The sequence below is a fragment of the Scyliorhinus torazame genome, chromosome 3 (assembly GCF_047496885.1).
Source record: "Scyliorhinus torazame isolate Kashiwa2021f chromosome 3, sScyTor2.1, whole genome shotgun sequence".
Taxonomy (NCBI): domain Eukaryota; kingdom Metazoa; phylum Chordata; class Chondrichthyes; order Carcharhiniformes; family Scyliorhinidae; genus Scyliorhinus; species Scyliorhinus torazame.
Genome location: NC_092709.1, coordinates 185,461,451 through 185,605,629, shown reverse-complemented (window position 1 = coordinate 185,605,629; position 144,179 = coordinate 185,461,451). Strand labels below are relative to the sequence as shown.

The window sequence follows — 144,179 nt, the reverse complement described above, 5'->3', positions numbered from 1 at the left end:
CTCACCAAGGCTCTACACAACTACAGCTAGAAAAATTAAATTTCACCAGAGCATTAGCCTGGCCTTCGGGTTTATTATTCCCATGAGATTATCACAATGCCACCATCTGCTCAACATTGATTTTATACTAACCAGTCTATAGTTCCCTGTTTTCTTTTCTTCCTTTAGTAAACAGCAAGGTTATATTTACTACCATCTAATATTTGGGATCAGTTCTAGATTCTGAGGAATTTTGGAAGATAGAAACCTATGCATCCACTATCTCTGCAGTTAACTCTTTTAAGATCCAAGGGTGAAGGTCACAAAGTCCAACAGATTTGTTGCCGCTTAGTTCCATTAATTTCTCCAGTACTATTTATTTGATTTCTTAAAGTTACTCATTCTCACTTGATCCTTGGTTCCTCATTATTTCTGGAATGTTTTTGAATCTTTGCCGTTGTCATGCGAGAGTGCCTTTAAGAAATGGATGTTTAAGCAATGTACCTTTAAGGAATGGAGATAATCATATTACTGAAGTGATGTCACGGAGCTCACTTCTGCTTTTGGTTTCAGTTTTGCTGAGAGCAGCTAAAAAGTGCCTGGCTGGTAATGCTGTGAGCTGCTTAAAAGGAGAAAGCCAGTTTGAGACAGCAGCTTGAGAAGTTCTGGTTTGCTGTGATCTGCTTGAAGGGAGAAAGCCAGGTTTGAGAATGCAGCTTGGGTGTGTCTGTGTGTTTCCAGAGAGCTGCAGGATGAAAAAACAAGGTGCTGGAGCTGAAATCAACCAAGCTGATGTATCTCTGCCATAAAACAGAAAATATATATATTAACTGTGACCTTGTGTGTTACTGTTTTGAAGGTTTGAAGCCTTTTTGGATGTTTGAAGGAACATTTTGAGGGGTTATTTAGTGTTGTATTATGTTTAGGCTATCTTTGAAATAAGGGGTGTTAAGAGATCCAATATTTATTTAATAGGTTAATTTGAGTTCATGGAATAAACATTGTTATGTGTTAAAAACCACGTGTCCATAATTGTAATATCACACCTGGGGAACAAGCCGTGTGCAGGAAAAGCAACAATCCATTAAAGGGGGAGGTTGGTTGAACTCCATGATACATTCTGGGGTTCTGAAAACACCTCGCCCATAACAATTGGGGGCTCGAGGGGGATGAATGTCTATCTATTAGACTGGCTTTTGTGAACTTAAAAGACAGTGAAGGATTATTGCTTTTCCGGTGTGGTATTTTAGTTTAAGTGGGGAGAGTGGTGTGAACAATGGCTCTTTCGGAGGCTCAGAAGTTTTTGGAGTTGGACATGGTAACACGTGATACCTCACGGACAGAGATTAAAAACAGACTGTTAGGTTTGGCGAAAGCATTGCAGTTAACACTGCCTAGCAAAATACGAAAAGATGAGGTACTTAACGCGGTATCTGCGCATTTACATTTGCCTGAGATACATTCTGACTCATTAGATATGGCAAAGCTTCAGTTGCAGATTAAGCAATTTGAACATGAAAAAGAATGAAAGCAACTTGAATATGAAAAAGAATTAAAGCGGCTTGAATATGCAATGGTAGAAAAAGAAAGAGATAGAGATAGAGAGGAAAAAGAAAAGGAGAGAGAAGAAAGAAACAAAGAAAGAGATAGAGAGGAAAGGGAAAAAGAGAGAGTTTGAACTTCGGAAAATGGCTCTGAAACATGAAAATCAGTTAAAATTGGCAGACGCAAAGAGTCACGTACAGTTGGAGGAGATGGAAGAGGATAATGAGACAGAGCGTCATAGTGGTAAAGGAAAGCCCAAGGGAAGCGAAGGAGCTGCAAACGATTGTACAGCCTGTTCAAGAAGTAATTGTTAAGAAGGTGCCAGATGTCTTTAAAGAATTTACTTGTGGGGGTAAAGTTTACTCGTGTATCAGGAGGAGCAGGTAAAGAAATCACAATTTTAAGAGATACAGGGGCTAGTCAATCTTTAATGGTAGGAGATGAGGAATTATGTAGTTTGGGAAGAATGTTGCCAGAAAAGGTGGCGTTTCATTATATAAGGTAAGGTTGGAAAGTCCAGTGAAGAGTGGTGAAGTGGTAGTAGGAGTAAGAGGTAAACTATCTTGTCCAGGAATACAGTTTATCTTGGGTAATGATAAATCTGGATCGCAGGTGGGAGTGATGACTACTGTGGGTGACAAGCCTGTGGAAAATCAGACAACTGAAGGGTTGAAGGACGAATATCCTGGGATTTCTCCGGATTGTGTAGTAACAAGGTAGCAAAGTCACAGGTTAAGACAAGAGGAGAAATCAAAGAGTGAAGATGAAGTTGAAGTGCAATTATCAGAAACGATTTTTGATCAGATGGTTGAAAAAGAACAAGAACAGGTGGAGGATGAGGCAGATATTTTTAGTTCAGGAAAATTGGCGGAGTTACAACGGAAAGATGTAGAAATAAAACGGATATATCAGAAAGCATATACGGAAGAGGAATCTGAGAGTATACCAGAGTATTATTACCGTAAAAGTGATGTCTTGATGAGAAAATGGAGACCTGTACATCTGCAGGCAGATGAAAAGTGGGAGGTCATTTGGGAGTAAGGAAAACTCAAGCTAAAATCCAGAAACATTTTTATTGGCCTGGGCTACATAAAGATGTAGTTAAATTTTGTCAATCATGTCACACATGTCAAGTGATAGGGAAACCTCAAGCGGTGATAAAACCAGCGCCCTTGATACCCATTCCAGCATTTGAAGAACCTTTTACAAGGGTCCTAATTGATTGTGTAGGACCGCTTCCTAAAACAAAAAGTGGGAATCAAAATCTTTTGACTATAATGGATGTGTCTGCTAGGTTTCCAGAGGCCATTCCTCGCTGGCTTTGAAAGCAGACCAAGGCAGGCCAGCAGCACGGTTCAATTCCCATATCAGCCTCCCCGAACAGGCGCTGGAATGTGGCGACTAGGGGCTTTTCACAGTAACTTCATTTGAAGCCTACTTGTGACAATAAGCGATTTTCATTTCATTTCATTCCAGTACGTAATATTACAGCTGAAAGGATTGTGGAGGAGTTCCTTAAATTCTTTACTAGATATGAACTACCCACAGAAATTCAATCGGATCAAGGATCAAATTTTACTTCAAAGTTATTCAAAGAAGTTATCGATAGCTTAGGAATAAAACAATTTAAATCAACTGCGTACCACCCAGAATCGCAGGGAGCATTAGAAAGGTGGCATCAGGAATTAAAGACAATGTTGAGGGCATATTGTCAAGATTATCCAGAGGATTGGGATAAAGGAATTCCATTCGTATTGTTTGCAATTAGGGATGCACTTAATGAGTCTACCAAATTTAGTCCTTTTGAACTAATTTTTGGTCATGGGGTAAGAGGACCACTTAAATTGATTAAGGAAAAATTGGTGGGTGAAAAATTGGAAATTACACTGTTGGATTATGTGTCAAATTTTAAGGAACGATTAAATAGAGCAGGTGAAATGGCTAGACAACATTTGAAAGTTGCACAAAATGTGATGAAATGGGTAGTGGACAAGAAAGCCAAAGTTCGTAGTTTTGCCAGTGGGGATAAAGTTTTAGTGTTGTTATCAGTGGTAGGTGAGCCTTTAAAAGCTAGGTTTTGTGGACCGTATCAGATTGAAAGGAAATTAAGTGAGGTGAATTATGTGGTAAAAACACCAGATAGAAGGAAGACTCACCGAGTGTGTCATGTGAATATGCTTAAAAGGTACTTTGAAAGGGAAGGAGAGAAAAAGGAGGTATTATTGTTTCTAACTCAAAGTGACGAATCAACTCCAGATGACTGTGAATTTGACATACCTCAAATTAAATTGGAAAATGAAGATGTTCTTAAAAATTGGGATGAATTGTTAAGTTACCTTCCAGAGGAAAAACAAACTAACCTAAAAGAGTTATTGATATCACATGGGCAAGTTTGTAGAGATAAATTGGGAAGTACTAAAATAACTATATATGATGTAGATGTGGGAAATGCTGTTCCGATCAAGCAACATCCATAGTGACTTAACCCTTTAAAATTGGCACAGGTTAACAGAGAGATTGAGAGTATGCTGAAGAATGACATAATTGAAGTGGGTTGCAGCCAATGGAGCTCATCCATAGTGATGGTACCTAAACCAGATGGTACCCAATGGTTGGGTGTGGACTATAGAAAGGTGAATGCAGTCACAAGAACGGACTCTTACCCTATCCCACGTTTGAAGGATTGCATTGAGAAAGTGGGACAATTTGCTTTTATTTCCAACTTCCCGACATGGAAAGAACATTTAAAACATTGCATGGAGTTCTTTGATCGACTTCAGGAGGCGGGTTTGGTGATGAACCTAGCCACAAGTGAATTTGGAGAAGCCCGAATCACTTTCCTTGCGGAGTTTCCGATACCCTCAAGACGAAGGGAAATAATGCAATCTCTTAGCATGAATAAATTTGGTCGAACCTTTGTGCAAAAGATTTGTAGCGTGGTTGCTCCACTGATGGACTTGCTAAAGAAACATCAAAAATTTAAATGGACAGTGGACTTTCAACAGGTATTTAACTGCACGAAAGCTGTGGTAACCAATGCTCCTAAATTGGAGAATTGCAAGGACTCTGTGGTCAGATCGAACTAAAGTATCTGATTTTAAAGAGAAATGCCGAGGAGTAGAGGAAGGGATGGGTCATGCAGAGACTTTGTTCAAAGAGGCTGTCAATCGATAAGGATTTCGGTTGGAGGAAGAAGAGCAAAGAAAAATGGACCATATTATTATGCCTGTTTGCTTGTGTTTTTTTTTGTGAAACGTAAAAGTATTTTTTCCTGTGTGCATTTCTTAGTGGATGGTGCAAAAGTGAAAAATGAAACCATCTTGAAGTTGATGGTTTATTTTTTTTCTTGGGGGAGGTGTCTTGCGAGAGTGCCTTTAAGAAATGGATGTTTAAGCAATGTACCTTTAAGGAATGGAGATGATCATATTACTGAAGTGATGTCACAGGGGGGGAGCTGAGCTCACTTCTGCTTTTGGTTTCAGTTTTGCTGAGAGCAGCTAAAAAGTGGCTGGCTGGTTTTGCTGAGAGAAGTTTAAAAGTGCCTGGCTGTTTTTGCTGTGAGCTGCTTAAAAGGAGAAAGCCAGTTTGAGACAGCAGCTTGAGAAGTTCTGGTTTGCTGTGACCTGCTTGAAGGGAGAAAGCCAGGTTTGAGAAAGCAGCTCGGGTGTGTCTGTGTGTTTCCAGAGAGCTGCAGGAAGAAAAAGCAAGGTGCTGGAGCTGAAATCAACCCAGCTGATATATCTCTGCCATAAAATAGAAAATATATATATTAATTGTGACCTTGTGTGTTACTGTTTTGAAGGTTTGAGGCCTTTTGGATGTTTGAAGGAACATTTTGAGGGATTATGTAGTGTTGTATTATGTTTGGGCTATCTTTGAAGTAAGGGGTGTTAAGAGATCCAATGTTTATTTAATAGGTTAATTTGAGTTCATGAAATAAACATTGTTTTGTGTTAAAAACCACGTGTCCATAATTGTAATATAACACCTGGGGAACAAGCGGTGTGCTGGAAAAGCAACAATCCATTAAAGGGGGAGGTTGGTTGAACTCCATGATACATTTTGGGGTTCTGAAAATACCTCGCCCATAACAGCCGTGAAGACAGATGCAAAGCATTTGCTTAATGTTTTGCCATTTCATTGTTCCCTGCCCCGTGTATTAATATCTTCCTGTTTACATATCTCAGAAATATTCACATATCTGTATTATGGCTCTTATTATTCTACACTCATTCTGTTTTTTCTTTCCTTATCAATTTCTTGGTCTTCCTTTGATGAATTCTAAAATCTTCCAAATCCACAGTTTTACTAATTCTTTTGGCAACATTATGAGCCTGTTTTTTTGACCTGATGATGGGCGTGGTCTAACCGAATTGCAAGAGTCCCATGTCGAGTGCCTTTAATTGTGTGTTTCCCAGTGATCGCAGTGCTGAGAAAGACCACTCTATCTAATGGGATTTTACTGCAATCTGGGGCTTCAACAGGCAAGGCCCCACTGAGGCCGCACTTAGTCCCGTTTCCTGCACTGAGGCGCTTCACTTGCCAGAACTCCCCAGTGCAAGAGGAAATCGGGACACCATTTTTAAATGGCGCCCGATATCTTGAACCTCCCTGACCCGACTCCCAGACCCCCCAATGCCCCAACTCACCTATAAGGGGATCCTCAGCCCCCCCCCCCCACCCTACCTCACAAGGGCAGGGCACCCCTGGGCCAGATCCCTGGCATCGGGCGTTTGAGAAATCAGGACTCCATTTTAAAAATGGCGTCCTGATATATCGCTGCACTGAGGAGATACGGGGAGCAGAGCTCCTCAGTGTAGAAAACAGGGCTGATTGTGGCCTCGGGTGTGTGTTCCCTGCTGAGGCCCCGTATCTAACCAGATGGCATTAGATAGCAAGGTGTTTCCAGGCACTGCGAATGCTGGGTAACATGCGGCTAAACGCGCTTACTATGGAACTCTTCCCATTTAGTTAGATTGGGCCCTATCTATCCATCTGCCAAGTTCTAGCCCATTCATTTAGCCTGTCCAGGTACCTTTGAAGCCTCCTTGCATCCTCCTCACAACTTGCATTCCCATGTAGTTTCGCGTCATCAGCAAATTTGCAAATATTACATTTGGTCCCCATATCCAAACAACATTCAGAGGGCCTCCGGCTTCCATAATGTTACCTCTGGTGGTGACACAGATTCAAATTTTATATCCATTGATTCTTCACGCATTCCAGCATGTATCAGTAAAAGTCAATTAATGCTAGTCTGAAAAGCAGGTCTATAGAACACATTGTTAGAATTGCGCTTAAAGGACTTCCGGTGGCGGCCATGGAGTGGGAGGTCGCTTATTTGGTAGCTCCCGTGTGTGGTGGACCTTTGGGACCTTTTCCCCCGACCTATGGGGGATTTGATCGGTAAAATAGGAGACTGGTGAGGTACAGGAGAGGAAGGGGGGAACGGGTAGCACAGTGGCTAGCACAATTGCTTCACAGTTCCAGGGTCCCAGGTTCAATTCCCGGCTTGGGTCACTGTCTGTGCAGAGTCTGCACGTTCTCCCGTGTATGCGTGGGTTTCCTCCTGGGTGCTCCGGTTTCCTCCCACAGTCCAAAGATGTGCAGGTTAGGTGGACTGGCCAAATTGCCCTTAGTGTCCAAAAAAAGGTTGGGTTGGGTTGGGTGGGGTTACTGGGTTCTGGGGATAGGGTGGGGGTGTTGGGCTTCAGTAGGGTGCTCTTTCCAAGAGCCGGTGCAGACTCAATGGGCCGAATGGCCTCCATCTGCACTGTAAATTCTATGATACTATGAATCCCCCACCAGTTTATGGAGTCGTGGACCAGAAGTGGTCTGCAAAGGAGAGATCGTTGGGAAAAGAAGGTTTTGGAACAAACGGCCCCCAAGGATCCAGGAAGCCTTCCTCTGACCCTCGGGTGACGTACTCAACCTTCTCCAGGTGGAGAAATTCCGAGAGGTCAGCGAGCCAGTCGGCAGCTTTGGATGGTGCTGCCGATCGCCAGCCGAGCAGGATTCTCTGGCGTGCGATTAGGGAAGTGAAAGCAAGGGCGTTGGCCCCCTTCTCCATGTGTAACTCTGGCTGCTCCGATACCCCGAAGATTGCCACTATTGGGCATGGCTTCACCCTCACCCCCACAACCTTGGACATTGCCTCGGAGAAGGCTGTCCAGAACCCAGCAAGCTTGGGGCAAGCCCAAAACATGTGGGTGTGGTTGGTCGGGTCCCTCTGGCACTGCTCACATTTGTCCTCCACCTCCGGGAAGAACCTGCTCATTCGGGTTCTGGTCAGGTGCGCTCTGTGCACCACTTTGAGCTGCATTAGGCTTAGCCTTGCACAGGAGGAGGTGGAGCTCACCCTGCTCAGTGCTTCGCTCCAGAGTCCCCATCCCACCGCTGTCCCCTGTTCGTCCTCCCATTTTTGTCTGGTCTCGTCCAGTGGTGCTCGGGCTCTGTCCAATAGCTGACCGTATATTTTCCCACATAGCCCCCCCTTCTCGCTGCTTGTGCCTATCAGGTTCTCCAGTAATGTGGTTTCTGGGGCCTCAGGGTACCCCACTGTCTCTTTGCGGAGAAAGTGTTTTATTTGGAGGTGTCTCATTTGCTGTCCTATTGCTAATTTCCACTTCCTCGTCAGTTCGTCTAGTGTCGCCAGTCTGTGCCCTACGTAGAAGTCCCCGACCGTCTGTATGCCCCCGTCCCGCCTCCATCTTTTGAAGGTGATGTCCAGCATGACTGGGGGGAATCTGTGATTGCCGCATATGGGAGTCATGGGGGACATTTTAGTTATCCCGAAGTGTTGTCTCAGCTGGGTCCATGTTCTCAGCGTGGCCGCTACCATTGGGCTTGTTGTGTATCTTGTTGAGGGGGATGGGAGTGCTGCTGTGGCCAGGGCCCTGCGGGTCGTTCCTTTACAGGATGCCTCCTCCATTTGTACCCAATCTGTGTCGGGTTCTTGTACCCAGGTTACGTTTGTAACCCGAGAAGGTTCCAAACACTTTCAGTATTTGCAGTATTGCCTTCAGTCCCTCCTGTGGCTTCGAGACATAGAGGAACAGGTCATCTGCATAGAGTGAGACTCTGTGCTCTCTGTCTCCTCTCCGGATTCCCTTCCAGCTTTTTGCATCCCACAGGGCTATTGCCGGGGTTTCGATCGCTAGTGCGAAGAAGAGTGGGGGCAGGGAGCAGCCCTGTCTTGTTCCTCTCTGCAGCTGGAAGTATATAGAGCTGGTGGTGTTAGTTCGGATGCTCGCTTTGGGAGCGTTCTATCGGAGCCTCACCCGGGCGGTGAACCCCGCTCCTAGCCCAAACCGTTCCAGTACCTCGAGGAGGTATTTCCATTCGACTCTGTCAAAGGCCTTTTCTGCGTCCAGGGAGATGATCACCTCTGGTGTTTGTAGTGATCTGTACATCTGCACATACACCAGGGACTGCAGCACAGATGTAACAGCCACAGCATCACTAGAGGGAGCTTCAGAGACGGGTATAAAGGGTCCAGCCCAAGGGAGGATCCGCCTCTTTGAGAAGCACAGAGCTAGTGAGCAGCAGTAGACAGAGACAGCTCAGCATAGGCAGTTTACCTTAGTTTCACTGGTGATACCTCTTGACTGTTTTACATCTAGTTGAGCTCTGGAAGCAGAACAAACCCTTTGAATTAAGTGTTTGTGTTAACTGTAAGTCTCCAGTTGTTATTCAGAATTAGAGAATAACATAGTGTTCTCTCCCCGGGGGGCGGGGTCATTATTACGTTCAGCAGCCGCCTGATGTTCGCCGTGAGCTGCCTACCCTTGACAAAGCCGGTTTGGTCCTCTGCGACCACCTCTGATACGCAGCCTCCAGCCTTTTGGCCAGGACCTTTGCGAGTATTTTCCATCCACGTTCAGCAGTGAAATGGGTCTGTATGATCCGCATTCCGTCAGGTCTTTATCTTTTTTGAGTATCAGTGAAATTGTGGCCTGCGCTAGCGTTGGGGGCAGGGTGCCCCCTGCCAGTGAGTCCGCAAACATGTCCCTTAGCTGTGGGGCCAGGACTGGTGCAAATGTTTTGTAGAAGTCCGCCGGGAACCCGTCGGGTCCCGGTGCCTTCCCCGCCTGCATGGAGCTGATGCTCTCCATGATTTTTCCCAGATCTATTGGTGCTTCCAGCTCCCCCCATCTGTCTTCCCCCACTGGTAGTTCCAGTCTGTCCAGGAACTGTTTCATCTCCGCGCCTATGTTCGGGGGCTCGGAGGTGTACAGTCCCTGGTAGAAGGTCTCAAATGCCCTTAATCTCCTTTGGTTCTGTTACCAGTCTGCCTCTGCTCTCCTTAACCTGCGCTATCTCCCTTGTGGCTGCCTGCTTTCTCAGCTGGTGAGCCAATAGGCGGCCAGTCTGGTCTCCGTGTTCGTAGAAGGTCCCCAGTGTCTGGCGGAGTTGGTACACTGCTTTCCTAGTGGATAGCAGGTTAAAGTCCATTTGCAACTTTTTTCTCTCCGCCAGCAGCTGTACGGTCGGGGCCTCGGAGTATTTTCTGTCGACTTCCAGGATGGAGTCCACCAGTTGTTGCCTGGCCACCCTCTCTTCCCTATCTCTGCTTGCCTTGTAGGCTATGATTTCTCCTCTAATCACAGCCTTCAGTGCCTCCCAGAACATGGAGGGTGAGACCTCCCCATTTTGGTTGTTACAGGAGACATAACATCTTGCTCAATAAATTGATGCACTATCAATTATCACAAAGACGAGAATAGTGGAACAATCGAGCAAGATGTTGTGCCTCCTGTAGCTGGAACCAGAATGGCTGCAGCACAGAAGAGCACACACATTTATACACCGCCTACTAGGCAGAGCCAGCAGGCAGGGATTTACCCTTGTACCTCCAATATACGGGCAGTGCCGTAATACATATAATATACTACTAGTGGTGACTACCACATTATCTCTGTTTGCGGTCTGCCCACTGCTCTTTGTTCCGATTCTTCCTTTCTTTTCCATCCCCATCGCTTTCATGATGGCCGTTGTGGCTGTCCCTCCCCCAGTTTGTTCGCTCTAACGAACTCCTCAGCTGCCGCTGGGGTGTTAAAAAACAGCTTCTTCCCCTCAAATGTTACCCAGAGTTTGGCCGGGAATAACATCCCAAATTTCACATTACTTTTGTAGAGTGCTGATTTGGCCCTGTTGAATTCAGCCCTTCTTTTGGCCAGGTCCGCCCCAATGTCCGGGTACACCCTTATGGTCTTCCCTTCCCACGTGCTCGCTTTCGTCTGCTGGGCCCACTTTAGGATTTTTTCCCTGTCTTGGAACCTGTGCAGCTTCACGATAATCGCTCTGGGCTGCTCCCCGACTTTGGGCCTCAGTCGGAGCGACCTGTGCGCCCTGTCGATTTCTGGGGGGTTTGGAAACTTCTCCCTTCCCACTAGCTTGCCCAGCATTTGGATGACGTAGCCTGTTGGGTCTCTGCCCTCCATCCCCTCTGGCAGACCCACTATTTTAACATTCTGCCGTCTGGACCTATTTTCCTGGTCCTCCACTTTCTTTCTTACGCTCCCCTGGGTCATTACCAGCCTTTTCACTTCGGTTTCCTGAGTTACCATCCTGTCGCTCTGGTCCGAGGCGGCCCTCTCCTGCTCCAGAATCGTTTTCTCCTGCACCTCCACCTTCCTTTCCAGGCCATCGATGGTTCGCTGCATTTTGTCCGTTGTCTCCGCCAGCATCTCCTTCATCATTGTGTGGAGCTCCGTCCTGAGTGCCTCCCTCATGGCGTTTATCTCTGTTTTTATCTCCTCCTTTATGGCGTTTATCTCCATTTTCAGCCGTGCGGGGTGGGGGGGACTGGGAACGGGGATGGGGACGGGACGGGACGGGACGGGGGGGCGCGGGGGGGGGGAATGGTCGCCGCATCCTGTTCCTGCTCCGCTGCTCGGCTCGCCAACTTTTCCGCTTCCTGGTTCGCCTGAACCTCCGCCTCGCCCCGTGGGACCGTCTGCCTGCGCGGCTGCAGCTCCTACTTTTTCCTTCACCTTCGCTGCTGCTCCTTCTTACATCTCGCCATCCTCCCGATTTATTATTATTTCCAGGCATATTTCTGTTATGTGCCTTTCTCTTTTTGCTTGGTTTTGGTGCGAAAAAGAAAGAAATTCTTTTTTTCTTCCTCCCCAAAGTAAAAAACCTCCAAGGGTTTTTTTTTTAAAAATCGAGTTTTTTTTATAAAAAGGAATTTGTTTTAAAAAAAAAGTATTTTTTTAAAGTCGGGGTACACTACATAGGTGTACTGTGGGTTGACGTGGAGTAGCTGTACTCTTTCAACCAATGGGTCTGCCTTGTGGAGTCGTACGTGTCTACGGAGGAGAACGGGTCCTGGAGCTGCCAGCCATGTCGGGAGCGAAACCCCGGAGGTGGACTTCCTGAGGAAGGCAAAGAGATGTTCATGGGGTATTTCATTAGTCGCAGTGCACAGGGGCGACTGAATGGAGTGCAGGGCGTTGGGGAGGACCTCTTGCCAATGGGAGGCCGGGAGAGATCTGGACCGTAGGGCCAGCTGGAAGGCCATCCAGACCGTCCCATTCTCCCTCTCCACCTGCCCGTTTCCCCGGGGGTTGTAGTTGGTCGTCCTGCTCGAGGCAATGTCCCTGTTGAGCAGAAACTGATGCAGCTCATCGCTCATGAATGAGGATCCCCTGTCGCTGTGGACGTAGGTTGGGAAGCCGAACAGAGCGAAGATGGTGTTGAGGGCTTTGATGACAGTGGCAGACGTCATGTCAGGGCATGGGATGGCGAAGGGGAATCTGGAATATTCATCGACCACATTGAGAAAATACGTGTTACGGTCGGTGGAGGGGAGGGGCGCTTTGAAGTCCACGCTGAGGCGTTCAAAGGGGCGGGAGGCCTTCACCAGGCGCGCACGGTCTGGCCGGTAGAAGTGCGGTTTACACTCTGCACAGACCTGGCATTCTCTGGTGATAGCCCTGACTTCCTCGATGGTGTAGGGCAGATTGCGGGCCTTGATGAAATGGTAAAAACGTATGACCCCCAGGTGACAGAGGTTGGCGTGCAGAGTACGGAGTCGGTTCACCTGTGCGCTGCCACAAGTACCTTGGGATAGGGCAACGGGGGGCTCGTTGAGCTTACTGGGGCGATAGAAAATCCCGTAATTGTAGGTGGAGAGCTCGATCCTCCACCTCAAGATTTTATCGTTGTTGATCTTACCCCGCTGTGTGTTATTGAACATAAAGGCAAGCGACCATTGGTCAGTGAGGAGAGTGAATCTCCTGCCGGCCAGGTAATGCCTCCAATGCCGCACAGCTTCAACGATGGCTTGGGCCTCTTTCTCGACGGAGGAATGACGAATTTCGGAGGCATGTAGGGTTCATGAAAAAAACGCCACGGGCCTGCCTGCCTGGTTGAGGGTGGCGGCTTGAGCGACGTCTGATGCATCGCTCTCGACTTGGAATGGTAACGTCTCGTCGACCGCGTGCATCGCAGCCTTGGTGATGTCGGCCTTGATACGGTTGAAGGCCTGGTGAGCCCCGGCCTTAAGGGAAAAAGAGTAGATTGAATGAGTGGGCGGGTCTTGTCCGCATAGTTTGGGACCCACTGGACGTAATAAGAAAAGAATGCCAGGCATTGTTTGAGGGCTTTGGGGCAGTGGGGGAGGGGGAGTTCCATGAGGGGGCGCATGCAGTCAGGATCGGGCCCCAGAACCCCGTTCTGGACCACATAGCCGAGGATGGCTAAGCAGTTTGTGCTGAACACGCACTCCTCCTTTTTGTAGGTTCGGTTGAGGAGAGTGACGGTGTGGAGAAATTTGCCAAGGTTGGCGTCATGGTCCTACTGATCGTGGCCGCAGATGGTGACATTGTCCAGGTACGGGTAAGTGGCCCGCAGCCCGTACCAGTCAACCAATCGGTCCATTTCCCGTTGGAAAACTGAGACCCCGTTGGTGACGCCAAAGGAAACCCTAAGAATGTGGTAAAGGCGGCTGTCTGCTTCGAACACAGTGTATGGGCGGTCTGCCTTACGGATGGAGAGCTGGTGGTAGGCGGATTTCAGGTCCACAGTTGAGAAGACCTGGTACTGTGCAATCTGATTGACCACATCAGATATGCGTGGGAGGGGGTACGCGTCGAGCTGCGTGTACCGATTGATGGTCCAGCTGTAGTCCATGACCATCCTGTGTTTCTCCCCAGTTTTGACCACTACCACTTGGGCTCTCCAGGGGCTGTTGCTGGCCTCGATGATACCTTCCCGAAGCAGTCGCTGGACCTCGGACCTGATGAAGGTTCTGTCCTGGGCGCTGTACCGTCTGCTCCTGGTGGCGACGGGTTTGCAATCAGGGGTTAAGTTTGCAAATAGGGAAGGTGGGTCGACCTTAAGGGTCAAGAGGTCGCATACAGTAAGAGGTTGTAGGGGCCCACCGAATTTCAGTGATAGGCTCTGGAGGTTGCACTGGAAGTCCAGGCTGATTAGCAGGGCAGCGCAGAGGTTGGGGAGGACATAGAGACGAAAGCCGCTGAACTCCACGCCCTGGACAGTGAGAGTGGCGATGTAGTACCCCCGGATCGTCACGGAGTGGGACCCGGAGGCCAGGGAGATTCTCTGGTTAGCGGGGTGTACCGCGAGGGAGCAGCGCCTTACCGTATCGGGGTGAATGAAGCTCCCGGTGCTCCCGGAGTCCAGCAGACAGGAGATCTCATGCCCATCGATCTTCACGTTGGTCGAAGCCGTTGTCAGGTTGTGTGGGCAAGACTGGTCAATCTTGACCGAGGCAAGATGCGGCTGGTCGTCGACGGTTGCGGGCGGCGTGCAGCCAGATGAGGTGCCTGGGGGGGCATGGGTCCTGGTAAGATGGCGGCACCCACGGGCCGCACATGTCATGGGGGAAACGAGATGGGGGCACCTGTCGATCCTGGGGAGAACAAGATGGCGGCGCCCATGGGCCACACTTGGTGGGGGTCGATCAAGGTGACGGTGCCCACGGGCCGCACATGGTCCGGGGGGGGGAAGCTGGTGGCGCGCACTGGCCGCACGTGGGGGAGCTGGAACAATAGCGGCGACTGAGCGGGCCTGGCACACCAGCGAAGTGCCCCTTCTTGCCACAGGCCTTGCAAAGGGCGCTCCAGGCCAGGCAGCGCTGTCGGGAGTGTTTGGACTTCCCACAGAAGTAACATTTGGGGCCCCTGGGGTTGGTTGGCCGCCGCGCGGCACAGGTGTGGGGCTGGCTGAGGGCGGTCGCTGGTGGGGTCCATGATGGGGCAGCCATCTGCGGAGTCCACGATGCACAGGAGGGGTGTTCCGCGCGGTTGGGGGCATAGGCCTGGATGTTGCGCAAAGCGACCGTAAGCGAAAGCTTTTTGGTTTCCGCGAGATCGAGCGTGGCCCCTTATATGAGGCGCTGGAGGATGTAATCAGACCCTATCCCCGTAACAAAAGCGTCTCTCATGAGCAACTTCGAGTGTTCTGTGGCCGAGACGGCCTGACAGTCACAGTCTCTAACTAGGGGGAGCAGGGCGCGCCAGAAATCTTCCACTGACTCACCAGGGAGTTGACGCCGCGTGGAGAGGAGGTGCCTGGCGTAGAGCGTGTTAGTCCGCTGAGCGTAGTTTTCCTTCAGTAGCGCCATGGCTTCTGCGTAGGTCGGCGCGTCCTGGATAAGTGGAAAGACGTTGGAGCTCAGCCGCGTGTAAAGGAACTGAATCTTCTGAGCTTCTGGAATTGGGTCTGGCGCAGACCCGATGTACGTTTCGAAACAGGCTGGCCAATGTTCAAAGTCCTTTTTGGCGTTGTCTGATTGCGGATGCAGCTGCAGGCGATCCGGCCTGATGCAGAAGCCCATCTTCTGAAAACTTAGTGTAATAAATTGATGCACGCTCAATTACACAAAGAGGAGAGTTGGATGCAATCGAGGCTTTATTACACTAAGATGTGTGGCCTCCCACAACAGCTGGCAAAATGGCTGCTGTACGAGGAGCACACATAGTTATACTCTGCCTACTGGGCAGAGCCAGCAGGCAGGGAACTACCCCCGTACCTGTAGTACAGGGCCTTACCTTAAAGCACCTACACTGACATCCTCTATATTCTATATATACATCAGTGGTGACTACCACACACGTCGTCATCATGTGCCAGGCTCAGCCTGATACAATTCAAGGTGGTTCACCGGGCACACATGATGGTGGCCCGGATGAGCAGGTTTTTTGGGATGGAGGACAGGTGTATGAGGTGTGCAGAAGGGCCCGCAAACCATGTCCACATGTTTTGGGCATGCCCGAAGCTCAGGGGATTCTGGCAGGGATTTGTGGATGTGTCATGTCCAAGGTACTAAAAACGAGGGTGGCGCCCAGTCCAGAGGTGGCGATTTTTGGAGTGTCGGAAGACCCAGGAGTCCAGGGGGCGAGAGAGGTTGACATTTTGGCCTTTGCCCCTGGGTCGCCGGAGACGGATTTTCCTAGCGTGGAGGGACTTTAAACCCCCAAAATCAGGGGTATGGGTTAGCGACATGGCTCGATTTTTCAGACTTGAGAAAATTAAGTTCGCTCTAAGAGGATAAAGTTAGGGTTCGTTCGGAGGTGGCAGCGGTTTATCTACTTCTTCGGAGAAAACTAAACTGTCAGCAGATTGAATCGGGGGAGTTAGGGGTCAGGGGGAGTAGGGGGGAGTCAGGCTATTTTTTCTCTAAATTCGGCGGGAACAGTGGGATGTGTTACGTACTGAACTATGTTTACATTTGTATTTGTATCTTTTATTGTTATAAAACCATAAATGCCTGAATAAAATGTTTGTAAAAAAAAAAAGAATTGCGCTTAAATTCCGCACAGATTTCAATAAAATATAGTGAAAACATTTCAGGGAGAAGTCACGTACTCTGATATATACATGCTCCAATATGCTCATCTCAAATACTGGACAGAGGTGAAATGTGAAATTTACATCGTCAGTAAATATGATTTGTTGTCAGAAATAAATTCCTCCTTATTGCTTTTGAATAGAGAAACTAAAACTAAGCCCTGCAGATTGGCCTGAGAAGAACCAGATCCATTTATCATCAAAACAGATAAACAGGTTGCAAGGTTGAAATTTTGAAATACTCAGAAAATGTAGAAAATACACACCATGGCCATGTTTATTGTCAAGTTGTCTATTTGTCGCCACCTATTGGTTTCAGTTAGCCATTCAGGCTCAAGTAACTACCTTATTTGCTGTTAATTCCCATCATCATTATCTTTAAAAGATTCCATTCTGGATCATCATCAAATCTAACTATAGTTCCTTTCCTCTCTTTACTATGTCTTCAATTTCCTGGTAAGGTGTAAGAAAATATGAATAATAAATAAAATGACCAATTAAAACACAAGCATGGTAGAGATAACCTGAGCTTCAGGTTTACTATACAGGCATTATTCACTCATGGTAAAGACTGTCTATATAGCAACATTTTCTGTCTGTCAAATAAAGAGTTAAGAGCTATGTTGAAGAAACAGCAAAATATGGTAATTCCGGAACTACAAGCCATTTTTCCTGTGTGTCAGTAAGAAGAGGCAACAGGGAGCCACATGTTGGCGAGGTTTGCAGAGCACTGATAGCTTCAGAAACATTACTTTTGATGTTATCAGCAAAATCCATCAGTACATGATTCAAATCACCCTGTAAATGAAATTTAACACTAACGTGCACTGGCAAAGAAAAAACCAAAAACAATTATTTGTGTACCACTGGCTTTATAAATTAAATATGGTCACATTTTGCTGATTACCTATTTTCTTCGGCTGAAAATCATTTCACTTTTAATGAGGAATATCGTTGACCTGTCACCATTTTGAAAAGTGTTTCTCCTTTCCTGTCTCCTCTCCCTTTTGGTCTATTACTCTCTTACCTCTCCTCCTTTCATACCATTAATTAAAGTCTTCATTTCCATTTGAGAGGCCAAATGCTTGGGGAGTTGTTTAAACATGTAAACTTAGTGATTTTATGCATTTAAAATAATGAGTATAGCTCAAAAAAGATATTCAGATGTTGGTCTTCTGATTGTTTCCATTTGCTAATAATAGGATAAAATTGACACGTGCCAATGAGGCGGGATCTCCTTTCTAGAACACATGTATATTTAAATTGCTAACATTGTAACCATCTGTGTAATATATTGTGTCAGCCAGTTAAACATTCAGATGTAACTAACTCTGATGTGTAATTTACATTGCATATTTGGTTTGACACTTGGTGCTTTAGAATTGAAATTCCGGGGAGTGTTTAGGTAACTCTGTTAACATCATTGGAAAGGATCTGTTTCTATATGCCATCTATGTATGGCCCATACAATTTATTAGTCCTTAGTTATCTTTGGTGCAAGTAATGCCCAAAGGTTCAGGCAGAGTGTTCAGGCCTCATGGTCTGAGTGGGACGCTAGGCAATAACACTAACTTGCGACATGGCATGTATACCTACGTGTGGGACGCACTTGTGAGCTTTGAAGTGCTCATATGCCTAACAATGCCAATTCTCTAATTGCAATAATTTTCAGCTGTGCAGCCAGTGGCTGCCACGGTCAGAGGGAGCTAAAGTGACCCTCACCATATTCCCACGGACAGGACTCTGCCCTGGTGTTGTTCAGTGCAATAGAGAGGCAGCAAGCAGCTCAGGTTGCCCCTGTTATGGGTATGCACAATCTGGGGGCGGGCCTGTTGGACACACGGGTGCTGAGCCCCTCACCCCCAGCCCAAGGGCGACACCCCAACTGATAGTGCCCCCTTACCAGACGCCCCCACCCCAGGAGCCCCACCCACCCACCCCACCCCAGGGGGGCCCCCACCCACCCGGGGCCCCCACCCACCCGGGGCCCCCCCCCACCCCCCCAGGGCCCACCCCCCACAATCCACAAGAGAAAAATTGTTACCGCATCTAAGTCTTAAATCGGTCCCCTAATCTTTAAACAGTGCCCCCTTGTTCTATACTCCATAACAAGGAGAAATTCTCTCAGTGTTCAATCTGTCAAATCCCCTTAGGATCTCAAATGTTTCAATAAGATCACAGGCACAGCCTGTTCAACCTTTTCTCATAAGCTAACCCCTTCCTTCCAGGCATTGGTTGAGTCTCCCTTCTATAAATCGCTTCTAATGCAATTATATTTAATTAAGTATACTTTCTCAAGGAACGAGATCAAAACTGTACATAGTACTCCAGAGGCCATCTAATTAAGTCCCTGTACAGCTAAAGTAAACAACAACACCAGCAAGAAGTGGACAGGTAATCCACCTCCCAGGCACCCCTGGGATACTTCCCCATGAGGGAGCTGAACCATAATGGCGCCTTTTTGTTTTTCTAGCCTCTCCCTCACCCATCATCACCCTCCCACTTCCCAAGAACAGGAACAATTCTGCTACACATGGTAACCACCTGAATGTCATGACTTCATTAGGATCTCATGGTGAGAAAGTCAAAGGGCGGCAAGGTAGTGCAGTGGTTAGCACTGCTGCCACACAGGGCCAGGGACCCGGGTTCAATTCTGGCTTTGGGTTACTGTCTGTGTGGAGTTTGTACATTCTCCCCGTGTCTGCATGGGTTTCTTTCGGGTTTCCTCCCACAGTCCAAGTGTGTTAGGTGGATTGGCTATGATAAATTGCCCTTTGTCATGATATGCAGACACACACATAATGATATACAGACAAGCAGCTCATGGACACAGAGAACAGGACATGACCAATAAGCAGGCAGGACACTCAGGGGTGGGATCTGACTATAAAAGACACGAGGCACTCACACTCCACCTCTTTCCACTGATGAACATCTAGAGAGTCAGTCAAGGGTGTTGTTACAATCTCACACCTCCACCACGTGGCTAAGAGCTAGTCTGGTTCAGTCACACAGAGTAACCACACTTAAGTTAGTAGGGAGTCGAACTCACAGAGAACTGTGCTAACTGTGCTATTAGTTCAATAGACCTGATTGAACTAACTTCAAGGTCTGGAGTATCTTTCTGATCTAAGCTGCATCCAGTTGCAGCCAGTGTTAGACCAGTGTACCTAACACGACACCCCTCACTGTCTAGTAATGTGCAGGTTAGATGATGAGGTTACAACAATAGGGGGTGTGGGCAAGGGTGCTCATTTGAATTGTCGATGCAGACTCAATGGGCCGAATGGCCTCCTTCTGCATGGAAGGGATTCAATGAAAGAGTGAAGGAGATGCAATCCTTTCCAGGTACAATCACCTTATCGTTTCACTATTGACTTAGTGTTTTCTAATAATAATAATCTTTATTGTCACAAGTAGGCTTACATTAACACCAAAATGAAGTTACTGTGAAAAGCCCCTAGCCACGTAACTTGGTGAGGGTCCAAGTGGTGCAAATTAATATTCTGCCGAGGTTCTTGTTTATCTTTCAGGCTCTCCCAATCTTTATACGAAAGACCTTTTTTCGGAAATTGGACACGATCACCTCGGACTTTGTATTGGCAAGGAAAGGTGCCAAGGGTGGGGAAGACAATGCTACAGAGGCAGAGGCAGCATGGGGGATTGGCGTTGCCGAATTTGCGTCATTATTATTTGGTGGCGAAGGTGGACAAAGTGCGGCGGTGGTGGGAAGGAGAAGGAATAGAGTAGGTTCGGATGGAGGAGGAATCTTGTAAGGGGTCTAGTTTAAGGGCTATGGTGATGATAGCATTACCAATGGCTCCGAGTAGGTATTCAGGGAGCCCAGTGGTGCAGCCCACGGTGAAGATATGGAATTAGCTGAGGAGGCATTTTAGAATGGAAAGGATGTCGGTGCTAACGCCGCTGTGCGAGAATCATGGGTTTGAGCCGGGGAGGATGGATAATGTACATAGGAGGTGGAGGGAAGTGGGGCTGGTCAAGGTGAGGGATTTGTATTTGGAGGAAGGGTTCGTCAGTCTGGAGGAGCTAAGGGAGAGGGTAGAGCTGCTGAGAGGTAGTGAGTGCACGAAAAGTCTGGAGGGGGTTCCCTAGGTTGCCGGGATACACCCTGCTGGAGCGACTACTGCTTCTGGATGTGGAAGGGGAGGGAAAAATTGGGGATATATATAATTGGCTGGGTGAGCAGGGAGGTAAGCGGGTGGGGAAGATCAAGGAGAAATGGGAAACGGAGTTGGGAGGGGAGATCAATTGGGAAGTATGGAGTGAGGCACTGCGTAGGGTAAACGGGACCTCCTCTTGTGTAAGGATGAGCCTGATACAGTTTAAGGTGGTGCACAGGGTGCATGTGACTCGGGCGGGGGTCAGCGAATCGCACACATATTTTGGGGTTGCGAAAAATTGGGAAGGGGAAAAATCTGTTCAAACTGTATAGTTGATTGTTGGGAAGTATGTTTCCCGGAGTGTTTATTTGCTGTAACCTGCTTTGATACATGCTTGTAAAAAAATACATTTATAAAAAAAAGAAAAGCCCCTAGTCGCCACACTCTGGCGCCTGTTCGGGTACACCGAGGGAGAATTCAAAATATCCAATTCACCTAACAGCACTTCTTTTGGCACTCGTGGGAGTAAACCAGAGCACCCGGAGGAAACCCACGCAGACACGGGAAGAACGTGCAGACTCCGTAACTTAGCAGAAAGAATCACAGCTTCCAGTAAAAGATCTAACCTGCTTCCTCTTCTTGTCAGATGGGTAGACATTAAACTTTCAGTCTTCCCTTCAGGAGAAGTATCAGAGAATTGGAGAATGGCAAACAATATGCCCTTGTTCAAAAAAGATTGTAAGGTTATGCCCAGCAATTACAGACCAGTCAATTTAACTCCAGCGATGGGGAAGCTTCGAGAAACAATTATTCGGGATAGAATTTGTAGTCAGATGGAACAAAATGTGTTGATTAGGATGATCACACGTAGATTTCCAAATGTTTAACTAACTTGCTGAAGTTTTTTTGAAGGTGTAACAGAAAGGGGCGATGAGGGTAATGTCATTGATGTGGTGAACATGGAGCTTCAAAAGGTGTTCGATACAGTGCTATACAACAGACTTATGAGAAAGTTGTAGCTCATGGATTAGAAGGAACGGTAACAACATGGATGCAAAATTGACTGAGTAGTAGGAAACTGAGTGATGGTCAATGGAAATGTTTCAGGCTGGAGGAAGGTTGGTAGTGGAGCACCCCAGGGGTCGGTATTGGGAGCCTTGATTTTCCTGATGTAATAATCTCGTCAAGGCCAGTCTTCCAATCCCATACACTTTTATTTACATAATGGAAAGGACCGCAGATGCAGCTTACCCAGAGCACAATTCCAAGACTGGGGACCCTACAGCAGGGTTTTCAAAGTGCAGGTCACGACCGGGGCGGGTGTCGGGAGGGCCGTGGAGTAATTGGCTGTGCATTCCCACGGTGGTTCTGATTGCGGGAGAAGCACCCAATGGCTGCTACCGGCTTTAAAATTGAGAATGGCAGCCACTGCCACCTTTTAAATGAAAAGAAATGAGGTTGTGAGTAGTCTTCCGACAAGAAGCGACAACAGGGAGCAGGTCATGCACCCTGCACGTACACTTGACGTCAAGTGCCCTCTATGTATGTGCTTTTGGCGCCAAATCATGGAGTAAAGCTGCTTCCATTTTCTAACTGCTGGAAAGCAAGGCAAGATGACTGTGACGATGGATCAATTTCTGAAAAACAAGAGGCAGCCAGAGACTCAAATAAGCAGTGTACCCACTGGACAGGATCTGACAACAGAATCTGATGGTGAGAGCTGCACAGGAGAGTCCAATAGTAGTGTTAGTTCTGTATAGAGCTCCAGGGCCTCTGGCTAACAGCCTACAAAGAAGAAACTTAACTCGAGAACAAAGCCGTATAAAGATTATTTATTTCGGTAAGATTCTGTCAATTGTGCCAATGCAAATAAGGTTGCAATATATGGAGGGAAGTACTGGCAAATGCGAGGAGAAGTTTTACATTTTGAAAGAGAAGTGGTGAGTGAATAACTCATTTTGAGGTTGAGACCCAGAGTCAGTTGAATTAAATTAAAAGACTAAGCTGCTCTACCTGACCTGTGACAGCACATTAAAAACATGCCAAAAGCCCATGAGGCTGTCAGCATTCTGGAGTAGCATCTCCTAGGAGTATCCAGTCCTGAGTAAAACAAGCCGTTGCTATTAAAATAAAAGCAAATTACTGCGGATGCTGGAATCTGAAACCAAAAAGAAAATGCTGGAAAATCTCAGCAGGTCTGGCAGCATCTGTAGCGAGAGAAAAGAGCAAAGGTTTTGAGTCCAGATAACCCTTTGTCAAAGCTAAAGACAGAGAAAGTGGGAAATATTTATACTGTGGAGTGAGAATGAAAGATGAGTCATACCCACAGAAACCCAGGGAAACGGGGTGCTAATGGCCACAGAAACCAAGGGGAAAGAGTGCTACTGGCAGTCCCCAGGGAGAACAAAAGGTGTGAAAGGCCAAACTGTACAGAAACTAACATCAGAGGGTAAACTTTTACAGATGTGGGGGGAGGAGAAGGGGGAAGCAAAGGGGAGAAAGGGTAACGAAAGGTGGATAAGATTGGGGGGGTGGGGGTGGGGGGGGGGAAGTGTATATAAAGAAAGAAAAGAGAGAAAGAAATGGTAAAAAAACAGTTAAAATGAAATGGGATGAAAACAAATGGGTCGAGGTGGGGTAGAGCAAATCATCTGAAGTTGTTGAATTCGATGTTGAGACCGGAAGGCTGTAACGTGCCTAAACGGAAGACGAGATGTTGTTCCTTCAGTTTGCGTTGAGCTTCACTGGAACATTGTCGTAGGAGAAGGACAGACATGTGGGCATGGAAGTAGGGTCTTGCGTTAAAGTGGCAAGCAACGGGAAGGTCAGGGTCCTGAATGCGCACAGACCGAAGGTGCTCAGCAAAGCGGTCATCCAGCCTGCGTTTGGTCTCTCCGATACAGAGGAGCCCACATTGGGAGCAGTGAATGCAAAAGACCAAATTGGAAGAGGTGCAAGTGAAACTCTGCATAACCTGGAATGAGTGTTCTGGGCCTGGGATGTTAACCATGGAAGAGGTAAAGGGGCAGGTGTTACACCTTCTGCGATTGCATGGGAAGATGCCATGGGTGATCGGAGAGGTGTTGGGTATGGTGGAGGAGTAGACCAAATTATCTCGGAGGGAACGGTCTCTGCGGAATACTGACAGAGGGAGTGAAGGGAAGATATGTTTGGTGAAGGCATCACGCTGGAGTTGGTGAAAATGGCAGAGGATTATGCTTTGCATACAGAGGCTGGTGGGGTGAAATGTGAGAACGAGGGGGACTCTATCCTTGTTCTGGGAGGGGAGGGGGCGAGGGTAGTGGCGTGGGAGATGGATCGCACATTATTGAGGGCCCTGTCAACAACTGTAGGTGGGAAATCACGGTTGAGGAAGAAAGAACACATTTTCGAAGCACCATTTTGGAAAGTGGCATCATCGGAACAAATGCGGCGGAGGCAAAGGAGCTGAGAGAAAGGGATGGAGTCCTTACAGGGTGTAGGGTGCGAAGAGCTGTAGCCCAGATAGCTGTGGGAGTCAGAGGGCTTGTAGTGGATATTAGTAGATAGTCTATTGCCAGAAATGGAGACAGAAAGATCAAGGAAGGGAAGGGAAGTGTCTGAGATGGACCAGGTGAAAGTGATGGAGGGGTGGAGATTGGAAGCAAAGTTGATGAATCTTTCTAGGTCCGGAAGAGAGCATGAAGCGGCACCAAAATAGTCATCGATGTACCGGTAAAGGAGTTGTAGGAGGGGACCCGGGTAGGCCTGGAACAATGAATATTCTACATACACCATAAAAAGGCAAGCGTAGCTAGGACCCATGCGGGTACCCATTGCTACACCTTTGATTTGGAGCTGTTGCTATTGCCCTTCACGATGACCTACATATGCGAGGTTGGATTTTCCGTTTTCATAAAGATGAAGACGGCACAAAGGAACTGGATGTCTGTACAGATGTCTGTACCTATATGCGCATTGCCCTCTCCTCCTTTAAACCTGATTCAAGTGACATCTGTGAAGACCAAGCAGGCTTCCCCATTCACATTAAAGATAAGCGAAGGTGGCGTGTTGCGAAGGTCGGCCGGAGTGGGTCGCAAAGGTCAGCCAGCGTGGGTCGCAAAGGTCGGCTGGTTCACAAAAGTGGATCCCTGAAAAAGTTTGAAAAACACTGTCCTACAGAATACTGGCCCAAGTTGAAGCAGTGGATTTTAAACTCCCACTGCTCACATCCGATTGTGCGAGCTCCCGCCCGCTCAATAGGGAAGTTCATACTCCACAAAGCCCATTGTTCTTTGTGGCCACCTTAAAATACCTCACCCCGTAAGTCCAATTCTCCCCCAGTACCCTGCTGCGAGAAAGTCCCAAATGTCACTTGGCGATTGGTCTGAGGTCAATCGAGGGTGGGACTGGATCTGTGAAGCGAATTGGAGACCTTGGTTTCTGGAGGGAGCACCGAAGACTTACTGACGCGATTTCCTCTTTGGGTCAGCTTCAGTCGGGTCACCAGCTTCCTCGGCTTCCATCTCAGTCTCCGTGTCTGCATTGTCCGGAGGGATGACCGCTGTTGTAAACTCCAAGCTGTTGCCCAGTATTGTTGGCAACCACCTCCATGGTCAGTAACAAGGCTTGTTTGGGGGTGGACTCCCTGCTCCTGAAGTGGTCCAGGTCATTCTTTACAACCTTACTCTGGAGACTCTTGCAGAGTCGTGGTTTATTTTCTGCTTCTCTTGTTGCCAGACCACTTGCTGTGTGGGTCTGGAGTAACATGTAGGCCAGACTAGGAAAGGATGGCAGATTTCCTTCCCTGAAGGACATTAGTGAACCAGGTGAGTTTTTACGACAATCGGCAATGGTTTCATGGTCATCATGAGACTTTTAATTCCAGATTTTTACTGAATTCAAATTTCACCATCTGCCATGGTGGGATTCGAACCTGGGACCCCAGAGAATTACCCTGATCCTGGATTACCAGTCCAGTGACAATGCACTATGCCACTGCCTCCCCAAGTGCTTACTAGCACTTGTCCCATATCCTTGAATGTGATGGTGTTTCAAGCGCTCATCCAAGTGCTTTTTAAAGGTTGTGAGGTTTCCAGCCTCCATTACCTTCCAGGCAGTGCATTCCAGATTCTCACCACTCTCTGAGTGAAAAAGTATTTTCTCAAATCCCCTTGGAATCTTCTGCCCCTCACCCTAAAACCATGCCACTTGTGAATGATCCCCCCAACCAAGTGAAACAGCTGCTTACCATTTACCCTGTCAAAACCCATCATAATCTTATACACCTCAATCACATCCCTTCTCAATCTTCTCTGCTCTAAAGCAAACAATCCAAGCCTATCCAGTCTCTCCTTATAGCTCAGATGCTCCATCTCAGGCAACGTCCTGGTGAATCTCCTCTGCACCCCTTCCAATGCAATCACCTCCTTCCAATAGTGAGGTGACCAGATCTGCACACAGTACTCCAGCTGTGGCCTAACCAACGTTCAGTTCAGCTCCAACATAACCTCCTTGCTCTTATATTCTATGCCACAACTGGTAAAGGCAAGTATCCCATATGCCTTCTTAATTACCCTATTCATCTGCTATTCTGCCTTCAGGGATCTGTGAACAAGTACCCCAAGATCCATCTGTTCTTCTGAGTTTCCAGTGTCCTGCCATTCATTACATACTCCATTGTCCTGTTTCTTCTTCCAAAGTGCATTACCTCACACTTATCGGGGTTAAATACCATCTACCACTGCTCTGCCCACCTGACCAATCCATCTATATCTTCCTGTAACCTACGACCCTCTTCTTCACTGTTAACCATCCTGCCAATCTTGGTGTCATCTACAAACTTCAAACATGTGAGAATACTGTCAAAGGCTTTGCTAAAATCCATATAAACAACTTCCTTCCTTCATCCATACACTCAATCACTTTATCGAAAAATTATATCAAATTTGTTAGGCATGACCTCCCTCTGACAAAGCCATGCTGACAATCCCAAATCAACCCATGCCTTTCCAAATGGAAATTAATTCTCACCTTCAGAATTTTCTCCAATAGTTTCCCTACCACTGACGTGAGACCCACCGGTCTATAATTCACTGGTTTATCTCTACCACCCTTCTTGAAAAGTGGAATATATTTTGACGGAAGGATTTTGAATCATAGAATTTACAGTGCAGAAGGAGGCCATTCGGCCCATCGAGTCTGCACCGGCTCTTCGAAAGAGCACCCTACCCAAGCCCACACTCCCACCCTATCCCCATAACCCAGTAACCCCACCCAACACTAAGGGCAATTTTGGACACTAAGGGCAATTTATCATGGCCAATCCACCTAACCTGCACATCTTTGGACTGTGGGAGGAAACCGGAGAACCCGGCGGAAACCCACGCAGACACGGGGAGAACGTGCAGACTCCACACAGACAGTGACCCAGCCGGGAATCGAACCTGGGACCCTGGAGCTGTGAAGCAATTGTGCTAACCACTATGCAACCGTGCTGCCCATAATTGCAGAATAAAATTGCATTGGAAAAATTGGATAATTTTAATGAATATAATTTCAGAAAACAAAGTCTTTATTTTTGTAGTACCGCAATTAAAACTTATGAATAAATGTGATTTAGGAATGTATATGGATGAGAAAATTCTGCACCGACTGTGAAACAGTTTTTGCAACTTAGTCTGAACTGGTAAGCAAAATGTATTTTAGTGGCAGACAAATTGTGATTTATTTGCAATATTTTCCATAGTTGAATTTAGAAGCCAAAAATAACAGTTAAAACACTTTACCAGGAGAGCAAAGTTCCTTAGTATTCACAAAAATATTTAGTAACCAAGGATAGTTTAGCAACTGCTCCCAAAATGTCTATGACTTCCTATTGAAAATAATGGAAATTCCCAACATTTTCTGGAGGGAAAGGATTATTGTAGGTTTTTGGCTGAAAGTTGAAAAAATATTTTTAATTTCATCTTATGTTTGATTGATTTGAAATACACAGAAGAACGTCTCTGTGTGACTGCTGCTTTTTTTTAGCAAACATATAAAGTAGTTGTTTTTTATAATCTTTGGATTGCATAAATTCAGTATTTCCCTGGATAAAATAACAGGCACGGTACTAAACAGAAAGGATATTTTATAAAAATCACTGCACCCATGTCAAATTTACAGAAAGTCAGTTAATGATATTGTTCCTGTGAACATTCATGATGTGGATTTTGAATTAGTATCTAGGTGTCAAAATAAATGATGAGTTGAATTGGAGGGAACAGTGCACAGTTCTGATGGCAAGGGACATATATTGCCTCAGAAATTTAAAATCATTTTGTGTAAATCATACAGTGATGAAACTCTTTTGTACCGCTGTAGTTGAGAATGCTACCCTTTCTGGATGTGTCGCCTGTATTCTTAGGGAAACAGACTCTCTTGTGACTTCCGGTAACGCCCATGGGGAGTGAGTGGACACACAAAGGGCAGCTCCAGCTCAAAGGCATTGGTTTGGGCATTTTATACCCATTAGCCAGGTGGTTCTGGCAGAATAGTGGTGCGGAAGGAATAGGGGAAGAGGTTCTCCCCAAGATTAGCATGTCGATTGGCACCCAGACCCGGCAAAAAACAGTTAAAGACCTGGCTAAGGAGCCAGAGGAGACCTGTGGCGCAGCAACAATTGCGAGAATAGCGGAGCAGGCACGGTCGACGTCAGTGGGAAAACCTCAGATGGAGCAGTTGATGGCCTTCATCAAGGAGGAATTTCGCCAGCAAAGGAATGAGATGCATGGCGACTGGTCAAAGGCCATTGAGGGAGCAGTGGCACCTCTGGGAGGATTGTTGGACCGTGTGGAGAAGTGCCTCGAGGTACAAGGGGTGACGATACGCAAGGTGGAGAAGGTGGTGTCTGACCAGAATGATTGGATTGTGTCCTTGGAGGCGGAGTGGGGATCCTGGGGGATCCATGCAAGTCACTGAGAGTGAAGGAGGAGGAGCAGGAGAACAGGTCCAGTCAGCAGAACTTGAGAATTATGGATCTGCCAGAGGATGTGGAACATACGAGCACCACGGAGTACGTGTCGAGGATGCTGGCCAGTCTGGTGGAGAAGGTGTTGGACAAGGCCCCAGAGGTGTATCGGCCCATACGTCCTTGAAAAAGCTGAGAGTGGGGGAGCCGCGGCAAGTGGTGATTGTGCGGTTGCACAAGTTCATGGAGAAGGAGAAGATTCTGAGGTGGGCCAGGGAGAAATGAGACTGCGAATGGGAGAGGAATCGTGTCCAGATATATCAGGACATTGGCACGGAGAAGGTAAAGAGGCATGCGGGATTCAACAGGTCCAAGGTTGTGTTTTACCGATGGAAGATTTGTTTTGGGGTGCTGCACCTGGCGGGAATTTGGGTCACATTTAAAGGCCGGGAGTACTACTTTGAGACGCCACAAGAGGCGAACGACTTTATAAAGGACCATAAATTGTGGAAGAACTGAGAGTTGGTGCGAGATGGAGGAGTTAAATCCAGAAAAGTTGTCTGTTTTGGCTGTTTGGAGTTGCCGGAGGGTGGGAACTTTTGTTTTTAGAGTTTGACTCGAAATCGACAGGGGTGGCCATTTTATTGAACAAAACGGACAGGTTTGTGGGGGTGGGTTTTGGGGGCCAGGGAAGTGCGGAACCCAGGGGGAAGGTATGTGAAAATAAACTGGGTGCTGGAGGGGACGCCGGTAGTACTAGTCAATGTATCTGCACCTAACTGGGATGCTGCTAGGTTTGTAAAGGGGCTACTGCGAGCGATCCCGGACTTCAATGCCTGTCTGTGTGGAGCTTGCATGTTCTCCCGTGTTTGCGTGGGTTTCCTTTTTGTGCCCAAAGATGTGGGGTTACAGGGTTCAGGGGATAGGGCTGAGGAGTGGCCCATCGAGGGTGGAGCATCATGGGTGGGCCGGCCAATGAGGCGCCAATGGGCTTGCAATTGTGCATGGCGCACGTCATGATGATGCCAGTTTGGAGGTGGCAGAGAATCGCAAACCGGCATCAAACCGGCACCGGACCTGATTCCGGCGTCTGAACCGATTCTCCGCCTGATCGCCGCTCACTATTTTGGCTTTGAGCAACGGAGAGTCCTGCCCACGGAGTTTACCCTGTCCACCCTGTTAGGCACAATGCATGCAATACACAATTTCCCCCCAAAACAGTTATTTGTCCAATACGGACCTGTGTGCTCTGATTTTTAAATAATCTTTCAAAAGAGACCTTCTACCCCCTTCGATTTCCTTGAAATCCTGGCTGTCACGTGGGGCATCTGCCATCTTAATTCAGGCTCAGGCTAAATCTCCAGCAATATTAGGTTTTGTGGGAATCGATATCGGAGCAACAAAGTAACTTCTTGTCGCTATCCCACCAGAATCACCAATTCTGTTGCACACAGTGTGTCTTTGACCCATATGCGGTGGATAAATGACTGCGAGTCGACTTTGTTTAATCAAAGTGTTTATTCACACTCACACAATATTACAGTTAATCAATCACGCCATCAACACAAGTTATTCTACAGAGTACTAAAAGTTCATACTAGACCTTAACTTAACAGTGACTCACAAGTACCCAGACAGATATTGGCCTTTATCTGGGTGCTGACTCCTGTAGTCCTCGATGCTTGGGCCTCAATCTGGACTGATGCTCTGGCTCTGGTCTTCCTTCTGTTTGGTGGCGTGATGGTCCTCTTTCTGATGGCCGGTGAAGATCACCATTGTTTCGTTGCTGTTGCTAGCTGATAGAGAGATTCTAAGGTGGTGCGGCACCTTTTGTGCCTTATTTGTTTCAGCCCTTTTGGGCGGTCTCTGGGTCTTTACTAATCAATCAGGGTTCGGTCACCTTGATTGATCAAGTCCAATCAGGAGCTGCCACATCGAGTTCGGGGTGTGCACTCACCAGCCATATCTGCAGGTGTTAGGGGCACGTAGGCCCTTCCAAAATAAGGAATAGAGGAGCCATTATGTCTGACAGACATTTGTTTTGACAGTGTATTTCTATTGTCCCTGGGATGGCCTTTTTCTTGCATATTGCGATGTCCGGGCTGTAGCCTGCTCATCAATATTCATTCAGACTGCAGCCTGCTTGTTCTGTACTTAGCTAAATTTCCCAGTGTCCTTTGCAGAACTCCATCTTAGGTGGCCGTTCAGCCACAATTCCTTAATAGAATCATAGAATTTACAGTGCAGAAGGAGGCCATTCGGCTCATCAAATCTGCACCGGCTCTTGGAAAGAGCACCCTACTTACGCCCACACCTTATCCCCGTAACCCAGTACCTTTTTGGACACTAAGGCAATTTATCATGGCCAATCCACCTAACCTGCACATCTTTGGACTGTGGGAGTAAACTGGAGCACCCGGAGGAAACCCACGCAGACACGGGGAGAACGTGCAGACTCCGCACAGACAATAACAATGCAACCCCGCCTGTTTTGCCCATCTGCCTATCCTTTCGATAGGACACATATCCTTGAATATTTAGATCCCAGCCCTGATCCCCTTGCAGCCATGTCTCTGTGATGCCCACAACATGGTACCAGCCAATTTCAATGTGCGCAACAAGCTCATTTACCTTGTTCCTAAATGCGTGCATTTAGATACAACACCCTCAGCCCTGATTTGACCACTTCCCCTCTCAGGTTTGTCACCTTTTTTGCCCTGCCTGAAGTTAGATTACTGCCACCTTCTATACTCTCTGTTCTATTACGTGGTCTGGAACCTTTACTAACCTCTCCTGAGCTCTCGACCCCTTAAATTAGTTTAAAGTCCATGTCATTAACCTGAATTTCTACCTTCTCTTTTAACTTGGATTTTCTAATTCTCCAGACAACTGAACCCTCCCCCCCCCGCCCCCCCCCCCCCCCCCCCCAACTATTTTGTTTAAAGCCTGAGTTATGCGATACGCCAAGACTCTGGTCCCAGCATGATTCAGATGAAGACCGTCCCATCGGAACAGGTTCCCAATTTCCCAGTACTGGTGCCAATGTCCAATAAATTCAAACCCATTTCTCCCAAACCAATCTTTGAGCCGTGCATTTACCTCCTTAATCTTATTGACCCCATGACAATTAGATCGTGACTCAGGTAGTAATGCAGAGATTATTACCTTTTTGGTTCTGCTTTTTAATTTAGCACTTCGCTGTTCACACTCCCTTAGCAGATCCTCTATCTGTGTTCTATCACGTTAGTACCTACGTGAACCACATCAACTGGATCTTTACCCGCCCACTCCAAGTTCCTCTGCAGCCACGATGAGATCTCCCAAATTCTGAACTTGCTGTAGACCAACTTCTCGGGGATTGGACCACCATTTTGAAAGGGTGCCCCAATCTTTAAGTGAGTTTGTGGGTCCCCCACATCCACCACCCATAATCAATGTTATCCCCCACATATATGGTCATTACCACCCCCCCAAGTGATGTCACTCCGGTATGAGGTCCCTGCAGCCCCCCCTCTTCAGGCGACCAACATCCCCTTACAGGTGCCCCCCCTTCCAGGACCTCCAACCTTCAACAGCCAGAGGCCCCTTTTTACCAGCCCTGCACCCCCCCAACCTTCCTACCCCCCCACCCCCATTTCATGAGCATGGATCCCCTCAGGCCCTGCCCCTTGGCAGTGCCACCCTGGCACCCTTGTGTCCTGGAAGTACTCTGCCGGCTTTGCAGTGCCACCCGAGCACCATGGCTGTGCCAAGGTACCAACCTGGCAGTACCAAGGTGCCCATGTTCCAGGGGGAGGGCCAGGGAGCCACCTTGCACTGTCCCTGACCACTCTGCCAGTTTCCCCAGGTGCCGCTCTGTTGGGTCCATGTTTGTGTGGACCAGTATTGAACGGAGTCCGATGGTTCTCCCTGGGGAAGCTGGTAGATCCCAGGAGGCTGGTAGATCCCGGGTGAGCCCGCTTAAGTAGGTTTAGTGAGTGCGGCTTGGTCACGCCAATTGTGGGCGGGATTTTGATTGCGACGCCTCAAGACATCTGGGTAAAGTTCGTGAGGCGCATTGGCTGCCGGGAATCCTGCAGGAGGCTTCACCTTGCATCTACCGGCTGCGCCATGCTCCCGGTCGAGCACGACACGGCAAGTAGGTTGCACCCATTACCTAGAGTTATGGTTGGTCAGGTTTTCAGAGGTGGAAGCATTTTCATTGGTCATAAAAAGAGCTCTCTACCAGGACCTGAGAAAAAACTACAGGAATTCAGCAAATCACAAAAGGAAGATGTGTAATGGAATGCTCTTTGATTGGGCTGATGTGAACAAAGAGCATTAGACTTTTTTTAACAAATAAAGCTATTTATTACGAGCACTACATTAACGAATAACTGAAATGTCTAAGATAAATACAATTGAAAATAAATGTCTAACATTAACTTACATTAAGATACAACAGGAGCTGCTCTAATCTGGGACTGTGATTAATGCCTCACAAACACCTGAAGGAACACATGGTGCATCCGGGTCCTGGGACTCTGTACTCGCCCCACCTGCTGGTCTGATGGTAGAACTACAACCATATCCCTTATAATACACATGCAGATCAAAGATCATAGAATTTACAGGGATGATGAACTACTCATATTATATACACATGATAGTCTACCTATCATCACAGTGGACTGTACTCAGGTTAGGAAACGGGCTGGTTTAGCACAGGGCTAAATCGCTGGCTTTGAAAGCAGACCAAGGCAGGCCAGCAGCACGGTTCAATTCCTGTACCAGCCTCCCCGAACAGGTGCCGGAATGTGGCGACTAGGGGCTTTTCACAGTAACTTCATTTGAAGCCTACTTGTGACAATAAGCAATTTTCATTCATTGAATTTCAAATTTTGCCAAGAAGGTTGATCAAAATATAGTACAATCAAAAACATTACAGACAGATGAAAAATCTTATGACAGTGGACAATCTTCTAGTGTTTAACCATAGACCGGTAATACCCAAGGTTATGAGGGAGGAGATTCTTTATACAATCCATGTTGGTCACACGGGAGTAACAAACTGTAGCGCTCATGTACATCTTCCCGGGAGTCAGGAATTTCAAAAACAATTCAAGAAATTATATTACTATGCCATACTTATTTAATTGATGGCCAAACACCTACAGAAGATTTATTGCCATCTAGTTTTTCAGGATAGGCCAGAAGTTACCCAAAGAGAGATCAAATGGAATAAAGTGGAAACCAAACCACAAACCATGGTAGCAGAGGTGGTGACACCAATCTAACAACAATTCGGTGCCATCAACAGAACACCTCAAGGGGAGAACCAGAAGTGCACACTGAGAATTGGTCGCAATATCAGCTCCAGTCGAGTAGTCACTGCTCGGGCGACCGGACCCCACTGGCCATCTGTATGCATACTCCCCACCCTGCACCACATCCCAGCACCCATACCGGCTGCCATGGTTGGGTGCCCTGGCCACAAAGGCCAGCCACTACCCACCCACTTTGCAGCGTGCTGTATCCGTCTGACTGCCCAACACTGTGCGCTTTCTGTCTCCAGCCAACCCCGCACCACCACCCCCACACCCCTCACACCATCCCCACCCTCCTCATCAACCCCTCAGCATCCCCACACTACCCCCTCTCTACCTCTACACCAACACCACATCACTGCCACACCACCACCCACCACCCCAACGCACGATCCAATCATGGATCATGTCTTGCAGGATTACCTGATGATGAGGTGGGCAGTCCTGGTGTCCCCTACCCCCACCCCCGAGTGGATAGCAGCAAGGAAGAGTCATTGGTCAGTGACGAGGGCACTCAAACCGCAGCATGAGACACACTAGAGCGCCACCGGGGAGGACACTGATTTCCTGTCACAGCCGTCTCCAACACCCTCCACCATCCCAGAGACACTCACCTCGGCTGGGCACTTCAGTGAAGAGACTCCTGGGGCACTTTCTGATGCGCACCACACACGAGCTGCAGTACATCAGGTGGAGGTAGGAACACCAGATGGGGCAGATGATTGGAGGGCGGCCCGTCCCCAGGGACTCAGGTTGTGGGCTTCTGGAAAGGGCGGTCCTATCGATCGTAGAGATGCAGACGCAGAGCCAGGGACTACATGAGGGGTTGTCAGCAACCACCCAGCAGTTAGAGGAGTCCAGCCGCCTGCAGGGGCAGCAGATGGTGCTGACCATGTGTGTCACCCAGGCCAACACCGCATGGGTGGCATCTGCAGTGGAAGCCTTCGGGGTAAAGGTATCGGCCATGGGTCAGGGGCACTCTGTGTGGTCGGTGATGAAGCACAGGAGAGTGCTGCCCTGTCACAGGCAGCTATGTACCAGAGTCACCTCAGGGCATTGCAGCGGCGCACCAGAGCTTATCCCAGTCACAGCGGGTCATGACTGAGAGCATCGCCGCCATTACCCGGGTACTGGCTGATCTGAACTAGTCACAGGGGGATGTGGCACAGTCACTGGCTGATGTAGCACAGTCCCAGAAGGAGGTGGTACGCTCCCTGTGCTCCATGACCGAGAACATTGAGACTCTGATCGAGTGGGCCCGGAGTGAGTGTTGGCATTGGGCGAGCAAGTGAGACACTGCTGAGTTGCAGTTCCTCATGGCAGTGCCAGGTGACGGGGCAGCCTCTGAGGATAGCTCCACTCGCACACCCATCCCAAGGAGTAGCCCATGTTCCACCTGGCATCCCAAGAGAGGAGAAGGTGATTGAGCCCATGATGGCGACTCCCACAGGGGTGGTGCCGGAACACCACAGCATCTCAGACTCCCATCTCCTGTTCCTGGTGCATCTGATGGTCAGCGGGCAGAACAGAGCTGCACCACACCACCTGGATCACCCAAGCAGCAGCCATGGCCATCCATGCACGGTCGCTCCAGAAGACGGCCACCAAAGGGGACCCGGATCACAGGGCGGGAATCACAGCAGACCGCCTCCACTCCTGATGTACCATCTGGGGATCCACTTAGATGTAGCATTAGAGCCCGTAAGACCAGAATTGTAGACACCAGTTAATTTGGCACGGGTGCAGCACACGGTGTAGCGTTAGAGGCTAGGGCAAAAACCTGTACAAAAATGTTTACTGTTTCATTATAAACACCGGCTCACAACATTTCAACCTGCCTTGGTGCCCTTTGCCCAGAAGGGTATGAAGAATGGGCTGGGCTGGGCTGGCTGCAGAGGTGGCACTGGGGGCAGGGAGGTGGATTTGGGACCTTGGGGGTGGGCTTGGGCAGGGACCACAGTTCAGCCAGCGCTCACCATCCCCGCACCCCCGTCCCTCTCCACCGCTTACCGCCCTGCCTCCCCCCCCCTCCATCCCCACTTCCGTCACCCCAGGGGTTCGATGGGACCGTGTTGTGGAATGACCAGCTCACATGCAGGGATCACCTAGCTGAACGGTGGGAAGTGCTGCTGTGGGCTGGAGTCAGATATCGTCAAACAATGTGGAGCACCAGAGCTCATCGCAGAGCAGGTTGTCATCATCCTCCACCCCATGGACCAGACCCACTGTTACTGCCAACCCAGGGCCCGCACCCCATAGCGAGGCAGGTAGGAATTATAGAGGGGGTCGCAAGGGGGCTAGGTGGTGCACAGAGGGTGGTCAAGGAAGCGGGTGGTCAGCCGGGGGAAAGGGGGGCTGGTGTGTGTGGTGGGGGGACACTGAGTGACCTTGCCGCTGGCCAGGCCCCCTAGACGGTGAACCTGGAGGTGATCCCATGCATGCCAGCCCAGGCGCACACGTTGCGCAGCCTCCTGTGCCCATCTTCGGGCTTCCCTGCATTCCCCTTGTCAGACGAGACCTGCCGTTCATCCCCTCTGCTGCGTGATGTTGTGAAGGGCGCAGCAGGCCACCATGATGTGGGAGATTCTCCTAGCGCTATCCCGGGGATTCTCCTAGCGTTATCCCGGGGAGCCCGTACAGAGCAGTCCAGGCACCTGAACTGCATCTTCAGGACGCCGAAGAACCTCTCAATCACGCCCTGGGTCATGGCATGGGTGTCGCTGCAACTGGGTCTCCATGTTGGTCTGTGGCCTCTGGATACATGTCATCAGCCATGACCATAGCAGATAACCCCTGTCACCCAGGAGCCAACCCCTCACCATGGAGTGTGACAGGAAAATGGCATCGTGCACACCGCTAAGGTATTGAGCAAACGTACATGGTGTGCATCTCATGGTCACACACCAGCTGCACGTTCATTGAGTGGAACCTCTTTTGGTTTGTGACGACTGGCCAGTCATGGGCTGATGCTCGTAGGGGGACATTCATCCCACCAACCCCCCCTCCCGGACCTGGGGCATCTCGGTGATGCATCCCACCAACGCCCCCCCCCCCCCCCCCCCCCCCGGGGCATCTCGGCGATGATGGCTAACCCTGCTGGCGGGCTTGCTCCACATTGAATTTGGTATCTTGTGCTGACCAGACATATAGTGTCTCCATGACTGCACGGATGCACCTGTGCACCGACGTCTGTGAGGTCCCAGGCAGGTCTCCACTCAGAGCATGGAAGGACCCTGAGGTGCGAACGTTCAGGGCAACCGTCACCTTGATGTCCACTGGGCGCTGATGTCCTCCCCCATATCCCTACGGTGCCAGGTATGCCATGATCTGGCAGATATGTTGCATTGTCCCCTGCTCAGGCAGAGTCTCTAATGGGCAGTCCAGCAGGTCCTCGAATGACAGGCGTTCCGGTAAACATGAGGACTAATGCAGTGCCTCTTTCCCACCTCCCCCTCGACATGTAGGGTGGACGGCTCTCCATCCTCACCGGCTGGCTCCTGTTCCTCTGGGTTTTGGGGGGGGGTGGTGGTTCATGAGGTGGAGGAGGGATGGAGTTCGGAGGTAGTGGGGTGGGGATCCCATACGGCTGGTGTCACTCTGCACAACCACGGGGCATGGTGGGGTGCCTTGCAGGCGGTGGCAATGGCGGTCTGTGCCTAGACACCTTGGTCCTGGGGCGGGGGGGGGGGGGGGGAGGGGGGGGTCGCCCCATCCCCAAGGCCCACTCCCTGGTTGCACCCCACCACTCTGCCCCGGTCCTGGCAGGGAACACCCCCCTGCCAGCCCTATCAGCAACTGGACCGCCCATGGTCACGCCTTGGGAACATGACCTCCCTCCTCTCTCTCCCCCAGCTGCCACGTCACCAGTTTCCCAATTTTTAAAATCACAAGTGAAACTAGCCATTGGTAATTCTTCCTGGCAGAGGCGGAGCATCGCGGAGGCCCCAGAGAATACCAGGTCGGGCCTATTAATGATATGCCAACGGCATATACTGTACTTGTGGAGTAGAGTGCACTGGCGCCGCTGTCGAGGTACCGGAGCATGGAATTCCGTCCGGTGCCTGCCGCTGACCACTGTTTCTGGCTCATGTGCGATTCTCCACCTGCTCACGTTTCGCGATTCCGGCATCGCTGGACAGAGAATCCTGCTCTTTAACTTTAACTTTTTTTGTTAAATGTGGAGGAACCGAGTCACAGGGCCGCTAATTCATTTAAACAACAAGAAAAAATATATAATTGAACATGAAAAATTGGATGATGAAACAATACTCCTTTACCGCCCCCCCCTCCCCCCCCCCTTAGTTTAACAAATACACACAGATTTTAAGATTAACACAGATTGTACAGTATATCTTAAACTACAATGGTCTCAGTAATGCAATGTTCCTTTAAACACACAGACTGGCTGTGTCAAAATACACACTTTGCTCTGAACCCAAGTTGGTGTCTGTGGGTTTCTCCTCAGAACCCCCCAGATGATTGTCATATGAGAATGACCAAATACCACTCCCAAAAGAACATGTTTTAAAAGTCTTCTTTCACAACAATGCTTTCCATCAGTGGGTTACAGTCTGAAATCCAGTCCATGTTTTCCAAATGACTCTTTTTAACCAAGCTTTTGCTCTACTTTTAACAATGAATCCAGTATCCTTGTTTTACACCTCCCCCTTCAGGATTTCTTTGTCTTGACTGTTGTATCAGCTGTTTCATAATTGTTTTAACAATTGATGCCCAGACTCTATGGAAATGTCATCAAACCTTTGACTTATAAGGGCATAAGAATATCGGAACTACGAGCAGGAGTAGGCAATTCAGCCCTTTGAGCTGGCTCCGCCATCCAATACAATCGTGGCAGATCTCTTTTTGGCCCCAACCCAACTTTCCTGCGCCTTCTCAATAACACTTCGACCCATTACTAATTAAAAACTATCTCCTCCTTAAATGGGCAGCATGGTAGCATTGTGGATAGCACAATTGCTTCACAGCTCCAGGGTCCCAGGTTCGATTCCGGCTTGGGTCACTTTCTGTGCTGAGTCTGCACATCCTCCCCGTGTGTACGTGGGTTTCCTTCTGGTGTTCCGGTTTTCTCCCATAGTCCAAAGATGTGCAGGTTAGGTGGATTGACCATGATAAATTGCCCTTAGTGTTGGATGGGGTTACTGAGTTATGGGGATAGGGTGGAGGTGTTGACCTTGGGTAGGGTGCTCTTTCCAAGAGCCGGTGCAGACTCAATGGGCCGAATGGCCTCCTTCTGCACTGTAAATTCTATGATCTATGAAATGTACTCAATGTTCCATCATCCACTGCACTCTGGGCTAATGTATTCCACAGATTCAAGACTCTTTAAGAGAAGTAATTTCTCCTCATCTCTGCTTTTAATCCGCTACCCCTTATCCTAAAACTATGGCCTCTCGTTCTAGATTTCCCCACAAGTGAAAGCATCCACTTCATGTCTACTCTGTCAATACCTTTCACCATCTTAAATACCTCAATTAGATCTCCTCTTATTTTCTAAACTCAAAAGAGTATAGGTCAAAACTGCTCAATCTCTCTTCATAAGACAAATCTCTCATCTCTGGAATCAATCTAGTGAATCTCCTCTGAACTGCCTCCAATGCTACTACATCCCTCCTCAAATAAGGGAACCAAAACTGTGCACAATACTCCAGGGGCAGTCTCACCAATGCCTTGTACAGTAACAACAACACTTCCCTACTTTTATACTCTATTCCTTTAGTTAAGAAGGCCAAAATTCCATTTGCCTTCCTAATTACCTGCTGTACTTGCATACGGGATTTCTGCGATTCATGAGGACTCACGGATCCGTCTGCACCGAATTCCTCTGAAGTGTCTCTCCATTTAGATAATAAGTTGCCTTTCCATTTTTCCGACTGAAGTGGATAACCTCACACTTATCAACGTTAAACTTCATCTTCCAAATTTTGGCCCACGCACCTAACCTACCCATATCCATTTGTAAATTTCTTATTTCCTCATTGCAACTTACTATTGCACCTATTTTAGTGTAGTCTGCAAATCCGGCTATAATACTTTCTATCCGTGAATCCAAGTCAGTAATATAGATTGTAAATAGTTGGGGCTTGAGGACCGCACCCTGTGGCACCCCACTAGTTACATCTTGCCATCCAGACAAATACTCAATTATCCCGACCTTCTGTCTTCTGTCCGTCAACCAGTCTACTATCCAAGCTAATAAATGACCCCTAACCCAATGTGATCTTACCTTGTGTATTAACCTTTTGTGTGGCACCTTATCAAATGCCTTCTCGAACTTCAGATATATTACATCTACAGGATCCCACTTGGCTTGTTACATCCTTGAAGAACTCTAGCAAATTTGTCAAACATGATTTACCTTTCATAAAACTATGCTGATTCTGATGAATTTCATTTTGACTTTCTAAATGTCCTGTTATTATCTCCTTAATAATGGATTCTAACAATCTCCCAAATGACAGATGTTAAACTAACTGGTCTATAGTTTCCTACTTTCTACCTCACTCCCGTTTTCAATAAGGGATTTGGATTTGTTTATTGTCACGTGTACCGAGGTACAGTGAAAAGTATTGTTCTGCGTACAGTCCAGACAGATCATTCAATACATGAAAAAAAACATAGGGCAAACATAAAAACACAATGTAAATACATAGGCACAGGCAACGGGTGAAGCACACAGGAGTGCAGTACTACTCAGTAGAGAAGATGTGTGAAGAGATCAGATCAGTCCATAAGAGGGTTATTTAGGAGTCTGGTAACAGCGGGGAAGAAGCTGTTTTTGAATCTGTTTGTCCGTGTTCTCAGACTTTTGTATCTCCTGTCCGGTGGAAAAAGTTGGAAGAGTGAATAAGCCAGGTGGGAGGGCTCTTTGATTATGCTTCCCGCTTTCCCCAGGCAGCGGGAGGTGTAGACAGAGTCAGTGGATGGGTGGTGGGTTTGCGTGATGGACTGGGATGTGCTCACAACTCTCTGTAGTTATTTACGGTCTTGGACTGAGAAGTTGCCGTACCAGGCTGTGATGCAGCCAGATAGATGCTTTCTGTGGTGCATCTGTAAAAGTTGGTAAGAGTCAACGTGGACATGCGGAATTTCCTTAGTTTCCTGAAGAAGTATAGGGGCTGTTGGAGTTTTGATATGAGCTTGGCTGGGATTATGGTTTGAAGGCGGAACTGTAGTCAATAAATAGGAGTTTATCGTAGGAGTTCTTGTTGTCGAGATTCTCCAGGGATGAATGTGAAGCCAGGGAGATGGCATGGACCGGTTGTGGCGGCATGCGAATTGCAGTGGGTCAAGGCATTCTGGGAGTATGGAGTTGATGTGTCTCATGACCAACCTCTCTAAGCACTTCATAATGATAGATATCAAGGCCACTGGATGGTAGTCATTGAGGCACATTACCTGGTTCTTCTTTGGCACCGGTAAAAAGAAACATACCGGAGAGAAATGTACTTACCTAGAAATTTGAAATGTACTGTTGTGTAAATAAAATTGTTTTTGAAGAAACATACCAGAGTTTGACCAAAGTCACTGGTAAGTAATGAGAAACTTCCCCAATCTAGGAAAGGCTGCAAGTTCCCCGGAGGGAAATCCAAATAATACTCAAAATAGTATTTAAAACCAAAGCACAAACCTGCGGACTATTTTTCTGTTTTCATTGAGCAAGTAGCCCTTCGGCTTCCAGGTCAATAGAAACGTGACAGCTGAGCTATTTAAAAAAAAACATAATTATGGTCTGATCGATATGTGGCCATGTCTAACAGCAACCTGGTTGATGCTGCATTGTTCAATCAGAGGGGCGAGAAATAACAGTCTGACCTCCATACTCTTCCCACTGCAACTTTAAAAAAAAATTTAGAGTACCCAATTATTTTTTTTCCAATCAAGGGGCAATTTAGCGTGGCCAATCCACCTACTCTGCACATCTTTGGGTTGTGAAACCCATGCTGACATGAGGAGAATGTGCAAACTCCACATGGACAGTGAGCCAGGGCCGGGATTCGAACCCGGGTCCTCAGTGCCGTAAGCAGCAATGCTAACCAATGTGCTTCGCTGCCCACTGCACCTTTAACAAGACTCAGTATTGTGCGCTCAAAAATAAACAATTCGTCACATGTTGCAAGCATATTGGGCAAATTGACCAAGAGGAACAAAGGCAGTAGATGCACGGGAGCATCGCCACCTGTAAATTTCCCTTCAATTCATATACCATCCTGGCATGGAACTCTTTTCCTGCTTCTTCACTGTCACTGGGTCAAAATCCTGGAACCCCTTTCCTAGCAGCACTGTGGGTTTACCTACACCACATAGATTGCAATGGTTTAATAAGGTGGTTCATTTAGGGATGGTCAATAAATGTTGGCCTTGGCAGTGTTGTTCATACCTCGAGAACAATAAAGAAAGTAAAGCGGAAATACCATCTAGTCATTCTAAAGTGAAGAGATTTATACTTGAGGGAATCCCATCCTGAAAGCATCACTACAAAATGGCAGGTTCATCCCAGTTACTTAAAAGTTATATATTCTATGGGCGAGTTTCAAACTTCATTGACTTTGGCAGGATCGGAAGATCCCTCTGGCGGGAGAGGCCATTAAATTCCGTCTTGTAATTCCAATCAATGGAACACTTTCAAAGTACAGTCATTATAAATGTGGCAGCCAAATGGTTCACAACAAAGTCCCACACAATACATATGAAATATCAGACAATCCAACTATTTGCCCTTTGATGGATTTGGATGAGGGAAGAATGTTCGTCAGGGCATCAGGACAACTCCCTGCTCTTCCACAAACAGCATGGGATGGTTTACATCTACCTCTGCAGGTGGCTTAACGTTTCATCCAAATAACAGCACTGCCATTCATTGCATGCTTTTTAGGTGCTACAATCACGCCAGCCTTGGTTTTATGTTCATGTTCAAAGTAGTGTTTAAACCCACTACTGGGTCCAATGCAAAGTGCTACCAGCTGAGTCAAACCTACTTTATGATGCTAACTGCATCAGCTAAGATCAGAAGGTGAATCTTGGACCTTTGTGGCCCACAATAAACTGCTTTCATTGCTTTAAAAGCATAATCATTGGGCTAACTCAAAAGGGATTTTAACACAGTATTTATATATTGTATTGTAACGCTGATTCATGATATGCTTAACATTGCTATTCAAGATTGTAGTTTTTTAACAAATCAAATTTCAAAACTCACCGTAAAGTTTTGTTACCGCCCCCTCCCTTGATAGAATTGAATGTGAAGAGGAAGGAACTTACCACAGGCAGACAGACGAGAACTTACTCCTCTCCAAACATGCGCTGAAACAACAATGGCAAGAATGGTCCTCCTGAAAATGATAACAATTGCTCTGGCTGTTTACATTATCTGTTTGTCCGATTTCTTCCTCCCATCTGAAGGTAAGAATCACAGATACAGTAAGTAGCTTTTTTTTAAACAAAGATCTATCAGTACTGAAATCGTGGTCCCTCTGGTGTAATAATGAATGACACTGCAGAGAGGAAGCTTTCTGATATAGAACAAATAGAACTGCTCTTTTAAAACTTGGATTCAAAGACGTATCAAGCTTTTATTCCTACTGAATTTTTAAAAATTGTACACAGCAGGAAAATGATATTTTGTCAGCAAAGGCATTTTATGGCCCAGTTTGTGTTTTCATTTGAAATAGATGCATGTTAACTTTTAAGAAGTCAGTTTCCAGACCAGAAAACATTTGGTCCCACATTTATGTACAACTTTGATAATCCCTGGTGAGGTATTTTCAAATCCTACATCCTCTGTGCTCTTTTCAGATTGCATACTCTTTTTACACAGTGTACCTTTGCTAAATTCTGAAAGATTATTTATCTGAACAATATTTTTTAAATTTTTAGCAGCAACTCATGGTTACCCGTACCAGCCTCCCCGAACAGGCGCCGGAATGTGGCGACTAGGGGCTTTTCACAGTAACTTCATTTGAAGCCTACTTGTGACAATAAGCAATTTTCATTTTCATTTCATGGCTTGATAACGTGCTGGTGGTGCAATTTGCGTACTGCGAACTACACAGCACTGTGATGGATGGAATGTAATGCTTTTCAATAAGATTAGCTATTCAGAAATACCTAAATGAACAAAAGTTAACATTAATATCAACCATTCCGCATACCACAATATAATACAGTTTCGTAAATCTAAAAATATCAAAATGCGTTGAAGGATTTTACTGTCGACTTTGATAATGTTGACGGAGAGGTATAGCAGTATTAAGAAATGATATACTTTTACATGTTTGAACAATGTCAGCATTGAGTGCATTCATGCAGATACGCAGCACAGAGAATAAAGCTGGCTTTATTTTCTCCCAACATTGTTGCTTAATCTTAATCCAATGAAGGCACAAGAGTAAATATTTGATTTCTCACAAAAACCACCTATGACTAAAACTACCAATTTAATATTACTTGGTGTCAAAATGTGTTTATTTGCTATTGACTTGCTATCAGAAGGAAATGGACACATATTGCCCAGATTCCTTCCACTAACGACTCTTGGAGCAAAACAGACCATCATCCATTCGACTGGATGTAGTGTTGCTCTTATTTGCCTTAGTTTTATTAGCTCTAATTCTGTCACCTTTGCTCACGAGTCACCAGGTATCTTTCTGATACCGCCACGTGGTTCAACCTTTAGTTATGATTAATAAGACAGCACACCGCTTAGTAAGATTAAATCAACGGTCATTTATTATGTACAGCAATAAATACTTACACAATAATCCTACTTTCTATATCACTACCTACCACTACTGGCCAATACTTAACTTTTGGAAATGGCCCACCAGGTCAGGGAAACGAATGGCTTATCGAATTGGGTCTGGCCTGCAGGATTCAAAAGGCTGATACAGGTCGATGGCTAGGAGTCTCTATCGGGTAGCGATCGCTGGAGTCAAACTTATGGTTGCTGGTCGATGGTTCTTGCGAAGGTTGCGAGCAGGAGAAGAAGGGAGAGAAGGGTCGATCTGAACTTAGCCCCTATCTTTTATAGGTCCCAGGGGCTTCCCGCCTCCCGGGGCGGACCTTGACCCTGGTCCCAAGTGATTGGACTTGTTCCCAATCATTGGGTTCGATATGCTCCAATAATGGGGCGATTCCTTGATCGGGGGGTGGTCGTTCACCTTTCTTTGTCTCGGCACTGCTGGCGCCGAGAGGTCTGGATCGGCATTCAATTGCTAATATGTTGCAATTGTTCCCAGCGATAGCCAATTATACTGCAGATGTCTGTGTTGATGTGCTGCTAATGGTCGCAGGTATCGATCTGGGCCGACTTCCCCAGAGCCGAATACACTGTTCTGTCTGCAGCTGTCTGTTTGTGCCCTGTTGGCTGCTTTTCCCATCAGCCTTTTCAGTTCGCCATTTTACATCGGGTTTTGGCCAAATTAATCGGGAATCAGCCATTTTAGGTGGCTACAGTAGGCAAATTCAGATTCCAGAGGTAAAAATGCATTTGTCTGATCAGCTCAATTACTAATATCTGATAGTTGCTACAAAATTTTAGCCTTAGTTTTTGATATTGGACGAGATTTTCTCTGATATCGGCAAAGTCCAAAGTTGGGCGGGAAAAGCAGTGTTGAACCTGCTGATGGCAATGGTGCCTGTTTACACAATATAGTGCAGGATATGATGAATGTAGGAAGTTCAGATGTATTGTATTGTAGGTATTTGGTGTAGTAAGCGTTAAAAGCCTGGTTAGAGTGTGTTTGACTGCTGCAGTCATGTTTTAAAAGAAATTTGAGTTTGAAAGGCAAGTATATTTTGCGAACCAGGTGTGTAATTAAAATATCGTAAAAAGCTTGGGCTAATGGAATTTTGTTTTGCTTGAGAGAATTCCCTGTGGAATTAATTAGATTTCAGCTTGGGTGTCGTTGCTGGGTGGAGCTAAGACATCAGGCATTTTGTAGGGAAAGCAGGTCAGTTTGGAACTGAATGAAGCTATGTGCATAATTGAGGCAGTTCTACTCTCACTGTAGGTTAGTTAAAATAAATTAACTGTATTTAAAGCAGTACAGACTTGTCTGAAAACAAGGGGGAGCTGAAACAAGCTGAGAAACAGCTTCTGAAGACATACAGCTAGAGGTTCTGCATGGATCTGACAGGAGTCCGATCTTTTCTGTAAAGCAGTGTCAAGAGATCTCTCTTTCTCAAAGAATATCTCTGTAAAGCAAGCATTCCTGAGTGCCAATGGTTTAATGGTAATTTAGAGCTGAGATTTTTTTTCCCCCTTGTTGTTTAAATGGGACTAAAGATAGCAATTAAGGGTATTCATTTTATTCAGTAGTATTGTTTATGGGGTAATGCAAATTATTTTCTAGTGTAATGTTAAAGATTTTAATACTGTGTTAGTAATAAAGTTTGTTTTAAAATACCATTTCCCTATTTCTTTGTGCAATCACTCCTGGAGCGAAGTATCCTGGGCAGGATTCTCCATAATGGAGGCAGAGTGTTCGCGCCGTCGTGAACGCCGTCGAGGTTCACGACGGCGCGAAACGGCCCCTATCACAACCGATTCAGGGCCCGATAATGGGCTAGGAGCGGCGCCGCGTCATTTACGCGCGCCAGGCCTTGGCGCTGTGTAATGACGGCGCCGCATACATGACGCGGCCGGCGCCGCATAACTGGCGTCACCCGCGCATGCGTGGTTGCCGTCCTCTCTGAGTCCGCCCCGCAAGAAGATGTCAGACGGATCTTGCGGGGCTGCGGAAGAAGGAGATCCTCCTTCAGAGAGGACGGCCCGACGATCGGCGGGCACCGATCGCGGGCCACACCCCATTTCAGGCCCCCCCCCCCCGGTGCAGGATCCCCCCTCCCCTCCCCCCGAAGGCCGCCCCCCCCCAGCGCTCCCGCGCTGTTCCCGCCGGCAGCGACCAGGTGTGGACGGCGCCGGGGGGAACCCACCGTTCTGGGCTGGCCGCTCGGCACATCTGGGCCTGAGAATAGCAGGGGTGCCGGAGAATCACCATTTTGGGTGTCTCGGGCGATTCTCCGGCCTGCGCCGCGCGGAACTCGATGGGGCTGTTCTCGCCGCTTGGGAGAATCGCGGGAGGGCGTCGGGGCGGCGTCGCAGGAAAATTTGGCGATTCTCCCAACCGGCGCGGGAGCGGAGAATCGCGCCTTCTTTCTTTAGTCTTACAAAATTTAAATAAAATATTGGGGTTTCTGTCCTGTATCTTAGCCACTGTTGGCGTCTGGTCTGGGACTGTACTAGAGGAAAGTTAATTTAGGTAGTGCCACTTTGCCCATGCGCATGACTGGATAGCTGTGTAGTCTGGTGGGTTTTCTCATTGATATCATTATTAAACACTGGCAGGGAGTGATCCCTGACACTGTCTGCTACTCCCAGGGAATCGATGTAATCTACATAACACTGTCAGAAGCGAGTTTGCATGAACAGATTTCTACCCCATGATCACAAATGGTCCATCTGCCAGGCCACTAGTCTCCAGACCTTGGTCCAACCATGGGCAAAAGAGATGAATTCAAGAGGTTTGTTAGGAGTTGTTTACAAGGTAGTGTAGTATCAAAGAGGTCAATTAAAATTGGAGTCAATGGAATCAGGAGGAAATCCCGCCAATGTAAGGAGTTATGCTTAGCTCAAAGAAAAATGGTTGTGGTTGTTAGAGGCAAATCATCTCAGCCCTAAGTTATCACCGAGGGAGTTCATCATGACCCAACCATCTTTTACTGCTTTGTCAATGGCCTTACCTTCAAGATAAGGTCAGAAGTGGGGATATATGCTGATGTGGAGATTCAGTGAACCTTCAAAAATGGCAACCAGTACTCAGATCCAGAATCCCACGCCCATTTCTAGAAGATATGATTTTTGCTGGTACAGGAAAGAGGATGAGGTGTGATGTCCACAATCAAGAATTAAAATTCAGGTGAGCAATTTCAACTGGGTGCTCAGGACAAACAGAAGTGATTTTCATTCCAGAAAACCTCAATGTGCAGTGTGTGTTCCAGTACTTTATGATGGAGACGTAAATGCTCTAGCAGAGCAGATTAGATATGTAGAATGGTCAAGTTCCTAAGTTATTTAAATGCCTTGCCCTTTAAAATTAACAACAGACTTCCTGGCTGTGGCTGTGAGAGTCATAAAAATCCGTCCTAACAGACTCAATAGGTGTTTGTTGGCATAACTCGAAGTGTTATCATTATAGCATTATTACTGCTTGACTGCTTTTCACAGCCTATTTTTATCATAGTGGAGGGGCTTTAAATTCACTGTTTGTTTGACAACTCAAATAGGTTCGTAAAGTGCTAGCTTTACTTGATGTGAGGTTCTGAATATAATGTTTGGTTTTATAAATAATTCAGTACTTGAGGGGATTCAAATGTATTGGATAGGACTTCATAAATGGGATTTTTTAATGTTATGAATCCTATAATAAATATTTAAAACTTTATTTTATTTTCTTTCACCTCAGCATGATCCTGGGTTCTACCTATGGTGGATACTGGGTGAGTTGGCATGGAAGGTATGAGAGGCCATTGAGGGTGGGTGGGAGATATGGGTTGGTGTCAGTTGAAATGGATAGGTATGGGGAGTGAGTGAAAGTGAGGGGGTTTGAGAACTGATGACTAGAACATTTAATATATGACAGTACAACTGAAATTAAGTCCCAGACAACTGAAGTGGGCTTTTTAACCACCCCATCTTGGGACTTGGCAGTCGCTGTGGCCACCTCCAATTTATGTCAGGAGCCTGACTCCATCACCCATCTGCCACACCTGCTCCTCCTCCTCCCTCACCCACCCTATAGTGAACATTCGAGGCACTTTTTCCTGAGGTGTGCCAAGCTGAGATATTTCCTGACTCAAGCTACCTGTTTTGGGAGTGAAAATCTGGCCCATAAATAACATGGCTGTAAAGAACAGCTAAGAGGCTGGGAATTATGAAGCATGTAACTCACCTCCTGACTCCCCAAAATCAGTTTACCAACTACAAAGTGCAGATCAGGAGAGTGATCAGGAGAGTGATGGAATACTCTCCATTTGCCTAGATGTGTGCAGCCCCAACAACACTCGCTAGCTTGACACAATCCAGGAAAAGTAATGATTAAGAAGGCAGCTCACCACCACTTGGTGAAATGTAATTAAGGATAGGCAATAAATGGTCCTGCCAGCGTAGGTCACACTCCATTAATGAATTTTAAAAAATAATATTTTATCTATTGATTTGAAGTTATAGCATCAGGTGTACAAATCTTTTGATGTAATCTTTTGTGTTCTATCCAAATAATAAATATGTTTGAAGAATACACTGTTCAAAAATGCATGACAAACAAGAAATTGGAACTATAATGTATTTGTCAAAACTGAATAATTATGTGTTTACTAGGATTAGGATTTGATTAGGATTTGATTTATTGTCACATGTACCGAGGTACAGTGAAAAGTATTGTTCTGCATACAGTTCAGACAGATCATTCCATACATGAAAAAACAAAGGACATACTATAGATACACAATGTAAATACATAGGCATTGGGTGAGAATACAGAGTGTAGTCCTACTTGGTAGAGAAGATGTGTGAAGAAATCAGATCAGTCCATATGAAGGTCATTCAGGCCTGGTAACAGCGGGGAAGAAGCTGTTTCGGACCTGTGAGTGCGTGTTCTCAGACCTTTGTATCTCCTGCCCCATGGAAGAAGTTGGAAGAGAGAATAACCCGGATGGGAGGGGTCTTTGATTATGCTACCCGCTTTCCCAAGGCAGCAGGAGGTGTAGACAGAGTCAATGGATGGGAGACGTATTCGCGTGATGGACTAGGATGTGTTCACAACTCTCTGTAGTTTCTTACGGTCTTGGGCTGAGCAGTTGCCATACCAGGCTGTGATGCAGCCTGGTAGGATGCGTTCTATATATTAACATAGGTTAACATAGAAAGCACCTGCATCTGCAAAAATTGGTAAGTGTTAATATGAACATGCCGGATTTCCTTAGTTTCCTGAGGAAGTATAGGCGCTGTTGTGCTTTCTTGGTCGTAGCATTAACGTGGGTGGACCAGGACAGATTGTTGGTGATGTGCACATCTAGGGTTTTGAATCCGTCAACCATCTCCACCTCTGCACCATTGATGTAGATAGGTGCGATACTTTGATTCTTGAAGTCAATGACCAGCTCTTTAGTTTTGCTGACATTGAGGGAGAGATTGTTGTCACTACACTACGCCACTAGGTTCTCTATCTCCCTCCTGTCCTCTGACTTATCTTTGCTCGAGATCCGACCCATTACGGTCATGTCAGCAGCAAAATTGTAGATAGAGTTGGAGCCAAGTATTGCCACACAGCCATGTGTGTATAGGGAGTATAGTAGGGGCTAATTATGCAGCCTTGCTGGGCCCCGGTACTGAGGATATCATGGAGGAGGTGCTGTTGTTTATCCCTGCGGATTGTGGTCCATGGGTCAGGAAGTCGAGGATCAAGCTGCAAAGGGAGGAGCCTAGGTTTTCGAGTTTTGATATGACTGGGATTATGATGTTGAAAACGTTTACAAAAATCCATTACCCAGCCTATCGTTTTTCATGTGCCTGTTGGAGCATCAACCTTTGGCAATCACATTGTTCTGCACAATGTACTCAGACTTCCACAGATTTAGGAAGAAAAAGATTGAGAAGGCAGGATATTGGCATTTTATTTTTCTGCTTAATGTAATGTTTTACACTTATCTGCTACCTAAACAATAGTTAGGCCTTCAATGACCAGAATGCGATCAACCATACGATGTGTGTTAGTCTTGAATATATGGGTCTAATGGAGATTATTTTGCTATTGGATTGTTTGTATACAGTTCATTATTTAATTTAAGTACCTTGCATGAGATTAGCTGTGGTGCCTCTGAAAACTGGAGCAAATGGCCATTCCTGTGCCTTATCCCCATAAGCAAGCCATACATAAAAAGAATGTGGTATTTATATTTTCATACTTTTTACAGAGGATTGCATATTATATATGGTCCAGAAAGAGACCCGTCCTCGCAACTCTGCTAGTGTTTATACTCCATACAAATCCTCCGTGCACTTCATTTGACTCATCTCAGACTTTCAACATATTTTAACCTTTTCTCTCATGTACTCGGCTTTTGAAAGCATCCAAGCTATTTTCTCAACCACTTCCTGTGGTAACAAGAATCAAATTCTAACCATTCTATGAAGAAATAAATTTCTTCAGGTTGCCCTATTGCATTTATTTGTATTCAATTTATGGCTCACAAGTGGAAACGTTCTCTCCACCTCTACCCTGTCCAACCCATTCATAATTTGAGATGTCCTCAATAAGGTCATCCCTACGTTTTCTCTGTTCTAAAGAAAAAAAAGCTTCATACTGTTCAATCTTTCGTGGTGGTTCTGATACTTCGTAAATTTCTTTTGCACTTTGATAACGATAGATAGTTTTTTGAAGAATAAAGGGATTAAGGGTTATGGTGTTCGGGCCGGAAAGTGGAGCTGAGTCCACAAAAGATCAGCCATGATCTCATTGAATGGTGGAGCAGGCTCGAGGGGCCAGATGGCCTACTCCTGCTCCTAGTTCTTATGTTCTCCGAAGTGATATACTTTTTATAGTATCATTTGTACGATGTAGGTACATTTTTCAATAAAACTCCAAATTTAAGCATGAAGTCAAAAAGGTAAATTGAATTCCTTCAGTGGGAGAAGCATTTTCAGTTTTCCTGAGGCACTTAACAGTTAAATATTTTATGGTTAAAGCAACGCAACTTCTTTTGTCTATTTTAACAAGCCACCAAACTAGATGCCTATAGAATATGAAGTTAACCATTTCCTTTGGTTTACATTGTTAGATAAAATGTTACTTCAGGGACTTTTGACTGTGGGATATTTTAAGATAATTCACTAAAATTAGTTAGAAATTCTCACAGTTAAAAACACATCGGGCATCATTCTCCGACCCCCCGCCGGGTCGGAGAATCGCCGGGGGCTGCCGTGAATCCTGCCCCCGCCAGTTGCCGAAGACTCCCGTACCGGATATTCGGCAGGGGCGGGAATTGGGCCGCGCCGGTTGGCGGGCCCCCACCGCTGGATTCTCCGGCCCGGATGGGCCGAAGTCCCGCCGATAAATTGCCTGTCCCGCCGGCGTGGATTAAACCACCTTTTGAACGGCGGGACAAGGCGGCGTGGGCGGGCTCCGGGGTCCTGGGGGGGGGGGGGGCGCGGGGCGATCTGCCCCGGGGGGTGCCCCACGGTGGCCTGGCCCGCGATCGGGGCCCACCGATCCGCGGGCGGGCCTGTGCCGTGGGGGCACTCTTTCCCTTCCGGCTCCGCCACGGTCTCCACCATGGCGGAGGGGGAAGAAACTCCCTCCATTGCGCATGCGCGGGAAACTTTCAGCGGCCACTGACGCTCCCGCGCATGCGCCGCCCGGACATGTCATTTCCGCGCCAGCTGGCGGGGCAACAAAGGCCGTTTCCGTCAGCTGGCGGGGCGGAAATTCCTCCGGCGTCGGCCTAGCCCCTCAATGTTGGGGCTCGGCCCCCAAAGATCATTCCGCACCTTTGGGGCGGCGCGATGCCCGTCTGATTGGCGCCATTTTGGGCGCCAGTCGGCAGACAATGCGCCGTTTCGGGAGAATTTCGCCCATCATCTTGGAAATTGAAAAGCCAGTTTAAAGTTTAAATGATATATTAACTTGCCATTCTGTTAAGAATTCACATTGCTTACAGTCAATAATGATGGATGAGATAAGCATCCACATTAGCATTCTCCATTTAACCTTACATATATCGCTGGTGTTAAACACAAACTCTGATTCACAGGTGAATCATGAATGCTTAGGGCGAGATCTAGATCAGGCCAGGTGGAGTGAGTCGCGTGAATCATGTGAGGTTGTGCAGCAGGTGCGGAGCCCAATTTGAGTCTTGCGTGCGATTCACCCGTTGATTCCACACCAGGTGCAACGGAACCGCTGAATCGTCCCCAGTTTGTTTCTCCTTAATACTCTCGTTGGGGTTAACACAGTTTAAGGTGGTACAGGGTGCACCTGGCAAGGTTGTTTGAGGGGGTGGAGGAACCTGGGGCGTGATTCTCCACTCCCACGCCGGTTGGGAGAATCGCCTGGGCCGCCGGAATTTCCGGGGACGCCGGACCGACGCCCTCCCGCGATTCTCCCGAGTGGCGGGAACGGGCCAGTCGAGTTTCGCGGGCCGCAGGCCGGAGAATCGCCGGAGATACCCAAAATGGCGATTCTCCGGCACCCCCGCGATTCTGAGGCCCGGATGGGCCGAGCGGCCAGGCCAAAACGGCGGGTTCCCCCCAGCGCCGTCCACACCTGGTCGCTACAGTCGTGGGCGGTGCGTGAACGCTGGGGGAGCGGCCTGTGGGGGGCGAGGGGGGATCCTGCACCGGGCTTCACCTTGAATGTGGGGTGGCCCGCGATTGGTGCCCACCGATCGTCGGGCCATCCTCTCTGAAGGAAGACCTCCTTCCTTCCGCGGCCCCGCAAGATCTGTCCCCCATCTTCTTGCGGGGCGGATTTGGACAGGATGGCAACCACGCATGCACGGGTTGGCGCTGGCCAACCCGCGCATGCGCGGATGACGTCCATTATGCGGCGCCGGCCGCGTCATTTATTCGGCGCCACTTTTATGTGGGCGACAAGGCCTGGCACGGGTAGATGACGCAGCCCCGATACTGGCCCATTGTCAGGGCCTGAATCGGTCGGGACCGGGGCCGTTCCGCGCCGTCGTGAATCTCGACGGCGTTCACGACGGCGCGGCCACTTCAGCGTGGGAGTGGGAATCGCGCCCCTTGTGTGTGGTGTCAGCCAACCATGTACAGTTGTTCTGTCCTGTCCAGTCCGAAGTTGGAGAAGTTTTGGGGGTCATTTTTCAACAGCATGTTGGCAATCTTGCACTTGGATTTTGAGCCCAGTCCCCTGGGGACCATAATTTGGGTGTTGGACTTGCCGGAGCAGCAGACAGGAGTGGGGGCAGATGTTTTAGCCTTCGCCTCGCTGATTGCTTACAGGTGGGTCCTGTTGGGGTGGAGGTCAGCCTCTCCGCCCAGTGCCGCGCTATGGCTGGGGGGCCTGATGGAGGTTTTGTATTTGGAGAATGTTAAATTTACCTTGGGGGGAGGGGGGGGAGGGGGGGGTGCGTGCGATTGAGGAATCCACAAAAGATTGGGTCTGTTTATTCTTCATTTTAAAGTATTGGTTACTGTCAGCTGCTCTGGGGAGGGATGCTATCCTTTCAGCTTTTGGGGGTATTGGTTGGTAGAGTGAGGGGGGGTGGGTTGTGGTTCTTGTTGTTTTGCATTGTTTTGTTTCATGTATAAAATGTTAAAATGCTAAAAACCGAATAAAAATATATTTTTAAAAAAACTTAATTCTCTCAATTTAATTCAAACCAACACTTATAGCTAAACACAGAACACAATAGCACATACTCGAAGGGAATATCAATTATATCATTTGCTGTTGTTTCTTCTGGTGACATTTCAAGTGACTGTAATACAACTATAGAAAATAAAACTAAGGTTAATTTTCACAGTTAAACAAAATCTTCAATATTTTACAGCAGGATAGGGTGTGGAATCTTTCCATATCTCCTCTATTTATCATTCCTTTTCCCAATTTTCAATTTCCTGATATTTACTATTTGACCTCATTTGAAAAAAGCAGTTCGTAAAATGTGTTTTTAATTTGATTTTTCTTTCATTTTTTTAAACTCCAGAATAAATGTTTCGAAAATTTCAAAATGGATTGCTGCCAGATTTTGTCAAAGCTTCAATGCAGAAGATTCAATCAGAGGTTTGCTTCTCTCAAGGCAAACTAATGTTTGTGCAAAAATAACTTCTTAAAACACAACATTCACGTTATATTTAAGATGCTGATGTAATTCAGTCCTTACATTTTAACTGAATTAATATTTGAATTCATACTACTTCCGACAAAGATATATATGTGCATTGATACATAGGGCATGATTAACCTGTTTGCAGACTAAGTACTCCTGCTAGTGGAAAAACCAAGTGATTCTCGCTGGTGCTAGGAGTGACACTGAGATACTATTTCATGGCACTTAGAAATGTTTTTCACAGGATCGGAATTTTCGTGCCATTCCGTGACACGTAGTTATTTTTTTTTAAGTGGATCGGGGGGTTTCTTGGGCCTGAGGTGGGTGGGGCCTAATCTCACTGAAAGGTCCTGCTCCACAGAGATCGGGGCTCCCTTTTTATCTCAGGATACTGTTGCACTGCTCCCTGACAGCTGGCAAGACCCATCCCCTCAGTCCCTCCTTCACTCCCCTCAGTCCTCCTCAGTCCCCCATCCAGGCCCCACCCCCTGACAGTGCCAACCTGACACTTTGCACTCCCAGTGGTGGAAAGGAGGTAAATACCCCCCTATACTTGCCTCCAGGGTGCCAAAGGGGTTCATTCATGGGAGGTAGGCGTCAGGGCTCCTTGGGCTTGGCTGGAGGGGCTCAGGTTTATAGTTTTTCCTGAGTTGGGAGTTGTTTAGCTGCTTTGCCCATCTGCAGCCTTTAAACTGTCTGTCAGCATGTCAAAATTAAAGGTCTCTGAGAATAGAGTGCAAGTTTTCCAATATGCACCTTTAACCCTTTAATCTATCTGTCAGCATGCCAAGTTTAAAGATCTGTGAGATGAATCTAAAGGATTACCCTTTAATGTGGTGGAAAACGTCCAAGTGTTTTTTTTCACTGTCAATTTCATTGCCCTTTAACTTTTTCAAGCCTTTGTACATGCATAGATGGCCAAAAGCTTTGAACAGTATTGTTTACATTAAATTTCACAGACCATTGCCTTTTAAAATCCCCTTGATTGATAGTTCCAGGCAATTTCAAAGAACGGATTACCATTATTTATTCATATAGCTCTACAGGGCCCCTGGTCTCTGAAGAACAGCTATTTTTCTAACAGTTTATTTTTAACAGGCTGCCATTTTATCCTAAAGAGCCCCCTAGAAAGATCAAGTGCTCATAACATATGATAGCGAATTCCAAATGTTCACCACCCTTTGAATGAAGGTGTTTCTCCTCAACTCAGTCCTAAATGGCCTACCGCATATCCTGAGTCTGTGCCTCTTTAGATCTTCACCATTCCTGCTTCCAGTCTGTCCAGCACTGCCAGAATTTTATATGTTTCAATGAGATCCCTCTCATTTCTCTAAACTCCAGTGAAACAGGCCTAGTTAACACAATCTCTAATCACACAACAATCCTGCCATCCCAGGAATCAGTGCCTTTATGGCAAGTATATTCTTTCTTAGGGAAGTGACCAAAACTGCGTAAAATACTACAGGTGTGGTCTCATCGATGCCCTGTACAGCTGCAGTAAGACATCTTTGCTCCTGTACTCAAGTCTCTTGCAATGAAGGCCAACATACCATGCTGCATTTGCATGCTTGCTTTCAGTGATTGATGTACAAGGACACCCAAGTCCCTTTGTACATCAACATCTCCCAACCTATCACTCTTTAAATAATATTCTACATTCTGCTTTTCCTACCAAAGGGGATAGCTTCACACTTATCCATGCTATAATGCATCAGCCATGTATTTGCCCACTCACTCAACATATCTACATCATCTTGAAGTCCCTTTACATCCTCCTCACCACTCACATTCCAACCTAACTTTGTGTCATCAGTAAACTTGGAAATTTTACATTTGGTTCCCTCATCAAAATCATTAATATATATTGTGGATAACTGGTGCCCAAGCACTGATCCCTCTGGTAACCCACTAGTCACCACCTGCCACTCTGAAAAAGACCCATTTATTCCTACTCTCTGTTTCCTGTCTGGTAACCAATTTTCAATCCATGTCAGTATATTACTCCCAATCTCATGTGCTTTAATTTTGCACACAGACCTCTCACATGAGACTAAATCAATGTTTTCTGCAAATCCAAATACACCTTCTCCACTGGTTCTCCCTTATCTTTTCTACTAGATACGCCCTGCAGTAGGTTCGTCAAACATGATTTCTTTTCCATAAATCTATGTTGAATTTGTCTAATCTGATTGTTATTTTCTAAGTGTCCTGTTATCACATCCTTTATAATAGACTCAAGCATTTTCCCTACTACTGATATTAGGGAAACTGGTCTATAATTCCCTGTTTTCTTCCTCCATCCTTTTTGAACCCACCAATCTGCTGGGCCTGTTCCAGAATTTACAGATTATGGACGATGACAATCAATGCATCCACTATTTCCATGGCTACCTCCTTTTTTTAGTGTATCCTCACATCCGCACTGTTTTTAACCTTTGGGGAATAATGGGGGGTAGTGGTGGAAGGATTTACGAGCTGATTACCAGCCCATTGAACTGTGTTGAACGTTCCTTCCATGACGAACAAGTCTTGGCATTGGACTCTAACCCGAGATTCTGGTCCAGCGGTAGGTATGGTGATATGCATGTACACATCAATGTATATAGTTGTCTATCAATGTACATAGTTATCGGTACGACCTCCGACCAGCAGGTGGTGTTAGAGATCCACCGCGTGACTTGAGATCCTGGTCAGTTGGTCGTGAGTCGTTCAAGAGGATAGTTGCATTTGGAGTAGCTTCAGGAGATTTCACTGAATTCATTTAGTAGCCATCGTCTGTATTATAGTTTGTTAGTTATCTTTCCACATGTTTGTTAATAAATCGCGCCACGCCGCCCCGACCCCCGCACGCGATTCTCCCACCCCCCTGAAACCAGCGCCGCGCGATTCGCACCGGGCCACTCGGAGAACCGCCGCAAACGGCGTGCGGCAATTCTCCGGCCCTGATGGGCTGAGCGGCCGTTATGACACGACAGGTTCTCGCCGGCGCCGTCCACCCCGGTCTCTGCCGGTGGGAACTCTGGGGGTGCCGGCCAGTGGGGGGGGGGGGCTCCTTCACCGGGGGGGGGGGGGGGGCTCTGACGGGGTCTGGCCCGCGATCGGGGCCCACCGATTGGCGCACCGGCCTCTCCCCCCCCCCGGGCCTACCTCCTTCCGCGGACGGCACCAGAACACCAACGCCATGTTGGTGAGGGGCCGTCACGCATAAGAAGTTTCTTATGCGCTTGTGCAGGATGGGCTGCCCCAACTGCGCATGCATGGGTTGGTGCGGCGCCCATTTGGCACCACGTAAGGACGCTGGAGCGGCGTGAACCGCTCCAGCGCCATGCTGGCCCCATGTGGGGGCCAGAATAGGTCATGCCCCGGCCCTGTTCGCGCCGTCGTGAAATGTGACGGTGCAAACACTTAGTCTCCATTTTGGAGAATCGCCCCCATCATCTTTCTAGTTAAATGACTAGATGTTCTGTGTACATCACTACAACAATCATCACACAGAACGCAACATGTAGCAGGAGTGCAGAACAATTATAGATAACAACGGAAGAGAGGGGCGAAATAGGCTGAAGAAACAAAAGAGAAAATTCTTCCGCCAACCTGGTGAACTACGACTATCTGGAACTCAACACAACAAAAGATTAACTGTGAAGTTAGAGATGGAAGGTTTGAAGACAGCCCACCAGCTTCAAGTCTCAGCTAACATAGATGAAAATTGGCATGTTTTCAAGCAGTAATTCAGGCTCTATGTTGTAGCCCGTGGCCTGCAGGCACAGCGTTTTTGTTGCTGCACACGGTAGCAGATCCTCAAGCAATAGAAATATACAATATCTTCAACAGCGAAGACGAGAGCAGGAGCTTCGATGAAGTAATACAGTATATTGATCGGCATTGCTCTCCAAAGAAAAATGAGACGTTTGAACGTTGTATGTTTCGTAAGCGTACACAAAAAGCAGGTGAATCTGTTCATTCTTTTGTAACCGACTTGCGGTTGAAGGCGCAGTCGTGCAATTTCTGTACTTTAAACTCGCCGGTGATCCGCGACGAGATGGTGTTCGGCGTATTGAATGACAAAATATGTGAGAGATCATTCACGGAAGAAGACCTGAAATTAGAAAATGCCATCAAGATTTGCCATGGAAGTGAGCTAGTGGCATAGTAGATTAGTATGCTCAACCTGCAACATTTTGGCGCCAATCTGGAAGAAAACACCAGCGCCAAAAGCACTGTGCTGCAGTCCAAAAAGAAACGTGGTCTCAGTGCGGGCGGCCGTTTTGAGTGCACCGTTACGCAGTGCAAAAAGAAACGTGGTCGCGAAACGGTCAGCCGTTTTGAGCAGCAGTCCAGATCTTCCATTTTGTGCTAGCAATGAAGTATTCGACATTTGCCACGACGATGCCCCGCTCTTGGAAAGGTCTGTTACAAACGTGGCAAAACAAATCACTTTGCCAGGCGATGTCCCTCATGTCCAACAGTTGGTCAAACAGGACCAGTTAGTGTAGATAATGAGATATGCATCGATGATGTGGCTACTGTAAAGGTGCTTTCGGCGGAGGATACAAGTAGTCCGACCAGCCGCAACGGCATTTTTTTTCTCACCATTTGCATCCGTAGTGATGCGGATCCAAAGACCATAGAAGATAGATGGATGGTTCCATTGATGGTCAATAGCACGCTAATCAACATGGAAGAGAGGGCCAATCTGATCACTTTGTCAGCGTAAAAATCAAACTCATAATGGTATGAAGATCAGTACTACTGAAGGACTAGAATGATCATCAGATCACAACGTTCGGAGCATGTGAGCTCACAGTAACTGTCAAGGACAGAACGTGTAGATCATATTTGCCATAGTGGAGACGGAGCGGGAATCGCTCACAGGAGTGGAAGCATGTGAAGAGCTTGAGCTCATTAGGAGGGTGTACACTGCATAAAGCATGGCACGCCGCCAGCATGTATCCTTTGAATCCATCGTAAAGGACTTTCCGGAGATATTTCAAGGCTTTGGCATTCTGCCTTTTACGTACTATATCCAACTAAAGGAGAATGCAAAGCCAGTTGTACACGTGTCGAGACGTGTACTTGCTCCACTGAAGGACAAACTGAAAGCCGTGCTAGACAGACTGATGGCTCTAGGAGTCATCAGCTACCTAATGACTCGGTTAACTCCATGGTGTGCATTAAAAAGAGGAACAATGACTTGCAGATATGCATGGACCCCACAGACCTGAACCTTAACATCAAGGGGGAGCACTACCCAATTCACAAGAGGGAACAAAATAACGTGTGAGATGGCTGGAGCGACATGTTTCATCAAGCTGGACGTGCCACAAGGCTTCTGCCAGCTGAAGTTGGACAAAGTCAGCACTAGGCTGTGCACATTTAACACACCCTTCGGGTGCTAGTGCTGCCTGAGAATGCCGTTCGGCATAATTTCGGCGTGTGAAATTTTCCATTGTGCCAGGAGCACATAGTTGAAAGGTTACCAGGCGTCCACGTTTATGCCGATGATATTATCATCTAGGGGTCCACACGCAATGAGCATGACAGAAGGCTTCTCAGAGTCCGACAACAGATTTTAAAAAATGGCTTGAAGCTTAATGAAGCAAAACTTCAACTCGTGGTTGATAATATCACATTCTTGCGGGACTGGCTCTCGGCGCAAGGTGTGTAGCCGGATAATGAAAAGATAAAGTCCATTTTAATGATGCCACGTACCACAGATAAAAAGGGCATCTTACGGATACTAGGGATGATTAACTTTGTTGGCAAATTTATTCCCAACCTGGCCTCTAAACCTTCGCAACTATGAGATTCGATAAAAAAAGGATGCAGCCTTTCAATTGTCTCCCAAACATGAGCAGGAGTGGCGTATTCGCTGACGACAGCGCAGTCCTCGTGTTTTTTGACCCAGCGAAAAAGACCGAAACCTCGACCAATGGATCTAAGGATGGCCTAGGAGCAGTGTTGTTGCAGCAGGGTGCACACGACAGCTGGCTGCCTGTGGCATACGCGTCCAGAGCGATGTCCGAGACAGAGCGCAGGTATGCGCAAATTGAAAAAGAATGCCTTGGGTTAGTCACGGAGTTTAGACAAGTTTCACAATTTATGGTCTTCCCACGTTTCTTGTGGAGGTTGACCACAGGCCACTTGTATCCGTTGTGCAGAAGAATTTTATGAAATGTCCCCGAGATCCCAACTCATGATAATGCAGCTTCAACACTACGATTTTGACTTCATGTATGCACCAGGGAAACACCTTACTAATACTAATTTCCTTCAATTTCTCCTTCTCAGTAGACTCTTAGTTCCCTAGCTTTTCTGGGAAGTTATTTGTGTTTTATTCCATGAGGACAGAACTCGAGTAGTTGTTTAATTGCTTTGCCATTTCCTCACTCTCCATTATAAATTCTCCTGTTTCAGACATTTGTCTTCACTAATCTTTTTCTTTTTTCATACTTTTAGAAGCTTTTACAATCTGCTTTTATGTTCTTATTCTTTGCAAGTTTCTCTCGTACTCTATTTTCCACCTCTTGATCAATCTCTTGGTCCTCTATTGTTTTTTGTTTTAAAATTTTTTTTAAATTCTCCTCCTTTTTCACATTTTCTCCCACATTTACATCCATCAACAATAAACAATAATCAGCAAGATATGTCAATCCCCATAATAACAACGATCCCATCTACCCACCAACCCCCAAACCTCAACCCGCATGTTTACATAAACAAATGACACAAAGGAATCAGGGATTACCCATAGTCACCCTTAATCTTACACAGCTCCCCCCCCCCACTCTCCCGCCCCCCCCCCCCCCCCCCCCCCGCCCCCTGCCCCCCACCCCAGGTCTCCAGCTCCTCCCGTCCACTGCCTCTTGTAAAACTCCTCCTCCCAACCTCGGTTCCTTCCCCCCAACTTTCTACCCCGGCTAGACATAAGAACATAAGAACTAGGAACAGGAGTAGGCTATCTGGCCCCTCGAGCCTGCTCCGCCATTTAATGAGATCATGGGTGATCTTTGTGGACTCAGCTCCACTCTCCGGCCCGTACACCATATCCCCGAATCCCTTTATTCTTTAGAAAGGCATCTATCTTTTTCTTAAAAACGTTTAAAGAAGGAGCCTCAACTGCTTCACTGGGCAAGGAATTCCAGAGATTCACAACCCTTTGGGTGAAGAAGTTCCTCCTACACTCCGTCCTAAATCTACCTCCTCTTATTTTGAGGCTATGCCCCCTAGTTCTGCTTTCCCCGACCAGTGGAAACAACCTGCCCGCATCTATTATTCCCTTCATAATTTTATATGTCTCAATAAGATCTCCCCGCATCCTTCTAAACTCCAATGAGTACAGTCCCAGTCTACTCAACCTCTCGTCATAATCTAATCCCCTCAACTCTGGGATCAACCTAGTGAATCTCCTCTGCACTCCCTCCAGTGCCAATATGTCCTTCCTCAGGTAAGGAGACCAAAACTGAACATAATACTCCAGATGCGGCCTCACCAACACCCTATACAATTGCAGCATAACCTCACTAGTCTTGAACTCCATCCCTCTAGCAATGAAAGACAAAACTCGATTAGCCTTCTTAATCACCTGTTGCACCTGCACACCAACTTTTTGCGACTCGTGCACCAGCACACCCAGGTCCCTCTGCACAGCAGCATGTTTTAACATCTTACCGTTTAAATAATAATCCATTCTGCTGTTATTCCTCCCAAAATGGATAGCCTCACACTTGGCAACATTGAATTCCATCTGCCAGACCTTAGCCCATTCACCTAACCTATCCAAATCCTTCTGCAGACTTCCATGTATCCTCTGCCCTTTTTGCTTTACCACTCATCTTAGTGTCATCTGCAAACTTTGACACATTGCACTTGGTCCCCAACTCCAAATTGTCTATGTAAATTGTGAACAACTGCGGGCCCAACACTGATCCTTGAGGGACCCCACTAGTTACAGGTTGCCAACCAGAGAAACACCCATTTATCCCCACTCTCTGCTTTCTGTTAGTTAACCAATCCTCTACCCATGCTACCACTTTACCCTCAATGCCATGCATCTTTAGTTTATGCAGCAACCTTTTGTGTGGCACCTTGTCAAAAGCTTTCTGGAAATCCAGATATACCACATCCATTGGCTCCCCGTTATCTACTGCACTGGTAACGGCCTCAAAAAATTCTACCAAATTAGTCAGACACGACCTACCCTTTGTGAACCCATGCTGCGTCTGCCCAATGGGACAATTTCCCTCCAGGTGCCCCGCTATTTCCTCCTTAATGATAGATTCCAGCATTTTCCCTACAACCGAAGTTAAGCTTACCGGCCTATAATTACCCGCTTTCTGCCAACCTCCTTTTTTAAACAGTGGTGTCACGTTTGCTACTTTCCAATCCTCTGGGACCACCCCAGAGTCTAGTGAATTTTGATAAATTATCACTAGTGCGTTTACAATTTCCCTAGCCATCTCTTTTAACACTCTGGGATGCATCCCATCAGGGCCAGGAGACTTGTCTACCTTTAGCCCCATTAGCTTGCCCAATACTGCCTCCATAGTGATTACAATCATCTCAAAGTCCTCACCTATCATATCCTTATTTCCATCAGTCACTGGCATGTTATTTGTGTCCTCCTCTGTGAAGACTGACCCAAAAAACCTGTTCAGCTCCTCAGCCATTTCCCCTTCTCTTATTATTAAATCTCCCTTCTCATTTTCCAAAGGACCAATATTTACCTTAGCCACTCTTTTTTGTCTTATATATTTTTTGAAGCTTTTACTATCTGCTTTTATGTTCTGAGTCAGTTTACTTTCATAGTCTACCTTACTCTTCTTTATGGCTTTTTTAGTAGATTTCAGTTGTCCCCTAAAGACTTCCCAGTCACTAGTCTCCCACTAATCTTTGCCACTTTGTATGTTTTTTCCTTCAATTTGATACTCTCCCTCACCTCCTTCGATATCCACGGTCGATTTTTCCCCTTTCTACCGTCTTTCTTTTTTGTCGGTATGAACCTTTTCTGAACACTGTGAAAGATCTCTCGGAAGGTTCTCCACTGTTCCTCAACTGCTTCACCATGAAGTCTTTGCTCCCAGTCTACCTTAGCTAGTTCTTCTCTCATCCCATTGTAATCGCCTTTGTTTAAGCACAAAACACTAGTGTTTGATTTTACCTTGTCATCCTCCAACTGTATTTTAAATTCCACCATATTGTGGTCGCTCCTTCCAAGAGGATCCCGAACTATGAGATCATTAATCAATCCTGCCTCATTAAACAGGACCAGATCTAGGACCGCTTGTTCCCTTGTAGGTTCCATTACATACTGTTCCAGGAAATTATCCCAGGCACATTCTATAAACTCCTCCTCAAGGCTGCCTTTACCAACCTGGTTAAACCAATCGATGTGCAGATTAAAATCTCCCATGATAACCGCTGTACCATTTCTACATGCATCTGTTATTTCTTTGCTTATTGCCTGCCCTACCACCCTGTTACTATTTGGTGGCCTATAGACTACTCCTATCAGTGACCTTTTCGCCTTACTATTCCTGATTTCCACCCAAATTGATTCAACCTTGTCCTCCATAGCACCAATATCATCCCTTACTATTGCCCGGATGCCATCCTTAAACAACAAAGCTACACCACCGCCCTTACCGTCCATTCTATCCTTTCGTATAGTCTGATACCCTTGGATATTTAACTCCCAGTCGTGACCATCTTTTAACCATGTTTCAGTAATGGCCACTAAATCATAGTCATTCACGATGATTTGCGCCATCAACTCATTTACCTTATTTTGTATACTACGAGCATTCAGGTAAAGTACACTTATGCTGTTTTTTATGTCTTTGTTATGAATCCTAACACCTTGATCAGTAACTTTTCGCAATTGATTTTTCCTCTTACCCTTTCTCCTAATTTTCCTTGTCTTTGAACCCATATCTCTACATAATAACCTGTCACGTAACCTGCTGCCTTGATCTCCATTAACCATTATACTGTCCATAGCTTTACATTTCCCTTCTCCCCAACTTGCTAGTTTAAAGTCCTTGTGACCAACCTATTTATCCTATTCGCTAGAACAGTGGTCCCAGAATGGTTCAGATGAAGACCGTCCCAACGGTACAGGTCCCTCCTGCCCCAGTACTGATGCCAATGCCCCATGAAATGGAATCCCTCTTTCCCGCACCACTCCTTTAGCCACCTGTTAACTTCTCTAATTTTCTCAACCCTATGCCAATTGGCACGTGGCTCGGGTAGTAATCCAGAGATTATAACCCTGGAGGACCTGTCCTTTAATTTAGTCCCTAGTGTTTGATAATCCCCAAACAGGTCCTCTTTCCTAGTCTTACCTATGTTGTTAGTCCCAACGTGGACCACAACAACTGGATACTCCCCCTCCCTCTCCAAATTCCTTTCAAGCCGATCAGAGATGTCCCTCACCCTGGCACCGGGCAGGCAACATACCATGCGGGACTCTCGATCTGGCTTACAAAGGATGCCATCAATCCCCCTAATTATAGAATCCCCTACAACTACCACTTGTCTTTTTGCTCCCCCCTCTTGAATGGCTTCCTGTACCACGGTGCAGTGGTCAGTCAATGCATCCTCCCTACAGCCCTCTTCCTCATCCACACAGGGAGCAAGTACCTCATACCTGTTGGACAAGGTCAAGGGCTGAGGCTCCTCAACTCCTAAACTCAGGATCCCCCTACCTGCCTCCTTTGCAGTCACACCACTCTGTCCCTGACCACTGTCCGAATTAACAGAACTTATTCTACCGGGTGTGACTGTCTCCTGAAACAAAGCGTCCAGGTAATGTTCCCCCTCCCTGATGTGCCGCAGTGTGTGCAACTCGGACTCCAGCTCATCAATTCTGAGCCGAAGTTCCTCGAGCAGCCAACACTTGCTGCAGATGTGGTCACTGACGGTCTCAATGGGATCCACCAGTTCCATCATCATACAGCAACAGCACATCACCTGTCCAGCCATATTCAACTAGTTAATTAATTTAAATATTTTTTAAAATGTTCTTTATAGAACCTCAAGGATAAACCCGAACACCAACAAAAACACAGCCACTCACCCAAACTCAGTCACTCACCTAAACTCAGATGCACTCTGTTCCAATCAGCACTCAGTCACTCACCTAAACTCAGATGCACTATGTTCCAATCAGCACTCCGTGTCTAAAGGCACTCCAGCCACACCTTTTGTGCACTCACCTCTCCCAGCACTGTCCCGGCTCTCTCCTCCTGCGCTGTTTTCGCTCTCCCGGCTCTCTCCTCCCGCGCTTTTTAAATCTCCTGGCTCTCTCCTTCGCCGCTGTTTTCTCTGTCCCGGCTCTCTCCTCCCGCGCTTTTTAAATCTCCCGGCTCTCTCCTCTCGCGCTGTTTTCGCCGTCCCGGCTCTCTCCTCTCGCGCTGTTTTCGCTGTCCCGGCTCTCTCCTCCAACGCTTTTTAAACCACCCGGCTCTCTCCTCCCGCGCTGTTTTCGCTGTCCCGGCTCTCTCCTCTCGCGCTGTTTTCGCTGTCCCGGCTCTCTCCTCCCGCGCTTTTTAGACAACTCGGACCCTGTTCTGCCAGGCTCCAATGGCCGCAGCCCCTCCCCCCACCTCACTCCCGTTCACTGGCCGGCTTAAACCGGCCAGCGTGGAGGTCCCCGCCCGGGTCCCTTTCCCACTTACCCGACCCTAGGAAAGCCCAAAGATCCCCTTTTAGCACACAAACCCCGCATATCCACCTACACCCCAGAGAACCCTCATTTTGAGTGAAAGTCCCATCCCTTCCCTTGTCCAAATGGCTCCTTTAGTCTCTACACCCGCGCGCAGTGATACAAAAAAGAAGAAAATACAGTCATGAGGTTACATCGGCACATGGCCATTCCTCAATTTGTCAGTTCTGCCACAGTCCTTCTGCTTTTGCAAACTCCTCCGCTGCTTCCGCCGTTCCAAAATAAAAGTTCCTGAGCTTGTAAGTCACCCTCAGCTTCGCTGGATATACAATGCCGCACCGCACTTTGCTAATGTACAGTGCCCTCTTCACCCGGTTGAAGGCAGCCTGCCTCCTTGCCAGCTCCACCGTAAAGTCCTGGTATACACGTATACCAGCTCCAGCCCACTGCACCACCCGCTTCTGCTTGGCCCAGCTCAGGACCTTCTCCTTCACACTGTACCTACGGAAGCACAGAGTCACTGTCCTTGGCGGCTCACTCGCCTTTGGTACAGGCCTCCACAACCGATGAGCCCGATCCAGTTCATATCGGGAGGGATCCTCCCCCTCCCCCAATAGTTTTGCCAACATCGCGGCAAAATATTCAGTCGGCTTCGGTCCTTCAACTCCTTCGGGCAGCCCCACAATCCTCAAATTCTGTTGCCTGGATCTGTTTTCCAGGTCTTCCATTTTTCCTCGCAGATCCTTGTTAGTATCCATCACCTTCCGCATCTCTTTCCCCATTGAGGCAAGTTGATCACCGTGCTGCAATAACGTCTCCTCCACTTCCTTCAGCGCCTCCCCTTGCTCTCGCACCTCTGCGGGGTCACTTACCTGCCACTGCGCTCGCCACCTCCGTCCTCACCGGGGAAACCGCCTCCTCCACCAGCACACGCAAAACCTCCCTCATCTCCTTCCTCACCGCTCCATGCATTTCGCAATCTGCGCCAACTGCTTTTCAAATTCCGCAGCCATCACCTTAGTTATTTCTTCAGCCATAAGCAGTGCGGCCTTCCCTGGTGCTCCAGCCTCCATTTTCCTTGGTGACCCCGCGGTGACCTTTCCACTCCCCGACGGACCTTCAGCTGTTTTTTTTCCAGCCGTTTTCTTGCTCACCCTCAACATTTTTCTTTGTACTTTTTTACCTCCTGTGTCTTCACTGTGCCTCCTCCGTGCCTTCTCCCTGCTTCTGCCGCCTCCGCGGACCCTGGGACCGGGCTTAAAGCCCCGAAAATGCCATTGCCGAACAGGAGCTCTCCATTGTGCGGCCGCCTCCCGCCCGCCGTCACCGGAAGTCTGGTCCTCTATTGTTGAATTCTGAACTGCTCCCAATCCTTGGACTTGCTACTTTTTCCAGCAACTTTATACGATTCCTATTTGGATCTAATACTATCCATAATTTATTTTGTTAGCCATGGTTGGGCCACTTACCTTGCTTTGTTTTTGCACCAGAAAGGACTACTTCAACGCATGCATTCGTTCCTTAAATATCAGCCATTTCCTGTCCACTGTCATGCCTTTTGATGAAGAATCCCAATCCATCATAGCCAACTCACCTCTCATACATTCCTCGTTTCCTTTGTTTAGATTTAGGATCCTAGTTTCAGATTGGTCTTCTTCACGTCACATCCTGATGAAGAATTGTATCATGTAAGGGTCACTATCCCCTAAAGGGCACCACACAACCAGATCGTTGATTAGCCCCTTCTCATAGCACAAAACCAAATCTAAGATAGTATGTTACCTAATTGGTTCCTCTGTGTTCTGGTCTAAAAGAATTCTCGTACATTCTCCAGGAATTCATCTGCCACAGTATTTTTATTAGATTAAAATCACCCATGATTACTGTAACACCCTTTCTTGTCTTTTGAAAACATTTTATTAAGGCATTTATGATTTTATAACAACAAATACAAATGTAAACATAACTGAGTAAATAACACCCCTCCAGCCAGCAACCATACCGAGCCAACATGGCTTAAACATACAATTCCCCAGTCCCTCCCCGTCCTCTCACTTATCTCGCCTAAACTAAACACCCCCCCCCCCCCCCGTTCCCTAACCCCCCCCCCCCCCCCCACCTATTGTACCTGCTGACAGTTTAATTTTCCCCGAAGAAGTCGATAAACGGCTGCCACCTCCAGATGAACCCTAACGTTGATCCTCTTAGGGCGAACTTGATTTTCTCAAGCCTGAGAAACCCAGCCATGTCGCTAACCCATGCCCCCGATTTCGGGGGCTCCGAGACCCTCCAGACTCCCGGGTCTTCCGACAGTCCAAAAAGCGCCACCTCTGGAATCGGTGCCACCCTTGTCTTTAAATGAAATGAAATGAAAATGGAAATCGCTTATTGTCACAAGTAAGCTTCAAATGAAGTTACTGTGAAAAGCCCCTAGTCGCCACATTCCGGCGCCTGTTCGGGGAGGCTGATACGGGAATTGAACCGTGCTTCTGGCCTGCCTTGGGCTGCTTTAAAAGCCAGCGATTTAGCCCTGTGCTAAACAGCCCCTAATGAGAGTGGACATGACATTGGCAATACCGTGGACATACCGTGGACATGACATTGGCAAAACCTTGCCAGAATCCCCTAAGCTTTGGACATGCCCAGAACATGTGGACATGATTTGTGAGCCCTTCCAAACACCGCCCACACCTGTCCTCCACCCCTTCACAAAACTTGCTCGCCCGGGCCATCAAAATGTCTGCCCGGTGAACCACTTTAAATTGTATCAGGCTGAGCCTGGCACATGATGAGGACGTGTTGACTCTGCTCAGAGCATCCTCCCATAGACCCGCCTCTATTTCCTTACCCAGCTCATCTTCCCACTTACGTTTTACCTCCCCTATCTGGGTTCCCTCCCACTCCATGAGTTCTTTATAAATTTCCGAGACCTTTCCCTCCCCACTCCCATTTTAGAAACTACCTTATCCTGTATCCGCCGTGGCGGTAACAGCAGAAAGGTCGAAACCTGCCTTCGTACAAAGTCCCTCACCTGCAGATAACGAAACCCATTCCCTCCCGGCAGTTCAAACTCCTCCTCCAAATCCTCCAAACAGGCAAAGGACCCATCAATAAACAAGTCCCCCAGCCTCTCAATTCCCACTCTCTGCCACCTTCAAAACCTTCCATCCAGCCTCCCCGGCACAAACTGGTGGTTACCACAAATTGAAGCCCAAACCGACACTTCCTCCACTCCTATATACTTCCACCACTGCCCTCATATCCTCAGAACTGCTACTCCCACGGGCTTGTGGAGTACCGAGCCAACGAGAACGGCAGAGGTGTCGTTACCAATGCCCCTAAACTTGTGCCCCTACATGATGCTGCCTCCACCTGCTCCCACACTGACTCCTCCCCCACTACCCTCTTCCTGATCATGGCTATATTTGCTGCCCAGTAATAGTTTCTAAAATTCAGCTGTAACACCCTTTCTGTATGCATCTCTATTTCCTATTTAATATGGTCCCTTACCTTACAACATGTTGTAATGTTGTGGGTTCCCTGAATCACTGACAACAAGGACTTTTAACAAAGTGGTATGGAGGCCCATAGACAACTCCCACTAATGTTTTCCTCCCCATGTTGCCAATCTTTCTTTAGAAGTTGCAAATGTCTCTTTATAAGCTGCAGCCAACTTTTCTCTTTATTAGCTGCAGTTACATCTTTAGATGCCACCCTTACTATTTCTAAGTTGCTAAGTATCTAACTGTCCCTTTGAATACTGGTGGGTCTCATTGAATCCCCGCACTCCCACCATAATGTAGTATTCCCCTCCCAGGCCGTGATCGGGTCAGATAAAATGACATTGAGAATCCAGGTTGTCCAAAAAGATAGTCTATGCCATCTTTTATCACATACTTTTTGAAGGCCACTAGATTCTGCAAGTGATCCCTCAGTCCTAACAGGTTTTAGAGTTCAGATCTTGAGAATTACATAAATAATGTGACAACACTGAAATGTTTCAGTGTGAGGGGCAGCACGGTGGCGCAGTGGTTAGCATTGCTGCCTCACGACGCAGAGGTCCCAGGTTCGACCCCGGCTCTGGGTCACTGTACGTGTGGAGTTTGCACATTCTCCCTGTGTTTGCGTGGGTTTCGCCCCCGCAACCCAAAGATGTGCAGGTTAGGTGAATTGGCCACGATAAATTAACCCTTAATTGGAAAAAATGGATTGGGTACTCTAAATTTATCTTTAAAAAATGCTTCAGTGTGTCACTATTTTGACTCAGGTCCCAGTTTATGGTCATCATTAACTGTCAGGACATCGGGTGTGATAAATAGGTCGAGGGCAAGACTGTCAAATTGTAACTAAGTGGAAAGATGTATTCACAAGAAATACAACAATAAACTGGGCAGTAACTAATGCAAGTTAACAGGTTATCTTTGATCCGGCTATGGATTTGACTTTTAGACATCTTTTTCTAGCCATTTTCAAACTTATCTTTGGTGCAAACTGCTCAGACTTCTGCAGTTTATTCTTCAGACTTCTGTGATGTGATCATGTTTTGGATCCCTGTCAGAGGCAACCACTTCCCTTTGGGTCTGTCTTCTCGCCAATCCAAAGAGCATGATTTTAACCTTTTTTCTTATACACTGAACTATAAATCATCACATATGAGCCAATTGGCCAGTTATGAGGACATGTAATTGATTTTGATTGGTCCCTTGTATCTGCTGTTAGCTTCACCGTCTCAGTTGCTGTGGAGGAGTTTGTCACAGGTCAGAAAGTGTGACACATAAACCAGAAAAATTACCTGCTCTTTTGCAAGTGCACACTAGCAACCAGAATGAGGCCATTTTCCTCCTCAGGGACCGATGTTTAAAGGATAAGTACATTAAACAAACAGAGTTTGTTTTATTAAGTATTCAATCAAAATATGTTTTTGTTATTTTTGAATGGAATAAGGGGAAAGTGCTTTGTTAAAAATGTCATTTGCCCTTTGAAAATTTTACGTCCGGCTGAAATCAATGCCAATACAAACAAACAACACCACCGTGAAGAAAATTAATTCCTTTTCAAAATTCTGTTCATCAACATTGTGCCAATGATGCTGACATTCGTGCTCTGACATTGAAATCATTCCATGACTATGAGCGTATCTTCATACCCATGCCGTTTTCCTCCTGTGGGGAGTAGTGGGGGAAGTGGTGGAAGGATTCCTGAGCTGATTATCAGCCCATTGAACCATATTATGAACGCTCCATCCATGGCCAACGAGTCCTGGCATTGGACTCAAACCCAGAGCTTCTGACCAAGCAGTGGGACGCCACCACTGCGCCACAAAGCTTCCAATTAGTATATGAGCACTTACAATAATTAAAGGATGTTCCTTTATCTGATCCTTAAACGGTTATAATGGTTTCTCGGGAAAGGACATTTGCATTTTATGATACTATAATACCGATCGGCACACATTCACATCTATCTTGTGAAATCATGTACGATTAATAAGGGTAGGTTCACAGAGATATTTTAAAGTCATTGTAATTGAGGGGCATAACCACATGTATTTTATGAGAGTCTACAGTCCCTGCAAATCCTAACTACCCGGTGCTTGTTAGCACATCAAGCTTCTTATACTGGGAAGAATATTTTGACACATTTTCTTGTAGTGGGATGAATGCAAGTCAAAAGTTGAAGTAGTTTCCTTGGCCTAGGGTTTAAGTATAGTTGAAGGCCGTGAGGGTTGAGGGGTGGCTGGTGGTGTGATGTCTAACACAGTTGTCCATCAGCTATGGTCATGTTTGTTTGCTTTTTGAAGGGTGGAAGGTGGAGGTGGTATCCCCTGAAGGCAATGACCTAGATGGGAGGTAATGAATGTTTTTAATGGGGGGGCAAGGATCTTAAAAGGTGGAGGTTAGAGAGTGGTAGAACAAATCAGTGCTGCAGCGATAATATGATAATCGGCGGATCAGAGTCTGGGTTATTTTTCTCCCTTTGACTTTGGGCGCAATCTACCGGAATGGGGGACAAAGTCCCGTAGCTCGAGATTAGCCGGGTGTTTCCTGGCACCGAAGCGCTGAGAAACACCCCGCTATCTAACACCTATCTGGGTAGATCAGGGGCCACAGCGGGGAACTCCACGACGAAGCTGCACATAGCCCCGTTTTTTGCGCTGAGAAACTTTGCTCGCCTGAACTCCTCAGTGCAGCGAGAGACTGGGATGCCATTTTTAAAGGTGTCCCGATCTCTCGAGCCCCCAATGTGACCCCTGAAACCCCCAAGTCCCAACTCACTATAAAGGGGTTCCCATGTTCCACAGGGCACAAAATGGGATCTTCCGCCATCTACCAGTCACGTCGCATTGCGCTGCTTTTCGGACGCAATGCAGCCTGTAGATCCCACCTTTCCTCCCTTTCTTCCTTTTTTTCTTTCTTTCTAGTCCTACTTTGAACTGTGCATGTTGTTGTTTTTTTATGCTTAATTTTTTTATTCCAGTGTTTTTCTCATGAGATATTTGTTGAATATAAAAGAAAAAAATGAGCTTCACTTTGCTATCCATTTCTTTTTTTCTGCTCCAGCCTTTGGTTGGCACAGTTTATTGATTTTGTTCTTTCACATTTTTCTGTTTCCTTCTGTTTCATCGTGCCGCTTTTAGCAATTGCGGAGCGGAGAAATGAGATCATCAAGGGGAGACATGTTACATTCTGGTGCTTGGCCGGATGGAATTAGTGTACTAGAGAACATCTAGTTCGTGACTAGTTGAATGTTGATTGTTAAACAATAATGTGGGTAGGGTAACAATAAGAAAATTATCAAAATCTACTAACTATAAATTACTACTGTAAATTATCTAAGCTACTACAAATGCGGCTATCCACTGTGGCGACTATCTCCAGACTCCTCGAGGTAACAGTGTCATGTGGTTGTTCTTTACTGCCATCTGCTGGTTGGAGGTCGTATCTATTAATGCTTATGCTGATTGCTTATGCATACCATCACAAGACAGATCTTCCGTTATTCTATCTCCTGAAGCCTCCAGAACTAGACTTCAGTTCATGAAGCTAGTGGGAGGTTAGCATTGTACAGGTTTGGTTATAGGTACTTGGTATTTATTCTACTTAAAGCAAGCTTTCTTTAATTCTTCTTAAAGCAAGTGACCAAGGCCAGTTGATTTTTCAAAAGATGCTTTTTTAAAAAAAATACACAACGTGTTAGAACATTTTAATATATCTTTTAATTTAAACAGCATTAACATTGCAATTTTTAACAGCACATGTCAAGTTTGAGTTCCTTTGTTGGCATATTGGGCAAATACACCCACTGGGTGTACTGAGGCTTACGGACCGGACAGTTCTAGCTTTATTCCCCAAGTCTCTGCTGGGCCAGATGATCTATCACAGCTAGAGTCTTATAATTGGCCTTAGTGACCTGGGTTGGAGATGGGGAAAAAAGGGATGCATGCTCCTAGTCACCATCCAGGATTCCTGCTGGAACATGCTGGAATTACGGCAATAGCTCTGCTAATTCACTAAATCCACTCACACACTTACTTATTTATTATCTGTTCACAGGAGACATTGTTAATGTGCTCATGGGTGTGTGCATTGACCCAACCTTATCAAATAAAGTAACCAACCTGTCTTCCCTGCTCGGATTCATGAACATTACTTGTATCACCAGCTGTTCACAAAATGGAACTCGAAGAACTATGACTGAAATAGAAGTCTCTTTAAATCATTCCAGTAATGCAAGGAATCAGGGAAAATTGACTTGTCAGGATGTAACTGCACATTTTATAGACACAGGCTGGTTTACATGTAAAACAAAGGAAAAGCATACACAGCATCAGGAATCTCCTCCTCAAGGTAAAGTCATGAAATTTATTTGATGTTTACATCATGTCCAAAACTTTGTGACTTGTCATGTTACTACTTACAAAACCTCAAGATCTCAAAAGTGCTTGGGTACATTTTCTTCATATATCTCTCATTTGTTTTTACTCTCTGTGGAGAATTAAGATGTGATAGCTGTTTTAAAGTAGAAATGCTCTTTATCTCATATAAAAACATTTCTTGTAAGCACTATGGGCGGGATTCTCCGCCGTCGGGATGCTCCATTTTGCCGGCTGCCTGGGGATTTCCCGACGGCATGGGGCTGCCCCACAATGGGAAACCCCACTGACCAGCCAGCAAAACGGAGCATCCTGCTGGCGTGCTGAACCAGAAATCTGGCGCGGCGGGACGGAGAATCCAACGCCATGTATTTTGTTTTTAGATAAGACGTGTTTGATTTTCAAACCTACTGTAACAGGTGGAATCTTCAGGCTGCACTCGCTGCCTGCGGGACCAGCAGCGAGGGCGGAAAATCCCATGAGAATTGGGAAACGTGATTCTTGGCAGAGAGATCGTGTTTCTCAATTTCCCCGCCCCTCGCCAGATCTCACAAGATTCACGCCCACAAATGTGGGGGTGCACCTTATTTTAATACATCTAAATGTTATTAGCGACACCACGTCAAAAGATATTTCCTCTCTAAATATTTCTCATGGAATCTTGAGCCACAGAAAAGAGTGGGCATGGTTTACACTGACACTTTGGCGGGGCGGGGTCCGAATACAGGAGGGAGATAGAGAACCTAGTGGAGTGGTGTAGCGACAACAATCTCTCCCTCAATGCCAGCAAAACTAAAGAGCTGGTAATTGACTTCAGGAAGCAGAGTACTGTACACACCCCTGTCAGCATCAACGGGGCCGAGGTGGAGATGGTTAGCAGTTTTAAATTCCTAGGGGTGCACATCTCCAAATATCTGTCCTGGTCCACCCACGTCGACGCTACCACCAAGAAAGCACAACAGAGCCTATACTTCCTCAGGAAACTAAGGAAATTTGGCATGTCCACATTGACTCTTACCAACTTTTACAGATGCACCATAGAAAGCATCCTATCAGGCTGCATCACAGCCTGGTATGGCAACTGCTCGGCCCAGGACCGCAAGAAACTTCAGAGAGTCGTGAACACCGCCCAGTCCATCACACAAACCTGCCTCCCATCCATTGACTCCATCTACACCTCCCGCTGCCTTGGGAAAGCGGGCAGTATAATCAAAGATCCCTCCCACCCGGCTTACTCACTCTTCCAACTTCTTCCATCGGGCAGGAGATACAGAAGTCTGAGAACACGCACGAACAGACTCAAAAACAGCTTCTTCCCCACTGTCACCAGACTCCTAAATGACCCTCTTATGGACTGATTTCATTAACACTACACCCTGTATGCTTCATCCGATGCCAGTGCTTATGTAGTTACATTGTATATGTTGTGTTGCCCTATTATGTATTTTCTTTTATTCCCTTTTCTTCTCATGTACTTAATGATCTGTTGAGCTGCTCGCAGAAAAATACTTTTCACTGTACCTCTGTACATGTGACAATAAACAAATCCAATCCAATCCAATCCAATCATCCTCGCCGACATTTACAACAGGTTGAGCCAGGTGTGAGTCAGTCGAGGGGATCCCTCCAAGGGCACAGATGTAAATATAGCCCCTGAGGGCGGTGCCAACCTGTGCCAGTGGGTGGACCTAAGTGGGAGTCCCATGTGAGGGGTGTGGGGATGATGTTGCTGTGTGGTGTGCTGGGAAGAGCAGCCCCCAAGACCTCCATGATGTGGAATGGGGGCCATTCAGCTGAAGCACTGTTTGGAGCCTCTCAAAGAGGCCCCACCCCGCCAAAGTGTCAGTGTAAACCATGCCCACTATTTCCTGTGGCTCCAGATTCCATGAGAAAACTAGTCTGTGCAACTGGAGAGTTACATGCCAGTTTTCTGTCAGAGCCTGACACTTTGCAAAATTCTGGTAAGGTTCCACCCCATGTAATGATCAAGGGTTACTACCTAAAACCCAATTTAAGTTGTGCAGTTAACACAATTCTTCTTGATATAACCTAATTCTGGATGGTGTTACAATTCAAAATTGAATGGTTTATCAACATTGTAATGGCACAGCAAGGTATTGGATGAGAAAAGACTATTTAACCACCAACACTTTTCACTGCACTTTTTGTCCTAATGTGAATTCTACCTCAAAAGCGAGATACATGGATATAAACCAAACTGCAACTGCACCTATCGACAGAGAAACAGAGCTAATGGGCTACATTTTACAGGTTAGCCTCGGGTGAAAAAACATGTGCTTGAACCCGTAAATTGGGGCATTATGCTGATGGAGGGGCTGGTCCACCACAATCTTATGGGTAGTCAAGGAGGCATTAGTAGGTCACCCACCCAGGGCCCAATTGAGGACATTAAGTGAACAATGAATGCACAATTAAAGGTCCCTTTCTGCCGCCACACTGATTTATGAACATTGGGTTGGATTATATGATCCCCCACCAGTGGATCTGTTAGGGTGCATGTAAAATCTGGCAGGACGCCTGCTCGCTGCCTACCTGACTGGCCCTGCCCTCACCATTTTATCACTGGCAGGGGAGGTGCAGATGGCTTGCCAGCCAGTGGGTCAGTTAAGATCTTTCTGGGCAAGCAATGTCCACTCAATGGCCTCATCTCATTGGTGCCTGGATTTACCTGGTGATGGGAGGTCCGTTCCAGATGGGAAAACCAACAGGTTTCTCTGCATGGACTGGTGGTGGGCAAAAGAGTCCTTCCTTAATGGATCTCCTGGCCATTGCAAGGCAAGCCCCCCCCTCCCCCCCCCCCCACCCCCCCCCCCCCTCCCCCCCCCCCCCCCCTCCCTGCTCAGGTTCCCCTCCTCCAAAGCCCTCTCAAACCCCAATGCCACCCCTCTCGCCGGGGCCTGCCACCTTGGCACTTGGGGAACTCCATGACTGTGAGGCAGCAGTATTAAACACTGTGCCACTGTGCCATGTTATGTTGCTTCCTCCCAAGAAAACAAGCTCATTTCTGCTAATCTTTCTTCATAACATTGAATTATAAGCTTGAAGATCATCTGAACCGTTTTTAATGCACTGTCCTTTGGAATATGATATATACAGTTGGAGATCTGAAGAGGATTGCAACAAGCAATTTAATCTTATTATTAAATACCCTTGAGGTCTATCCTAATACCTGCTTTCTCCCTTCAGTTGGAATGAAGGATAAACAATCACACCCATGTCTTTTTCTACATGTTTAGCTGATTTATACTCAGCTCATCGTGTACACAATATAATTTGCCCCACCTTACACAAGACATCTTGCTACAAAACTTTGTATCAACAACAAATTTTATATTATTCAATATACTTTGAGCATGTAAACAAAGGAAACGGAGCAGAGTTTTTTGAAACTCTACTGAATAGTATCATATAGACTGAACTTTAGTCAATTATTTATCACATTTTGCTTTTTTAATTACCAAAACAGTTTCTGTTGAATGAACTTAATTCCATTAGGCTTGATTATCTTTAAAAGCGTCACATGTGGAACTTTATCAAGTGCCTCATGACAATCCAATTAAATTATATCCAGCAATAATATTGTTGACACTTTAGCCTCTCCAGTAGCATATATGATGATGGCTGAGAAGTTGCGTGGAGGTGTTTCCACTCTGCTGGCATTTCTACCAGAGCTGTGGGGAGCATCTTGTTTTTCTATGTAAATGGAGTTTCTGACATACCTTTGGCAAAGTAATGTTGGTGAAGTGGGTGCAAATCTGGGGAATTTCCTTTCCAATCTTCCTTTCAGTGCTTCTCTCCTTGGCAACCATTAAGCATATTTTCTGAGCATTTTTTGGTTCACCTGAGCTCATTTCTTATGTGCATTTATTTCCATACAGTATCCAAAATAATGATATCTATAACAGATAGAAGTGTAATCACTGGGATCAGTGGATTGAAGATACCTAACAAAATTAATGCTACATGGAGCTACAGTTCAGTAAATGGGACGAAAACTACAAAGTGTTACATGGAAATTCAATTTCATATCTCTACTGAAGAAGATTCAGCAGATCAGAATAGAAATCTTTGCACTAAGAACGACTGCAACCTTGTTGTAAAGAGGAGAGTCACTAATGATCCACGTTACAGAGCCACAACTACTTATTTGCCAATGATTATTAAAGGTACATTGTAAAGTTGGTGTGTATTCACAATAAAATGTGTTTCCTGTTACCGACGTGTACTTATATCTAAGTTCTTCTAACTGGGGTCAGCACCTGATTTAAAATATTAATGTTGCCTGAATCTGGGTGGTTCAGTTGGGCCAGGTCCGGATTCAGATTTTCTAAAAAATAATAAAATTAGCTGTTCTTTTTATTACTTCCTATCATAAGGTATTTTTAATTCTTTCCAGATGTACCAGATGTACAATTCTCAGTCCAACAGGGTGAGCAAACATCCTGCTCTAAGGTCTTTGCCTATTCCTGTCTTTGGATGATTCATTGTGAGGTACCCGAGGGGAAGAGAGATAGTTGGCTGTTTGATTCTTCCTTCCTTCGCTTGTCTCATCTCTACTGGCTATGGTCCAATTACAGTGAGCACTGCAGGTGTAAACCTGTATTCTTCCACTCTGCACAATAAAAATGGTCCTCTCATTAATGAAAAATGAAATGAAAATGAAATGAAAATCGCTTATTGTCACAAGTAGGCTTCAAATGAAGTTACTGTGAAAAGCCCCTAGTCGCCATATTCCGGCACCTGTTCGGGGAGGCTGGTACGGGAATTGAACCGTGCTGCTGGCCTGCCTTGGTCTGGTTTAAAAGCCAGCTATTTAGCCCAGTGTGCTAAACCAGCCCAAACCAAAGATATCTAAACCAAATAAAAGATCTGGAGATGAATCAAGTTCGAAGTTTTGTTGTGATAAGATTCTGTTGTCATACCTTTCAGTATGATTAAATTACCCAAGTTCTCCCAGCTCTCTTTAAATTTCCATACATTATTTTGGAATGCTGGGAAAGTATAGCAGGAAATAGCTCAGCTCTGCAGAATGTCTCTAAGTTCTTTGGAATGTATTTTCCTCCACAATAACAGTAAATAAGAGTGGGAAAATGGGATGGCAGGGCCGACTGTTGCCTTCCTATTGTGGCCTAATTTTTCTTCTCTATTTCTTCCGGGACAATTGCTGGTTGCCCTTCCCTGCTTGCCGAATGTAGATGTTAATGGGAGGTGGGCCCTGGCTTTCAGTGTAATTTCCCATCCAAGTGCCCTTCTTTTCTGTTCTTTGGGACCACTTGTTGGAAGGTACTGGTTATAATAGGCCTGTGATAATTTGACACCAACTAGGTCCTAACAATTAAACACTGCAAATCTGCCACAGGCCATACCTACCTGGATATCTGCCACATTATACTATAGGATTCTGCTTCATTATGTTCCTACATAATCAGAGATATTATTAGGCTGGTGGATAGTGGACCCCACACTTTAAGTCAATGACGTATGTTCAGTGTTAAACTGTTTTAGTTTTGTTTTATTATTGCTGCCTATTATTGCAAAATTACCACATAGGAATAGAGGAATAGCTAGACCTCAAAAGACTCTGGTCCATCTCGTTCAACATCCACCATCCTGGTAGCTGCAACAAGTGAAGAGTGCCCTCAGTAGAACACACAGCTCTGCCATGCTACGTTAACTCGCATTTTTACAATTATGCTGTTCTTCCTTGAGGCTTTTCTCTGCCTGGTTGTTGCTCTGTAATTCGAAACTGAAAAAAATAAGTCTGTTTATTAAGAGCTTCCATCTCATCGAGGAGGCTTCAGGCCAATCAACATCCAATAACCTGTCCTGAAAACTCAGCTCGCATTTTGACAGTTGTGATAAATTCCACCACAGCAACTAAGACAATTCACAATATTCTAAAATGATCAACAACATTCTAATAACCCACAGCATTCTTAAAATGAAAGTCTATTCATCCCATCTCCCAATGTTAACAAATGCTTAAAAAAATTCTGGGTTCTGGATCTGCATCTGTGCTAAAACCTAATCAAGTCTTCTTTGGGCTATACCTTATCTGTGTACCAGCTTTTGTTGAAATCGATTCATCAGTTTTTCCGATATATTGTTCACAAACAGATTAACAAATGGGAAGAAACATTACTTGTCACCTCAGTGGCAGAGGTAATGGCAATGGACCTATTGATTAATCTTAGCAATCAATGTGAGAAAACCAGACCAGACTGTGAAATATTTGAGCAATCAAACACATAAATTTCCCTCTGACCTCCCTCTCAGATATGAACAGAACCACTGCAGAGACTTCACAACAAGATATTAATGTTGCCTGGAACATTCATTCTTCTGATGGAATGCAAATTACAAAATGTTCTACACGCATTCAGCTGCAGAATCCCTCTGCTGAATATCAAGGTCAGTACAAAAAATTATCTCTGATGAAGCTCATAACTACATTGAACAGACAATTTGCAATTGGTAGCCAAACAGGTCCTTGTACCGAATAAAGTAATGTCAGGAAATTTGTGAATATGTTTCTGATATATATTCATCTCTTGGTTAGATGTGCCTGAAGTCTTACTAACGACAATAACATAATATAGTTTGCATTAGCTAACTTCAGATTTGTATGTATATCTTGTTTGTTGACATTATCATTTAAAATAACATTAAAAATTCAAGTGAACAAGTTTTCTTAGATTTAGTTGCTTACATACATGCACATCTGTTCATGGGCACCTGCATATAGCTTTACTATGAGGTTTCTTGTTAATCCCTTTACACATTAACAGAATAGTTGCTTGGTAGCACGAACTTGCATATTGCTGAAAAAAAGAGATACTCTATCAAAGCTTTTCACCTTGCATTAGGATAGACTCAAGAATGCAAAATTTCAAAGAGAACAACAATTTATACTGCATGTGAGTAGGGGTGGTGATTGGTTGGAAAGTTAGTTGTGATTGGTTGAGACATTGCCATGGCGAATGCACCAAGGAGCTATTGTCCCCCATGCTTTTGTTTATTTAAAAAAGGTACCATGCCTGTACATGCTCAATTTGCCTGCAAAGGACGGGTTCCTGCACATGAACATATATAGTTTCTGGCAAGTATACGTGAGCTACATTGTGAGCCCAGATGATAATCTTAAAGTGGTTGTTGGTGTAATTCTTAGCACATTGGAAATTGATCATCAACTGCTACCCAATTGTGGAATCACACTTAACATTAGACATGTTCTGAGTTTTGCAAGCACGGGTTGGGTTGAGTATGGTTAGTATTCTGCCTACTGTGAATGGTCGAAGGGATGTGCTGTTTGATAACATCCGCCAGTCATTGGGGTATAAAGGGCCTACATTCCTGGCATCACATCAGCATTGAAATTCATATGCTACATTATTCATTTTTGTTGGCAGAATGTATTTTTTACTTGACAGCAACATCTTATTAGTGGAAAACATCACTTGTGTTGCTGTTGCATAGTAGTAATATGAAATGGCTAGCTTAACCTGTTCCTAAAATACTGAGATACTTTACCCTTCTAGGGTAATCTGAGGTAGACTGGTCCAAAAGTGGTGGCCTCAGGTCCATTCAAGGGTATACACGATACTCAACAAGCAACGATCGGGGCAGTCATTGTCCTGCAGGTCATTTCAGTGTCAACCATATTCCAGTGCCAAGCTAACACAGTGAGAAAATGGCTCTGGTCCTGTTTAGGTGATTGTTGATAAGGCAGTCTTGTAGCATATGAAGGTGAAGGAATCTCAATGCATATATTGACCAGTGAAGATATGTTTAAGGTAGACAGTAGAAGAGAACCAATTAATGGATTTCTAAACTAGCAAGATTTTCAAAATTCATTCAAGGGACGTGGGCATCACTGGCTAGGCCAGTACTTATTGCTCATCCCTAATTGTCTTTGCTCAGAGGACATTTTAAGAGTCAACTATATTTCTGTGGATCCGGAGTCTCATGTAGGCCAGACCAGGTAAGGATGACAGATTTCTTCCCTAAAGGACATTAGTGACCCAGATGGGGTTTTACGACAGTCAGCAATGGTTTTGTGGTCATCATTAGACTTTTCATTCCAGATTTTAATTGAATTCAAATTTCACCATCTGTCGTGGTGGGATTCAAACGCAGGTCCCCAGAGCATTACCCTGGGTCATTGGATTACTAATATACTGACAATACCATAGTGCCATCCCCTTCCCAAAGTAAATGAAAGGGAGCTTGTGAGATTGTTCCATTTCAATGGTGAATTTACAAAGATACGAATTAGGATTATGAGTAAACCACTCGGCCGATTGAGCCTGTTCAGCCATTCAATAAGATTGTGGATGACTGGATTATACCCTCAAATCCACATTCCCACCTACCCCCATAACCTTTCAACCCCTTGCTCATCATGAATCTCTCCAGCTCTGCCTTAAAAATATTCAAAGACTCTGCTTCCAACGCTTTTGAGGAACAGAGTTCCAGAGACTCACAATCCTCTGAGAGAAAATTCTCCTCATCTCTCATAAATGGGCAACCCCTTTTTTTTAAACAGTGACCCTTAGTTCTAGGTTTTCCCATATCCTTTCCACATCCATAATGCTAAGACCCCTCAGAATCTTATATGTTTCAATCAAATTGCCTCTTACTGTTCTAAACTCCATTGGATAGAAGCCTAACCATCCAACCTTTCCTCAAAAGACAGCCCGCCAATTCTAGATACTAGTCTAATAAATAGCCTCTGAACTGCTTCCAATGCATTTACATCCTTCTTTACATAAGGAGATCAATACTATGCACTACTGCCCTGTGCAACTGAACCATAACCTCTCTACTATTGTATTCAATTCTCCTCGCAATGTACAATGACATTCTATTTGCTTTTCTAATTACTTGCAGTACCTGCATAATAACCTTTTGCAATTCATACACGAGGATATCTAGATCCCCCTTCACATTGCACCTCAGAGCTCTGCAATCTGTCACCATTTAGATAATATGCTTCTTTTTATTCTTCCTGCCAAAATGGACATTTTACATTTTCGCACATTTTACTCCTTTTGCCAGACCTTTGACTGCTCATTAACCTATCCTTTTGTAGCCTCCTTATGTCCTCATCACAATTTACTTTCCCTGTGGGGGCCTCCGTATTACAGAAGCCCTGTGGGGAGACTCCCTATCACAGGGGACCCTTTGGGGGTCCCCTACTACAGCGGTCCCTGTGGGGAGTCTCCCTATCACAGAGGTCCCTGTGGGGGGGGTCCCCTACTACAGGGGCCACTGAGGGGTTCTTCCTATTACAGGGATCCCTGTGGGGGGTGTCTCCCTATTACAGGGATCCCTGTGGAGGTTGTTTCCCTATTACAGGGGTCCCTGGGGTGAGGGGGTGGGTTGGGTCACCCATGTACTTGGGGATAGGGGGGGCACCCTGGCAATCCGGGGGTGGGGGGGGGGGCTGCTGTGCTGTGCGGGGTAGGGTCCAATTTGCGGTGCGGGGGGAGGCCGGCTGCGGGATCTCGCTATTAGGCCGCCCGCACAAGATAGTGGACCGAAAGCGGGATTCCCTGGGAATCCCTCATTTTTCACGCTGTAGGATCTCTTATTTTCTAATAAGAGTCGAGGTCCGGTGGTAGTTTGAGATTGAGTTCATTGCAAAACCTTGATTCGTGGACGTTCAGATACAAACAAAAGAAACAAAAGCCTATCGGGACAGAAGGAAGAGAACAATGGAAAGAGAAGAAAGAGAGAGAGAGCAACATACACCAAGAGCTTTTTACCTGCACGCCCTCCTCTCTGTCCCTATTGGCTTACAAGTTTTGAATTGTGACTTATGAATGGTGCTCCATACCAGCAATCACACTGGTATCTAACTTACTGGCTGTGGACATTTGCAGTCTGGATCCTGAAAGGCTGGTGTAACCTTTCACTTTTATCATCACCAAGCTGCAACTTATAATCTGACCTTGACTCAGAACAATACAAGCTTGTGTTTCATCTACCCAACTAATTCTTTATTTGACTTTCACACAGTTACAATATTTTCAAAACTTCAATTTAATATTTCCCCACACACGTAATGCATATATTTGCGTGGCAAGGAATATGGAATTGCATCCTGCTTTATGACCCCAATGGGATGGTAAAACTGATACAATTCAGCTCTGGCGGGAGAAGGTAGTCTCCCAAACTGAGAATCCAGCCTGATTTTTCCAGTCCCTTTGTCCAGCTTGCAAATATGTATGCCTGGTTTAGCAGACATTTATTCTGCATGCGAAATCCGGACAAGTTATTGGGTATCCCATAAATGCTGGGTCAGTGGGGCAGGCTTTCAAGGATTCAGTGTTTTCACTAGATCTGGGTTTGTGGCAAGATAGCTCAGAATAGAGGAGTTCAAACTGCACAAATGCCTCCTCCCAACTTTGGAATGTGTAAAAACCAAAATTGAAGTCACGACGGAGGACGACTCCTTGCTTTCTGAGAGTACATGATCAGGCAGAAATTTGCTATTCTTTCATCTCTTCTGATGAGTGCAAGTCAAAAAGTTTCAACAGCATGCCTTTTTCAGCAATTAAAAGAATTATTGCTCAAAGAAGTCCTGTTTGTTTATGTTACTGGAGCAATACCAGCTGTTTATCCATTGTGACTTGAAGGAATGTGTGGACGACAATTCTGGCTAGAATTCTGCAATACATTTAGGAACTAAAATGACCTCTAACAGTGGGTAGCCATCTGTTACATACATCGTACAACATCACATTGCCTCATTAGGAATTGTGAGATTTTCTAAACATCAACAAGTTCTGCTCTGCAGTCCAGGCAATGCAATGGCTAAAACTGAGAGATTATGTTAGATCTGCTTCACTGAAATGAGTGACATGACAACTTGAAAATTTGGGATTCCTTTAACATAGTGAGTAAATTTGGAAAATTTGGGATGATCTTTAAGGATGGTTCATGATTGTATTCGAGGCCTCAGAGGTCATGATAATATAAATTAAAGATCTCATATTAGTCAAGGAACTTCCCTAATGTGTGGAAAAGAGCCAAATTTCATAAATAGCACTGGTTTAAGAGAAGGAGGTGTGCAGTACATCTTGCACCCACATGAAAGAGCACTTGGAATTCACCAGATTATTAACAGTCTATTTTTGCACAAGTTTGCAGCATTTAATTCTGGACCACTGTATGCTGGTGGTGATTATTAAACTTTACTTTGTATGACTGAGTTATCATTACTGAGCTTATATGTATCTGATACATACATTTCAAATGGCAGACTTGTGAATAAAGCTCATGGAATAAATAGCAAATTGATATGCACTTACTACTCCTAGATATATGAGGTTATTATAATCACAGGGTTCAAAATTTGGATCCATGGTGCTGCTGGAGCCTCCAGATGGTCTGGTGTGGCCCTTATGGTGTTCCAAGCTGAAAAGGTCACTCACGCAGAAGTCGTGGACAAGCACTGAAAACATCTGACTTGGTGCTAACATATCACTGTGCCCTACTGGCTGATATAATGCACAACTTTCACATTTGTCCCTATTCACTTGCCAATTGCCAAAGAATAAGTGTTCTGCTGGAAGAGGCCTAGCATTAGTTTTATTTAAAGGGCCATGCACCCAACTTGCAGAATTTAGAATTAGGAATGTTGCTGCATCCTCACGGAGAGGACGGAGGATTTGGTGACGTGTCTCCACAAAGGCTGCAACAGGTATGGAGACTACGGTTGCAGTGCCTCTAGGTCAGCAACACAACAGGAAGATGGAGCAGAGACTGCAGAGAAAGGAAACTCTGCATGGTATCCTCTGCCAAGTTGGAGCCAGCCACATTCATGACAAGACAGTTAATTCAACCACCATATCATATCATATAATTTACAGTGCAGAAGGAGGCCATTCGGCCCATTGAGTCTGCACCGGCCCCCGGAAATAGCACCCCACTTAATTTTAATTTTTTTATTTAAAAAAAATAAATTTAGAGTATCCAATTCATTTTTTCCAATTAAGGGGCAATTTAGCGTGGCCAATCCACCTACCCTGCACATCTTTCGGTTCTGGGGGCCAAACCCACGCTAACACGGGGAGAATATGCAAACTCCACACGGACAGTGACCCAGAGCCAGGATCGAACCTGGGACCTCAGCGCAGTGAGGCTGCAGAGCTACCCACTGCGCCACCGTGCTGCCCTGGCACTCCACTTAAGCCCACACCCATAACCCAGTAACCCCACCCAACCTTTTTGGACACTAACACTAAGGGCAATTTAGCATGGCCAATCCACATAACCTGCACACATTTGGACTGTGGGAGGAAATCAGAGCACCCGGAGGAAACCCACGCAGTCACGGAGAGAACGTGCAGATTCCACACAGACAGTGACCCAAGCTGGGAATTGCATCTGGGATCCTGGAGCAGTGAAGCAACTGTGCTAACCATTGTGCTACCGTGCTGCCCATGGTTCTAGCTGTTACGACACACTGGGCTATTGTGCGATCAATTCCAGCCTCACTTGACCCAGAGACGCAACATAAGTGAATTAACCAACAGTTAAAAGTAAAACGAGTCTTTGTTTCAGGTAATTGTTTCCAGCACCTTTCTCCTCTTCAAACTTTTCTTTCAGTTCAAGGTTTTCATTGTAGATTCATTCAGGTCTCTGCAGTTTCAGAAAGACAGCAGGTCTACAGCTTTCATGGAGAAAACACAGAGGAGTGAGAGTGAAAAGTTCCTTATCTCTGTGTGTCAAGGACTCAACTGCTCACTGAGCTCTCTGAGAATCAACTCACTGGGATAGGACCCAATCACCACCTGTTACCGGGCATAGCACGGTCTTCTGACCAATTCCTTGACCACCAGCCAATCAATCAAACAGAGTCCCACCCCGTCTCTATCTCTGGTGCCAAAAAGTCCGAGGTTTCCTGTTCAAAACTAGCAGAGTGTTCTCTCCTGTAACTTCTAAATTCTTCACTTCTTTCTGCTGTTTGACTTAAATTCACATGTCCATTGATGATCCATGGATCAAAATGATGATGGCAAAATAAAAGAAGGGGGAAATAAGGGAATAAATAGGAAGGGCCCTTACAATTATCAGCACTGTTCTGTATGGCAGCACATCGACGGCCCTTATCTGAGTTCTCTGCAGCAGAACTTGCATGCTACCTTGTTCTGCAGTGATCCAGTGAGTTGACATGCAAACCTCCCCCCCCACCCCCGCCACATTCCCCCCCACCCCATCCGTGGAATGGACGTCGACAGCAGCTTTTGTCCTTGCAGTCCAGCAGATCCACTTTGGGCTATTTTGTGGGAAGCGTCTCTGGCCCCCGGACCTGTTAACAGGAGGCCAGAATCATTACCTCTACAGGCTGTAGCCACATCGAGCTGAAAATCCAGATGCTGTGACGAGTACCCTCAATTGGCACTTTAATTTGCAAAATTGGCTACCTGTCGCTGGTGGGCGAGTATTCATCACTCCCCAAAATACTGTCTTCCTGAAAATAGGCCAGTGACAGGAACATGGTGACAGGCTGGCACGCCAGCTGGTAGTGTAAAACTGCCACCACGCCCACCTCCAAACCCTCCTCTGCCTCAGTGGCAAAATCCAACGCAATGTGTTAATCTTTTTTGTGGGAAATATTTGTATTTGAAAGAATATATATTTTTAATGAAATAAGAAAAAAAATGGAAAATGGAAAATGTGCAGATTTGATAGTTCATATCTATTTGACATAATAGGCTGTATTCTCTATCGCCATCGGTAACGGCATTCCCGATGTGGCGGAGAATCCTGTGGCAGGCAGAAAATGGGATCCGATCTGTTTCCAATGCTCTGGTCTCTCCCTGGCAGTGGCACGAGGTTTGCACCCTGTAGCCGCGGGAGGATACAAATTGATCAAATGACTCATCTGCAGCCTTTTGACACCAGATTCTCCATGCCTCTGTGATGTTGTGGCCCTCCGGGCCGGGATTCACGTAGGTGTGGATTGGTACAAGTATTAGCCACCATGGCCCCGATGCGGTGGACCTTGCGATGGGCCAATGGGGTAAGTATTTAAGTTAGGTGCCCCCAATGTACATCGGAGGTTCCCACCACAATGCAAATCCTGTTCACCCCACCCCCTACATCAGACCCTATCACCAGACCCCTCCACCAGAGGCCCCCACCAGAGAATCCTATGACACACTTCCTACCAGAGACCCCCCACCAGAGAATCCCCCATATCTGAGACCCCTCATAATAGACAACATCCCATATCAGAGATCCCTCCATCAGAGGCCCACCGATATCCAAGATTCCCCATAACAGAAAGCCCCCATAAGAGAGAATTTCCCTCCCCACCTGCCCATCAGTCACCTGTGCCTGGAAGCTAAAGAGCAGTACTTGACAGCTTCCAGTCAGATATCTTGATTGTTCATTTTAATTTCCCTTCACACTTGAATGCATCTCAAGTAGCCTGCTTTGAATTTAACCACAATGTTTATAAACATCTAGGAGTTAAGCACTTTCACTCCCTCTTTTTCTCAGCAGAAATAACCTAACTGCTTTTGACGTGGTCAGCACCTGTCAATCGTAGCCAAATGTTTTTTTTCTTTTTCTCAATTTAATTTTTCTGTGATTATACTGCTGACAATAACCTAGATCCTAGATCAGTGCTATTTCAGACATTTGCCACATTTGGATTAGGATTTGATTTTGATTTGATTTATTGTCACATGTACTGAGGTACAGTGAAAAGTATTGTTCTGCATACAGTCCAGACAGAGCATTCCAAACATGAAATACCACAGGACATACACAATGTAAATACACAGACACAGGCACAGGCACATGTGGCTAGTTGAGAATCCAGAAGTGGCTAATTGTATTTTAAAAAAAAAAGTTTTTATTCAAGGTTTTTCAATAATTTTTACAAAAGACTCCAAAAAGAAAAATAGTACAAAGAAAACAGGGCAATATGCCAACAAAACAAAACAATTTAACCCTCTAAACGATTGACAATTTAACACCCATCTCAAAGCAAAATGGGGCACGCACGCCCCTTACAAAACGAAAAATAAATCAGCCCGCGCCCCCTCCCCCCCCCCGGTTGCTGCTGCTATTGATCTCCACCTAACGATCCGCGAGAAAGTCAAGGAACGGTTGCCACAGCCTGGAGAACCCCTGCAAAGACCCTCGCAAGGCAAACTTTATCTTCTCCAACCTAAGAAACCACGCCATGTCGTTGACCCAAGCCTCTACGCTAGGGGGCTTCACGTCCCTCCACATTAACAAGAGCCTTCTCCGGGCTACCAAGGAGGCAAAGGCCAGAACTCTGGCCTCTTTCGACTCCTGCATTCCCGGATCGTCCAATACCCCAAATATTGCTATCCCTCAGCTCGGTTTTACCTGAGTATCCAAGACCTTGGACATAGCCTTTGCAAAGCCCCTCCAAAACCCCGCAAGCGCCGGGCATGTCCAAAACATATGGGCGTGGTTTGCTGGACTCCCCGAACACCTCACACACCAAAAAACTTACTCATCCTCACCCCTGTCATATGCGCCCTGTGCACCACTTTAAACTGGATCAGGCTGAGCCTGGTGCAAGATGAGGAGGAATTGACCCTGCCCAGGGCGTCAGCCCACAGGCCCTCATCCAGCTCCTCACCCAGCTCCTCCTACCACTTGCCCTTCAGCTCCTCCACCGAGGCTTCCTCCGCCTCCTGCAGCTCCTGGTATATCTCCAATATCTTACCTTCCCTGACCCACCTGCCTCCTCACAAACACACAAACCTGCATATACCTAAAGGCATTTCCCGGAGGTAACCCAAATTTCTCCTCCAGCGCCCTCAGACTGGCAAAAGTCCCGTCGATGAATAAATCCCCCATCCTTTTAATTCCCGCCTGGTGCCAGCTTAGGAACCCACCATCTATCCTACCTGGAACTAACCTATGGTTGTCCCGTATCGGAGCCCAGACTGAGGCCTCTACCTCCCCCCTATGCTGTCTCCACTGCCCCCAGATCCTCAATGTCGCCGCCACCACCGGGCTTGTGGTATTCCGCGTCGGCGGAAGCGGCAACGGTGCCGTCACCAGTGCCCCCAAGCTAGTACCTATACAGGACGCCGCCTCTAACCTTTTCCACGCCGCCCCCTCTCCCTCCATTACCCACTTCCGAATCATAGACTCATTCGCTGCCCAGTAATAACTGCACAGGGCTAATTGTATTTTTGATTAGGAATCAGATGGTTAGATTCTCTTTTATTGGGGATGGTCATTGCCTGACACTTGGCAATCTGCATCTTGTAATGTCCCTGGAGTAGTCATCCAGACGATTAGCCTAATGGGTTGATGACATGAGTTCCAATCGCACCATAGTATCTTGTTTAATTTAAATTCAACTAATTAATAATCTTTAATGAGTTAATACATCTGGAATTGAAAGCTTGTCTCCATAATGGTGACAGTAAGACTATCAACTGCTGTAAAATCAAATCTGGTTCACTAATGCCCTTTAGGGAAGGAAATCTGCCATCCTTACCTGGTTTGCCCTACATGTGACCCAGACCTACTGCAATGCGGTTAATTTTCAATTTCCTCTGAAATAGCCACTTTTACAAATCTCCCACAGAAAAGTCAAAAAGGAAAATAACTGGACAGATCACCCTGCATCAATCTAAGCATGGGAAATGACAATGGCGCGCCCAGCCCTGTCAACCTTGCAAAATCCTCCTTACTAATATCTGGAGGCTTGCACCAAATTCAGAAGGTCAGTCGCACAGACTAGTCAAATGAAAGCCTGCCATAGTCATACCCATGGAATCATACCTTACAGACATCAACATCACTACCCCTGGGTATATTCTGTCCCACTGACACGGCAGAATAGTGGTATACAGTCCATGTGCAAATGCACCAAGACCTGGACATTAGCCAGGCTTGGGCTGACAAATGGGAAGGAGCATTCGTGCCAGCAAATGCCAGGCAATGACCATAGAGGGAATCTAACCATTATTCCTTGACATTCAATGGCATTACCATTGTTGAATCCCCCATGAACTACATCTTGGGGGTTACCATTGACCAGAAACTAAACTGGACTCGCCATATAAATACTGTGGCTAAAAGACAACATCAGAGGCTGTGGAGAATAATTCACCTCCTGATGCCCTAAAAGCCTGTCCATCATCTACAAGGAACAAATCAGGAGTGTGATGGAATACCCTCCTGGAAGGGTGCAGTTCCAATGACACTCAGAAAGCTTGACACCATCAGGACAAACCAGCCTGCTTGAATGGCACCCAGTCCAGAAACATGCACTCCCTCCACCACCAATGAACAGTAGCAGCCGTGTGCATCATCTACGAAGTGCACAGCAGGAACTCACCAAGGTTCCTTAGGCAGCACTTCCAAACCCATGACCACTATCATCTAGAAGGACAAGGGCAGCAGATACATGGGATCCCCACCACCTGGAATTTCCTCTCCAAGTCATTCACCATCATGACTTGGAAATACATTGGCTTTCCTTCATTATCGCTGGGTCAAAATCCTGGAACACCCCCTCCCTAACAGCATTGTTGTACCTACACTAAAGAGTTGCAGAGGTTCAAGAATGTAATTCACGACCACCTTCTGAAGGGCAATTAGGGCTGGACAATAAATGCCAACCTAGCCAGTGAAGCTCACATTCTGTGAATTATTTTTTTAAAAGTCGGGAGAGTTTCTCCCAGAGTCCTCAACATTGATTCCAGACCCCATGATGCATCATGCCATTAGTCAAAATATGGGCAAGGATACCCTTTACTGATTACCAGCTACTGCTCTCCCTTAGCTGACAAATTGGTACTCCTCCATGTTGAGCACCACTTGCAAGAGGCACTGAGGGTGGCAAGGAATAGAGCGTAGTCTGGGTGTGGGACTTCAATACCCATCACCGTGAATGGTTTGGTAATTGGTTGAATTCTGAAGGACATATCTGCCAGACTGAGCCTACGACGGGTGTTAGGGGAAACAGCAAGAAGGAAAAACCTACCAGACCCTGTCCTCACCAATCTACCTGCTGTTTGTGTTGTTCTCTGCTTTGCTTTACCTGGATGGTTTGGATGCGTAGTGTTGACCAAAGAACAACAAGCTTTGTTAACAAACAAAACTATAAATTTATTTACACTACTTACTATGATTTGTTGACATTCCTAAAGTAGAAGGTTTCTATATTAAACTGTGCTATCTCTTTATGTTTTAAATTTAGAGTACCCAATTCATTTTTTCCAATTATGGGGCAATTTAGCGTGGCCAATCCACCTACCCTGCACATCTTTGGGATGTGGGGGCGAAATCCACGCAAACACGGGAAGAATGTGCAAACTCCACACAGACAGTGACCCAGAGCTGGGATCGAACCTGGGACCTCGGCACCATGAGGCAACAGGGCTAACCCACTGCGCCACCATGCTGCCCATAAACTGTGCTATCTCTAACTGCAGAACTCTTAAGTACACAACTGCTTTCTCTCTCTCATGCCTCACTATCTTCTGTCTGTCTGTTCTTCTTCAGCATTATCTGACCCACAAGGCTTAGCCCCATCCCTTATATACTTATGGGACTACCTCCCTCTAGCATAGGCTGCCTGTATATATTTCATTAACTCTTGCATTGACTTAATTTATGATAATACCACATCCCCTTTCTTTGTAAAAAAAGATAATTACACTTTGTTTAAGACATTTTTCTTTGATTCTTATGTCATGCAGTATTAATCATAAATGTAATATCCTGTTCTATTACTAATGACTTTACATGTCATACTATCCCCCTTTCTTCCTGTTTCTCATCTATAAGATAAATGGAGATTGTTACAAACATATATTGATATCATTGTCTGTTCATCACAAGGAATTGAGTACTAGTTAACAATTGTTTAAACTGTTCAAACTTTTTTACAGTCCACAAATTTGAGAATACACTCAGTCTTCAGTGTGATAGTGTGTTACCCTAACCCTAACCCAACAAATCATCAGTCCAAATCGATCAGGTGTTCGACTGGTTGAACTATGTTTATTGTCTGATGTGGTCTCTTTCTGTGTTTGTGATGTTGCTTTCCTGTTTCCTTCGGCTTCAAAAACGGTTTGGTTTCTGGTCTTTGAGCAAATATCAACTCATTAAATTCATTGGCATGACTTCTTTTCTGTCTAAACAATGTCCTGTTCTTCCTGACATTGGTGCCATTGTGCGTGAATTCTGTATTGTCTGCACACGCATTTGTCCGTGTTACCTCGACCTGTAGCTGTGTTTCACACACTGTCCTGCAGTCCCTTACTCTGTTGCCATCTGGATTGTTTTTCATACTGTGTGGTCGGTCAAATGTGATTGCAAGTTATACAGCGTGATACAGTGTAATACATGGTGAATGGTTAGTACAATACGTTCACCACATTCACCCCCTGTTAAAAAATTGAAGTTCGGCGGGGGTGAAGGGTTCACAGATTCAGTCTGTCCGGCGCCCTGATCGTGCGCTGTGATCGCCGGAGCACTGGTATCGCAGCTGGCCCAGGTGTTGAACTCATCCGTGCGGGCATGGGTGGTGAACTCGCCGGTGCTGGCACAGACGTTGACTCCGGGAGTGTGTCTTCTGGAGCTTCGTTCCTGTGGGTCGGTGAAGGGGGGAGGGAGTACAGGAGGGGGTCTGGGGGCCATGTAGGGGCGGGGGCGCTGGTCGGCGTAGGTTGGGGGGGGGGTAGATTGGGGTGGTGGTGGTAGTGAGACCTGCGGGTGCCAGGTCCCGGAGGGAAACCGTATCCTGTTGGCCATCGGGGTGTTCTACGTATGCGTACTGGGGGTTGGTGTGAAGTAACTGGACCCTCTCGACCAGGGGGTCGGACTTATGGCTCCAGGCATGTTTGCGGAGTAGGACGGGCCCTGGTGTCTTCAGCAAGGATGGAAGCGAGACCCCGGAGGTGGATCTCCTGGGGAAAACAAACAGGCGGTCTAATGCACAATCAATAACTCTCGAGACAAGGGTAGTCATATCTAATCGGCTTTAATCAGCTAGAACTGTACCCAGCAGCTTCGATACAGAAAGTGAAGGCTGCTGGGACGGCATGGGTTCTTCTACCCCGCCTCTCAGGGCAGGGCTATGTACATTAGCCAATGGTAGACTCCTAGGTCTAGCCAATGGTCATTCACCTCTCAGGCACTGCAATACCTGGTATTACCACACGGTCATGAGGGGTCTCGTTCGTGGCTGTGTAAAGGAGTGACCTAATGGAGTGGAGCGCGTCAGGGAGGATCTCCTGCCAGTGGAAAACGGGGAGATTCCTAGACTGTAGGGCCAGGAGGTCGGCCTTCCAGACGGTCGCGTTCTCCCTCTCCACCTGCCCGTTTCCCCGAGGGTTATAACTGGTAGTCTTGCTCGAGGCGATGCCCTTACTGAGCAGGTACTGACGCAGTTCGTCGCTCATAAACGAGGACGTAAGTGGGGAAACCGAACAAGGTGAAGGCACTATGCAGGGCCTTAATGACGGTGGCCGCAGTCATGTCGGGGCATGTGATTGCAAAGGGGAAGCGGGAGAACTCGACAACGATGTTTAGGAAATACGTGTTGCGGTTGGTAGAGGGGAGGGGCCCTTTGAAGTCGATACTGAGGTGCTCAAAGGGCCAGGATGCCTTCACCAGGTGGGCCTTATCCAGTCGATAGAAGTGCGGCTTGCACTCCGCGCAGATTTGGCAGTCCCTGGTCATGTCCCTGATCTCCTCGGTGGAGTAGGGCAGGTTGCGAGCCTTGATGTAGTGGAGATGCCAGGTGACCCCCGGTTGGCAGAGATCATCATGGATGGCCCGGAGTCGGTCATCTTGCGCGCTGGTGCATGTGCCGTGGGACAGGGCATCTGGGGGCTCGTTGAGCTTCCCAGGATGATACACTATATCGTAATTATAGGTGGAGAGTTCGATCCTCCACCTCAAGATCTTATCGTTCTTGATCTTGCCCCGCTGTGTATTATCAAACATGAATGCTACCAACTGTTGGTCGGTGACGAGGGTAAACCTCCTACCAGCGAGGTAGTGCCTCCAGTGCCGCATAGCTTCCACGATGGCTTGGGCTTCTTTTTCGACTGAGGAGTGTCGAATCGCGGAGGCGTCGCTCTCCAGCTGGAAGGGGACGGACTCGTCCACCGCGTGCATTGCGGCTTTGGCAATATCTGCCTTGATGCGGCTGAAGGCCAGGCGGGCCTCAGCCATCAGGGGGAAGATCGTGGGCGCGATTCTCCACTCCCACGCCCCAGCGGAACGGCCCCAGTCCCGACCGATTCAGGCCCTGACAATGGGCCAGGATCGGGGCCGCGTCATCTAAACGCGCCAGGCCTTGTCGCCAGCGTAAAAGCGGTGCCACATAGATGACACGGCCGGTGCCGCATAACGGCGTCATCCGCGCATGCGTGGTTGCCGTCCTCTCTAAGTCTGCCCCGCAAGAAGATGGGGGACGGATCTTGCGGGGCCGCGGAAGGAAGCAGGTCCTCCTTCAGAGAGGACGGCCCGACGATCGATGGGCACTGATCGCGGGCCACCCCACATTTGAGATACCCCCCGGTGCAGGATCCCCCCTCGCCCCCCTGCAGGCCACCCCCCAGCGTTCATGCACCGCCACGACTGCAGCGACCAGGTGTGGACGGCGCCGGGGGGAACCCGCCGTTTTGGCTTGGCCGCTCGGCCCATCCGGGCCTCAGAATAGCGGGGGTGCCGGAGAATCGCCATTTTGGGTGTCTCCGGTGATTCTCCGGCCTGCGGCCCGCGAAACTCGACCGGGCCGTTCCCGCCGCTTGGGAGAATTGCGGGAGGGTGTCCCCGGAAATTTTGGCGGCCCAGGCGATTCTCCCAACCGGTGTGGGAGTGGAGAATCACGCCCCGTAGCTTTGATCAGTGGGCGGGCTTTGTCCGCATAGTTGGGGACCCACTGGGCATAATAGGAAAATAACCTGAGGCACCTTTTCAAGGCCTTGGGGCAGTGGGGGAGGGGGAGTTGCAGGAGGGGGTGCATATGGTCGGGTTGGGTCCTAGAACCCCGTTTTCCCCGACATAGCTGAGGATGGCTAGTCTGGTTGTGCGGAAAACGCATTTCTCCTTGTTATAAGTGAGGTTGAGGGCTTGGGCGGTTTGGAGAAATTTCTGGAGGTTGGCGTCGTGGTCCTGCTGGTCGTGGCCGCAGGTGGTGACGTTGTCCAAGTACGGAAATGTGGCCCGCAGCCCGTACTGGTCCACCATTCGGTCCATCATTCTTTGGAAGACCGAAACCCCGTTTGTGACGCCGAAAGGAACCCGGGGGAAGTGGAAGAGGCGGCCGTCTGCCTCAAAGGCCGTGTAGTGGCGGTCCTCCGGGCGGATTGGGAGCTGGTGGTATGCAGACTTCAGATCCACCGTGGAGAACACCCGGTAGTGTGTGATCTGATTAACCATGTCTGCTATCCGGGGAAGGGGGTACGCATCGAGGTGCGTGTACTGGTTTATGGTTTGGCTGTAATCTACAACCATCCTGTTCTTTTCCCCGGTCCTGACGACCACCACCTGAGCTCTCCAGGGGCTATTGCTGGCCTAGATGACTCCCTGCCGCAAGAGTCGCTGGACCTCGGACCTGATAAAAGTCCTGTCCTGGATGCTGTACCGCCTGCTTCTGGTGGCGACTGGCTTACAGTCGGCGGTGAGATTTGCGAAGAGCAGGGGAGGGTCGACGTTCAGGGTCGCGAGGGTACATACGGTGAGTGGGGGTAGGGGCCCGCTGAACTTCAGGGTTAGACTCCTGAGGTTGCACTGGATGTCCAGTCCCAACAGGAGAGGTCGGGGAGTACATATAGTTTAATCTTGGTGTACTCGGCGCACTGTATTGCAAGGCTTGCGGCACTGTACCCCCAGATCTGCACTGAGTGCGATCCAGAAGCGAGGGAGATTGTTTGAAGTGCAGGGAAGATTTGGAGCGAGCAGCACCTTACCGTGTCTGGGTGAATGAAGCTCTCCGTGCTCCCGGAGTCGAACAGGCAAGGCGTTTCATGTCCATTGACCCGGACGGTCATCTTGGAGCTCCGGAGGTGTTTTGGTCGTGACTGGTCGAGGGTGACCGCGCCGAGTTGCGGGTAGCCGGCGTGGTCGGAGGTCATGGGGTGGTCCCAAGATGGCTGCCCCTGTCGGTCGCACGTGTCGGGCGGCGTTGCAGATGGCGGCCAAGATGGCGGCCCCCATGAGTCGCACGTGGCGTGCCGCGTGGGAGATGGTGGCCAAGATGACGGCCCCGGTGATAGAATAGAATAGAATTTACAGTGCAGAAGGAGGCCATCGAGTCTGCACCGGCTCTTGGAAAGAGCACCCTACCCAAGGTAAACACCTTCACCCTATCTCCATAACCCAGTAACCCCACCCAACACTAAGGGCAATTTTGGACACTAAGGGCAATTTTTTTATCAAGGCCAATCCACCTAACCTGCACATCTTTGGACTGTGGGAGGAAACCGGAGCACCCGGAGGAAACCCACGCACACACGGGGAGGATGTGCAGACTCCGCACAGACAGTGACCCAAGCCGGAATTGAACCTGGGACCCTGGAGCTGTGAAGCAATTGTGCTAACCACTATGATACCTTGCTGCCATCGCACATGTTGTGCGGGCTTGAAGATGGCTGCCCCCACGGACAACACAAGGCGGATGAAGCGTCCGGAGGGAGCGGAGCCGGCAGGCACGCAGCCACACTGCGGGGTCTGCGGGCCTGTGAGTCTGAGAGTCGGGCCTGCGACTTGGAGGGTTTGGACCTGGCCAGGCAAACTTTGGCGAAGTGTCCCTTTTCACCGCAGTCGCTGCAGTTCGCGTTCCGAGCCGGGCAGCGCTGCCTGGGGTGCTGGTGCTGGCCACAGAAATAGCAGGGTAGTCCCCCCGTGTTCGGCGGGCAGCCGCGTGGCACAGGCCTGGGGTAGTCTCGGGTCGGGGGTCCACAAGGGGGTTGCGTGATCAGACGGGAACGCGGTGAGGCTTTGGAACGTTACTTCTAGGGAGGTGGCTAGTTTTACCGTCTCTTCTAGGTCGAGGGCACCTTTCTCGAGCAGGCGCTGTCTCACGTAGTTGGACCTGACTCCAGCCTCGTAGGCGTCCTGGTCGGCGAGGTCCAATGTTGAGAGGCCGTAATGGCCTGGTAGTTGCAACTTCGCGCGAGGACTTTGAGGTCGCGTAGGTACCCCTCCAGCGATTCCCTGGGGTGTTGGCGGCGAGTGGTGAGGAGATGCCGCGCGTACACCTCGTTTAGCGGCTTTACATATAGGCACTTCAGCATCGCGAGGACGTCCGCGTATGTGGAGGCTTCCTCGAGTTGTACAGAGATTCGATGACTCATCCCGGGTGTGGAGGAGGCTCAGCTTCTGATCGTCGGTGACGGAAGGCGAGGAGGAGGCGACGAGGTAGGCCTCGAAACAGCGGAGCCAGTGCAAAAAAAATCCCTTTGGCCTCCGCGGCCGATTCCATTGTGGTGTTGTAGTCGATTAAATTGATGCGACCATCAATTCAAGCGAGACAGAGAGTTGAAGTGAACAGTGGCTTTAATCGACTAGAACAGTGCCTGCCTGCGACTGCTCTGCTAGTGAGAGCCACCTACAGGGCTGCTGCTCTTTATACCTCCCCTCAAGGGGCGGGGCCAGGGGCAGAGCCCACAAGGGCACCAACATGATACATTCTATGTAATATCATACAATGGTCCATAGGTGGAGCCCACATGGGTAACAGCGTGATACAGTGTAATACAGTGGTGAATGGTTAGTACAATACATTCACCACAAACACTTTCTTTTCATTGCATTGGACTGTGCTGTTCAGTTGTCCTTCGGTTTCACAGCCATATCTTTGTGTACATTCTGTTGGTTCGTAGTCACTTTTTGTGTCAACAAGATCCATTCCTTCTGGCTTGATTGATTCATTTTCAACCTTTATACTATCAGTGTCCTTTGCAATATCTGATATTTCGCTAGGCTTTGTGATCTCAGGTTCCTGTGGATGATCTGATGTATTGCTGAGCTTTGTGACATCAGTCCCTTCTGGATGATCTGATTTATCTGTGATCTCTTGGTGCTTCTCATCTGGAGTCAACTTTTCCAAGATGTCTTCATTCTCTTGTTGGCTGTTCATGATTGATGTGCTCTCACTTGATCTGTTCATTGTTGCACTCTGATTGTCATCCTTTGTGCAGTCCAGCTGAGATCTGTCAGTCTCGCTTTTGTCCTGCACGGCTTGTATGCTACTTGTGATCACTTCGTCACTATTCGCAAATACAGTGGATAGACTGCCATAGTCTTTTTTTGTTGCTCGTTATCTGTTTCTTCACTGTTGGCCTTACTGGCAAATACAGTAGATAGGCTTTCGTAGTCTTCTTTTTGCTGATCAAATAAACTCGATAGACCTTCATAGTCTTATTCTTCCATTGCTCGCTTTCTGGAATATTTCAGTGCACTCTTTCTGGAGTATTTGAGTGCTCTTCTTGTGGAGTCTTTCATCGTGTAAACTGCTTGTTCATTTGTCAGATTACTGTCCTCATCTGGTGATTGCGGTATCATTTCTCGAGGGCAGTTACAATAATCCTCTGTCTTCACGCTGTCTGGAATGTGCAGCCATTTAACGAGGTTCAGGGCTACGCATGCATTCGCTCCCAATATGGACTCTCGCTTTGTGTACACAATGGCGAATTGCACGGTGTGACTTTGATGGTGCACCCATGCTTCTAGGTTGCATACCCCTAACGTTTCAATCGCATTCCCACTGTAGTCGATCAGCCGGTTCTGTCGATCAAAAACTGTCGGTTGAACTCTCAAGTGGTTCAAATCGGAGAGGCTGAGGAAATTGTCACTTGTTCCGGTGACAAACTTGCATTTGATTAATGTAGCATTCAGCATCACTGGAATTGTCCATTCATCGAGATTTGGAGCAGTTGTGAATGGGTTTATTTTTTCAGCTTCTGAAATTTCCTGTGTACCTTGGTCTACACTTTCAATTATATCCATTTAGAGTATATCTTGCAAATCTATTTCATCTTCTGTGATGTTGAGTTTGTGCTCTTTATTTTCAGATTTGTAAAAATTTTCTTCTTTTTCGATGCTGAAAACTTCTTGTTCAGCTGTTCGATTAAATTTCATCCCTGTTCTGCATTGCAAGGCAAAATGATTCAGTTTACAGCAGTTTAAACATAGTTTTCTGATTGCCAGGCATTTTTTTCTCAAGTGGGCGTAGCCACAACGCGTACACATCATCACATCAGTGACGTCATGCGCAAACGTCCATTGTGCATGTGCAAATCGACCCTTGTCCGGAGTGCGCTCTTTTTCCAAAGTGCACATGTGCGAATTGGTCCTGCACATGCGCAGAATGTTCAACATCTGGGGCGAAATTCTCCGGTATCGGCGCGATGTCCGCCGACCGGCGCCAAAAACGGCGCAAATCAGTTGGGCATCGCGCCGCCCCAAGGGTGCGGAATCCTCCGCATCTTGGGGGGCCGAGCCCTAACGTTGAGGGGCTAGGCCCGCACCGGACTGATTTCCGCCCCGCCAGCTGGCGGAAGTGCCCCGCCAGCTGGTGCCGAAATGACATTGCCGGGCGGCACATGCGCGGGAGTGTTAGCGGCCGTACACGGCACCCCGCGCATGCGCAGTGGAGGGAGTCTCTTCCGCCTCCACCATGGTGAAGACCGTGGCGAAGGCGGAAGGAAAAGAGTGCCCCCACGGCACAGGCCCGCCCGCGGATCGGTGGGCCCCGATCGTGGGCCAGGCCACCGTGGTGGCACCCCCCGGGGCCAGATCGCCCCGCGCCCCCCCCAGGACCCCGGATTCTGCCCGCGCCGCCTTGTCCCGCTTGTAAGAGAGGTGGTTTAATCCACGCCGGCGGGACAGGCATCCTAGCAGCGGTACTTCGGCCCATCCGGGCCGGAGAATCGCAGGGGGGGCCCGCCAACTGGCGCGGCGCGATTCCCGCCCCCGCAGAATATCCGGTGCCGGAGAATTCGCCAACCGGTGGGGGCGGGATTCACGCCAGCCCCCGGCGATTCTCCGACCCGGCGGGGGGTCGGAGAATCTCGCCCCAGAATCGCATTTCTTCTTTAACTGTGCCAGTCCGAAATGCCCGACTTTCAAAGCGCGTGTTTTTGTCAGGTGTGCTTGTGCAGACTGGTCTTCTTTTCCAACGCGCCAAATTTCTAGTGCGCCACAGTTCAACGGAGGCAAAAACATTTTTACTTTGCCAATTCAACATTTCGGCACTTCCATTTTTAGATTCTTTGCTTGCACGGGATATATTACTAGGATCTTCTTGGTATTTTTGTTGCTTTTGAGTCATATAGAACATAGAACAATACAGCGCAGTACAGGCCCTTCGGCCCACGATGTTGCACCGAAACAAAAGCCATCTAACCTACACTATGCCATTATCATCCATATGTTTATCCAATAAACTTTTAAATGCCCTCAATGTTGGCGAGTTCACTACTGTTGCAGGTAGGGCATTCCACGGCCTCACTACTCTTTGCGTAAAGAACCTACCTCTGACCTCTGTCCTATATCTATTACCCCTCAGTTTAAAGTTATGTCCCCTCGTGCCAGCCATTTCCATCCGCGGGAGAAGGCTCTCACTGTCCACCCTACCCAACCCCCTGATCATTTTGTATGCCTCTATTAAGTCTCCTCTTAACCTTCTTCTCTCCAACGAAAACAACCTCAAGTCCATCAGCCTTTCCTCATAAGATTTTCCCTCCATACCAGGCAACATCCTGGTAAATCTCCTCTGCACCCGCTCCAAAGCCTCCACGTCCTTCCTATAATGCGGTGACCAGAACTGTACGCAATACTCCAAATGCGGCCGTACCAGAGTTCTGTACAGCTGCAACATGACCTCCCGACTCCGGAACTCAATCCCTCTACCAATAAAGGCCAACACTCCTTCGGCCTTCTTCACAACCCTATCAACCTGGGTGGCAACTTTCAGGGATCTATGTACATGGACACCTAGATCCCTCTGCTCATCCACACTTTCAAGAACTTTACCATTAGCCAAATATTCCGCATTCCTGTTATTCCTTCCAAAGTGAATCACCTCACACTTCTCTACATTAAACTCCATTTGCCACCTCTCAGCCCAGCTCTGCAGCTTATCTATATCCCTCTGTAACCTGCTACATCCTTCCACACTATCGACAACACCACCGACTTTAGTATCGTGTGCAAATTTACTCACCCACCCTTCTGCGCCTTCCTCTAGGTCATTGATAAAAATGACAAACAGTGATAAAAATGACAAACAGGATGGGACATATGCGCAGCTTTTCATTTCTTTTACGCTCACAATATTTATCAAATTTTTCAATGACCACATCGAACTTATTTTTTTCAACTTCATTCTCAAAGTGGAATGAGTAATACAATTCTACAGCCAGCGGTCCAGCCAAATTTAGTAACAGCACAATCTTTCGCTTTTCACTGACCGCTTCAAGGTTTAAGGCTGAGAGGTACTGTTCAAACTCTTGTTTGAAAATAATCCAGTTCACATCTACTTTACCCGATATCCTGAATGACGTTGGAGTCTGCAGACCCTCCATGAAGCTTCGGCTGCCTATTTCTTTTCTCACGTTTCTTTTTTCTTTCTTCGAGCGGAGATTCTTTCTTTCTCTCTAAATCCTATTAATTTACTCTAAAGTTACTTCTGGTACCATGTGTTGTTCTCTGCTTCGCTTTACCTGGATGGCTTGGATGCGTAGTGTTGAACAAAGAACAGCAAGCTTTGTTAACAAACAAAACTATAAATTTATTTGTACTACTTACTATGATTTGTTCACATTCCTAAAGGATTGGATTGGGTTGGATTTGTTTATTGTCATGTGTACCGAGGTACAGTGAAAAGTATTTTTCTGCGAGCAGCTCACAGTACATGGGAAGAAAAGGGAATAAAAGTGTTGGAGGGAAGAAAAACCTCAAAGTCTGTTCTCGACCACGTGGTGTTGGTAAAACTTTGTTTAATTCGGAAAAACTGTGTGCACGCAGGACAGACAGACCCCGCGACCATCCTGTAGCTCGCAAAAGTCAGCTCTGATCATAGTAGAATTACATGCATATATATTTAAAGTTTGTTGGATTCACAAGCAGGTATTGACACCACTAAATCATTCGAAACAATACAAAGTGATCAGTATGCATAGTTTCTGGTCCCCGTAATGGGAAAACGATGAAAGAATACACTGTTTCCTTACAATCTCATGGGTTTTTGCTTAACATATTTAACTTCTAGAAGAGGTGCGAATGTGTTGGACAATGGATCCCTTAGACTTACTGAGGCCTGCTGTGTTTCCTTTTCATATTCAAACGCTCTGTGAGATGATTAAATCATTTCCAATGTAGGTGACTTTAACCCCTTGCTTTCTGGTTTTCCCTTGGTATATGTTTAACCCCTTGCCTGCTGATTTGCCTTTGACCTGTGCTATTACAACACTTTGAGACATCTTTATTACACCAATCCTGACACATGTAGCAATTTCTTCCGCCAACACTCTACCCTGATGGTTCTTGGTAATATCCATACTCAAGAAAGCCATATAAACACTCCCTTCTCTCTGTGTGCTTCCTTTGGTTGAAAACATATTTTATAGCTATCTTGTGGATTTATCATGCCTGCTCGCCCATGGGTGACTTCCTACCGTTTTACTTATTTGTTGAAGACACCGACCGCACCTGATCCCATCGGGTGGCCAGTCCTCCGATTCCACGGAATGTGTCCTAAACATGGCTGTAAATTCCAGCCACTCCTTTCTCCTCCCCTCCCCCATCTCGGGCGAATGCCATTGGGAAGTACTGAGGGGCAATTTGCCTTTCCCCTGCCATTCTTTGCTTGCAGCACATAACTGTTGACCATATCAGTACAGTACATGTCTCCAGGGTTATCCCAAACCTCATTGTCTCCCATACGCCTGCTGAACAACCCCCTCCGAATATGTCCCACCAATGGTGTGCCCCTGATAGTCCTATCTTGATGGCGTTCTGGAGCGCTAGGTTCACCTGAATTCTCCCCTTGCTAGTTTGTTCTGCAGACTGCCTGCTATAACCCTGGGCTAATTCTGTGGCACGTTTCATTGCCTCTCTAATTATACTGCCCGGTGTCTTGTCAATGTACAGGGAATCATCCCACCAGGCTCCGAATAAATACCCTGATGTGCTCCCTGGCAGGTGAAATTCTCCCACTGTCAGTGAGTCTGTGACTTGCAAACAGAAGCTGTGGCTGTTACCACAGAGTAAACCCCCTGAGATGATCTCCGTCTCCGGCGTTGTGAAGCACCACTGTGTCGGCCCCACATGAAGGCTTCCCGTAAAGGCAGTATGTTGATCATCACTTTGCTGGTATTAGACAGGGGCTCGAGAGTTTTACATGCACACACAATATAATGTATTGATTCTGAACAGCACTCCGCAGTGCTTATGTATGCCAAACCTTAGCTGTGTGCAATGTACCCCCTGGATCCAGTTCAATAGTCCCAGCCCTTTTGTACTGTCCCCAGGGATTCAAACCTGTAACTGTCCTCAAAGGTGCCCTTTGTTTGACTTTCCTGAGGGACCGCCATTATGAATCTCACCCCTCCCTCAATTGGTTTGTCGCCCGGCCTGGTGACCACAAGCTCATGCCTGTCCCTATGTGAATTTAAGAGATTTAGCCTGTGTAGGGAGGCGAACAGTTGCCGCGGGATGGTTCCAAATCGTAAGTCTGTGATGTCAGCTTTGATACCGTCAATTGCATCCCTTGCAAATGTATCGCAAGCCCTGCCTTTTGCTTGCTCTTCTGTGGTGTTAATTATTCCTGCTGATAGCATATCTAAGACTCGCACTAGCCTTCTCCTTGTATGTTTATGGCAGTCAGTGCATATTCAGTCCCATAAGCTCTGCACTGCAGCCCCTTTCCTACTTCGGCTGCTACCCAGGAGGCACAACTGTTGGCCTCCGCTAACTGTGCTGAATTCATAACAGAATTTGCGCTGCCAAACAACCCACCAATGTCCACTAGGATACTGCGTTTGCTGCACCTGTATAACTTTGAATCTGGGGCGATCCTGCAGGTATAGTCGTCTATGGCTTCCTGCAGTCTGGTCCCTGCCCAAATTATAGCACTAGGGTGATCATAGCATTTGGAGCGCAAAACGTCCAATAACCTTGCAACGTTATATGTGACTTCTACCGACACCATGGTGACATCATGTAGTAGTAATTTTGGCTGCCCAATCCTAACTAACCCGTCCGGGGGAAGTTCAACCATATGGGGGCATTTTGTGGGCTTTTGATATCCACAAGTGCTGAGATTGTAGCATCTTACATATTTACATCCTAATCTGTCTATCACATGTGTGCAATATTCCTAACAGTACAACCCTCCAAGGCCAGGCTCCCACACAAAGGGGGGCAGACTGGCCCATCCGGCAATTATACTTAAATATGGACCAAATACCCAAGCTTCCCCTTGTGATCCTGTTACATTATATGTATAACCTCTGTGGTGAATGTATTCACCATAATGCATGACACTGTAACCATTGTATCCACCTAATGTAACCTTTGACCTGGAAGTGGTGATACAAACTGCTTCCAGGTACTGTACTGTAACCCCGGTGGGCCCCGCCTCTGGCTCCGCCCTCACCGGGGCCATATATAACCTGGCCACCTGCGGGTGGCACCCATCTGCACAAACGACTCTGGCTAGGCAAGTTCACGACTAATAAAGCCTTATTTCACTCGCTGTCTCGGCCTCTTGGTGAATTGAAGGTATATCAATTTATTAGTCGTCGACAGCACCATGGTAGCCGCTCTAAATCCAGACAGGCTCGAACTCGACGCCCACGCGTCCGAAGCCAAGGAAATATTTGAACATTGGCTTTGATGCTTCGAGGCCTACAATGACTCCTCCACAACGGCTCCCTCGGAGACCCTCAAACTGCGACTCCTCCACGTTCGGGTGAGCCATCGAATCTCGGTAATGATTGAGAAAGCGGCCACGTACGAGGAGGCGGTCGCAACCCTCAAGGCGCATTTCGTGAAGCCCGCAAACGAGGTGTTCGCTAGACACCTCCTCACTACTCGCCGTCAATGCACCAGAGAATCTCTGGACAAGTATCTGGAAACCCTGTTTTTCTCCTCTGGCAGCATGGTAGCACAGTGGTTAGCACAGTTACTTCACAGCCCCAGGATCCCCGGTTCGATTCCCGACTTCGTCACTGTCTGTGCGGAGTCTGCACGTTCTCCCCGCGTCTGCGTGGGTTTCCTCCCACAGTCCAAGGATGTGCAGGCTAGGTGGACTGGCCATGATAAATTGTCCTTAGTGTCCAAAAAGGTTGGGTTGGGTTATGGGGATAGGGTGGGCTTAAGTGGGGTGCTCTTTCCAAAGGCCTCCTTCCGCACTATAAATTCTATGATTCTATGATGATTCAGCATAATCTGACCCATAAGGTTTAGCTCCATCCCTTATATACTTATGGGACTAGCTCCCTCTAGTGGCTGTCAGTATACATTTCGTTAACTCTTGCATTGCCTTCATTTTTAATAATACCACACTGTTGTTGCATCCATCCATGGGAGTGGTAGAAACAATCTTTGTACAGTCTTTGGGGAAACAAAATTCCATCTTCCCATTGAGAATACCCTCCATCTTGTCGTGTGTCCCTACCATTGTGCTAAATAGGATTGAATTCAAACAGGTCTAGCAACTAAACTGCAAACTCTGTTTCTCTCCACAAATGCTGCGTGACCTGATGTGTTTTACTGGCATCTTTTGTTTGCGTTAGAAGGCTGATGGGTGCACACAATGAAATGCTTGGGATGGAATTTTCCCAAAAGTGGCAAACTATCAGGTTGGCATGAAAACTGGCATGTTCCTCTCCAGAAACACAGTCCAGTTTTAAGATCAGACTTTCTGGCACTTAGTGCACATAAAATCTGGGGGGGTGTTAACAACATCACTCTGGCGGGGCTGGGGGCAGGGGGTCTGATTGAATCAGCAAAGCCATCTTTAAATGGTACCCCGAGCTGTGTTTAAAATTAATTTCCCCAATCTGCCCCCAAAAACACAAAGGACCACCCCCACAAGCATCGTGACGACCCCCCACCGCAAAAGCATCGGGCGGCTCTTTCTCCTCTCCCTCCATCGTACATAAGGGGGAGCCCCCCATGGGCTGAGAGTTACCCTGCTGCCAGAGCTCCCTTGGCACTAGTCTCATCATGTGCCTCCATGGTAATACCCCTTCACTGCCCCAGAATTGGCCATCAACCCTGGTGTGGTCATCACAACTGGTTTTCAATTTTGAAAACCAGTGCTTCCTCATGCCAACATGATGTCACGCCACTAAGGGTGGAGGCTTCAGTGTGGCCCGATGCTCGGTGTAAAACTGTTTCATGAACTAATATCAACGTAAATACATGCAAATCAGGTTCACGCCCTTTGTGGACACGAATCTGATCACATCACCAGCAGTGGGGGCGGGGTAGATCTCAAAACGAGATCTCACCGGCATAAATACCGTTTTGGCCCTCTCGTGAGATTTAGCAGCCATGACAGGATCTGTGCCCGCAGAAAATGGGTCTGCTGGATCTCATCCTTGGTGTATTGGGATAGCTGCTGGAAAGTCCGACGTCACAAGAAGCATAGAGGCGACTGGCATCAACTTTGCATTTTTCACAGAGCTTGGAACCCACCCTTTCCAGCACTGGAGTGACATACTCCATGTGAGGAATTGTGGACCCAACCATGATATAGTGTCAGATGACTGATGTCTCAGCTACCATTGCAGCAGAGGCAGGACCATCCAAGATCCGAATATTGCTGTGGAAACTCAGATGTGTGGCATGCTCTATTGCAAACGCAGCTTGCTGCCATGAAAACTTTGACAGCTGTCGTCATTACTGCAGATACCAGTATTGAAAAAGAATTCCAGGGTGGCAGAGCTGTCCAACTATCTGTCCTCCAGATTATTTGAATTGCAGAGGCACAGCCTCAGGAGAGTAATGGTATCTCCATCAAAAACAAACTTGTTGTTCTCTCTCATGCTGACAGCATTCCTCCTCCCACCACTGCCACCCTGCCAGTGCCCTTGCTCTTGCCTCTCAGCCAGCCAACCCAGATTGCTGCCACCTGTTGAAAAGTCTGGAAATGAGCCTTCAAGGCCCAGGGCTGTTTCATCCAAGACCATCTGCAGACCTTGCCATCCAAAGCCAGCAGCCTTCCACCAGCTATGCTGCAGCCACTGGGGTAGCACTGCATTGGAGCACTGGGACAGATAAAGATCACCAGGAAGACAGACACTAAGGGAATACACAAGGGTGATTAATGTACCTTTGTATGCAATGTGGCAGGCTTTGATTGATAAATTTGGTTTGGACTGTATATATTGTGTTAATTTTATTTTTGCAATATGCCCTAACATATGCTGTAATGATTAATAATAGAGGGAAGATAAGGTGCAACTGTTGATGAATGTGGAATTGGGGATGTATCTAATGGTATCACAATTGGATGAGTTAACCACCGATAATCCGGATAGAAAGCTGCTGTCAAGGGCACCTCTTCCCTTTCTCTTCCATCTGCTCCTAATCCTACTCCTGAGATACCCATCGTATAGCTGGTGACAAAGACTGGGCTCTCATAGAACATAGAACATAGAACATTACAGCGCAGTACAGGCCCTTCAGCCCTCGATGTTGCGCCGACCTGTGAAACCACTCTAAAGTCCATCTACACTATTCCCTTATCATCCATATGTCTATCCAATGACCATTTGAATGCCCTTAGTTTTGGCGAGTACACTACCGTTGCAGGCAGGGCATTCCACACCCTTACTACTCTCTGAGTAAAGAACCTACCTCTGACATCTGTCCTATATCTATCTCCCCTCAATTTAAAGCTATGTCCCCTCGTGCTAGACATCACCATCCGAGGAAAAAGTCTCTCTCTGTCCACCCTATCCAATCCTCTGATCACCTTGTATGCCTCAATTAAGTCACCTCTTAACCTTCTTCTCTCTAACGAAAACAGCCTCAAGTCCCTCAGCCTTTCCTCATAAGATCTTCCCTCCATACCAGGCAACATTCTGGTAAATCTCCTCTACACCCTTTCCAATGCTTCCACATCCTTCCTATAATGCGACGACCAGAATTGCACGCAATACTCCAAATGCGGCCGCACCAGAGTTTTGTACAGCTGCAACATGACCTCATGGCTCTGAAACTCAATCCCTCTACCAATAAAAGCTAACACACCATACGCCTTCTTAACAACCCTCTCAACCTGGGTGGCAACATTAGCCCAGTACTCTGTCTTCCTGTTATTCCTTCCAAAATGAATCACCTCACATTTTTCTGCATTAAACTCCATTTGCCACCTCTCAGCCCAGCGCTGCAGCTTATCTATGTCCCTCTGTAACTTGTAACATCCTTCTGCACTGTCCACAACTCCACCGACTTTAGTGTCATCTGCAAATTTACTCACCCATCCTTCTACACCCTCCTCCAGGTCATTTATAAAAATGACAAACAGCAGTGGCCCCAAAACAGATCCTTGTGGTACGCCACTAGTCACTGGATTCCAGTCTGAACATTTCCCATCAACCACCACCCTTTGTCTTCTTCCAGCTAGCCAATTTCTGATCCAAACTGCTAAATCACCCTGAATCCCATGCCTCCGTATTTTATGCAGTAGCCTACCGTGGGGAACCTTATCAAATGCTTTTCTGAAATCCATATGCACCACATCAACTGCTTTACCCTCATCCACCTGTTTGGTCACCTTCTCAAAGAACTCAATAAGGTTTGTGAGGCACGACCTACCCTTCACAAAACCGTGTTGACTATCTCTAATCAAATTATTCCTTTCCAGATGATTATACATCCTATCTCTTATAAACCTTTCCAAGATTTTGCCCACAACAGAAGTAAGGCTCACTGGTCTATAGTTACCGGGGTTGTCTCTACTTCCCTTCTTGAACAAGGGGACAACATTTGCTATTCTCCAGTCTTCTGACACTATTCCTGTAGACAAAGATGACTTAAAGATCAAAGCCAAAGGCTCAGCAATCTCCTCCCTAGCTTCCCAGAGAATCCTAGGATAAATCACATCTGGCCCAGGGGACTTATCTATTTTCACACTTTCCAGAATTGCTAACACCTCCTCCTTATGAACCTCAAGCCCTTCTAGTCTAGTAGCCTGAATCTCAGTATTCTCCTCGACAACACTATCTTTTTCCTGTGTGAATACTGACGAAAAATATTCATTTAGCACCTCTCCTATCTCCTCGGACTCCATGCACAACTTCCCACTACTGTCCTTGACTGGCCCTACTCTTACCCTAGTCATTCTTTTATTCCTGACATATCTATAGAACGCTTTAGGGTTATCCTTGATCCTACCTGCCAAAGACTTCTCATGTCCCCTCCTGGTTCTTCTTAGCTCTCTCTTTAGGTCCTTCCCAGCTAACTTGTAACTCTCGAGCGCCCTAACTGAACCTTCATGTCTCATCTTTACATAAGCCTCCTTCTTCCTCTTGACAAGTGTTTCGACTGCTTTAGTAAACCACGGTTCACTTGCTTGACCACTTCCCCCCTGCCTGACAGGTACATACTTATAAAGGACACGCAGTAGCTGTTCCTTGAACAAGTTCCACATTTCCATTGTGCCCATCCCCTGCAGTTTTCCTCTCCATCCGATGCATCCTAAGTCTTGCCTCATCGCATCATAATTGCCTTTCCCCCAGATATAACTCTTGCCCTGCGGTATAAACCTATACCTTTCAATCACTGAAGTAAAAGTAATCGAATTGTGGTCACTATCACCAAAGTGCTCACCTACCTCCAAATCTAACACCTGCCCTGGTTCATTACCCAGTACCAAATCCAAAATGACCTCGCCTCTCGTTGGCCTATCTACATACTGTGTCAGGAAACCCTCCTGCACACATTGGACAAAAATGGACCCATCTAAAGTACTCGAACTGTAGCGTTTCCAGTCAATATTTGAAAAGTTAAAGCCCCCCATAACAACTACCCTGTTGCTTTCGCTCCTATCCAGAACCATCTTTGCAATCCTTTCCTCTACATCTCTGGAACTTTTCAGAGGCCTATAGAAAACCCCTAACAGGGTGACCTCTCCTTTCCTATTTCTAACCTCAGCCCATACTACCTCAGTAGACGAGTCCTCATCAAACGTCCTTTCTGCCACCGTAATACTGTTCTTGACTAACAATGCCACCCCTCCCCCTCTTTTACCACCTTCCCTGAGCTTACTGAAATATCTAAACCCCGGCACCTGCAACAACCATTCCTGTCCCTGCTCTATCCATGTCTCCGAAATGGCCACAACATCAAAGTCCCATGTACCAACCCATGCCGCAAATTCACCCACCTTATTCCAGATGCTCCTGGCATTGAAGAAGACACACTTTAAACCACCTTCCTGCCTGCCGGTACTCTCCTCTAACTTTGAAACCTTACTCATGACCTCACTACTCTCAACCTCCTGTATACTGGGGCTAGAATTCAGGTTCCCAAGCCCCTGCTGAACTAGTTTAAACCTTCCCGAAGAGCATTAGCAAATTTCCCCCCCCAGGATATTGGTACCCCTCTGGTCCAGGTGTAGACCATCCCGTTTGTAGACGTCCGACCGACCCCAGAATGAGCCCCAATTATCCAGAAATCTGAAACCTTCCCGCCTGCACCATCCCTGTAGCCACGTGTTCAACTCCTCTCTCTCCCTATTCCTCATCTCGCTAGCACGTGGCACGCGTAACAACCAACCCAGAGATAATAACTCTGTTTGTCCTAGATCTAAGTTTCCACCCTAGCTCCCTGAATTCCTGCCTTACATCCCTATCCCTTTTCCTGGCGTTGGTACCTACGTGGACCACGACTTGGGGCTGCTCCCCCTCCCCCTCAAGGATCACGAAAATACGATCCGAGACATCACGGACCCTGGCACCTGGGAGGCAACACACCAGCCGTGAGTCTCTCTCGTTCCCACAGAATCTCCTATCTATCCCCCTAACTATGGAGTCTCCAATGACTAATGCTCTGCTCCTCTCCCCCCTGCCCTTCTGAGCAACAGGGACAGACTCTGTGCCAGAGACCTATACCCCATGGCTTACCCCTGGTAAGTGCCCCCCCCAAATAGTATCCATAGTGGTATACGTGTTACTAAGGGGAACGACCACAGGGAATCCCTGTACTGACTGCTTCCTCCCAGCCCCTCTCACCGTCACCCATCTATCTTTATTCTTCGGAGTAACTACATCCCTGAAGCTTCTATCTATGACCACCCCTGCCTCCTGAATGATCCAAAGTTCATCCAGCTCCAGCTCCAGTTCCCTAATGCGGTCTCTGAGGAACTGGAGATCGGTGCACTTCCCACAGTTGAAATAAGCAGGGACACTGATGGCATCCCTCACCTCAAACATTCTGCAGGAGGAACATTGCACTACCTTCCCTGCCATCCCCTCCAGATAAAAAAAGAAAGAGCTTACCTGTTATTCACTCCCCTTCTCAGCAAGCACTCACTCAGCAACCTCTGCGCCCCGCAAGATAACACCTCAGGGAAAATAAAATAAAAACTACTTACCCGTCACCAGCCAATCCCTTACCTGCAGGCTGTGATGTCACGGTTCAACTTCTTTCTACTTCTACCTGCCCTCGAGCCTTCCTCTTGATCGTTACAGCGGTTGTTTTTTTTGGTTAGAGGAGGGGGTAGGGAGGGAAACACTGAAGAAATGTTTCGGGTTTAAGTGTCACTTGACAACAGCTCCTCCACAAACCACCTTCAAGTTAGAGTGACTGCACCGGATGTATGCAAAATTTCCCCGCAATAGCCAATCGAAATGAAATGAAATGAAAATCGCTTATTGTCACAAGTAGGCTTCAATGAAGTTACTGTGAAAAGCCCCTAGTCGCCACATTCCGGCACCTGTTCGGGGAGGCTGGTACGGGAGCTCTGCTCTACTGCCCTCTGCTGGATGCTTGTCTTCACTTGAACAGCTAGGGTCTCTTGCACAGGTACACCTTCAAGTTAGAGTGACCACACCGGACGTATGCAAATGTTCCCCGCAACAGCCAATCAGCAGCTCCGCTCTACTGCCCTCTGCTAGATGGTAAGGTCATGTAGCAAACTGCAGAGGTTTGTAGATGATACCAAATTTGGTTGTATGGTTGACAGTGAGGACAAAAGCTGCACACTGCAGGAAGATATCAATGGACTGATCAAAAGGGCAGAAAAGTGACAAATGGAGTTCAATCTAGAGAAATGTGAGTTAATGCATGTGGCAAGGTCAAACAAGACAAGAGAATGCACAATAAATGCTGGGATTCTGAGAAGTATGGATGAATAGAAGGACTGTAGAGTGTATGTCCACAGATCCCTGAAGGTAGCAGGACAGGGAGATAAGCTTGCCAAGATTTTGGCTAATGCATAGAATATAACAGCAAGGTGGTTATGGCAGAATTGTATATAAACATTAGTTAGACCACAACTAGACGACTGCACCTAGTCCTAGTCACCGTATTATAGGCAGGATATGATCACATTATCAAGGGTGCAGAGGAGATTCACATGGATGGTGCCAGGAACAGAGAATTTTCCTACGAGGGGAGATTGAAGAAGTAGAGGTTGATTTCTTTGGAAAAAAGGGGACTGAGGGGAGATTTAATTGAGCCATATAAAATTATGAGGAACCCAGCCACAGTGGATGGGAAGGACTAGAGAATTGAGGAGAATTCTTTTCACCTGGAATATGTGTGTGAGGGACAGGGTAGCTTGGAACTTGCAGCTTGAAAGGGTGGTCAGGGTAGAACACTCTTCACATTTAAAGCGTACATGGACATGCACTTGAAATGCCATATCCTACAGGGATATAGGTCAAGAGCTGGAAAGTGGGATTAGACATGATAGCTCTTTTATCGACTGACACAGACTCAAAGGGCCAAATCTATTTTGCTGTAGATTTTCTATATTTTTGCTTTGAAGTTCTTCCAATGGTCTGCTCTACCGCATTTTGTGCAGCAGCCTGGATCTCATTGAATGCTTTCTGCCTGTGTGTGCCTTTATCACAGGGCTAAAGAGCTGGCTTTTAAAGCAGACCAAGGCAGGCCAGCAGCACGGTTCAATTCCTGTACCAGCCTCCCAGACCAGGCACCGGAATGTGCTGACTAGGGGCTTTTCACAGTAACTTCATTTGAAGCCTACTTGTGACAATAAGCGAATTTCATTTCATGTGTTACACACTGGAGCCCTCAGCCATATCGTCAGGGTCTTGTTGCCCTGCAGCCACCATTTGCTTTTGTTAAGATCCCAGACCAGACCCCAACATTTGTTAGGTACCGGACAAGAACCCCATACACGTTTTTTTATTTGTAAAACAGAGAGGATACTTCACCCCAGGAGTGATGACTCTGGTCAACAGGTATCTTTCATGTTAAAACAAACTTTAAACACAGAATTAACCATGTTAACATCAAAGAGACTCTGAGGAATTCTCCGTTCCTGAGACTGAGTTGACTTCGGAGCAGGATTCGCGGACTTCCACGACATCAAAACTGGTGCTGCACCTGGACCGATTCAGCGATCACTGAGGGGCTAACACCGGCGACATATGAAACACAATTGATTCCAATGAGAAACAGTGCGGAATTTGCTGGGTCTGTGATTGACACTCGGGAGGCTGACAAGCTGCAGCCACACATACACATTACAATCCCCACACATACCATCTTAGCCAACAAGATGGCACTTATTGTGCTGGAACATGCCCATACAGCTGATGGGTCAGCTGGGGCCAGAGGGCAGCGAGGGGAGTGGCCTGAGGGGACACTGACACGACCTGTGGCCCAAGGTTCACAGTGGGCAGTCAGCGGTGTGGTGATATGCATCACTGTAAATACACAAGGGATTAATGTAAATACACTAAGACTAAGTAAACACCAGAGGGAGCACCAGAGACATCATGACATGCAGACATACAGCTAATGAACACATAGAATAAGACACGACCAATGGGCAGTCAAGACACCCAGAGGTGACACTACCACAAGGGGGCAACCCATGTAAAAGGACAGGGCACACATGCTCTTTCTCTTTCCACAGGCGACACTTAGAGAGGACAGGGGCAGATCAGAAGCATCACACCCACCGCATGGCTTAGAGCAGACTGGTTAGTTAGACTGAGTTACTATCGCAAGATTAGCAGGAGAGTCGAACTCAAGTAGGAGAACTGTTAACTGTTCAATAAATGTGTTAGACCTATCTCCTAGTCTGAACCTTGCTTTGTCAGAGCATACATCAAGGAAGCAGCTTATGCTACATGAAGAAGCATAACACAATATGGTACTAGTGACTGCCTGTTGAATCTTTCTAGTTCAACTCAAGATCCATGACTACCAGCAACAGCACCCAGGCAAGATGTTCGAGATTCCGGTTCCTCAGCAGCTCAGGTACCACGGCAATTCAGTGCCAACTGGCGGGCATTCAAACAGAGATTTGAGATTTACATGGTAGCATCCGACCTAGATAGTGTTGCCAATGCTGAGTAGATAAAGCTTCTACTCACCATTGCGGGTGAAAGTACAACAGAAATCTTCCACTCCTTCAGGTACTCCAAAGGGCAAGACAAGAGAGACTTCCAAACAGTCCTGGACAAGTTTGAAAACTACTGCGAGGTGAACACAACGGAAGAAATCGGTAAAACTGGCGCCTATACTCACCACGAGGCAAAGGTAGGCTTGCAGCAGAGGCAAACGGCAGTTTTGATTGGCAGCCATCTTGAGAAAGGAGCCGCACATGCGTAGTTCCCCAGAAGACGCGAACTGGCAAGACAGTGTTTTGCGCATGCTCGATAAGCCGCGCATGCACAGTTGCGCAAAGAGCGCACAGTAAATGGAGGCCCGTTTGCGCATGCACGAGAAGCCACGCATTTGCAGTTGTGCAAAGAGCGCACAGGTCCGTTTGCGCATGCGCACTGCCCGCGAAGGTCCGTTTGCGCATGCGCAACCCATTCCTACGCTCTACACCACAAGCATCATGACGTCAGAGGCCACTGAAAGGGGAAATGCCCAAAAAGAGTGAAAGAAAAATTTTAAAGCCAGAAGACACAATTCTTTCACCTGGAACGACAGCACAATGCCTGAAATTCGACCAGTAGCTGAAAGTAACCTCCGCAGAACCCTGCAACAAGCAGTTATCACCGCCCTAAGAAATGATTTAGTCCTTGAAGACTACGACTCAGACGTTGATGTCTTCCTTGGACATAGCGAGCACAATGACAGCTCCTACCACAAAAAGTGATGATATGGGGCAGGATTCTCCGATATCGGCGCAATGTCCGCCGACCGGCGCCAAAAACGGCGCGAATCAGTCCGGTATCGCGCTGCCCCAAAGGTGCGGAAGTCTCCGCATCTTGAGGGGCCGAGCCCTCACCTGGAGGGGCTAGGCCCACGCCGGACTGATTTCCACCCCGCCAGCTGGTGGGAAAGGCCTCTGGTGCCCCGCCAGCGGACGCAAAACAGACTTTGCCGGGCGGGAGCGTCAGCGGCCGCTCACGGCATCCCCGCGCATGCGCAGTGGAGGGGGTCTCTTCCACCTCCGCCATGGTGGAGACCATGGCGAAGGCACAAGGAAAGGAGTGCCCCCACGGCACAGGCCCGCCCGTGGATCGGTGGGCCCCGATCGCGGGCCAGGCCATCGTGGGGGCACCCCCCGGGGCCAGATCGCCCCGCACCCCCCCCAGGACCCCGGAGCCTGCCCGCGCTGCCTTGTCCCACTGGTAAGGGAGGTGGTTTGATTCTCGCCGGCGGGTCAGGCATTCCAGCAGCGGGACTTCGGCCCATCACGGGCCGGAGAATCGCCGGGGGGGGCCCGTCAACTGGCACGGCGCGATTCCCACTCCTGCCGAATATCCGGTGCCGGAGAATTCAGCAACCGGCGGGGGCGGGATTCACGCCAACCCCCGGCGATTTAACGACCCGTCGGGGGGTTGGAGAATCCTGCCCATGGTCCTTGAAGACCATGACTCGGAAGATGATTTCATCATTGGACTTGGCGACCTCATTACCAAATCCGAACCGCAACGAGAAGATGTGTACATTACAGAATCTGACACAGACATGGATGAGTTCTTCGGATTTGAGGCTCCTCAGCCCAGCATAGACGATGTCCCGACCCGTGATACAGGATTCTGCTGCGGCCTGACACCAAAAGTCAGAGAGTGGTACAAGCCCACAGAGAGCGGCCTAGTGCCACACCAGTGGTCCACGCACCACGAAAGGTGGTCCACGCACCATGAAGAGTCCCCGACTCCACACAGAGAGTGGTCCACGCACCACGAAGAGTCCTCGACTCCACACAGAGAGTGGTCCACGCACCACGAAGAGTCCTCAACTCCACACAGAGAGTGGTCCATGCACCACGAAGAGTCCCCGACTCCGCACAGAAAGCAATGTCAGACTCCTCAGCGAGACCACTGCACGTCTCCACACAGAGAACACAGAAAGACTCCACAGCGAGACCACTGCACAACTCCGTTGAGAGCGCACAGGTCGACTCCACAGTGAGACCACTGTATGACTGCACACAGGGAACGATGCCAGACTCCACAGAGAGATCATACAAGCCTCCACAGTGAGCTCGTTGACAGACTCCACGATGGAAGCAACGCAAGACTCCAGAGCGCAGTCCTTGCATGAACAAGACCATGAAGGTCTAGTAACCTTATCTGAGCAACCAGCAGCAAACGATGCAAGTCTGCCACGCTCAAGTGCGCTGCAAGACGACTATGACAGTCTACCCGGATTATTCGAGCCACCAGAAGAAGACTCTGACAGTCTATCCAGCTCATCTAACCGACAGGAAGACACTGAAGGTCTACACACTGTATGTGCGACAAGTGACAAAGGCTTCACAATTCCCATACAAGATGTGCGACATCTCAGCGAGACTGACAGCCTCAGCTAGTATGTACAGAGGCACTCGACAATCAAAGTGAGGTTACTAGTGACTCCAGTGACACCACGTTAATTCAAACCTCATCCACTCGAGCCTCTCCACAAGAAAATGCGTTCCTGAACATTTTGACTCTGGACGGGGAGCATCAAGACACCTCAGGTAATTCTACTGACACCTCAGATGATTCAAGTGAACCTGAAATGACTCCGGACGGGGAGTGTCAAGAAACCAAAGCCGATTCAGATGAACCAGAAAGGATTCCGGACGGGGAGGATCGGCAAGCCAAAGATGATTCCAGTGAACCGAACATGAGTCCAGATGGGGACCGCCGAGGAATCAGAGACGGCGCGCTCAATGAAACAGCAGATGCCACAAAGGACACTGACACAAGTAACTTTGAGAAGGACTCGACTTCTCCACTCGGTGTGGTCATTGAGCGCAACAAACACAACAACAAAACCTATGAAAACAACAACAAAGGCAACAACAAGAAGCGTACCAAAGGCACCAATGTCAACAACAAGCACGACAAAAACAACAACACTGGAACAACAACTGGTATGACATGGTCCAACTCTGCGACTGCAGGACAATGTAACAGCACAGCTCCTAACACTGGCAAGAGTACAGCCATACCATGGCATGACAGCAAATCTCACCGATTCAAGTTTGCTCCACTACAAGCAAGCAAACCAGCTTTCAAGGCAGATGAGTTTGCCACACTATGAACAAGCAGACCAGCTTTCAAGGCAGCTGACATACGGCATCAATACCGCAAACACAGACACCAGTCCAGGAAAGATGACATCAAGAATCGCTACAACAAGCATCGAAAAAAAAAGAGTTCAAATCAGACAACAAAGTGATTTGACCATTTGCACTCCTCCTGATGACTTCTTGGTTCCTTAAGCACAGGGACAGTGACGGCGTTCACAAGGAACTGACATCATCGACACTTCAATGACAAAACAAGAAAGCCACTCAACCATATTAATTCATGAACTTTGGACACATAAATATTATTTAGCATTGTATAATCATCACTGTCATCATGACTTGTACATGTCATCACTTATCTACCTATTTTGTTCAATTTTCTTAAACACTGTACAGAAAATATGGAACACGAAGAAAAGGAGGATGTGATGATATACATCACTGTCAATACACAAGGGGTTAATGTAAATGCACTAAGACTAAGTAAACACGAGAGGGAGCACCAGAGACATCATGGCATGCAGACATACCGCTAATGAACACATAGAATAGGACATGGCCAATGGGCAGTCAAGATACCCAGGGGTGACACTACCACAAGAGGGCAACCCATGTAAAAGGACAGGGCACACATGCTCTTTCTCTCTCCACAGGCGACACTTAGAGAGAAGGGCAGGGCCAGATCAGAAGCAACACACCCACCGCATGGCTTAGAGCAGACTAATTAGTTAGACTGAGTTACTATAGCAAGGTTAGCAGGAGAGTCGAACTCAAGTAGGAGGATTGTTAACTGTTCAATAAATGTGTTAAATCTATCTCCTAGTCTGAACCTTCCTTTGTCAGAGTATACATAAGGAAGCAGCTTATGCTACATGAAGAAGCATAACACAACAAGCGGCAGGCGCAGCTACATGTCTGTGGCAATGGTGTTCCGTGCTCCTCCACCCCGACCCCATAGCCCACCTCCTGACAACCTCCCGCTACTACCCCCCTGGCTCTGGCAGAAGCCCCTCGGCCAGAGGCACGACTGTAATCAAACTCTGGTGATATTGGACACTTTCCATACCCCCTCTGTCTTCCTCAGCAGCCACGGTGCCTGTTTCATGATTTTTAAAAGCATAAGTGAACCTTGCCAAGAGAAATTGTCCCGGTAGAGGCGGAGAATTGCGGAGGCCCCGGAGAAACTGGGCCAGGACTTCTAATGATATGCCAAAGATGTTAAATGTATGTGTGGACTGGAATGCATTGGTGCTGCTGTTGAGGCACCGGAGAATTGCCATTTGGTATAAAACCGGTGCCTACCACGATTTCGGTGTCACAACCGATTCTCTGCCCAATCTCGTTTCTCGATTTTGGGGCGGCCGATGGAGAATCCTGCCCAATAGCTTTACAATTATAAGTTAAACAGTTCTTAAACACAAGGAAAAACTTAAACCCATGCCTTACACCTTCGCTATAAACATTTACACCAAGCAACCCCAATGCAGTTTTAATGCGGTTTATGAATCATGTTAACAAGCAGGTTACGTTTTGAAAAATATGTTCTTATGATGTGGGTGTCGCCGGCTGGGCCAGCAGTTGTTGCCCATCCCTAATTGCCCTTGAACTGAGTGATTTACTAGGCCATTTCAGTCAGGGGCAGTTAATCATAGAATTTACAGTGCAGAAGGAGGCCATTCGGCCCATTGAGTCTGCACCGGCTCTTGGAAAGAGCATCCCACCCAAGGTCAACCACCTCCACCCTTTCCCCATAACCCAGTAACCCCACCCAGCACTAAGGACAATTTTGGACACTAAGGGCAATTTATCATGGCCAATCCACCTAACCAGCACATCTTTGGACTGTGGGAGGAAACCGGAGCACCCGGAGGAAACCCACGCACACACGGGGAGGATGTGCAGACTCCGCACAGATAGTGACCCAAGCCGGAATCGAACCTGGGACCCTGGAGCTGTGAAGCAATTGTGCTATCCACAATGCTACCATGCTGCCCAAATCAACCGCATCGCTTGTTGTCTCGAGTCACATGTCGGCCTTTTAGTCAGGACCAGATCCTTCAACACATGCCCTTTGGGATCTCTTTGCTATCACAACTCCTGCCCTCCCAGTATCTATCTTTTTTGAAGATATCCCTCATTGTGCAAGGCGTCTGAGAGTGACCTTGTGGTACATAGAAATGTAAATAGCACGAGAAAATTACTCCAGACATTAATTTGAGCAAGTAGAAATTTGACAGTGCATTGGACACATGAAAATTGCAAGCTTAAAGTATTTGGTATGCTGTTATTTGGTTTCTTTCATTGTCTTTCTCCATGCTGGAAGCTGGCAACCCTGTAATCCACCAGCAGTACTCTGGTTATCAAGGGGAAAATTTACAGAGGAATTGTGAAAAAGTAAATAAGAAAAGTTACTGCTGAGCTACTTGCATGATATTAAAATTCTGAAATTGGATGTTTTCACAAAGTATTGTGCACTTGTAACTGAGCAATTTGCAATAAGAATTTAAAGTTCAAACCAAAAGACAAAATGAAGTGACATTTTTATAATCAGTTTGGGTGATAAATGTATAGCTTTAAGCTATAATAAAATGTATTATTTATTTATGCTCCAAAAAGGTCATGTTGCATAATTAATAGTTTATGGTCCAGAGACAGTGCCAAAAATCATTAATTCAAAATTCAGCAACCTTGTCACTGTCAGAAAACGTCCTCAACCAGATTTATTTTCCAGTTTAACTCCCTGTTATTTCACTGCCAAACAATTCTGTAGGGTTTTCTCAAGAGCTGCTTAGTGGCCCCTATTAAACAGAATTTATTTGAAAACAGAAGTGGCACCATTCAATGGCCACGTCGTGCTTGAATGAGAGTACAACGCGGATTGCGGCGAGAGGCCAAAATTGAGAACAGCGGCAGGCGGCGATCGATTTGCAAACTAACTGCCCCGCTCCCGTTGGCAAAATCAGGATCCCGTCCTGGCGAGAAATCAATAATCACCACTTAAAGCCATATTTCATACCATTAACGGGAATGACCCTCTATCTAATGGCCTCTCGTGATTTAACCTCCTCCCCAGCAAGTGGTCATGCGGGCATCGATTAGTCCACCTTCTTCAAAACGTGAAGCTGGCAGAATGGCTGCTTTGGGCAGCCCTGACTTTCTATACCTCAGAGTCATTCTAGGGCTCGAGCGGGACTTGTGTGGCATTTCACAAGCTACAGCCCACAAGCGCATCTGTGAGATCCCCAAGCTGGTGGCCCCTGCCACCTCCTCCAATGTGACACTAGCTGCCCTGTGGCTGACCCTCCGAGCCCCTCAGAGGAATAGGGAATCCCATCTGCACTTTGGCCTGGTTGGTATCCTCGAATCATGGGGCTGATCTGCACCGTGGCATAGCTGCGAGCTGTGTGGGGTTTGATCTACAGAATAGGTTTAAGTGCTGCTCCCCCTTGTTGGGCGGGGAGCTGGTGGATGCAGTCCCGGGGAATCAGCTGGCGGGACCATCATTTGCAGTGTGAAGCTTATGGGGCCTCATTGAGTGGACCAATTAACATTTAATACCGGTGACGGCCTCGCTGGGTCGAGTGGCAGGAAGCTGGCGGCAGTTCCCACTCGCTACCACACTTAGAAACGACTCATTAAATCACGCCCCTGATGTTGTAAATACTCAGCAGATGAGGCAGCAACCATGGGGAGTTCTGATGAAAGATCATCGACCTTAAATATTGAGCTGGATTTTAATCACCCAAAAAATGGATTGGTTGGTGTCAGGTCAGAAGTTCAAATTTTGTTGATCTCAAACCTGATCCTACTTTGAGTTCAGGGGTGGTGGACCAAGGACTGAGCTGTCAACCTGCTCCTCGGGGGCTATTGACAATATAAATATTTTAATGAGGTTGGCAGCCTCTCTGTTACCCTGATTTACAAGTTTGGAAGTCCATCAGCTGCATGGAGGCTGTCATAATATCCACGCATGTATATAATGAAGTGCAGACAGGCAGTGATTGACACACAGGAGGACCAGTAAGCACACAGCGCAGTGCAGCCAATCACCAGACAGGACACCACCACTATAAAGCCAGAGGGCACTAAGTTTCCCGTTCTCTCGGGACCCAGCCACTGAGACAGTCAGAGTCTACGAGCTAGCAAGTGCAAACACCATGCGGTAGCTAGTAAGTCTGGTCAGGCTAGTACAAGGTCTCCAGTCAGTTCAGTATTGTGTCGACCCACAGTTAAATATGTATGTTAGTTCTATCGTTCAATAAAACCGTGTTGGATCTTCTACAGTGTTAGAGGTCTGTTACTCACATCGCTGCATCAAGTGCAGTCCACACCGAACCGACCTGCCGAACACATCATGGTACCGGAGTGATACTGATAATTGACGGACCTACCTCGAGTGAATCAGCATTGACCAGCAAGCAGCCATCCGGTGACATGGAAAACATCCAGCCTCCTCCGCAGCTCCGCATCTCCGGCAACCTCGGCGCAAATTGGAAGCTCTTCAAGCAAAAGTTCCTCTGGTACATCGAGGCCTCCGACCTCAAAGCAGCATCGGATGCCAGGGAGATCGCGCTATTTCTCTCTGCCGCGGGGGACCACGCCATCCACATCTACAACTCCCTCACGTTCGCTGACGGCAAAGACAAAACAAAATTCAAAACAGTCCTGACGTTTGTCAGCCACTGCGACATTGAGGCGAATGAGAGCTTTGAACGGTACGTTTTCCAGCAGAGGCTACAGGGTAAGGATGAACCTTTTCAGTCCTTTGTCACCCATCTCCGCATCCTAGTGCAGTCATGTAACTATGACTCGACGGCTGATTCCATGATCCGGGATCAGATCGTTTTCAGGGTCCACACCGACTCCTTCGGCAGCAGCTCCTGAAAGTCAAACAGTTGACCCTCTCTGTCGCTATTGAGACGTGCGTTGTCCATGAGCATGCTAAGAATTGTTACTCCCACATCAGGGCGACAGAAACTGCGAAGCTGGCCTCCCACAAAGCGGAACGGGTGCAGGGCATTGCACAAATGCAGGGCCTGAGCATCGAGGAGAGTGGCCATTTCGCGCGCTTTTCCCGGTTCCCTGCGCATGTGCACCACGAGCGAGTGGACGACGAGCCCGACAACCCGACTGCGCAGGTGCGTACATCGACCGACCGCACTGCGCATGCGCGATGGCGCAAGGAACGCACTGACGACGGCGTCATGACGTGTCCAAATTGTGGCTCCACCCATTTAAAGCGGCAACGTCCGGCAAAAGGACGCCAGTGTCTACAGTGTGGCAAGCTTGGCCACTACGCAGCCCTTTGCAGATCTGCTCCACCGTTCAGCAGCCAGTGATCCCACCTGCGGCGCAGAAGTGTCCGCTCAATACAACAAGGCATGCCAGATTACGATCCCTACAGCCCAACGGACCCTAATGCTGAGTGCCTCAAGTCCCCACACCGGGTGGGCATCATAACTACACATGCGCTGCCTTCCACCACACCAAGCAACGCCTCTCGATCCTCAGTGTGGATCCCGACGACGAGTGGTCTGCTGTACTCACAGTGAACAAGGCCCGCATCCTGTTCAAACTGGACACCGGCGCATCGGCGAACCTCATCTCGATATCCGACCTCGACACCATCCGCACCAGACCAAGCATTCTTCCACCGGCCTGCCAGCTCCTTAATTACCATGGCAACGCCATAGCTGCCAGTGGCTCGTGTCAACTGGGGGTATCTAATAAGGAGATCAAGGCGACGCTGCGGTTTGAAATCGTCGGGCCTGACAGAGCATCTCTGCTCGGTGCTCGTGCCTGCAAGCTCCTGAACTTTGTTCAACACGTCCACACCATGTCACCATCACCGGCGACGGCCTCGCCCGATGGAAACTTGCAAGTCGACATAGATGACATCAACACGCAGTACCACAGCGTGTTCGACGGAATGGGCACGCTCCCATACCGATACAAAATCCTGCTCAAGCCGAACGCCACCCCGGTAATTCATGCACCTCGCCGGGTGCCGGCGTCCCTCAAGGATCGTCTGAAGAAGCAATTACGGGACCTCCAAGACCAGGGCATCATATCAAAGGTTACAGAGCCCACAGACTGGGTCAGCTCCATGGTCTGCATCAAGAAGCCGTCAGGGAGCTTCGCATTTGCATTGACCCTAAGGATCTAAACCGAAACATCATGCGGGAGCATTACCCGATACCAAAACGAGAAGAGTTGACCAGTGAGATGGCTCATGCCAAATTCTTTACTAAGCTCGACGCCTCCAAGGGTTTTTGGCAAATACAGCTGGACGTGTCCAGTCGCAAGTTGTGCTCGTTCAACATCCCGTTTGGTCGTTACTGCTTCAACCAGATGCCTTTTGGGATCATATCTGCCTCCGAAGTATTTCACTGCATCATGGAGCAGATGATGGAGGGTATCGAGGGGGTGCGAGTGTACGTTGACCATGTCATTATCTGGTCCATAACGCCCCAGGAACACATCGCTCGCCTCAAGCATGTATTCCAAAGAATTCATGAACATGGTCTTCAGCTCAACAAGGCCAAGAGCTCATTTGGTCAATCAGAGATCAAATTCCTTGGTGACCACATCTCGCAGCAGGGCGTACGGCCAGACGCCGACAAGGTCTCGGCGATCAACGCCATGAAGACCCCGGAGGACAAAAAGGCGGTCCTCCGCTTGCTCGGAATGGTCAACTTCCTGGGGAAATTCATTCCCAATATGGTATCCCACACCACGGCCCTCCGCTATCTCGTCAAAAATCGACGGAATTCCAGTGGCTGCCCACGCATGAAGAGGAATGGCGCAAGTTGAAAGCAAAACTCACGACAGCCCCGGTCCTAGCGTTGTTCGACCCAACCAAGGAAACCAAGATATCAACTGATGCAAGCCAGGACGGCATTGGGGCTGTGCTCCTTCAGCGGGATGACTCCGCGTCCTGGGCTCCAGTGGCGTATGCCTCCAGGGCCATGACGCCCACTGATCAACGTTAAGCTCAGATTTAGAAGGAGTGTCTGGGCGTCCTAACAGGGATAGTCAAGTTCCACGACTATGTTTATGGCCTGCCGAAATTCACGGTAGAGACGGACCACAGGCCTCTAGTCCATATAATCCAGAAGGATTTAAACAACATGACACCTCGGTTACAGCGTATTCTTCTAAAGCTACGCCGCTACGACTTCGAACTGGTCTACACGCCAGGCAAAGAGCTGATCATTGCAGATGCCCTATCCAGGCCCATTACCACACCGTGTGACAAAATCCGTGAGGAAACAGTCAAGGATCCTCTGCTGCAGCGCGTGATGCAGCACCTCAGCAATGGCTGGCAGAAGGGACAATGTCCCCAGTTCTATAACGTAAAAGACGACCTGACGGTGGTGGAGGGAATCCTTCTGAAACTCAACAGAACCGTAATTCCTCAGAGCATGCGGGCTATGGTGCTGGGCCAACTCCATGAGGGCCACCTTGGGGTCGCGAAATGCCGACGCAGAGCTCGGGAGGCGGTCTATTGGCTGGGCAACAGCCAGGACATTGCCGACACAGTCCTCAACTGCCCTACCTGTCAGAAGTTTCAGCCAGTTCAATCCAAAGAAACGTTGCAGCATCACGAGATTGTGACCTCTCCGTGGTCCAAAGTAGGTGTAGACCTTTTCCACGCAAAGGGGCGTGACTACGTACTCCTGGTCAACTACTTCTCCAGTTACCCAGAAGTAGAGAAACTGTCCGACCTCACGTCGAAGGCGGTAATCAAAACCTGCAAAGAACCGTTCATCAGGCATCGGATACCGCTCACGGTAATGAGCGACAACGGTCCTTGCTTTTACAGCCAGGAATGGTCTGACTTCGCACAGTCCTACAACTTCCGTCACGTAACCTCCAGTCCCCACTACCTGCAGTCAAACGGGAAGGCCGAAAAAGGGGTCCACATTGTAAAGCGGCTGCTGAGCAAAGCTGCAGATTCAGGCTCCGATTTTAACCTGGCGCTGCTGACATACAGGGCGACCGCACTGTCCACTGGGTTGTCTCCAGCCCAGATGCTCATGAATCGCACTCTGAGGACCACAGTTCCAGCCATCCACGTTCCCGACATTGACCACCTCACAGTCCTACAGAAAATGCAGCAGTCATGGGCCGAACAGAAAGCCATGTACGATGCCCATGCCACGGATCTGCCCGAGCTGGCCCCAACTGATCATGTTTGCGTACAGTTGCCTGAGGGCGGCTGGTCAACCACAGCTGTTGTGCTCAAACAAGTGACTCCAAGATCATTCCTTGTCCACATGGCTGATCCTGCTACGGCGCAACAGACGGGCACTGCGAAGAGTTCCACACCCGCTATCTGACCGGTGTGCCCCGCCGCCTACGATGCCTCCTCTGGACATACCCGACCACGAGGCCACCGATCTGCCAGCAATCCTGCCGGTCCACGCGGTCACCGCGATGCCAGCGATCCCGCCTCTCCAAGCGCAGGCAGCTCCTAATCCGCCTCTGTGGCGATCAACAAGAATTCGTCGCCCACCACAAAGGCTAAATCGACAGACAGCTTTTGTACATTTTTGTGACTTCACCAATTGGACCTCTGTAAATATTGTTTTGTTTGCCATGTATCTGCACTATCGCAACCTTCCTATGTATTTGTTTAGACATCTTTCTGTATATAGTCAGGCACATATACATACATACATATATATATATATTTATAAGCATCCACACCTTAGTATTTTTTTTTTTAAAGGTGGGAGATGTCATAATATCCACGCATGTATATAATGAAGTGCAGACAGGCAGTGATTGACACACAGGAGGACCAGTGAGCACACGGCACTGTGCAGCCAATCACCAGACAGGACACCACCACTATAAAGTCAGAGGGCAGTAGGTTTCCCGTTCTCTCGGGACCCAGCTACTGAGACAGTCAGAGTCCATGAACTAGCACATTGCAAACACCATGCGGTAACTAGTAAGTCTGGTCAGGCTAGTACAAGGCCTCCAGTCAGCTCAGTATAATGTCGACCCACTGTTAAATATGTATGTTAGTTCTATCGTTCAATAAAACCGTGTTGGATCTTCTGCAGTGTTAGAGGTCTGTTTCTCGCATCGCTGCATCAAGTGCAGTCCACACCGAACCGACCTACCTAACACATCAGAGGCTAAGACAGCAGCATTGCCTATGGGCCTTAAGGAACAGAAGTATTCATCCTGAGCTAAAACTCCAGTTTTTATTGCAGATTTCCAGCATCTGCAGTATTCTGCTTATATTTAAGGATAAAATATAAATGCTGTGGAGTTAAAATTGAAACCTTCCCACCCTACCTATATAACTTGCCTTTGTTAATAATCCAGGCATTCCTGTAATTATTAGTATTATTTGATAATTAGTAATTTGTCTAATTCTTCAGTGGAAGCTTGTTACATTTACACATTCTAAGAATTCTTTACTGTCATGTGGGAGTGCCTTTAAGAAATGGATGTTTAAGCAATGTACCTTTAAGAAATGCAGTGATGTCAGAGTGTGGGTGGAGCAGGGCTTTAGATCAGCCATTTTGCAGGTCTTTTCAGAAGAGCTGGGGGTGTCTGTGTTTTGCAGTGAGCTGGATCTGCTGCGATCTCTGCTATGAAATACTATCTCTGGATCATTTGGGTGATTTAAGCTCATAAAAGTAATGCCTTTAACCTGGTGTGTTTCTATTTAAAGGTGTTAAGTCTTTTTGGATGTTTGAAGGAACATTTTGATGGATTATTTTGTGTTGTATTATTTTGGGGGTTATCTTTGAAGTAAGGGGTGTTAAGAGATCCAATGTTTATTTAAAAGTTCAAGGAATAAACATTGTTTTGTGTTTAAAAACCATTTGTCCATAATTGCTGTATCACACCTGGGGAACAAGCCGTGTGCTCGGAAAAGCAACAAATACATTAAAGGGGGAAGTTGGTTGAACTCCATGATACATTTTGGGGTTCTGAAAACGCCTCGCCCATAACAATTGGGGACTCCAGGGGGAAAAAAGGCTATCTGTTGGATTGGCTTTTGTGAACTTAAAGACAGTGAAGGAGTGTTGCTTTTCCGGTGTGGTATTTTAGTTTAAGTGGGGAGTGTGTGTTGTGGACAATGGCTCTTTCAGAGGCTCAGAGGTTTTTGGGGGTGGACACGATAACACGTGATACCTTACTTTCAGAGAGTAAAAAACAGACTGTTAGGTCTAGCAAAAACATAGCAGTTAACATTACCTGACAAAATGCGAAAAGATGAGGTAATTATGGCGGTGGTTAAGCATTTAAAGTTGCCTGAGATCGAGTTTGACTCATTGGGAATGGCAAAAATTCAGTTGCAAATTAAACAAATGGAACATAAGAAAGAATTAAAGCGGCTTGAATACGAGAGAGAGAGAGGTGAAAAAGAGAGAGAAAGAGAGAGAGAGGAAAAAGAAAGAGAGAGCGAAGAAAAGGAGAGAGAAGAAAGGAGAAAAGAAAGAATAGCCCTAGCAGAACAGAAAGAAAAAGAAAGGGAGATACAGATCAGGGAAAAAGATAGAGAGGGAGTTTGAACTTCAGAAAATGGCCATGAAACATTGTTATAACCTGCCTACTGACGATTGGCTGGGGACTAATGACTATCCCACAATCCTATGGGAGTATGAACTTCCCCAATGAGGGGGGCGGAGAAACTCCTACTATAAATAAGCTGGCCAGTCCAGGAACCAGGAGGAAGGAGAAGGTAGCAAGGGAAGTTACTGCTACTGTTATGTATATATTGTTATAGCAAATAAACGTTATTATTTTGTATCCTTAAAACTCGTGCTGGATTCTTCGGGGCCCTTATAAAACTGGCGACGAAGGTAAAAGTGAATAGCTGTCTACACTGCTGAAGCCACCTCCCTGGATTTTTGTTGGATACAGGTTGGAAGTTGTTTTCTATTATACCATGCCTCTGTACGGACGTTTGGATATTTTTGATGCTGCGCTGGAAAGCTGGAACCAGTACACACAACGGATGCGTTACTATTTCCGGGCAAACAATATCACTGAAAACGAGCGCCAGGTGGTCATATTGCTCACCGCCTGCGGGCCGCATACGTTTGGGGTGATTAGGAGCCTTACGTACCCAGCTGCGCCGGACACCAAAACGTTTGACGAACTTGTGAATATAGTGGGGCAACACTTTAACCCAACCCCGTCCACGATAGTCCAGCGTTACCGGTTTAATACCGCTGAGAGGACCCCTGGAGAATCCCTTGCCGATTTTTTATCCAGGCTACGCGGGATTGCGGAATACTGTGACTATGGTGAGACCTTGTCAGAAATGTTACGCGACCGTTTGGTTTGCGGTATTAACAATGCGGCCACCCAGAGAAAGTTGTTAGTGGAGCTAACATTGACTTTTCAACAGGCAATACAAATAGTCTTGTCCCGAGAGAGCGCAGAGCGAGGAGTACAGGAGCTACAGGGAATGGAAGTGCATGCCTTGGGGCGCAACCCTTTCCGCCCAAAAACGTCCCCCCGCACTCCTGCGGTACCTTGGGCGAGGCAACGACCAGACCGACGCCAGTGGCCATCGGACATTCCTCCGCGAAGGGAGCCTTCTCCAGAGCCAATGGATGAGGAGCCATGTCCGTGTCAGACTTGTAGGCGCCGACCCCGTCGCGGACAGCGGTCCTGGGGACGCCAGAGGCGCCGTCGTTCCGACCGAAACTGGGACCAGCCCAGGGGCCGTAACTGGGACCAGCCCAGAGGCCGTACCTTCCATGTGGATGAACCTGCGGCGACCACTCCTGAGGACATGGAGACGGAGGACGACTGCCTGCAGCCGCATTGTGTGGCAGCTCCCCGTGTGGCCCCCATTAAGATGACAGTACGGGTCAATGGCCACCCGCTGGAGATGGAGTTGGATACTGGCGCAGCGGTCTCCGTGATCGCCCAGAGGACATTCGACCGCATCAAGCAGGGTATACAGACCCTTACATTAACTGACTCACAGGCAGGTTGGCAACCTACACGGGGGAACCACTGGACATTGCAGGAACTACAATGACCCCTGTTGTTTATGGATGCCAGGAGGGGCGTTTCCCACTTATCGTGGTGCGCGGCCATGGGCCCAGCCTGTTGGGTCGGGACTGGTTGCGCCATTTGCGGTTGCAATGGCAGCACATCCTCCAAACAGTTTCTGGAGGGTTGACTGAGGTGCTAGGACGATACCCAGAGGTATTCCAGCCTGGTTTGGGTAAAATAAAAGGGGCCGTAGCCCGTATCCAAGTTTTTTTTTTAATAAATATTTTATTGAAAATTTTTGGTCAACCAACACAGTACATTGTGCATCCTTTACACAATATTATAACAACATAAATAACAACGACCTATTTTATAAACAAAAAATGAATGAATAATAAATAACAAAAATGAAAACTAACCCTAATTGGCAACTGCCTTATCACAAGTAACACTCTCCAAAAATATAATTTAACAGTCCAATATATAATTATCTGTCGCAACGACCTATACATATTATACAGTATATATTAACAACCCTGAGAGTCCTTCTGGTTCCCCCTCTCCCCCCGCCCCCCCCCCCCGATCCTGGGCTGCTGCTGCTGCCTTCTTTTTTCCATTCCATCTATCTTTCTGCGAGGTATTCGACGAACGGTTGCCACCGCCTGGTGAATCCTTGAGCCGACCCCCATAGAAAGAACTTAATCCGCTCTAGCTTTATAAATCCTGCCATGTCATTTATCCAGGTCTCCACCCCCGGGGGCTTGGCTTCTTTCCACATTAACAATATCCTGCGCCGGGCTACTAGGGACGCAAAGGCCAAAACATCGGCCTCTCTCGCCTCCTGCACTCCCGGCTCTTGTGCAACCCCAAATATAGCCAACCCCCAGCTTGGTTCGACCTGGACCCCCACTACTTTTGAAAGCACCTTTGTCACCCCCATCCAAAACCCCTGTAGTGCCGGGCATGACCAAAACATATGGGTATGATTCGCTGGGCTTCTCGAGCACCTCGCACACCTATCCTCCACCCCAAAAATTTTACTGAGCCGTGCTCCAGTCATATGCGCCCTGTGTAATACCTTAAACTGAATCAGGCTTAGCCTGGCACATGAGGACGACGAGTTTACCCTGCTTAGGGCATCTGCCCACAGCCCCTCCTCAATCTCCTCCCCCAGCTCTTCTTCCCATTTCCCTTTTAGTTCATCTACCATAGTCTCCCCATCGTCCCTCATTTCCCTATATATATCTGACACCTTACCATCCCCCACCCATGTCTTTGAGATCACTCTGTCCTGCACCTCTTGTGTCGGGAGCTGCGGGAATTCCCTCACCTGTTGCCTCGCAAAAGCCCTCAGTTGCATATACCTGAATGCATTCCCTTGGGGCAACCCATATTTCTCGGTCAGCGCTCCCAGACTCGCGAACTTCCCATCCACAAACAGATCTTTCAGTTGCGTTATTCCTGCTATTTGCCCCATTCCATATCCCCCATCCATTCCCCCCGGGGCAAACCTATGGTTGTTTCTTATCGGGGACCCCCCCAAGGCTCCAGTCTTTCCCCTATGCCGTCTCCACTGTCCCCAAATCTTCAGTGTAGCCACCACCACCGGGCTTGTGGTGTAGTTCCTCGGTGAGAACGGCAATGGGGCTGTCACCATAGCCTGTAGGCTAGTCCCCCTACAGGACGCCCTCTCTAATCTCTTCCACGCCGCTCCCTCCTCCTCTCCCATCCACTTACTCACCATTGAAATATTAGCGGCCCAATAATACTCACTTAGGCTAGGTAGTGCCAGCCCCCCCTATCCCTGCTGCGCTGTAAGAATTCCTTCCTCACTCTCGGGGTCTTCCCGGCCCACACAAAACCCATGATGCTCTTTTCAATCCTTTTTAAAAAACCCTTCGTGATCACCACCGGGAGGCACTGAAACACAAAGAGGAATCTCGGGAGGACCACCATCTTAACCGCCTGCACCCTCCCTGCCAGTGACAGGGATACCATATCCCATCTCTTGAAATCCTCCTCCATTTGTTCCACCAACCGCGTTAAATTTAACCTATGCAATGTGCCCCAATTCTTGGCTATCTGGATCCCCAGGTAACGAAAGTCCCTTGTTACCTTCCTCAATGGTAGGTCCTCTATTTCTCTACTCTGCTCCCCTGGCTGCACCACAAACAACTCACTTTTCCCCATGTTCAATTTATACCCTGAAAAATCCCCAAACTCCCCAAGTATCCGCATTATTTCTGGCATCCCCTCCGCCGGGTCTGCCACGTATAGTAGCAAATCGTCTGCATACAAAGATACCCGGTGTTCTTCTCCTCCTCTAAGTACTCCCCTCCACTTCTTGGAACCCCTCAACGCTATCGCCAGGGGCTCAATCGCCAGTGCAAACAATAATGGGGACAGAGGGCATCCCTGCCTTGTCCCTCTATGGAGCCGAAAATATGCAGATCCCCGTCCATTCGTGACCACGCTCGCCATCGGGGCCCTATACAACAGCTGCACCCATCTAACATACCCCTCTCCAAAACCAAATCTCCTCAACACCTCCCACAAATAATCCCACTCCACTCTATCAAATGCTTTCTCAGCATCCATCGCCACTACTATCTCCGTTCCCCCCTCTGGTGGGGCCATCATCATTACCCCGAACAGCCTCCATATATTCGTGTTCAGCTGTCTCCCCTTCACAAACCCAGTTTGGTCCTCGTGGACCACCCCCGGGACACATTCCTCTATTCTCATTGCCATTACCTTGGCCAGGATCTTGGCATCTACATTTAGGAGGGAAATAGGTCTATAGGACCCGCATTGTAGCGGGTCCTTTTCCTTCTTTAAGAGAAGCGATATCGTTGCTTCAGACATAGTCGGGGGCAGTTGTCCCCTTTCCTTTGCCTCATTAAAGGTCCTCGTCAATACCGGGGCGAGCAAGTCCACATATTTTCTATAGAATTCGACTGGGAATCCATCCGGTCCCGGGGCCTTTCCCGCCTGCATGCTCCTAATTCCTTTCACCACTTCTTCTACCTCGATCTGTGCTCCCAGTCCCATCCTTTCCTGCTCTTCCACCTTGGGAAATTCCAGCCGATCCAAGAAGCCCATCATTCTCTCCCTCCCATCCGGGGGTTGAGTTTCATATAATTTTTTATAAAATGTCTTGAACACTCCATTCACTCTCTCCGCTCCCCGCTCCATCTCTCCTTCCTCATCCCTCACTCCCCCTATTTCCCTCGCTGCTCCCCTTTTCCTCAATTGGTGTGCCAGCAACCTGCTCGCCTTCTCCCCATATTCGTACTGTACACCCTGTGCCTTCCTCCATTGTGCCTCTGCAGTGCCCGTAGTCAGCAAGTCAAATTCTACATGTAGCCTTTGCCTTTCCCTGTACAGTCCCTCCTCCGGTGCTTCCGCATATTGTCTGTCCACCCTCAAAAGTTCTTGCAGCAACCGCTCCCGTTCCTTACTCTCCTGCTTCCCTTTATGTGCCCTTATTGATATCAGCTCCCCTCTAACCACCGCCTTCAACGCCTCCCAGACCACTCCCACCTGGACTTCCCCATTATCATTGAGTTCCAAGTACTTTTCAATGCACCCCCTCACCCTTAGACACATCCCCTCATCTGCCATTAGTCCCATGTCCATTCTCCAGGGTGGGCGCCCTCCTGTTTCCTCCCCTATCTCCAAGTCTACCCAGTGTGGAGCGTGATCCGAAATGGCTATAGCCGTATACTCCGTTCCCCTCACCTTCGGGATCAACGCCCTTCCCAGCACAAAAAAGTCTATTCGTGAGTAGACTTTATGGACATAGGAGAAAAACGAGAACTCCTTACTCCTAGGTCTGCTAAATCTCCACGGGTCTACACCTCCCATCTGCTCCATAAAATCTTTAAGTACCTTGGCTGCTGCCGGCCTCCTTCCAGTCCTGGACTTCGACCTATCCAGCCCTGGTTCCAACACTGTATTAAAATCTCCCCCCATTATCAGCTTTCCCATCTCTAGGTCCAGAATGCGTCCTAGCATCCGCCTCATAAAATTGGCATCATCCCAGTTCGGGGCATATACGTTTACCAAAACCACTGTCTCCCCCTGTAGTTTGCCACTCACCATCACGTATCTGCCCCCGTTATCCGCCACTATAGTCTTTGCCTCGAACATTACCCGCTTCCCCACTAATATAGCCACCCCCCTGTTTTTCGCATCTAGCCCCGAATGGAACACCTGCCCCACCCATCCTTTGCGTAGCCTAACCTGGTCTATCAGTTTTAGGTGCGTTTCCTGTAACATAACCACATCTGCCTTAAGTTTCTTAAGGTGTGCGAGTACCCGTGCCCTCTTTATCGGCCCGTTCGGCCCTCTCACGTTCCACGTGATCAGCCGGGTTGGGGGGCTTCCTACCCCCCCCCCCTTGTCGATTAGCCATCCCCTTTTTCCAGCTCCTCACCCGGTTCCCACGCAGCTGTATCTCCCCCAGGCGGTGCCACCCCCGCCCATCCCCTCCCATACCAGCTCCCCCCTCTCCCCAGCAGCAGCAACCCAGTAATTCCCCCCTCCCACCCCCCCCCCCCGCTAGATCCCCCGCTAGCGTAATTACTCCCCCCATGTTGCTCCCAGAAGTCAGCAAACTCTGGCCGACCTCGGCTTCCCCCCGTGACCTCGGCTCGCATCGTGCGACGCCCCCTCCTTCCTGCTTCTCTATTCCCGCCATGATTATCATAGCACGGGAACCAAGCCCGCGCTTCTCCCTTGGCCCCGCCCCCAATGGCCAACGCCCCATCTCCTCCACCTCCCCTCCTCCCCCCATCACCACCTGTGGAAGAGAGAAAAGTTACCACATCGCAGGATTAGTACATAAAACTCCTCTTTCCCCCCTTTTTAACCCCCCTCTTCGCCCCCCACATTCGCCCCACCACTTTGTTCAAACGTTCTTTTTAATAACCCGCTCATTCCAGTTTTTCTTCCACAATAAAAGTCCACGCTTCATCCGCCGTCTCAAAGTAGTGGTGCCTCCCTCGATATGTGACCCACAGTTTTGCCGGTTGCAGCATTCCAAATTTTATCTTTTTATGAAGCACCGCCTTGGCCCGATTAAAGCTCGCCCTCCTTCTCGCCACCTCCGCACTCCAGACTTGATAAACGCGGATCACCGCGTTCTCCCATTTACTGCTCCGAGTTTTCTTTGCCCATCTAAGGACCATTTCTCTATCCTTAAAACGGAGGAATCTCACCACTATGGCTCTGGGAATTTCTCCTGCTCTCGGTCCTCGCGCCATCACTCGGTATGCTCCCTCCACCTCCAACGGACCCGCCGGGGCCTCCGCTCCCATTAACGAGTGCAGCATCGTGCTCACATATGCCCCGACGTCCGCTCCCTCCGCACCTTCAGGAAGACCAAGAATCCTCAGGTTGTTCCTCCTTGCGTTGTTCTCCAGTGCCTCCAACCTTTCCACACATCGTTTCTGATGTGCCTCATGCGTCTCCGTCTTCACCACCAGGCCCTGTATGTCGTCCTCATTCTCGGCTGCCTTTGCCTTCACGACCCGAAGCTCCCGCTCCTGGGTCTTTTGTTCCTCCTTTAGCCCTTCGATCGCCTGTAGTATCGGGGCCAACAGCTCTTTCTTCATTTCCTTTTTGAGCTCTTCCACACAGCATTTCAAGAACTCTTGTTGTTCAGGGCCCCATGTTAAACTGCCACCTTCCGACGCCATCTTGGTTTCTGCTTGCCTTCCTTGCCGCTGTTCTAAAGGATCCACTGCAATCCGGCCACTTTCTCCTCCTTTTTTCATCCGTATCCAGGGGGGGATTCCCTTCTGGTTTACCGCACAGTGTTTTTAGCCGTCAAAATTGCCGTTGGGGCTCCTATCAAGAGCCCCAAAGTCCGTTTCACCGGGAGCTGCCGAAACGTGCGACTCAGCTGGTCATCGCCGCACCCGGAAGTCCGCCCGTATCCAAGTTGAACCAGGAGCCACGCCGCGCTATTTCCAGGCGCGCCCAGTGCCTTACGCTTTGCTCGAGAAGGTAGAAGGGGAGCTCACTCGTTTGGAGAGTTTGGGTATTATCAGGCCCGTCCGTTTTGCTGACTGGGCAGCACCAATTGTACCAGTAATGAAGCCAGATGCCACAGTTCGCTTGTGTGGCGACTATAAACTTACAGTGAATACAGTTTCCCGACTCGACCGATACCCAATGCCTCGCATAGAGGATCTCTACGCGAAACTTGCAGGCGGACTCTCATTCACAAAATTAGATATGAGTCACGCCTACCTGCAGTTGGAGCTGGACCCTGCCTCCCGACCATATGTAACAATTAACACACACCGGGGCCTGTATGAATATACACGGTTGCCCTTTGGAGTATCCTCTGCCTGCGCAATTTTTCAACGTGTTATGGAGGGCATTTTGAGAGGTTTACCACGTGTGGCTGTCTACCTAGATGACGTGTTGATTACAGGGACGTTGGAGCAAGAGCATTTGGAAAATCTGGAGGCTGTCCTTAAACGCCTTTCGGAGGCTGGAGTCCGTTTACGTCACACAAAGTGCGTATTTCAGGCAAAAGAAGTAGTCTACCTAGGTTATCGGGTGGACCGCAAGGGTCTGCACCCCGTCGCAGAGAAGGTGCGTGCAATTCAACATGCCCCCACCCCGACTGACACTTCGCATCTTCGTTCTTTTCTCGGTCTCGTAAACTATTACGGGAAGTTCCTCCCCAATCTGGCAACTACGCTGGCCCCTTTGCACTTTCTGCTAAAGAAAAATCACACCTGGGTTTGGGGTCAGCCGCAAGAAACCGCTTTCCGGCGGGTAAAGCAACAATTGTCGTCATCTGGGTTACTAACCCACTATGATCCGGGAAAGCCTTTGCTCGTCACATGTGATGCATCCCCGTATGGTATTGGGGCTGTCCTGTCCCACAAGATGGAGAACGGGGCTGAGCGACCGATAGCTTTCGCCTCCCGCACATTGACTGCAGCGGAGAAAAAGTACGCGCAGATCGAGAAGGAGGGCCTGGCAGTGGTTTTCGCGGTGAAACGCTTCCACCAGTATGTGTACTGCCGCCATTTCACTATCGTGACTGATCATAAGCCCCTGCTGGGACTCTTCAGAGAGGATAAGCCAATACCGCCCATTGCTTCTGCACGGATCCAGCGCTGGGCTTTGTTGCTTGCTGCATATGAGTATTCTCTGGAGCACAAATCAGGTACGCAGATAGCAAATGCCGACGCACTGAGCCGATTGCCTTTATCAACCGGCCCCATGTCGACCCCCACGACCGGTGAGGTGGTCGCAACCCTAAATTTTATGATCACCTTGCCTGTCACGGCATCACAGATCCGTGAGTGGACCCAGACGGAGCCAGTCCTGTCAAAGGTTCGGCACATAGTCCTGTATGGTGGGCAGCATAGACAGCTCCCAGGCGAGTTGCGGGCATTTTCCTCCAAGCTGTCAGAGTTCAGCGTGGAAGACGGCATCCTCTTGTGGGGGACGCGTGTGATTGTCCCGGAAAAAGGCCAGGAGCTGATATTATCAGACTTGCACAATGGGCATCCGGGCATGACCAAGATGAAAATGTTGGCCCGGAGTTATGTCTGGTGGCCAGGCCTCGACTCCGACATTGAGAAGGTGGCCCAAAACTGCTCCATTTGCCAGGAGCATCAGAAGCTTCCGCCGGCCGCGCCCCTACATCACTGGGAATGGCCAGGGCGGCCTTGGGCACGCTTACATGCAGATTTCGCAGGCCCTTTTCAGGGATCCATGTTCCTTCTACTAATTGACGCCCAGTCCAAATGGCTGGAGGTGCATAAGATGCAGGGGACAACGTCCTGCGCAACAATTGAAAAAATGCGTTTATCATTTAGCACGCATGGCCTCCCCGAGGTGCTGGTCACGGATAATGGCACTCCATTCACGAGTGAGGAGTTTGCTAGGTTTACAAAGACGAACGGCATCCGCCATATCCGCACTGCCCCTTACCACCCGGCTTCAAATGATTTGGCAGAGCGTGCAGTGCAAACATTCAAAAGAGGCCTAAAGAAGCAGTCTTCCGGATCAATGGACACGAGACTGGCTCGGTTTTTGTTTACGTACAGGACCACCCCCCCATACAGTGACTGGGGTAGCTCCCGCAGAACTCCTAATGGGCCGGAGACTTCGCACCCGCCTTAGTATGGTCTTCCCGGACATTGGCGCAAAAGTACGCCGCACACAAGAACGGCAGGGACCGGGATTGTCTCGGCATCGTCCGATTCGGCAGTTTGCGCCCGGTGACCCAGTATTCGTGCGGAATTTTGCTGGTGGTGCCCAATGGGTTCCTGGTGTAATCTTTCGCCAAACGGGCCCTACATCGTACCAAGTGCAAGCCCAGGGTCATCTCCAGCGAAAATATGTAGACCACGTCCGGTCCAGAAGATCATCCCCGCAAAAGATTCCCCGCCCCCGGAGCTCAGTTCAACAGCGGCAAAGACCAGAAACAAGGGAAGATGGTCCTCAAAATCTTCCACTGGTGCCTCACTCGAAGCCTGCGCAGGTCGTGACGGGACCGAATGGGGATAGAGACGCTGACATGACGGAGGCAGCAGACTCTGACTCTGAGACGGAGACACAGGATGAATCAGAGGGGGAATCCTCGGGTCCACAGGCTGTGGATGTACAACCGCGCCGTTCATCATTGAAGCGCCGGTCTCCGTCTCGTTATACGCCGCCTGATCCAGCGCCGCATGCAAATGGCGTCCGGCCTGCGGCCAAACGAGTTTGACGCCTTCCTTCGCCAGGGCCTACGGTGGATTCCTTGGACTTTGGGGGGGAGGGATGTTATAACCTGCCTACTGACGATTGGCTGGGGACTAATGACTATCCCACAATCCTATGGGAGTATGAACTTCCCCAATGAGGGGGGCGGAGAAACTCCTACTATAAATAAGCTGGCCAGTCCAGGAACCAGGAGGAAGGAGAAGGTAGCAAGGGAAGTTACTGCTACTGTTATGTATATATTGTTATAGCAAATAAACGTTATTATTTTGTATCCTTAAAACTCGTGCTGGATTCTTCGGGGCCCTTACAAAAAACATGACAATCAGTTAAAATTGGCAGATGTAAAGGGAAACGTACAGTTGGATGATAGTGATGAGGATAGTGAGAAAGACCGTCATAGTCGAAGGCTTGGTGGGAATCTATTTAAATATGTCCAAGCATTGCCAAGGTTTGACGAGAAGGAAGTGGAAGCCTTTTTCATTTCATTTGAGAAGGTAGCTAAACAAATGAAATGGCCACAGGACATGTGGGTGTTACTGATTCAAACAAAGCTGGTAGGTAGAGCTAGTGAAGTGTTTGCATCACTACCGGAGGAGGTATCTGGAACGTATGAGGAGGTGAAGAAATCCATCTTAAGTGCATATGAGCTAGTGCCTGAAGCTTACAGACAAAGGTTTATAAATTTAAGGAAATAATTTGGTCAAACATACATGGAGTTTAAAAGGCTCAAACAGAGTAATTTTGATGGGTGGATAAGGGCTTTGAAAATAGACCAAACGTATGAAGCTCTCAGAGAAATTATACTTTTGGAGGAGTTTAAAAATTCAACTGCTGATGTAGTGAAAACTCATGTGGAAGAGCAGAGATTAGCAGCAGAAATGGCAGATGATTATGAATTAGTTCGGAAATCAAAGATTGGTTTCCGACATCGGTTTCAGCCAGTGAGGGATAGAAACTGGGGACATGAGAAATACTCAAGTGGTAAAGGTAAAGATGATCTGATGGGAGACAATAAAGAGAGTGTACCTCAGATTTTTTTAAAAATCCAGGAGAGTGGAAAAGAGATGAAAAGTTTCAAATGTTTTCACTGTAATAAACTAGGCCATGTAAAGTCACAGTGTTGGTGGTTGAAGAAAAGCACTGGGAAGGCTGATCTGGTAAAACAGGATAAGACAGTGGGATTTGTTAGAGTGGTAAACGAAAGCCCAAGGGAAGCGAAGGAGGTGCAAACGATTGTACAGCCTGTTCAAGAAGTAATTGTTAAGAAGGTGCCAGATGTCTTTAAAGAATTTACTTGTGTGGGTAAAGTTTACTTATGTATATCAGGAGGAGCAGGTAAAGAAGTCACAATTTTAAGAGATACAGGGGCTAGTCAATCTTTAATGGTAGGAGATGAGGAATTATGTAGTTTGGGAAGAATGTTGCCAGAAAAGGTGGTGATATGTGGAATTCAGGGTGAGAGGAGTAGCGTTCCATTATATAAGGTAAGGTCGGAAAGTCCAGTGAAGAGTGGTGAAGTGGTAGTAGGAGTAATAGAGAAACTATCTTGTCCAGGAATACAGTTTATCTTGGGTAATGATATAGCTGGATCGCAGATGGGAGTGATGCCTACTGTGGTTGGTAAGCCAGTGGAAAATCAGACAACTGAAGTGTTGAAGGACGAATATCCTGGGATTTTTCTGGTTGTGTAGTAACAAAGTCGCAAAGTCACAGGTTAAGACAAGAGGAGAAATCAAAGAGTGAAGATGAAGTTGAAGTGCAATTATCAGAAACGATTTTTGGTCAGATGGTTGAAAAAGAACAGGTGGAAGATGAGGCGGATATTTTTAGCTCAGGAAAACTGGCGGAGTTACAACAGAAAGATGTAGAAATAAAACGGATGTATCAGAAAGCATATACGGAAGAGGAATCTGAGAGTATACCAGAGTGTTGTTACCGTAAAAGTGATGTCTTGATGAGAAGATGGAGACCTGTACATATGCAGGTGGATGAAAAGTGGGCAGAAGTTCATCAAGTAGTATTGCCGGTAGGGTACAGAAAGGAGGTGTTGCGAGTTGCACATGAGGTACCAGTGGGAGGTCATTTGGGAATAAGGAAAATTATTTATTGGCCTGGACTACATAAAGGTGTAGTTAAATTTTGTCAATCATGTCACACATGTCAAGTGATAGGGAAACCTCAAGCAGTGATAAAACCAGCGCCCTTAATACCCATTCCAGCATTTGAGGAACCTTTTTCAAGGGTCCTAATCAATTGTGTAGGACCGCTTCCTAAAACAAAAAGTGGGAATCAATATCTTTTGACTATAATGGATGTGTCTACTAGATTTCCAGAGGCCATTCCAGTACGTAATATTACAGCTAAAAGGATTGTGGAGGAGTTACTTAAATTCTTTACCAGATATGAACTACCCACAGAAATTCAATCGGATCAAGGATCAAATTTTACTTCAAAGTTATTCAAAGAAGTTATGGATAGCTTAGGAATAAAACAATTTAAATCAACTGCATACCATCCAGAATCGCAGGGAGCGTTAGAAAGGTGGCATCAGACATTAAAGACAATGTTGAGGGTGTATTGTCAAGATTATCCAGAGGATTGGGATAAAGGAATCCCATTCGTATTGTTTGCAATTAGGGAGGCACCGAATGAGTCTACCAAATTTAGTCCCTTTGAACTAATTTTTGTTCATGAGGTAAGAGGACCACTTAAATTGATTAAGGAAAAATTGGTGGGTGAGAAATCGGAAATTACACTATTGGATTACGTGTCAAATTTTAGGGAATGATTAAATAGAGCAGGTGAATTGGCTAGACAACATTTGAAAGTTGCACAAAATGTGATGAAACGGGTAGCGGGCAAGAAAACCAAAGTTTGTAGTTTTGCCAGTGGGGATAAAGTCTTAGTGTTGTTCCCAGTGGTAAGTGAGCCTGTAAAAGCTAGGTTTTGTGAACCGTATCAGATTGAAAGGAAATTAAGTGAGGTGCATTATGTGGTAAAAACACCAGATAGAAGGAAGACTCACCGAGTGTGTCATGTGAATATGCTTAAAAGGTACTTTGAGAGGGAAGGAGAGATAAAGGAGGTTTTAATGATTCTAACTCAAAGTGACAAACCAAATCCAGATGACTGTGAATTTGACATACCTCAAATTAAATGGGAAAATGAGGATGTTCTTAAAAATTGGGCTGAATTGTTAAGTTACCTTCCAGAGGAAAAACAAACTGGCCTGAAAGAGTTATTGATATCACATGGGCAAGTTTGTGGAGATAAATTGGGAAGTACTAAAATGGCTATACATGATGTAGATATGGGAAATGCTGTTCCTATCAAACACCATCCATATAGACTTAATCCTTTAAAATTGGCATAGGTTAACAGAGAGATTGAGAGCATGCTGAAGAATAGCATAATTGAAGTGGGTTGCAGCCAATGGAGCTCACCCATAGTGATGGTACCTAAACCAGACAGTATCCAACGGTTGTGTGTGGACTATCGAAAGGTGAATGCAGTTACAAGAACAGACTCTTACCCTATCCCACATTTGAAGGATTGCATTGAGAAAGTGGGACAATCTGCTTTTATTTCCAACTTCCAGACATGGAAAGAACATTTAAAACATCGTATGGAGTTCTTCGATCGACTTCAGGCGGCGGGTTTGGTGATGAACCTAGCAGAAAGTGAATTTGGAGAAGCCCGAATCACTTTCCTTGCGGAGTTTCCGATACCCTCAAGACAAAGGGAAATTATGCGATTTCTTAGCATGAGTGGATTTGATCGAACAATTGTGCAAAAGTTTTGTGGCGTGATTATTTAAAAGGTTAAGTTGAGTTCAAGGAATAAGCATTGTTTTGTGTTTAAAAACCATTTGTCCATAATTGCTGTATCACACCCGGAGAACAAGCCGTGTGCTTGGAAAAGCAACAAATACATTAAAGGGGGAGGTTGGTTGAACTCCATGATACATTTTAGGGTTCTGAAAACGCCTGGCCCATAACATTACAAACAAATAAACATAACTTTAGTCGAACATGTGCTGAAATCTAAACACTCACAAACTTCTATTAATGTTTTAATGTTTTGTTTTCATTTCAGGGCAGAATTGTGTCCTTGACATTATTTGGTTAGCTTTATTCCCAACCGTCTGTGTTATCTTACTTATCATCATATCCTGTCAGTTATTCAAGAAAGAGTCATCCTGCAAAGGTTAGTGTTCTATAAAGTGGAATTCTTTTCTAAAAGAAACCTGCCTTTTTTTTTGTGTAATTTGGTTAAAAATATTTTATGCTTATCAAAATAGTGCATGCAGTGTGGGTGCCTTGAACATTGTCCCACTTTGCATTCAGTGTCAGCATCAAATATAGTATAGGTTCCACTAAGGGTCAGGCACTATTTACAGTGACAAACACCATGGGCGGGATTCTCCGTTGGCCGACGCTGGAATCAGGAAATGTGATTGGGCAGAAAATCGGTTCTGATGCCGAAATCGTGGCAGCCACCGGGTTTCACGCCAAATCTAAATTCTCCGTCGCCTCAACAATGGCGTCAATGCATTCTACTCCGCACGTACAGTGGGCGGGATTCTCCGATCGCTGACGTCGAAATCACGTTCGGCGATCAGCCGGAGAAATCCATTTTTACGCCAAAATC

General features: G+C 47.4%; 1 long non-coding RNA gene across 1 annotated transcript; it reads left to right on the top strand.

The window, feature by feature from the left end:
- The first annotated feature begins 78,232 nt into the window (after positions 1-78,232).
- LOC140409558 (uncharacterized) lies at positions 78,233-143,725 on the top strand. The gene is made up of 3 exons (XR_011940396.1): positions 78,233-78,294; positions 80,405-80,539; positions 143,625-143,725. It is a non-coding gene; the product is annotated as an uncharacterized lncRNA (long non-coding RNA).
- The last annotated feature ends 454 nt before the right edge of the window (positions 143,726-144,179 follow it).